The following is a 143,720-nucleotide window of genomic DNA, read 5'->3' on the forward strand; positions in this document are numbered from 1 at the left end:
GGACTTAGTAAGTAGTCCTAGATACATGTGTGCAACCTGGTGCAAACAGTGTAGGACAAAAGACAAGAAGACAGACAAGACAGTGCAGGATATATAGGTATATGTATATGCAATATACAGTGCAAACAAAAAATACAAGACATTACACAAAAGCAGCACAGACCAGGGTAAATACTGTATATTCTATATTGCATGTGCAGAAATACAGGAATGAACACTTAATATAATAGCAGCAGTTATATGAGGTATTGTAATGAATTGTGCAAAACAGCAATTGACTGAAATGTGAAAGGCAACATGTGTAAAGAGCAAAACCAGTGTGTAAGACAGCATGTAAACTGTTTGATATGGAGGTGCCAAAGAAGAGTGCATATTTGGTATAGGTCAGTACAGTCCATAGAGTTTGTTGTGTGTGTGCATTGTGCTTAGTACAGTTCAGTTCAGTTATTAAGAAGTCTGATGGCTTGTGGAAAGAAACTGTTACACAGTCTGGTCTTGAAGGCCAGAATGCTTCAGCACTTTTTTTCCAGACGACAGAAGGGTGAAAAGTGTGTGTGAGGGTTTGTGGGTTCGTCCACAATGCTGTTGGCTTTGCGGCTGCAGCATGTTGTGTAAATGTCCATGATGGAGTTACTCAATCTCAGCTTTTGACACTATTGACCATGCTATTTTACTTGATAGACTAGAACCTGTTGGTGTTAAAGGGTCAGTCCTCTCCTGGCTTAGGTCTTATTTGAATGGTCATAGATCTAAATGATGAGTACACTAATCATACTTAGGTAATGTTATATAAGGAAGTGTTCCACAAGGTTCTGTGTTAGGCCCACTGCTTTTCTCCATATATAGGCTACCCCTTGGTGCAATTATTCAAAAACATGGTATTAGGTTTCACTATTATGCTGATGACATGCAGCTATATGTTTCAGATAAGTCAGGTGTGAGTCACCAGCTTAATAAGACTGAAGATGGTGTGAAGGACATCAGACACTGGAGGCTTACTATCTTCCTCCTGATTTACTCCGCTGTGGTGTTTAAACAGTATTTATCTCACACATTTAATCCAAAGATAGTTTATCACTGCGAGCATTGTGCCACTGAACAATCTTAATCTAGGCACAGAGAAACCCACATACATTAGACCTGATCTATTTCATATCCTGTGTAGTTTACTAATATATTATACATGTAATTATTTATCATTTTAATAGTGCAGGAAAAGTCAGTAAAGAGTATAAATTACATAAAAGTAAAAATGTATCTACGGACAATACATGTGTATTGAAAGATACAACACTTATGACATCATAGTTAATATTTAATAAAGTGACATAATGCATACATATAGAATAAAAATGACTCAGTTTCTCAGAGACCGTTTGTATTAGAAAGACAAAACGTTAATACAATAAAACTACATCTGTCAGCTACCCACTCACACTGTTGTAACAGGTGTATATATAATAATATACGTACAATTTACTCTTGAATAGTCAGTCATTTTCATTTTTATTTTATTTTTTTAAATATTTGTGAAAATAAGTGATAGAATGTTTTCAGGTTCACTCAGCGGGTCGTGGTGACAAGAGGGTCTGAGGTGACAAAACCATGTCTATTCCCAACAATATCTTAATTTAACAGATAAATGAATTAAGTTTAAATCATCATCATCATCATCATCATCATCATCATCATCATCAAAAGATCCTTCTTTTTTTACTACAGGGACATTATTATTCCTCTCCATCAGTGCACCTTTTTAACTTATCAGTTGAAGGTTAGACCAAACCAACACCATAATGTATGTGATGGCTGAAACAACACCATACAGCTGTCCCTACACTGAAAGCCATGATGAAACTTTCTATACAAACTACACAATATAGCTAAGATGCTACATGCTACAGTACATGCTAGCTTAGGCTGTTAAAGGTAAGAGGAACATCAGGGCTCTCAAGTTTTAGACAGGCAAGCGTGACATCTCCAACCCACCCAACCCCACACCTGCAAAAAAAGGGGAGTTTCATTTCCATTTATTAATTTGTGTGTGTGTGTGTGTGTGTGTGTGTGTGTGTGTGTGTGTGTGTGTGTGTGTGTGTGAGAGAGAGAGAGAGAGAGAGAGAGAGAGAGAGAGAGAGAGAGAGAGAGAGAGAGAGAGAGAGAGATTATGACTGGTGGTGTTTATTGTAAGACTTAGTGTTTGTTGCCTTTTTGGACCCCTTTATCATGTGTAATGTTGCTCCCATATAAAACAGTTCAGCACAAGCCCAGACATTTTTAGGGTCATGATTGAGGACGATGTCCCATCCAGAGACGAGCTGTTTTGTGTTGAGGTTTTGTTCAAACCGACCATCGAAAATACCCTCTCTAATGGATGTGTTTATTTTTTTCATTGATTGTTGCATTAAATCATACCCATATACAATAGTGCTATTTTCTGATTGGCTGTTGTGTAGCCTCTTTTTTTGATTGGCTGATAAGTGTCAGGCTCGACTAAGAACTCCAGGGGAGACGCGCTTGATTCCTGCCCGTTTCCATAGAGACAGCGGTGCGGACTGATACATTTTGGGCGCTGCGGCTTATTAAATATATGAAATATGTGCTTCATTTGCCTGAAGAAGACCCAACAGGGTCGAAACGTTGCTTTTTTAATTATATAATAAAGATGGGAGTTTAAAAAGTGTTGCGGACATTACAAAATTTTTACTTTAACAGTTTCTTTTGTCCTGCACCTGCCGGAAGGTGGGATGTGCACACAATTACTGATTTAACACATTTATTAAATATATGATAAATAGTCAAAGTTTTTCTGCGTGAGAAATACGATGTGTGGCGGGAGAGAGGGAGGAAAGACCAAAATGAGTGACTGTCACTCTCAATGCGTGACACTTGACAGCCCTGGAACATGCTGATTAAAATGATATGACTTTACAATTCTCACACAAACAGTATAACAATTTAAGTCATTTACTAAACGTTTTAACCCACACAGCATAATACTTTATACTTAAGATATTCTTGTTGTATTAGGTTATTTCATGAGATGGTAATAGTAGGGATAATGTGCACGAGAGGGCGTTACAGATTCTGTGGTCAATATCGCCATCTGGTGGTGGGATTTAATCATGACATGTAGGCAAATAAATATATGCAGACAAATATAAGGCCTATATTTTATTGTTTTATTTTTATTTATTTAATTTTTTTTAGCTTTTTATTTTGTAAATGCTGTGTGGATTAAAGCGGAAAACTAAAAAAAAAAGAATAATAGACTTTTTATTTGTTGGTTCTGCGTTTTTTTTTTTGTTGTTTTTTTTATCACGTCACAGCTATTAAAGTGAAAGTGTTCTTATTTCGACGCCATTATTCTTACAGTAAGATTTATTTTTCTCTCTTAATTACACTTTTTAGGCAATAAGAATGGGTTTATTTTTGTACAATTTGTGTGTGCGGTTAAACTTTTTCGGTAACTGTCTTATATATATATATATATATATATATATATATATATATATATATATATATATATATATATATATATATGAAGTATGAAGTATGAAGTAGGAGAAGAAAATTAGTGTAACCTCTGTCAGCGAACAATACCCCATGTTGATCAGATCCAGATTTTATAACTCTAAATGCATCGTAACGCGTTGAACTAGGAACTTTATTATAGTTTTTTTTTTTACATTTTCAAAATTTGGTTTTTAATTCTATGATTTGCGCATTTTATTACTATTATTATTATTATTATTATTATTATTATTATTATTATTATTATTATTATTATTATTATTATTTTCACGTTCAATATACTTATGGTGTGAAACATAAACATTGGTGCAGAATTGGTGAAGTCTTGGTTGAAATGCAGAGTGATGTGTTTATTTTTTTGTGTCTGTAGTGCAGGGGCAGTTCTAGACCTTTTTTAGGGTGGCTTCAGCCACTCTAAAACTAAAAGTATAATTTTTACTTACATAAATAAACAATAAATATTACGTTAAAATGCAGGACATGTCGTCGATGGGAAAGAAAAATATTTATCAGTTTGATCCAGGAGCGATTTTTTTTTACTTTGCTTTTACGCGCGTGCGTTGTAGTCTTTCAAAAGTGCGTCATCAGCTGTCTGCCTCAATTGAACGGAGAAGCACAGGTACGCGCAGCGTGCACGCGCAGTCAGAGCTGGAGGCTTTTATCTATAACGTTATCAAAGATGGCAACCAAAAGCAGTGAAATTTCACTATTATTACCAGAGTTGACAAACAAAATATTAATGCAAACAATCAATTCAATACTAAATAAAAATAACGTTTATTGATTTGGTCTTTGTCTTGTGAATATTTGATTATTAATGATTGCATTCATTGGACAGACTGTTTGTAGAGAATGCACACATACATGAACTGATCTGATCCAAGACTGGCATCATTACATCATGCATAAAATTTTGGTGCCATTTTAAATAATACCATAACTTTTGGCTTACTATGTAGTCATATAATATATAATATATAACTCTTCTTGTTTTAAATTCTCACTGAGGGCTAAAACCCCTAAAAATGAAACCATAGAACCGCCCCTGCTGTACAGATATTTGAGTAAATAAAACAAATAGAGTTGTTGGCGTGTGTGTTGTCTAGCATACTCCAGATTATGAGTTCTGTCTCTCCACTATCCAGCTGTGAAGAGTGAGTGAAATGGATCCTCCTCTTACATTAACAGAGGGAGACTCCTCATCTGGACACAGGTAAGAGCCTATGTATAAACAAATATCTCTGTGGAAATCAGCTTACACAGTCTGTGCATTGTCATTTTTTCAGTCCACTGATTTTGGTGATATAAATATTCTGCTAAGTTGTTGACATCGTGTGCTTATTGTTCAGTGTAACCCAGGTAAAGATGTCAGACTCCCCAGTAGTCAGCTGTTTCTCCAGTGATGATCCAGTGGCGATTCCTCTTGCATTCGAAGATGGAGAGTCCTCTTTTAGAGACAGGTAATAATGTCTGAACTCTTTGAGCTTAGCACTTTAACAGCAGGAGAAGATTAAAATTTAAAATCTCTTATTCATGGATACTCAATTTATTGATTAGGGTAAAATTAAAACATCACATTTTAGAAAAAACATATTTTGGGCATATATTAATCACTAATCTGCAGTAATGTAATAACTAAAAAGGAGATATTTTAGTCCGAAAAGGTGAGAATAAAGAATATTATTCCAGTGAATGTATCACATCTTGGGTCAGTACATTAGCCAGTTTAAACCCCATGTGTAATAAGTATTAGGGATGCACCGATACCACTTTTTCTCTTCCGATCCGATTCTGTTACCAGAGTTTGCCAGTATCGGTCGATACCGATCGGATATCTGTGTTCTTTTCTACCTTTAAAACTAAAGAATGTATACTATAACTTGCTTAGTTATTAAGATTTACTTGTTTCTGGCAAAGAAATACAAAAATGCCCATATTACTGGATGAAAAATGAAAACACAAGAAACCTTAAAAAGTATTAATGCAGTAGCAAAAATGACTTTAAACAGTAAGTGGTATAAAAATCTAAACTGAATCTAAGCTGAATATTCATTCATTCATTTCCTACCGCTTATCCGAACTTCTCGGGTCACGGGGAGCCTGTGCCTTTCTCAGGCGTCATCGGGCATCAAGGCAGGATACACCCTGAATGGAGTGCCAACCCATCACAGGGCACACACACACACTCTCAATCACTATGGACAATTTTCCAGAGATGCCAATCAACCTACCATGCATGTCTTTGGACCGGGTGAGGAAACCGGAGTACCCGGAGGAAATGCCTGAGGAACGGGGAGAACATGCAAACTCCACACACACAAGGCGGAGGCGGGAATCGAACCCCGAAACCTGGAGGTGTGAGGCGAACGTGCGAACCACTAAGCCACCGTGCCCCCCATGCGCTGAATAGAGACGGTAAAAGTGGGTGGGTCCAATATTATTGGTCTTAAAAAGTGGGTGGATCCTGTCTCACCCATATATAATGGTTCCGATGCCCATGACCACGGGTAACGGATTTGGATCGGTCACACACCACCAATACCCGATCCACTCAAAATGCTTGGATTGGCATTGATATCGAACTAAAGTATCGTATTGATGCATCCCTGATAAGTATGTTGATGTTAATGAATTAATAAAGCTGTTGATGTCATGTGTGTGCTGTTGTGCAGTCTAACCCATGTAAGGAGATCAGACTCACCAGTAGCCAGCTGTGTCTCCATGAAGAGTGATGTGTCTATGGAGCTTCCTCTTACATTCAAAGATGGAGACCCCTCACCTGGACACAGGTAATATCTTTGCCTAAACTCTGTATGCTGTGTGTTTTGAGTATTAACATGTGAACAGTTAAGCATAGTCAAAAATAGAATAGACTTGTCTCGGTCAAATATTCAAGACAAGCCTTGTAACAGGTTTATAACATTGGGAGGGAAATTTATATTTATTTAAAGATTCTAGACCTGTTGAGGTTTAAGGGGTAACAACTAATTAACAAAACAAACAAATTTGATAAAACGTATTTGGTGACAATTGTCGATCAGTTAGTTTGGAGTATGCTATGAAGTACACTGTGACATGCCAGACTAAAAACATTTAAGTGAAATCTCGGAGCATGTTACTACATGCAAAACAGTAAAGTTCAACAAAGTGATCCCAGTTAAACAAATACAAAAATATAATAATTGGACAATTGTTTATTGAGAGATGATCCAGAATTACATATATGAGATATAATAATTATGTATTATTTATTATTATTTTATTATTTAGTGGCACACAGCATTTATTATTTTATTAACTGAGACAGGCAGTGAATATTATTTTTATTTTTAATTTATTTGGGGAATTAATTTCAGTGCACTCACTGTTGATACAATATTCTGCTTTAAAGGCAGGGTCTCCGATTTTTGAAAGCCAATGTCGACATTTGAAATCACCAAAACAAACACACCCCTAACCCAAATGGGTCCCACCCCTGTATTGATTGCTCCGCCCACACATATATACCCAGGCAAATAATGGAAAGAAATGTGTCTTATCATAGCTGAAGGGAAGAACAATATGATTGTAGATAAACAAACAAGCAAAAATGACACATAAGCATAATCATGTAAAGGACAAAGGCATATATTAGTTCTGTGTAACAAAGCAAAACCAACGTTACTCACCTATCGAGAAGGAAAAAAGCGCCTCGGCGTCTTAAGTAAAGTCGGCCACATATTCACAGATTGGAGTTTCCAGAGTCAATAACTCCTGAGCTAAACGCTGTTACTACACATAACACGGTTGTAGCTGCCTCTCTACATTACTACGATAGAAAAGAGGTGTTATTTGTGTAGTTACAGCGTTTAGCTCAGGAGTTATTGACTCGGGAAACTCCAACCTGTGAATATGTGGCCAACTTCCTGCTCCTTCAGTTCTCTCCAGCGCTGGAAAGCTGATCCTATATTAACACGTCCTACTTCTTGTCCTTATCGCAAGCCTTTCTTCTCTTTCTTTCTTTGTTTTTATCCTCCATGTCAATGTTAAAACCGCTTTCTGCTAATGTCACACATGCACACTGAACACTCTTTCTGCCGCATGTTGACAAGACATGCATTTACAGCATTTGGCTGTACATGCCCCTTTCTGCTCATTGGCTACACGTTTGTTTTGATTTTTGTTTTGATTTTTGTATATTATTCGGCCCGACTCATTTATCAAAAATTGGAGACCCTGCCTTTAAATATTATTTGAGCTGAAAGTGATTACAATGGATACAAAGTTTACACTGTTTAGAGTCATATCAGAGGACATTTAACAAAAAGAACAGAAATTTAATAAAATAGCAATGCAGTGAATGTGTTCAGCTACAGTACAGTAGCTTATATTAATCTCAATTCAATTCAAGTTAATTTGTATAGACATTTTAATGGACATTGTCTCTGTATATTGTTGTTTAGTGTATCCCAGTTAAAGAGACCAGCTTCACTATTACCCAGCTGTGTCTCCATGAAGAGTGATGTGTCTATGGAGCTTCCTCTTACATTCAAAGATGTAGAGCCCTCATTTTGTGACAGGTAATTTGGTAATTGTGACAGGTAATATTGAGTACCTGCCAGGTAATGAATTTGTTGTTTAAGGTAAAACTCTTATAGATCTGTAGCAAATACACACAATAATATGCTTTGTAAGCATGTAACATGCATGTAATAATAGAGATATTTTAGTCAGAGGAACTGAGAAAAAAAAAATTTAAACTCTTATTTCAAGCTTTATTGTCATTCTTCCATATACACAGTATACAAAAGAAAGAAATGCAGTTACCACAGACCAAGGTGAATATAGTGACACAACCTACAGCAATAAACATAAATTAGGAGTAAACATTTAAGCATCATTTAGCTAAGGTGTGTTAAATATGAAGTAGGTGTGAAGTATTAGGTCGAAGCTTAGTAGATGAAATGTGGATTAATGTGGTGACTGTGTGCAAATTTGTTGTTTGGATGTCTATAGTAACGTTGTTATTATATTAATGTATGTATAACATGTTTAAATCCCAATGACCATTTGGTGTAATGACCATGGGTGCTGCTTATGTTCATGATTATTTTGTTGATGAACATGTATTCAATAAATAAAGTTTGTGATGATCTGTGTGCTGATATTCACACACACTCAGCTTCCTGCTCATTTAGAGGAGCAGGTTCTCTTTCCCTTTGAAGGTCTGTAAAGGGACAGTGACCAGTCCTGTCATTGAGTTGTAGGTGTGGACAGTGAAGGATTTAGTCTGGGTTCTGAAGGACAGGGGAACTGGTAAAAGAGCAGAAAGATGAAGTGTGCTTCTCCCAAACATCCTGGCCTCCATCCATCAGTCCTTGAGATTGTTGTCCAATCAAGAGCTCAAAGGGAGTAAAACCAGTGGAGACTTGATATGTCTCCAGGATCGTGAAGAGGATGTAGGGTAGGAGGAGGTCGCAGTTTTCTCCTTGCTTGTTTACCATCTATGTAGCATCTGCTTCGGTCTGCTTGACCAGTCTGTAGGTCTGGGGGTGGTAGACATATGTTCTTGGGTGTTTCACCTGTAACAGACAATAAAGATCCAACATGAGACACTTGACAAATGTATCTTGGTCAGTGAGTATGTCTTTCAGGATGGCTGAAGAGTAGGATGAGCCAATGCTGGGGAGCAAGATTAGTGGTGCGGGCAGTTTGCTAGTTGGTTCAGTCTAATGGGAGCACTACCAGCATAAGGCCCATTATCTGTGTCCATGCTGGGCCAGAGGAATCTGGAGCATGTTGTGGGGCCCAAGGTAGCTCCCAGTGTAGGAGTGTGGGTCAGCTGCAATAATAGCCAGGTTTTGGAGTAGGCCAAAGGTCAAGAGAATGGGTCATTGAATCTTTGAATCAACAGATTTGTTCAAATCACTGAATCATTCAAAACACGATTGAGTGTTGCTGTGAGATGGGCTATGCTGTGATCTTTGTTTGGATTCATCAGATCTATTTTCGCTGCTAAAATAGACCAAAACAGTCAATATTTCGTCTAAAATGTAAGTGACTTGAACTGTAAAACCTGAGTGGAGGCCTACTTTTTATTTATTTATCTATTATGTTTGCTGTCTTGTAAACATTTTGAAATATGACTGAAAAGACAAGATCAGGGCTGTTTTCTTGGTTGTTTTTGTTGTTTAACATCTAGATGCAGTTGTTGTATGCCATCTTAACAAACTTCAAGACTATCAAGTTTATTAATGACCAACTTCTAAAAAGAAAATATTTAGTTTTCTTTGTAAAGAAATGCTCACATGCACGCAGTCGCGCACAAATTAACATCAGAGGTCTGGTGCCAATTCCCAATTATAGCAATAGCCTAGTAATGATAATAGGCCTGATAATAATAATAATAATAATAATAATAATAATAATAATAATAAAGCATGTAACCTCATATAATGATATATCAATAGCTTAGTAATGATGATAGGGCTACTATTACTCAATAATAATAATAATCTATCTATCTATCTATCTATCTATCTATCTATCTATCTATCTATCTATCTATCTATCTATCTATCTATCTATCTATCTATCTATCCATCCATCCATCCATCCATGCAAGGCGGTGTGGGGGGGCCCCAACTGCAATGAACCTGCTTTGGGAGGGCCCAGCTTGCAAAAGGTTGAGAACCCCTGTTCTAATACATTTTTCAAATATTGAAGAAAATAAATGTTAAAATTAATTTTGGGTTGTTCACAGATACAGAAAGACACAGAAGAATCGCATCACAGATCCATGGTAATAACCATCTTCATGACGTGGCAGGCACAATCTGGTGTTGTGCTTCTTTTAAATAATTTTCTGCTATTTTAATTTAGATGGATATTGAAAACGTACACTGTAATTTAATCTGTAATGAGAATTTGCTTGATGCTGAATGGTGCTTGAATTTTTACTATGGTTCTTTCCTACACCATTATATTACAGCTGTGAACCTTCATCTGATGGAACTGATCTTCGGGAGAGATGCAAATTAAATCTGCTGAAGAAGTTTCAGCACGTGTATGAGGAAAAACCATCACTTCTCAATGATATCTACACAGAGCTTTACATCACAAAAGGAGACAGTGGAAATGTCAATAATGAACATGAGGTGAGACAAACTGAGGCCGCATCCAGGAGAGCAGCAACAGAGGAAACACCGATCAAATGCAGGGACATCTTTAAGCCCTTATCGGAAGAAGACAAACCCATCAGGAGCGTTCTGACAAAGGGAGTCGCTGGCATTGGAAAAACAGTCTCTGTGCAGAAATTTATTCTAGACTGGGCTGAAAGGAAAACAAATCAGGATGTTCATCTCATATTTCCACTTCCTTTCAGAGAGCTCAATCTGATGACGGGTCAAACACCAAGTCTGATAAAGCTTCTTCATTTCTCTTTTAAGGAGATAAAAGAAACAAACATTTCCAGTCTGCACAAAGTTCTGTTTATTTTTGATGGTTTGGATGAGTGTCGTTTCCCTCTGGATTTCCAGAACACAGTGAGAGTGTGTGATGTAACTGAATCAGCATCAGTAAATGTGCTGCTGATAAACCTGATCAAAGGGAATCTGCTTCCTTCTGCTCTCATCTGGATCACCTCCAGACCTGCAGCAGCTGATCAAATCCCCTCTGAGTGGTTAAATCGAGTCACAGAGGTACGAGGGTTCAATGACCCACAGAAAGACGAATATTTCAGGAAGAGGATTAAAGATCAGCGCCTGAGTAACAGAATCGTCACACACCTGAAGTCATTAAGGAGCCTCTACATCATGTGCCACATCCCAGTCTTTTGCTGGATTTCAGCCTCTGTTCTAGAGAGACTGTTGGGTGAAGCAGAGAGTGGAGAGATCCCCAAGACTCTTACTCAAATGTACACACACTTCCTCATCATTCAGACAAACATCATCAAGAAAAAGTACACAGAGAGCAGAGAGGCAGATAAAGAAATGGTTCTGAAACTGGGTAACCTGGCTTTTAAGCAGCTAATGAAAGGCAACCTGATCTTCTATGAGGAAGACCTGATGGAGTGTGGCATCGATGTGACAGAAGCATCAGTGTATTCAGGTATGTGTACACAGATCTTCAGAGAGGAGTTTGGGCTTCACCAGAGTAAAGTGTACTGCTTTGTTCATCTGACCATTCAGGAGCACCTCGCAGCTCTGTATGTGCACCTGACATTCATGAATGAGAAGAGAAATGTTCTTCAGTGTTCATCAGCGTTCTTTAGTCTACAGAGTATTTTGTCTAAGATTTGGGCACTGTTTAAAGAAATCACAATCTCAGATGTTCACAAGAGTGCTGTAGATCAGGCTTTACATAGTGAAAATGGACTTCTAGACCTTTTCCTTCGTTTTCTTCTGGGTCTGTCCATGGATTCCAATCAGATCCTCCTACAAACCTTATGGAGACAGAGCAGAAGTAGCTCTCACAGGAACCAGGAAACAGTGCATTACATCAAGGAGAAGATCAGAGAAAATCCCTCAACAGAGAAATCCATCAATCTGTTCCACTGTCTGAATGAACTGGAAGATCATTCTCTAGTTAAGGAAATCCAACGCTACCTGCAGTCTGAAGATTTTCAACAAATTGAACTTTCTTCTTCTCAGTGGTCAGCTGTGGTGTTTGTATTACTAGCATCGGTGCAGGAAAAGGACGTGTTTGTTCTGAATAAATACAAAAACAAAAACCATACATCAGATAATGTTCTTCTGAAGCTCCTGCCTGTGGTTGCAGCTTCCAGAAAAGCAGAGTAAGTAATGATGTATAAATGTACAATGTTATAAGAACTGTTGGAAGAACACTACTAGGAAATAGTAGTTATAGTCATAACATTAGCATTAGCAAGAATAGCCATGTGTGACTGTGGCGATTTGTGTTCATTCAGTGGTAGATCAAGTAGTTTAGATCGGAAGATCTGTGTTCAAGCCCCAGCATCGCCAAGCTGTCACTGTTGGGCCCTTGAGCAAGGTCCTTATCCCTCCCAGCTCCAGGGATGCTCCTTCCCTATGCTTTACCCTAAACTCCAAGAAGAAAGAATGTCACTTTGTTGTGTTTCTCTGTGATCATCCCAAAGTTGTTCAGTGGGGTTGAGGTCAGGGCTCTGTTCAGGTCACTCGAGTTTTTTCACTCCTGACTTAATGTCTTTATGGAACTGCTTTATGCATTGGTCATAGTTATGCTGGAACAGGTTTGGACCTCTTACTGAGCCTCTTACTCACGAACATAAAGAAAATTGACTGTAATATTACATAATCCATTATTTTTATATAAGAGCAAAGTGTATTATTCCACTTACACAAAGGTAATATGTCCATGAAATAAGTAGCAGGTGCCTTTCCTCTGTTAATGTTAAGGCAGGTTGTACTAAAGACAACAGCTTTTCCTCTGACCATTACAAAGCACTGACACTGAAAGCTACTTCAAGATATTTTAATTGTCTCCTTTCAGAACATTTCAGCAGTTGTCCACGTTTAAATATCAGTTTGTGTGTAGTGTAGGCCATACAAATCGAAAATAAATTGATGCTGTAAACAAGATAACTGTAGAATGAGTTTGTGGACTAATATTAGTTTATGATTTTAGCTTTATTACTGTCAGAGCTGGTTCAATAGAACATTATGGCAGTTATACATTATACTATTACAGCAGTCCACTAATTTGATTGAATGGGCAAGATTTTTTTTGTTGTTTTAATATTTATTTCTCCAATTGTCCATGTTCACAACATATCATTCCATTTTTGTTGGAATGTCCTATAGAAGCAATAATGCATTAGAGTGCATTAATATGAGTTTGTAATTCTGCTGACCATCTACATTCAGTAAACACACATCACACTAATAAATACTAATAAATAAATCACTTTTTGTATATTACATGTTATATAGATAACATATTTGATATTGTACACTGTTATTGCATCAAGTATTTTGTTTTTTTCATGTAGGTTTAATAATTGTGGCCTTACTGAGAAAAGTTTTGCAGCTTTGGCATCAGTGCTCAGTTCTGAATACTCCAATCTGAGAGAACTGGATCTGTCTGAGAATAACCTCGAAGACACAGGAGTGAAGAGTCTCTCTGCTGTACTGGAGAAATCTCACTGTAAACTGAAGACACTGAGGTAAAAATAATCATAGTCACATGACCTGCTCCTAAGATGTTTTTTTTTTGTAGTACTATGCTGAATGTCAGAGAACAGAGTTTGGTTCACGTTTGCACCATCTCTACCCTCCCATCTGAAAGCAAGTTGTTGTACAGAACAAAGCACTTTGGTGTAGTAAACCTTTTTGGAGATTCAGTGATGGATTTTGATCAGCTAGTGTGGGAAATGTCTTTAACAAAAGTGTGAATTTTTCCCACTTTAAAATTATCACTGGGAACAACTAAATATATTCACAGTGTAAAAATCTCAAAATGGTCCTCAAAATATGACTACAAGTGGTCCATCTGAAGACAGCAATATGTGCACAAACACACACACACACACACACACTGCTCTCATATACTGTAAGTCACATCTAAGATTTATTTCCTAGTATTTAAATTGTTCATTTAGTCTTTGATGAAAAAGATTCTTTTAAACTGATCTGTGTGTCTTGAACTGAGAGAGTGAAGAGTGTGTCATGGTCACTCTGCAGGTTGTGTAATTGTGGAATCTCAGATGAAGGCTGTGCTGCTCTGACTTCAGCTCTGAGCTCAAACCCCTCCCACCTGAGAGAACTGGCTCTGTCCTGGAATTATATCAGAGACTCAGGAGTGAAGAGTCTCTCTGCTGTACTGGAGAATCCTCTTTGTAAACTGGAGACACTGAGGTAAGATCATCTTTCTGAGAGTCACATGACCTGCTCCTTAGTAAGACACATTCTGTAATAGTGAGACTGAAGCAGCGGTTTTAGTTTCAGCATCAAATTTCCTTAGGAGGAAAATCCTTTTAATTTGGTGCATTTTTAAGCTTTTCCTCGATTTCATTTACATTTATGGCAGATGCTATTATCCAGAGCAACTTCATTTATAATTTTTTGCAAATGAGCAATCGAAGGTTGAGGTTTTGCTCAAAAGCCCAGCAATGGCAGCTTGGTGGAACTAGTAGTCAAATTCACAATCTTCAAATCATTAGTCCAACACCTTAAGTAACAAGCAACCCCTTCCCATTAATACACATGTAATCATAACATTTATAGAAGTTCAGTCAGGACCACTTCGTAAATGAAGGTTAGCGAGCATACAGTTAGTGTTGGCGGGATGGTTCTGTTCTGGGAGAATTTTCCCACGCGCCTGTCCGTGCGCATGCATGGACGGGGCGGGGGGCAGCGCTGGGGAATGAATAGAAATTACGGAAGTCGTGCTGGATTGGTGCGCCTTGTGCACAGCTGATTAGCAGCTGATGCAGCTTACTGTGTGGCCTGCCTGAACTAACGCGATGCTTGATTAAGTAGAGCAGGACTGCTTTTCCCAAAATCGTTGCAATAAAAACATGGTGAAATGGTTTGAGAAATTCTGATTTGTTGATCACTTTTCAAAACTTTCACATAGTATATACAAAATAATAATATTAAATTCAATATTTATTTCTAGCAGTGTACATTATATAATTTATTAGAATTTCATTTTTAGTTCTTTGAAATGTCAAACATGATTCAAGTCAAGACAAGAAGCTTTTACTGTCATTTCAACCATATGTAGTTGACACAGTACACATTACAGTGAAATGAGATGCTTCTCCAGTGAAAACAAACGATACAAAACACTAAAAGACTACACAAAAGCAGTGCTGACCAGAGTACATACTGTATATTCTACATTACATGTGCAAAAATACTGGAATGAACACTTAATATAATAACAAGTTATATAAGGTATTTTAATGAATTGTGCAAAGCAGCAACTGACTGAAATCGATTCACATTAATAAAAAGTGATTTAACACTGTAATGATGGCTGATGAAGCTCAATATTCTGTTTGTCTTGAACTGAGAGAGTAAAGTGTGTTTCATTGTCTTTCTGCAGGCTGAAATCTTGTGGTGTCACAGCTGAAGGCTGTGCTGCTCTGACTTCGGCTCTGAGATCAAACCCCTCACACCTGAGAGAACTGGATCTGTCATTGAATATCCTCAGAGACTCAGGAGGGAAAAGTCTCTCCGCTATACTTGAGAATCCTCATTGTATACTGGAGACACTGAAGTAAGATAATTTCTCTGAGAGTCACATGACCTGATCCTTAGTAACACACATTCTCTAATAGTGAGACTGAATTAGGGGTTTTAGGTTCAGCATTAAATATCCTGAGGAAATCATTTCATTTGGTCTGATTAAAGTATTTATATATTCAATGAGACCATAAAAGTTAGTAAGAACAAGGATGTATAATCAAATGTAAAAATAAAATGTAGTCATGAATGAAGATATATAGTGATTGATGAAAAAATGGGACATGGGCCTCACTTGCCCATCTGCATGATGCACCACTTGCATTGACTCTTTGATGAAAAAGTTTTTGTTGAACTGATCTGAGTGTCCTGAACTGAGAAAGTGAAAAGTGTGTCACTGTCTCTCTGCAGTTTGTTTGATTGTGAAATCTTCAATGAAGACTGTGTTGCTCTGACTACAGCTCTGAGCTCAAACCCCTCACACCTGAGAAAACTAGATCTGTCTTGGAATATCTGTACATACTACGCAGTGAAGAGTCTCTCTGCTGTTCTGGGGAATCCTCAATGTAAAATGGAGTCACTGAGGTAAGATCATTTCCATGAGAGTCACATACATTAATCTAAAATAAAACCACTTAACTTTCCACCCCAAACCCTATAGACCAGGGGTGTCAAACTCAAATTCACAGTGGGCCAAAATATAAAACTGAGATAAAGTCAACTGATATGTAATGTGCAACCTTTTTCATATGGAAACAAACTTTAGTTTTGCTTGAACAAAGGATTTGGAACAACCAGAGCTTGATGTTACAAACACATAAGAAATTAAATCTGAAATAAAAGACACATCAGTGGTGTTAATTTCTTATTTAATTAAATAAATAAAATAAATTATGTCTCTCACTGTATCATTTTAAGTTCCTTTTTGAAGTGAATCTTTTTCAAAACCAACAACAAAACAACCAAAAATAATAATTTCATTCAATGAAAATACAACCTTGCGACTATTAACAGTTCATGCCATGGAAAAAAATTGCATAAAGAAAACATATACTCAAACTCAGTAAGACTCGATTATTGCCTTTTATCTGGGCACATGATATCGCAAACTTTGACCATACACTTTTTGACAAACTCTCCCTCATACAACAGCTTCACTTTTTGATGTTGCTTTCATGAACATAGTCTGCCGGGAAACCAGACTTTTTTCATCTTCATTTTTTTTCATCATCATTTTTCGCCTTCTGGAGCTTCTGCTTTACGTGCAGGTCCTTATACTTCTCATAATGTTTAGTTTCATAGTGTCTTCTTATGTTATATTCTTTCATTACAGACACGTTAGCTCCGTTAGCACACAAGACAAACAGGTCTGTCCTTTATATTCGTGAACAGATAATCTGCCTCCCACCTGTCTTGAAAGCTCCTATTGTACATCTTTTTGCCCATTTTTGTGGAGGGTGGAATTAACTTGCCCCGATGTGACTGTAACATGGTTGTTAACTACTGTCAACAGAGAATGAGGGGCGCTTGCTGTTCCTGACTACGCGTCAATACAGTGGCAAGGCATTCTGGGATTTGTAGTATTAGCGGTATACGGTGATATGATCCCGCGGGCTTGAGTTTGACACCCCTGCGTATAGACCATATGAAAAATGTAAACAATAACAAACGCTTTGTAATGCTACTGTGCATGTGTGATCCTAAAGCATTTCCCATACTTTTTAAATCAAGCAAATACTTTTTATGTTTAGTTCAAATTGAACAGTTAAGGTGTTTTCAGAAAACAAAAAATAAACAATTGGAATTACCAGACACACTAAATAAGACTTTAAGGCAACAACTCTTAAAGAATTGTCCTTGAAGTTAAGGAGAATATTTGCTGATGAATGAAAATGTGTAACACTTGAAGTACGGAATGTTCTTAACGGGGCTTTCATGTATAGTCATATACATGTATATAACCACACATATGTATACAGTATATCAGGGCTCGACCTGAACATTTGTCCAGGGCAAGTGGTTTAATTTTATACAGTTTAATTTCAAAAGTATTGTTGCATTCAACAAAATGATCAGTATTACATATTTACAATGTAAATGCATTCATGCATTGCTACTCTGCTTCTCTCCTGCAATCCAGGAGTCACAATATGTTTTATTTTTTGGAAATCTAAACATTTTATTTTATAAGTTAGTTCCAGGTCTTGAAGGATCCATCCACTAAACAACACAGTCTTAACTTTCAATCACACAATTAAATGAAGGATTGTAACATCAATGTATGATTATTCTCATATTATTCATAAGTAAGGTTTTGTATTTCATAGTGATCAAAGACTGAATTGATTTCTCTTGAACTAATCTGTGTGTCTTGAACTGAGAGAGTGAAGAGTGTGTCATTGTCTCTCTGCAGGATGCGTGGTTGTGGTGTCTCAGATGAAGGCTGCGTTGCTCTAATGTCAGCACTGAGCTCAAACCCCTCACACCTGAAAGAACTGGATCTGACCTGGAATAAAATCAGAGACTCAGGAGTAAAGAGTCTCTCTGCTGTACTCGAGAATCCTCATTGTGAAATGGAGACAATGTGGTAAGGTCATCTCTCTGAGAGTCACATGACCGGATCCTCAGTAACACACATTCTCTAATAGTGGTTTTAGGTTAAATATCCAATATCCAAATAATTTCAAGTCTTCATTCTTGTTGTTGTCCTGATCTGATCACAGTATTTGTTTTCAGTGTGTGTAGAAATCTAAGTGGATCAAAGCATCACAGCACAAACATCATTGTGTAATAGCAGATTGAGCATCACATCATACCATTAAATAACAATCTATAGTTTTAATCAGTTGCTTTTGAAAAACACTGGGGAGGATGGTTAATAATTGCCTGGCTTGATGCAAGAATCTGAACATCTCATAAGTGATGCTCATTTTGTATCTTTCCTGAAACCAGTGAACCTTCCTTAGACAGTTAAGGTTGACTTTACAATAAGCAGTCAAACTGACCATCCAACAACTGTGAAGATTTTAATCAAATTGTCATTGCTTGAATCAAAGAATTTTCATATTACTTTTTGCAGGACACTTAAATCTCTAGTAATGAGCAAGCAGACACTGTTGCACTGTTTCTACAGAACCGGCAAAATTCTCTGTACCGTTCACTGATCTGAGACTAATATTAAAAGCATACACCAAAAACACATGTCAATCAGAACAGTAACAAGGCAGGACCTTTGCAGGGTGTGGCAGATTCAGGTCGTGTCAACCTAAAAGTCTTCAGCAGGCTCTGGGAAGCAAAAAGAGACACGTATCACGTTAATCGTCTTGTAAGAATCAATTTTACCTCCCTGTGTGTGCTGTTATACTCTCCCTGCTTTTCACTGAGGGTGTGGAGTGCTCGCCACCACTTACCAGCTTAGCACTTGACTACCAGCTTGGACTGCTTCTGCTACCATGTCTTGCAGCCATGTGCTCCTCTACTTTCCACAACGGGGGGTGTGTGTGTGTGTGTGTGTGTGTGTTTTGTAGTGTGTTCAGGCTGTATGTCGGCGGTGGTGTGAGCTTGCACTCTTTTTAAATAGTTGTTGGGATCAAGTCATTTACACACAATGCCACAGTGGACACTCAAATCTCTCACACATTTTTATCATCAGGAGAAATTTCACCAACATGCTCATCTTATAAGAAACAACTGTTAATTGTCAATTAATTAAACATATTTTTCTGGACTGTTATACTCATACCCCTTTGAGGAACTTGTGTTACTTTGTTGATACATATAAAAAGGTTTTTATCCAAGTAAATTCAAGTTTAGTCTGAAGGTTTTTAGAAAAACCTTTTGACATTTGAATAATTAAACCCTGTTCTCGCAATGAACAGAGCCATAAAAGAAGGCATGATGTTACGAAAGGCAAAAACAAAAGTTGTACATTCATCAATGTACAGCTCATTTGTATGTACACACAATGTTCTATAAGTCACATAACTTTTAGAAAATGCTGCAAAATGTTGTAAACTTAAATAAGTCATTTAAACTTCATAGTACAGATTATCATAGATATAAACGTGTATTAATCCATGCAAATTATATAAAGTGAGAGAGTAAAGTGTGTCATTATCTCTCTGCAGGTTGTGTGATTGTGGTGTCACTGATGAAGGCTGTGCTGCTCTGAAATCAGCTCTGAGCTCAAACCCCTCACACCTGAGAGAACTGGATCTATCCTGGAATAAATTCGGCGACTCAGGAGTGAAGCAGCTCTCTGTTTTACTGGAAAATCCCCACTGTAAACTGGAGACACTGAGGTAAGATCACCTCTCTGAGAGTCACATGACCTGATCCTCAGTAAGGCAGAACTGCTACAGTACATTTTGATTGTACATGACTCAAAGCAAATTTCTTTATGTGAGCCCAGTTTTTTGGGGGGAAAGAGAGAGAGAGAGAGAATTGGACTTTATGATGCCTTTAATGCATCTGTCTGGCATTCATGTAGTTGTTTGTTTGTTTATATATTTATAAACCCTATTCAACCCCTCCACACTGAATCCTATGCATTCTGTCCTCTTTCAAGTCCATTTAAGTAGAAAGTTTGGAAATCAACTTCAGATATCCAACTTGGAGTAGGTTGAGTTTATAGATACACTGATGAACACAGTGTAATTAATATCTCCATTTGAAAGTTATATTGAGAGTTTATCTTGGATATTACCAAGCCTAAAAATCTGAATATGGAAAGATACAACATGTTTCACTGCTGGGTTTTGGAGCTTGCACACGCTGTGGCTCATTAATCATTCTTTTAGTAAAGTTGTATGTAAATGTTTGTGTAAGCCAAAGTGAACTAAACATTTCAGACAGAAAGGCTGTCATTGTACTTACTTGTTTATTTTGATCACCCATAATGTTTGAAGTTTGTTCCTGACACAGCTCATTGGCATGTAGTGACACCCACACACACTTCAATAAGTTGCTCTGATAAGATATGAGCATCGGATAAATGCTGTAAATTTAATAAAAAAAATAGCTGCAAGCAGCGATGGCGGGCCCTCGCACGTTTTTTTTTTCGCTATACGGTGCCTCGAAGAAAACAATGCACGGTGGGCAAGTGCATGAAGTGGGCAAATATCAGTGGACTATTTTATGTTGTTACTGACCCATTTGGGGACTGTAGGTAAATGAAACTCCACATTTTAGACAAACGGGGGAGCTAGTGAGCCACTTAAGAGACACACCTTTGTCTGACCTTTTTGTCCACACTTAACAGCCAACAAATGTGATGTATGTGTCAACTTTCAAGTTAATCTAAGCACGCCAAAAGCCTTAAATATGCCTGAAATAAAAGTAAAATTTGACACGATGCCATGGCAACGGTGTTTGAGATCAAAAATCCGTTCACAATTTCACATTAGATTCAATCGCATGAATCCTCTAGGAGGAGTATTTAAAAGTGAAAAAATCCACCTTTGTGACTGACACACTTCCTGGGGCCTGTTGGTAGCGCTATACCCGGGACTCACAATAAGCACATCGCTGCGATCGGAATCCTTGGCCGAACAATCCATCCAATAAGACATTTTTTGCCTTAGATAGAAGACACTTCCTGTTTCTCTGAATTCGCCATAACTTAGTCGCCTCACCATGGCAGTACCGTTCGAGATATCAAAAATCACTTCGCAATTTAGCAAGTGCAATGTCTCGGCATCATGTTCACCACGGTTGATGTCAATCGCATGAATTCCCTAGGAGGAGTTTTTAAAAGTTCACCGCATGCACTTATAAAACAATCCAAAATGGCCGACTTCCTGTTGGGCGGAGCTTGAGCGAAAGTTGTTCAGGTCAATGAGACCTATATGCGTACCAACTCTCGTACATGTGCGTACATAATTGCCCGATCTGTGCACAAATGTTTGTTTTTGCATTACAGGGGGCGCTACAGAGCCCCCCCTGCCATGCCCGTATTCCAGCCTTTGCCCGAGCCTAGTGTCGCACGACTCTGACGTGTGTGCTAAATTTCAAGAGTTTTCGAGCATGTTAAGAGACCCCATTTGGCCAATGTGTGCAAAAAAAATAATAAACCTGAGCAAAAACAATAGGGCTTCGCACCATTCGGTGCTCGGGCCCTAATAAGCAATTTACACTTTACAGTATATTCCAGATCTAAAAGTGCAGTAATCCATGCAAATATTATAAACTGAGAGCGTGAAGAGTGTGCCATTGTCTCTTTACAGGTTACAGTATTGTGATATATTGGGTGACGGGTGTGCTGCTCTGGCTTCAGCTCTGAGATCAAACCCCTCACACCTGAGAAAACTTGATTTGTCTAATAATAAACTCGGAGACCCAGGAGTGAAGAGTCTCTCTGCTGGACTGGAGTATCCTCATTGTAAACTGGAGACACTTAAGTAAGATCATCTCACTGAGAGTCACATGACCTGCTCCTCAGTAAGACACATTCTCTGATAGTGAGATAGGGCCTTTTTACACCTCATGTCACTTCATGTGTTTTCTCTGATCCGATAGCTATCTGATTTGTTAAAACTGTTCCATTTATTTTAGCCCACATAAATGTGGGCTGGCGAATCGGATATCAATCCGATCTTTCTACTCCCTCCCAATATGCAAATATATTTTACCTCATTTAATGGAACACGCTTTGGTGTATGCGGTTGCTACAAAAAAGAGCATTTACTGTTTGCTGCATTTTTGCTGGCGGCAGCAGTGGATTTTATGACCCAACGAGACACCTGGGTAATAGATCGGAGCCAGCACTGGTTAAAAAACATATTTGCTTCTGGCGCGATGCACGACTCGCGAGTCACCTGCGAGTGATGTACTTCTGTTTGGGAGGAGTATAGCACTGACGTATGTGGCTTGAACAACCACATTCATTTACACCTGTCCGGTTTCATCTGAAACGCGTCCCAGACCACCTCCTGAAGTGGTTCGAACGATCGGATTTATTTCCGTCTCGAAACCGTTTCGGAGGGCATTTACACCTGGTCTTTTTACGATCGTATAGCTATGGGATCACAGAGAACATATGAAGTGACCCTCACTGAAGCAGAGGTTTTAGTTTCAGCATCAGATATCCTGAGGAGGAAAATCATTTCATTTCAGCTCACAGTATCACAGTATTTATGTATTTATTGTGTGATACACATAGTAATATAAACAGATCAGGTCTGTTTCCTAAAATTATCACAGCACAAAGATCATTGTTTAATGGGAAATATTTGTTATTTATTGATTATTCTCATATAATTTAAAATAAATATTCTGTATTTCATATTGATTATAACTGCAGTGTCTCTTTAATGAAAAATTTCCTGCTGAACTGACCCGTGCTTCCTGAACTGAGATCGTGAAGAGTGTGTCATTGTCTCTCTACAGGTTGTGTGTATGTGATATCTCAGATGAAAGCTGTGCTGTTCTGACTTCAGCTCTAAACTCAAACCCCTCACACCTGAGAGAACTGGATCTATCTTGGAATGAAATCAATGACTCAGGAGCAAAAACTCTTTGTTCTGTACTGGAGAATCCTCACAGTAAACTGAAGGAACTGAGGTAAGATCATCTCTCTGAGAATCAAATGACCTGCTCCTCGGTAAAACACATTTGTTCAAACATTCACAGACAATCAATCACAGCTCAGTGTGCTCAGCTATCACTCTCTTGCTGCACTTTCACCCAGTCCTTTAAATCTCCCTCAGGCATCCTCAGCAAACACATTATTATCAATATTAACCACAGGTGTGTGTGATCCCTATTGCTTGTTTCTCCAGACTCCGGGCTCCATTCACAACCCGGTGCTCAGCTACACACATACTTCCACATACTCCTCACCACCCAACTTAGGCTGTGGATCCCTATTAATGGGAAAGAACATTCGTCACTGCCATCCGGGTCCCTGGCCTGTAAAATATTAGCAACATTCATGCAGTGAAATTAGTGGAGCAGGTTTGTCTGTCCTAACAGATACAGTACTACCAGGGGTGAGCCAGTTTTATGACCAAGCACTCCTTTTTGAATTGTGGTGTACATTGACTCTCTCGCCAAGAGTTTTGTACAGCATGAGGCGCTCAACTCTTGTACAGCATGAGGCGCTCCTCTCCTCTAACACCTGGGACAACAAAGCTCCCAGCCCTCTGTCTGAAGTGTTGGGCTGAAATATGATATCTTAATAGTTAGCCATAAACCTATGATAGTTGCCATCCAGCACTAGGAACTGCTTCACATCCTTGTTGGTCGTGGGTCTCGGACAGGTTGCAGTCACTACAGTTTTATTAGGTTTTATCTGCAACTGTCCATGACTCAAGTGGAAGCCCAGATACCATAATTCTGCCTGTTGAGTTAACAGTTCTTTGGATTATCCTTGATTCTCTCCTGTCTAAGTGAGGAAATTGATGACACTGTATGTTGTCGGAGGATTTTGTCTATGATCCGATGAATTGTTGGGCACCAAGACCACCGGGTTACAAGAATCACAACTTTTTTTTGAGTCTGGCTGAACCACCCCAGGGGCATCTCATTGTGGTGCTCTATGAGATCTCTCCCTGAAAAGAGGTGTTCTCCATGAATGGAGTGAAGTGTATAAATATAATGATTTTAATTTTAGCTTTGGTCCTAGCTCCACCCACTTGGGAACACCACGGGGACCTCCTCCCTCTATGGGTTGACAAGGTTGAGGGAGGTGATAAATTCGCCTCTCTACATTCCCCTTACCGCCGTAGGCAGTAAAATGAGTACATTATCATTTGTCATTTGGTCAAAAGCATGTTGGAGCATCTCGCAACATGAAGGCTCTAGGTCGAACCCCCAAGAGTGATTTCCTGGAGAGAGGAATGGGCAGGGCCCTCTTCTCCCTCTAAGCTCCCTTGAGGCAGTGCTGATGTTGCCAGCTCCAGCAATGCCTTTCCAGCCAACGGTGAGCACATCCTGCACTGCAACTCTGTCCCTCACTTGCAGGACCCATCTGCACATATTTTCCATAACAACACAGAAAATGATGGACAATTTGTCCCCAGGATTAGCAGGTGGGTGAGGTGGGGACTTAGCGTTGTCTCCACACTATGCTTTTGTCCCCAAAATTGCACTATGATGGCCATTAAGGGATATTTGTGATCATACCTGTGCACATGCCTGACCCTCACATTACATGCTTCTCCCAGTGCCTTGTTTTGAGTCAGACTTTGATGGATTGAGGTCTGCTGATCTCCTGAATCCACCAACACGATATATACCCTCTTGAACACTTACCAGAATTCAGTATGTCCCTGCTCGATTGGAGGCAGCCTGTGTTGCATCGGTGTTCCGACCAGGGTCCGTAACTCCTCCAGCAGGCACTGGTCCTGGGAGCTGCTTCCTTGCAGCAACCTCACTTCTACCTCTGAGTGACCCAGAAAAAAGACACTGACACTGGTGGGGAAGGGAGGGGGTGAGGATGGGGGGTTGTCGGTTCTTGTAGGCTCTCTGCCTGAGGTCCATGCCTGAGCTCCCTGAATTTACAACTTTGAATTTACATCTGGGTGAACAACTCAACTTTTTATATCTGATGTCTCCACACTTTTTGTAGCTGCTGTAATCATAATTACTATTAAAACTTGTATAGAGGGTTTTATCTCACTTATTAACAAACATAAAATCTTGTACATGGAAAAAGTTTTTACAGTCAAATGAACTCATCATATAGCTGAAACACATACCATTTTGTACACAAAAAATATATATTTATTTAATGCTTTCATAAAATTCATAACTATGAATCTGTATTTCAGAGTAACTAAAGACTGCAGTGATTCTTTGATGAAAATGTTCATGTTGAACTAACCTATGTGTTCAGTTTATTTAGTGAAGTGTATGTCATTGTCTCTCTGCAGGTTGTGGTATTGTTGTGGTATCTCAGTTGAAGGTGCTGCTGCTCTGAAATTAAACCCCTTAATCCAGATAAAATTGGATCTGCCTAGCAAACCCGAATAAACATCATGGCAAAACATAACTTATGAAATAGACCTAAAGAAAGTGGTACATAATTGATTACAAATTACAAATTAATACCCCAAGCCTTGAACATCTGACGGAGCCCTGTACAATCCATCGTCCTGAAAAGGAACGAGAGTGGCACAACTGCAAACCTAGCATTAATCAGAGAAACAGCCAAGAGCCCCATGGTAACTCTGGAGGATCTGCAGAGATCCACAGCTCCGGTGGGAAAATCTCTCCACAGGAAAACTATTACAGTAGTTGTGCACTCCACAAATCTGGTCTTTATGGAAGAGTGGCAAGAAGAAAGCCATTGTTGAAAGAAAGCCATAAGAAATCCTGTTTTCAGTTTGCAAACATCATGTGATGAGACCAAAATTTAAGTTTTTGGCCAAAATTCAAAAGGTTATGTGTGTGGAAACCTAAAACTGCACATCACCCTGAACACACCATCCCCACCGTGAAACATGGTGGTGGCAGCATCATGATGTGGGGATGCTTTTCTTCAGCTGGGACAGGGAAGCCGGTCAGAGTTGATGGAAAGATTGATGGAGCCAAATACAGAGTAATCAAAAGACTAGAGACTGGGGCGGAGGTTCACCTTCCAGCAAGACAATGACCCTAAACATATAGCCAGAGCTACAATGGAGTGGTTAAGATCAAAGCATATTCATGTGTTAGAATGGCCCAGTCAAAGTCCAGACCTAAATCTAATTGAGAATCTTGAAAATCCCTGTTCACTTACAGTACGCTCATCATCCAATCTGATTGAGCTTGAGCTATTTTGCAAAGAAGAATGGGCAAAAATTTCACTCTCTAGATGTGCAAAGCTGGTAGAGACATATCCCAAAAGACTTGCAGCTGTAATTTCAGAGAAAGGTGGTTCTACAAAAATATTGTCTCAGTGGGGCTGAATACAAATGCATGCCACACCTTTCAAATATTTATTTGTAAAAAAAAATTGGACTCCATTTATCATTTTCCTTCCACTTCACAATTATGTGCCACTTTATGTTCGTCTATCTCATAAAATCCTAATAAAATACATTTTTGTTTGTGGTTGTAACGTGTCAAAATGTGAAAAAGTTCAGTGGGTATGCATACTTTTGCAAGGCACTGTATCTTTAATGTTTTGTTTTGTGTTTGTAACATTCTGAAGATAATCAATTGCAACTGACTTTTGTTAAACATTTATCAGCTTTAGTGGTAAATATGAGTCTGGAGAGTTAACTGGAGTTGTCAAATCTAAAATTTGAAAAACTTTATCCCGTTTTCTGAGTCTTGGTTTACAGGAGTAGAACCTGGTTTGTTATTCTACAGTATTGCAGCTCATCCAAAATTTTGATCATGCAGATTGGATTTTCTGCTCACTGTAGTTAAAAATCATTAGTTACTTTATTCTATATATTCTTTTGATCTATTTTATCAACAAGGCATTTCCACCCAGTGTTTACTTTTTCCGTTTTCTTTTGTACCATTCTATTCATTAACTGAATCATTTGACCAGTATCTGGATGATGTTATGTACTCTGGTTCCTCCACATGATTGGCTGATTTATAAGCAGCTATTCCTAATAAAAAAAGGCAGTGGTAGCTCAATTGTTTTAATGTTTTTTAATGAAAGTTCGGGCCCAGCGCTGCCACTGGTTCTGCCTTTGAGCAAGACCCTTAACCCTCCATGCTACAAGGGGCTATATCATAGCTAACCAAAAGCTGGTAAATGTAAAAAAGATTTTTACTTTTCTGTAATATACTGTAGATGTGCCAAAAATAAAGACTTTTTGTAAACTGTATGTAATTTCCTCAAGTTTCTTTTTAAATACGCACTTTAACCAAATATTAATAATACTTTGCTCTAACTTTTTAACAAAAATGACTAAACGTCCTGCCATGCACAGACACACTTATTTTCATAAACATGTCAGAAACTTACGGTATCAATTAAAATTTATTTGTATAGCACAATGGGCTATTAACAATAGCCATTATCTCAAAATTAGCTCAAAAGACATAAAGTATGCTTGTATTAAGTATGCTTGTGATCGTATAATGGTTCAGGACAATTTACAATTTGTAAAACAAATACAGTAAGAGACTGTGGAAAGAAAGACTAAATGCTATGACAGCATACCTAAAAAGGGAGAACCAGAAGGTGACACTAAAGGGCTTCCTGGGACATAAATCCACTCGACCATCAACAAACCAGAGTGACAGCATGAGAGCGGTAAGCCAGTATCCAGACATCCCAGTTCACCAAACACTCTATGCCCATGAAGCTTCCAGATCTGCTCCTTTATATAAGAAAAACTATTCATGAAAGGCTTGACTAATCATATGCATTTTCAATCTGGAGTCCCAAACACTAATTGGAAGACCGTACCCTATATTCTGAAATTCCAGATATCCTTTGTGTACAATTGATGAATTGTAAATGGCAATGAACACTCTGCAAGTATTTACGTGTATATTGTGTATATATACAGGTGATCAAAATGTATAATGCCCTTGAGCCACTAGATGGGAGCCTCATCCTTGAGACAACACCTAGATGCTGCTACAAAGTGAACATTCAAGTAAAACCTCGTATGACATGACTAATACAACTGTTGGCATAAATAGAAAATGTATGCACTGCATAAACTTTAATGAATTCTAAACTTGTGTCTAAACTCTGTGCTAAAGATTGTGTCTAAACTTGCACACAAAGTTGATGGTGTTGACAGGGACCCTTACACTTCAACCCCGGCTCCGAAAAAAGGTTATAATACAATGCTAGCAGTAATGCCGAGTGAATTTGCAAATTCTGCATCAAAAGTGTTTTTTTTTGTGATTTGAGCTAATTCAACTTTTGTGGAGAGGAACATAAGGAATGAAACACCTGTCTCTTTGACTATACCACAGGAGGTGCATCATGTAGTGGTGGAACACACTTCCCTCTGCTCTTAATGTAGAACTCATGGTAAGTTCAAATGTGCCACTACAAGCCTATGTTCTAGAGCTTGGAAATTCTTATGGCAGCATCACTATTGGAGATGAGCTGTACTTACAATTTATAGAAACGGACCAAAAGAGGAGTGAGAAGCCCTTGATCATTTGAGGTGAATCTATTCTCTGATGCAGAAGGCGTTTGAAAAGAAAGGAGTGATTGGCAGGGGGCACGGTGGCTTAGTGGTTAGCACATTCGCCTCACAGCTCAAGGGTTGGGGGTTCGATTCCCGCCTCCACCTTGTGTGTGTGGTGTTTGCATGTTCTCAGGGGTTTCCTCCCCCGGTCCAAAGACATGCATGGTAGGTTGATTGGCATCTCAGTAAACTTGACCAGAGTGTGTGTGTGCCCTGCGATGGGTTGGTACTGGGTGTATCCTGCCTTGATGCCCAAAGACGCCTGAGATAAGCACAGGCTCCCTGTGACCCGAGTAGTTCGGATAAGCGGTAGAAAATGAATGAATGAGTGATTGGCAGACATTCTGACATTTCACTTCTCACACAGTTTACCAGGGGTTTGAAGTCCTGATAACCCAGATTCGCCTTAAAATTTTGCTAACAGACTTGTCACAGTCTAACTTTATTTTAGTTTGCTTTTCAAACAAGCATGACAAGCAGCTTAAAGAGAAATGCATGAATATTCATTTAATTACACCTCCCATTAGAGTGCAGAGCCAAGTACATATTTCTGTTGATCAGAGATTGGCAGCAAACTAGGAAGCACATAAAAGAGCTTGAAGCTGAGGTGACTAAATGCAAAGCTGCAGCCATCCTCAGTAAAGAAACTGGGATGTGATTGACCAGGCACCTAAAAAGAAAAAGGGAATATATATATATATATATATATATATATATATATATATATATATATATATATATATATATACTGTATATACCTGCTGAACCTGTTATTCAATGTGACAAAGAATGTGTTTTAACCTGTTGTACTTCTATAAAAATGAAAGTGAAATTCTGAAACTTTACAACCTTTTAAAAGTGCATCAAGCTCAACATCAAGAAACAGCAAGGACTGTTGACTAAAGGTAAAGTAATTCTCAATTTTATAGAAAATAAATATAAACTTGTCTATGTATTACAATAGGACACCTGCACAAAGTGAACTATGTTTATCTGAGCAAAAACAAAAAAACCTCATTAATCAAGTTTCTCCATTCGTTTTTCATGAACTAAATGTACACCCACAATGCAGCGTTTAAGCACTCTGAGTAACCTAAAGGCGTTTGTGCTTGTTTTTCATGTGAGCTGTTTGTTGGTGTGTGAAATTTCAGCACAAGTTGAAGTGTGTTGTGAAATCACAGTTTAACACCTCTGAGGTTTGCTCTTGCCATTCACTGACGCAGTGAAGTCTTCTACTATGCCACCCTTAGTCACAGTGCGAAGGCTGAGGTTCTTTTTCACAGATGTTTTATTCTATTGGTATAGACATCAACACCAGCACAGTAGAACACTTTTGCCTGCTTGTGAGCTAAGAGAGGGGTTATAACGTGCACCTTCTTGGTTGGATGGCACACGATACAGGTAGAGACAGCCCCACCCTTGACAATCACATTTGCTCCATCTCACCATGTGGATGGCAAACAGGAAGCGGCCAAACAGGAAGTTAGTGAGTGCTAATGAGTGCTGAGTGCTAATGTACACAAGCGCCATCTAGTGGATAAACATTATGGACTGGAATCTTTGACAGCAACTACAGTGTATTTTAAATAAAAATTCACAACTAAGAATCAGCAGTTCAGATGAATTTTCTCATGAACCCAATAACACACCTAAGCTACTTAATATGTATAGATGAACAACCCAACATTTTGTACAGTGTACATTAAAAATGATTGATGAACTGATGCTTTGTCACTTCTTGGTGTGAAAATCTTTTCACGAATCTGGACTAAATGAAGAATGTAAGGGATGTGCTAAATTATAATGATATTCAGACCCTTTTTATCATTATTATGAATTATTAATATTATTATTATAGTCCTTCTGACACAACGGTTTCAAAGACTGAAACGGTTTCAGAGATGGCGGTCTTGCATGAATGCAGCATTTTTGTGTTTTATGTTGTTTGAAGATGTATATGAATAATAAAATAAATGAACTTGCTTATGTATGTGTGTGTCGTGGCTCTTCAATATCCAGCTGTTTCTCTATGAAGAACGAGTGCCATGGATCCTCCTCTTACACTAACAGAGGGAGACACTTTATCTGGACACAAGTAAGAGCCTCTGTATAAACAAATATTTGTCTGCAAATAAATGTACACAGTATGTGTATTGGGGAATTATTTTAGCGCATTGATTTGGTGATACAATATATTTTTTTAAATATTATTTGAGCTGTAAGATAGTACCATGGGTACAAAAAGTAGAAACTATTTAGAGTCAGATGAGGTGAGCAAAAAGAACAGGAATTCAAACCAAAGTTGTAGAATCTTTGGTTTGACTTGTACTACCTTATTTTGTTTTCTCTGTGTATCCCACATTCATTCACATACAGTCAAGCCCGAAATTATTCATACCCCTGGCAAGTTCTGACTTAAAGTTAATTTTATTCAACCAGCAAGTTTTTTATTGATTAGAAATGACACAGGCGTCTCTCTGAAGATAATAAGACGATGTACAAAAGGCATCATTGTGGAAAAAATCATTACTCATCTTTTATTTACATTTGAACAAAAAGTGGCATGTCCAAAATTATTCATACCCTTCTCAATAGTCAATAGAAAAGCCTTTATTGGCTATTACAGCAATCAAACGCTTGCTATAATTGCTGACCAGCTTTTTGCAAGCCTCCACTGGTATTTACTTCAGTGGAGAACGCGATCTGATGAGCAAGATGAACTTTCTTAAGTAATTTTCTCGGAATATTGGCTGTTGTGCCTTTTGAGGCAAGAGGAGGGATGTTTCACCATCATCTCTGTCTTATCATAATCCAACCAATATTGTGTCATATTCTAACTTGAATATAGAGAGTGTGGTACACCAGTGCTTAGGATGGCAGTGGAGGAGGTGTTTTTACCAAGTATAATATACTGTGGTCTGTTGTTGAAAATGAAAGTTTAGATGCAGAGAGCTGTGTAAAGTTGCTATTTTCCAAATGACTGAGGGAAGAGTGAAGGACTGAGGTAATGGCTTCCTCTTTGTACTTGTTGCATACTAATGGGGATCCAATGATGGCTGAAGCTAGGCTTTAAGCTGAGAGAGGACCAGTTTCTCAAAGCACTTGGCATGTGGCATAAACGATGGTGTAAGAATGACTAGACAGATGTCACTGAGCACTGTTTCAGCTTTGTGCTTTGTTACTGGCACAACACTGTTGGTTTTGAAAAAGGTACAGACAAATTCCTCAAATAACTACAACAAATAAGTTTGTGAACACTGACTAGCTGCTCCGGACATTCTCTGAGCACCTGGCCTAGATACAACTGGGGCTAGCAACCCTGCATATGCCAACAATGGCCATCCACTGTAGTAAGAATACCTGAGCTCCTCAATGACCCACTTTATGGCCAGGGCTTCCCGTTCAACTTCAGAGTAGCATTTTTGGCAGCTTCTGACTGATGTACTGAGGTGCCTGTCTGCACTACGAAGGGGAGAATAAAGTCGTGGGAGCGGACTGGTGAGGGCTTCCTGGAGCTGTCGGAATGGCCATTCCGTCTCTCTGGTCTATTTCACTTTGTCCAGTTGGCCTTTCTTTGTAAGGACTGAGAGTGGGAGACTTTAAAAAAGAAGCTAAGCACAAATCTACGGTAGTATCCTGCCAACCACAAAAAGGCATGCACCTGTTTCTTGGTTGAAGGACGAAGGTAACCACAGATGTCTTTTTTCCTGAGGCATCAAGAGACCCTGGCCGATGTGGTACCCGGTTGGCCCAAATAGCCTTCCTGAGAGCTCCCTGGACCTCTCCTGGTGGTGCAGGTGGTTCGACCAGGTGAAGTAATGTATAATCACACCATCTCCATAGGCAGGGTATTGTCGGTGTGCTCAATGCGCGATATCCATTAGCTGTTGGACTTTTGCAGGCATTCTGTGGAGAACAGTAGAACCTAGTACTGCCAGTGGCCTGGGGCAATGCTGAAGATGGTCTTTTCTTTTGCCTCTGAAGCCAATGCAACTTGCCAGTATCCTTTTTTTAACTTCAGTGTGGGTATATGCTGGGCTTTTTCAAGCCCATCCACCAGATCAAGGTAGCAGGTTGAAGTTGAAGTGATTGACCAGGAAGTAGCTGCTGGGGCAGAGGGTGCAGTAAGGCTGTGGCACCACTTTGATGCTTCTCTGGCCCAATGTCAGGGGACCCAATATGGCCGCTGCTTGACCACCAATACTAACCACTAGGACTATCAACGGGACCTGCCACTGAAATTTGTCAGGCTTGGTAGGGGGACAGGCCACTTTAGTCCTGCTTGTTCCCCTTGGCCAATGTCCAGGCTAGCGGTGGGACCCCTGAGCCCAATGGCCTTATGTTCCTTGTGGAGAAGAGCTTGCCTGAACCGGTCCATGACCAGCTGGTCCACCATCTCAACCGCTGTCAAAACGTCACCAAACAGTATGCAGTACGGTACCATTTGTACCCTGGCAATAACATGGGCTGATAGGACTTCTTATGAAACCTGGCCACAGCATTTATGGGGAACCAACAGAAGCACATCAGAATTTATTGCATTTACATTTAGCCAATAATAAGCCATATGGGCCTCCCCAAAAAGCAATAGAGCCAACGAGCCAGTCCTCTCTATGGGCAAAATGCTCGAAAGTCTAAAGATAGGCTTTGACGTCATCATCCCCACTTACCTTAGAGAGGGCCAACTAGGCCTAACAGCCAGGATTGGAGAGAGAAGCTTCTTTATTGCCGTCAGTCCAGTGGTCAGGGTTGTAGGCTCTTGGCCAGCTCCTTGGTCACTGCCTTTTGCTGTAAACTGGATTCCATGATGTGCTTGAAAACCTGCTCCATTAATTAAGATAGGTGGTTGTGGGTGCTGTGTTCTATGCCCGCATTCTCCATCACTGTGGAAACTGACTAAGGGTTGAACACAGATGGATCCGCGTCAAGTTGTGTGGTATCAACAATGATTTAATTACACTTGGTGAACAGAAAGTATATGTTGCCTGCAAACAGTTAGAAATACACCCAACTGCGTTTAAGGAAAACCTATAACATCAAGTAAATATCACTTAGGAGTGGCATAGATGGCTCTATGCCACTTAATGGTGGCATAGAGTAGAGCTGGTTTAGGTACCGTGACAGGACCCAGGAGGCTTATGGTATGCGCAGGTAATTCTGATTCTTTTTTTTTTAAATAAATGAAATTACTATGAAATTAGACAAGGAATCTGCTGACTTTCAGTGCACAAAATTAGACACACATTAGACACACATTCAGAAACTGCTTTTGACTGACCCTAATTTCCTTATCTAGACCATTTTATAAAATATAAGTATTATCCAATGTTGTGCAAAAGGATAGCATTTTTAACATAGATAACATAAATTTCTAATAAATGTCGTGTGTATAACTGACAAGTCTTCATCCTTCTTTTGGTTCATGTTGAAGTCGAAAAAAGTCAGTTTCAAAAACAAAAATTATTTGCCCTACAGACACAGGAAACAGAATTGTTGTTTTTAGATGTGATTTCCATTCTCTGTTAATGTTAATGAAAATTCAAGAAACAACCAAAGTTGTATATTGTTTTTCAGTGTAACCCAGATAAGGAGACCAGATTCACCATTACCCAGCTGTGTCTCCATGAAGAGTGATATGTCTATGGATCCTCCTCTTGTATTTAAAGATGATAAGCCTTCACCTGGTAACAGGTAATAAGGACTTTTCATAAACTTTGTCAAGTCATCTCATAAAACATGTGCATTATTGAGTGTTGTGCAGAAGTGTATTTCTTACCCATAAACAATATACAGTATATTCAAAATAGATGTTTATCCTGCAGAGATGGGGGACTCCATTCAAATGGCTTGACTCGAGTCAGACTTAAGTCGCAAATTTGAGACTTGAGACTTGTTTGAAAAATATTAAAAAAAGACTCGACTTGACTTGACTTTGACTTGACATTCACGACTTGAGACTTACAGTACTTGTGACTTGCACATGTGTGACTTACTTCCACCTCTGCTATCCTGTAGTAAAATACCCCAACTGTCCCTAAAAGCTTGGAGTCAGTTTTCAAGTCAAGTCAAGAAGCTTTTTTTTTTTCATTTCAACCATACAGTAAATAGCAGTGCAGAGTGAAATGAGACGATGTTTCTCCAGTATCATGGTGCTACATCAAACAAAGACAGAGTTAAGGCCTTAAGTAATTCTGACCTAGCCATATAAAGTACATCTGTGCAACCTGGTGCCAATAGTGCAAGACAAAAGACAAAAATACAGTGCAAGACAAAAGACAGTGCAAACAACTATATGTTATATATTACATTTGCAGAAATACTGGAATGAACACTTAATATAATAGCAGCAGTTATATATGGTATTGTAATGAATTGTGCAAAATGGCAATTGACTGAAATGTGCAAGACAGCAGGTGTTAAGTTTAGTTTTATAAAATTAATAAAGATTTTTTATTTATTTTATGTTTTTTACGTTTGGGGTCACTACAGTGGATCATCCAGTCCACAAATTTTATCTTGCACAGGTTTTTTTACCTGGTGCTCTTCCTGATGCAACCCTCAAATTATATTTGGGCTTGGGACTGAGATTTACCTCCGCAGTTGCTGGGAGAGTGTGGGATCCTGCCACTGATCCACCAGGGGACCTATGACATCTTGATACAATATTCTGCTTTATTGGATATTTGTTGTTTAAGCATTTACAGTGGATAAACAAAATACAACGCTATTAACAGTCTCATATTAATCCCATGCTAAATAGCCAAATCGTCTGTGTTTTCCAGTGACTATTATTGTTATTAAAATTATAAAAAAATAACTAAATTTGGCAATATTTGTATACTGTTGTTTAGTGTAACCCAGGTAAAGAGATCAGACACACTGTTACCCAGCTGTGTGTCCATGAAAACTGATATGTCTATGGATCCTCCTCTTGTATTCAAAGATGGAGAGTTCTCATCTGGAAACAGGTAATAATGACTCTGAGCTTTTTATTTGCTTGTATGTGCAACAGATTAACAGTGTTCTCTCAGGAAACCTCATTTAGGACGTGACCATTCAGCAAAAAATCCATGGTCAAACATTCAAACTGAGGCCTGTAATAACACATCCGCAGCAGGATTTATATACTTAAACTTTTGATTAGTATAAAAGTGAAACTCTTACTGTTGTACTCAATTATTATATTTATATAATTATATTATATAATTTGAGTGTAGCTTTTTAGGGAACTAGTTTCAATAACTGAGCAAAAATAAACAATATGTTTGGCCATACTGTGTCTGAAATGTCAAGCTATTTCTTATCTGTGCTGATATGCAGTATATCCAAACTCTTGTGGATATACTCTATTGTGAAGTATTTTGGAGAATAACACTTCTGGGAATCAGAGCTGGACACCGAGCATCTGAAAGCAAAGACTCCTCATAGTTAAACCACTGCGGATGAAAAAGACAACAGTTAATTTTTATCTTGTGTTGAGTGGCCTTAATTATATTTGATTGACACTTACTGTACAGTATATACCTTTATTAAATGTGTTTGAAAAATAAGCATTAGCATCTGTGCAGACATTTGTCTAATGACAAAATTTATGGCAATAAAAATATAAAAATTGTCACGAAATCTCTATGATAAGACAAAGATAAAAATATTGAATTAAAAGCAAACAATGAGTTTGTGTTGTGTCTTTGAGCAAGAGTCATTCAAACTTAAGTTTTTCTGTCAGGCAGCAGAGGCAGAGCAGGCAGGACTGTGGTCAAAAAGTACGATGGTTTATTGGTTAACACACAGACAATCAGACAAAACTAGGCAAAGATTAAGGCTTGGCACATCCAAAAAGAATATAATACGAAAGAAAGAAAGTAATACTTCAGGTTTGCCGTTTGTTTAAAGTCTGTATTTATACACAGTGTCCTGCAGAGGAATGGAAGCAGAAAGGATGAGAAGATCAAAGATCCAGGGTAAGGTCAATGAGTTTAACAAACACATACTGTAGACATTTAACTCAAGAAGAATTACAGACATTGTGCTTGATATCTCACAACACATGTCGGTTACCATTTTACAGACTTAAGGATGTAACTACTGAATCTCAGCTTCAAAAGAGATGCAGATCAAATCTGCTAAAGAAGTTCCAGCACATGTATGTGGTGATAACAAACCAGGGAAACCCAACACTTCTCAATGAGATCTACACAGAGCTCTACATCACAGAAGGAAACAGAGGAAAAGTCAATAATGAACATGAGTCGAAACAGATTGAGGCAGCATCCAGGAGAGCAGCGACAGAGGAAACACCGATCAAATGCAGTGACATCTTTAAGCCCTTATCCGGAGAAGACAAGCCCGTCAGGAGCGTTCTGACAAAGGGAGTCGCTGGCATTGGAAAAACAGTCTCTGTGCAGAAATTTATTCTAGACTGGGCTGAAAGGAAAACAAATCAGGATGTTCATCTCATATTTCCACTTCCTTTCAGAGAGCTCAATCTAATAAAGGATCAAACACTGAGTCTGATGGAGCTTCTTCATTTCTATTTTAAGGAGATAAAAGAAACAAACATTTCCAGTCTGCACAAAGTTCTGTTTATTTTTGATGGTTTGGATGAGTGTCGTTTCCCTCTGGATTTCCAGAACACAGTGAGAGTGTGTGATGTAACTGAATCAGCATCAGTAAATGTGCTGCTGATAAACCTGATCAAAGGGAATCTGCTTCCTTCTGCTCTCATCTGGATCACCTCCAGACCTGCAGCAGCTGATCAAATCCCCTCTGAGTGGTTAAATCGAGTCACAGAGGTACAAGGGTTCAATGACCCACAGAAGGAGGAATATTTCAGGAAGAGGATTAGAGATCAGAGCCTGAGTAACAGAATCGTCACACACCTGAAGTCATTAAAGAGCCTTTACATCATGTGCCACATCCCAGTCTTCTGCTGGATTTCAGCCACTGTTCTAGAGAGACTGTTGTGTGAAGCAGGGAGTGGAGAGATGCCCAAGACTCTGACTCAAATGTACACACACTTCCTCATCATTCAGACAAACATCATCAAGAAAAAGTACACAGAGAGCAGAGAGGCAGATAAAGAAATGGTTCTGAAACTGGGTAACCTGGCTTTTAAGCAGCTAATGAAAGGCAACCTGATCTTCTATGAGGAAGACCTGATGGAGTGTGGCATCGATGTGACAGAAGCATCAGTGTATTCAGGTGTGTGTACACAGATCTTCAGAGAGGAGTTTGGGCTTCACCAGAGTAAAGTGTACTGCTTTGTTCATCTGACCATTCAGGAGCACCTCGCAGCTCTGTATGTGCACCTGACATTCATGAATGAGAAGAGAAATGTCTTTAAAAAGACAACAAACTTATTGAACCTGAAATTTACAATCTCAGATGTACACAAGAGTGCTGTAGATCAGGCTTTACAGAATGAAAATGGACTTCTGGATCTGTTCCTTCGCTTTCTTCTGGGTCTTTCATTGAAGTCCAATCAGATCCTCTTACAAACCATAGTGAGTCACAGAACACGTAAGTCCCAAAGTAACCAGAAAACCGTTCATTACATCAAGGAGAAGATCAGAGAGAATCCCTCAACAGAGAAATCCATCAATCTGTTCCACTGTCTTAATGAACTAGAAGATCATTCTTTAGTTGAGGAAATCCAAAACTACCTGCAGTCTGGAAATTTTCAACAAACTGAACTTTCTCCTTCTCAGTGGTCAGCTGTGGTGTTTGTGTTGCTGACATCAGTGCAGGAACAGGATGTGTTTGTCCTGAATAAATACATTAACAAACACCATAAATCAGATGATGTTCTTCTGAAGCTCCTGCCTGTGGTTGCAGCTTCCAGAAAAGCGGAGTAAGTAATGCTGAAAAAATGTAGAACATTGTGACAGCATACATGCAAAAAACAAGAATTTTGACAGACCTTAAAAAGAAAACAGAAGTGAATTATTTTAACTATACGGCCAAGAGTATGTGCATCCCTGATCATCGTCATCATTCGAGGTCAGAGAGGCTAGATTGAGATGGTTTGGTCATGTACTGTACATAGGAAGGAGAAGTTTATATTGGTAGAAGAATTTTGGAGCTGTGAGGTATGAAGTCAACTGGAAGGCAAAAGCAGAGATATATGGATGTGTTAAAAGAGACATGACATGACATTAATTGGTGCGAGAGTAGAGTATGTCAAGGATAGAGTTAGCTGGTAACGCTGTGGTGACCTCTAACTGGAAAAGCCAAAGTTAAAAGAAGAAGAGCACTTTCAACTTTTATGTGCTGCCGCAAAGCAGCCTTGTCAAATACAGTGTTAGATAATTCATTCATTCATTCATTCATTCATTCATTTTCTACCGCTTATCCGAACTACCTCGGGTCACGGGGAGCCTGTGCCTATCTCAGGCGTCATCAGGCATCAAGGCAGGATACACCTTGGAAGGAATGCCAACCCATCGCAGGGTGCTAGATAATATTAGAGTAAAATAGTGGAGAACGGTTTTGCAATGCAGACCAACATGCAGCAGTGAAACCAAAATAATGTGAAATTGATTAATTTACTATTAACTGTAAAGTATATTATTCATCTAACATGAAAATGTCCATCAAACAAGTTTCTGTTATCACTAAAGATTTAACTGCACCAGCTGCTTTTCCTCTTTTGATAAGACAATAATTGCAGCATCGCGCCACAAAGAAACTACAAAGTTTATCACAAATGGTTTAAATGTTGAGTAAATATCTCCTTACAAATACAGTATTTCATCATTTTCTCTGTTTTTATTACTGCACTTGTCTGTGTTCATCACATTACATTCTATTTCTAGCGATTGCACTGAAACTCTAGAGGCCATATTATTCAGTATAGTGACACTTTCATGTCGGTTCATTACAACTACAAAGTTCCCCGCTTAAAAAATAATAAGACAAAAAAGCACAAAGCATATTATATTAAAAAGCAGAAGGTGTAAAATTCTCTACTGTGGAAAACTTACTGAATATTATAGAGTGCTGAAATTGAAGGCTCCTTTCATTAGTCTGAAATAAATTACATCATACAGAAATCTATACCATGCCACCATTATATACTGGTTACAGTTTTAAGGATTTTTATTTTATAATAGCACATTTTAAATGTATCCCTGTTTAATCTCATGTTAATAGTCCATTAGTAGTATAATAGTAACCAATGTAAATAGTCCAGGAATCTAGTTATTGTGAATGAGCTGTTGCTATAGAAATGACTATCAGAACAAGTGCATGTCAGAGCTGCTGTTATAAAAAATTAATCAACACGTCTGATCAGAATCTAAAATCATGTGTTCTGTGGTATAAATGTCTCTAATCGTCATTCAGTAAACACACATTACACAACAAATATATGTTGAACCATGTTTGCACAATTCTTTTTATTTAAGAATAATAAGATATTGTGTTATTGCATCATGTATTTTCTTATTTCCTTTAGGTTTAAAAATTGTGATCTAAATGAGGAAAGTTGTGCAGCTTTGGTCTCAGTGCTCAGCTCTGAATCCTCTAATCTAAGAGAACTGGATCTGTCTGAGAATAAACTCGGAGACTCGGGAGTGAAGCGTCTCTCCGCTGTGCTGGAGAATCCTCACTGTAAACTGGAGACACTGAGGTAGGATCATCTCTCTGAGAGTCACATTTACTGTAGCATTTGTTAAATAAGTTTTATGATTGTACGTGAAACATAAACGTGTCTTTTTCTCTGAGCCTTTTTTTTTGTGGTGGAGAGGGGATCCAGAAGGAGCATGGTTGCTCAGGATACAGGATGTGGACTGATTCCACACTGACATGTCCAGTCTCTCAATGTCCATGACAGAGTTTTCAAACCATTCTGCATCCCGTATGTCCTCAAATCTTTATTAAAAAAAAAAAAAAAAAACATATTAATTGAAATGGTCCAGTTTATTGTCAGTTTAATTCCACTGACGACTGCAATTGTACAAAATTTCAGAAGACAATGTCAGAATGGAGCAGTTGCTCATCTTTCAAGGCTCCAAATTTAACATTCTAAAACACATAACGTGGCTTAATGTACTAAACAACGACCAGAAAAACTCTTCTCTCATGTTTATCTTGTCTTAACCTGACCTACTGATACATTCTACAGTAAAAATAGGCAGAAAGTATACATGACTTGTGAGAACCAAATCACTCACACAATGAGTTTATGTCTGTCTGGCATTCAGATAATCGTCTTATCCGTTTTCCTGTAAATAGTATGGATTTGGTCTTTTATCATCACTATTATTACAAAGACATGGACAAGAGTAAAAAGGTTTACAATTTATTGTACTGCTTTGCAACAGGACCCAACACTCTTGAATTTCTTACACTGAGTTTGTATAAACATGATTCAAACAAAGAGATAAGGAAAAAACATCGTAACTCACTGGCTACATTACACCGCCTGATCAGGCAAGGTGCAACCTTGAGTCTGACCAAGCTGGTTGAGTCTCACCACCTCATTTTCAGAGCATTTTGACCTTCTTTGGTCACGTACACAGATGGGGAGAACGTCTTCCTTTAAAATTTTCCACCAGAGATTTTAAAGATAATTTGCATTTCCAGCAGCTGTATCTGTAGATAGATAGATAGATAGATAGATAGATAGATAGATAGATAGATAGATAGATAGATAGATAGATAGATAGATAGATAGATAGATAGATAGATAGATTGATTGATTGATTGATTGATTGATTGATTGATTGATTTTCATTGAGGACTGTGATGCCATCACTACAACTGCAGTGACTTTATAATGAAGAAGTTCCCGCTGAACTGATCTGTGTGTCCTGAACTGAGAGAGTGTGTCATTGTTTCTCTGCAGGTTGTGTGATTGTTGTGCATCAGAAGAAGGCTGTGCTGTTCTGATTTCAGCTCTGAGATCAAACCCCTCACACCTGAGAGAACTGGCTCTGTCTGAGAATAAAGTCAGAGACTCAGGAGTGAAGAGTCTCTCTGATGTACTAAAGAATCCTCATTGTAAACTGGAGACACTGAGGTAAGATCATCTCTGTGGGGGTCTCTGTGTGCTCGTTTTGGAAGTTTGAGGTTGTAAAAAGTTGATTTTTAAGGCTGACTTTTAAAGAAGCATATTTGCTTTACAGCAAATAATCAGAATGAATTAATGCAGCAATGTTTAAATGTTTAGAAATATTTTTCTTTATTTCTACAGTAATATGAACTAAAACATCCAAAAATCCTAAAGGTAGACAGTAACAGAATCCACTTAAACAAGTGAGAAAAATATTATGCTTGGTCATTTATTTATTGAGGAAAAAGATCTAGTGTTACATATCTGTTAGTGACAAAATAGGTCTCTTCAAACAATGGGATAACAATGAGGTGAGCATGACCATCCTGTTTAATTTAAAGAAAGGGGATCTATTAAAAAATAATCTTCACAAAACATATTAGTGGAAATTTATCATAGAAACAAACTAGATTCATGAAAACCTCATAAACAGTTTTTGATGCTTATCAGGCTGGAAAAGATTACACAATCAACTGTAAAGAGTTTGACCATCAAAGATCACTCCAAGAGCAAGATGTGTAATATTCCACATGGTCACAAAGGAACCAAGAGTAACTTCTAAACAACTAAAGGCCTCTCTTTATGAACTCTCTGAATTCTGAATGACAGTAGGACATTCTAAAGGAAAATGTCACATATTCTGGACTGAGACTCAAGAGAACGTGGGTCATGAAGCAAGACATTCAACTCTAGCATACAAGTTGTTTTACCAAAAACTGTATAAAGAGGAATAAAGGTGACATTTTGGAATGTCCAAGTGAAAGTCATGAACTTGTCAGGTGTGGCAGGCGAGGACCCAAATACAAGACACAGATCAGATTTCAAATTAAGAGTCTTTAATGCGAGCTGGATTAAAGATGGGGATGAACAGTTTGATATTACAGAAAGTCCAAAAACAAAGGCTGTTCTGTACTGAGGAATGGGTTAAAATTCTTCCAAGCCAATGTGCAGGACAGATCAACAGTTGTAGGAATTGTTTAGTTACAGTTGTTACTGCACAAGAGGATCACATCAGATACTGAAAGTAAAGCTTTCCACTTTTACCACTCACAGATATGAAATATTAGATCATTTATCTCAAATAATAAATAACTGTATAATATTTTTGTCTCATTTGTTTAATTGGGTTCAGTTTGTCTAGTTTTGGGACTTCTGATGATGTTTTAGGTCAAACTTATGCAAAAATAAAGAAAAAAGTTTCACAAACTTTCATGGTTTACTCTATCTGTCTGTTTGTCTGTACTTTAGCTGTATTTTTATTGGTGCTATACAGTTTATACAACACGGATAGACTCACACTCGATTATGGACTATGATGTCATCACTACACGTGTTAAATCATAATTAAAGACTGCAGTGACTCTGTAATGAAAGAGTTCCTGCTGAACTGATCTGTGTCCTGAACTGAGAGAGTGACGTGTGTCATTGTCTCTCTGCAGGTTGTGTAATTGTTGTGTCTCAGATGAAGGCTGTGCTGCTCTGACTTCAGCTCTGAGATCAAACCCCTCACACCTGAGAGAACTTAATCTGTCTGAGAATAACCTTGGAGACTTTGGAATAAAGAGTCTCACTGCTGTACTTGAGAATCCTCATTGTAACCTGGAGACACTGAGGTAAGATCGTCTCTCTGAGGGTCACATGACCTGATCCTTAGTAAGACACATTCTGTAATAGTTTAACTGCACAATGATTAATCAAATTCATTATCTGGGATTCACAGCACCAGTATGGTTGCCAGGTTTACATCATAATGTGCTAGTTTTGGAAGGTTCATGTGGTAAAAACAATTTGTAGAGTTTTTTTGGCTGATTTTTAAAGAAATATGATATTTTGCTGTAAAAAAAAAAAAAAGGAATTAGAATTAATTCAAACCAATTTCTAAATTTTCCAGCAAATGGAACAGAAGTCCAGAAAGGCCATAAGATTATTTGTTGTTGTTGTTGTTGTTGTTGTTGTTGTTGAGTGGTTTCATTTTATTTTCCCCAAAATTTGTCTGTCTGACTGTCTGTCTGTTTGTCTGTGTATTTAGCTGTATTTTTATCTGTGCTATACAATTTATACAACTAAGAAATATTCATGCTTATTCGTGACTGTGATGTCATCACTACAAGTGTTAAATAATGATTAAAGTTTGTTTGTGTAGGTTGTGTAATTGTGGTGTCTCAGATGAAGGCTGTGCTGCACTGAATTCAGCTCTGACATCAAACCCTTCACACCTGAGAGAACTGGATCTATCTGGGAACAACCTCAGAGATTCAGGAGTGAAGAGTCTCTCTGCTGTATTGGAGAATCCTCATTGTAAACTGGAGAAACTGAGGTAAGTTCATTTATCTTAGAGCCACGACCTGCTCCTCAGTAAAAAAATAAAAAAAATAAAAAAAAATTATATGACAAAAATGTAAATATCAGATGTTGTTTTGAACTGTGATGTCATCATTACAAGTCTTAAATAGTGATTTAAAGACTGCAGTGACTCGTTCATGAAAAAGTTCCTGCTGAACTGATCTGTGTCCTGAACTGAGAGAGTAAAGAGTGTGTCATTGTCTCTCTGCAGGTTGTCTTATTGTCTTGTCACAGCTGAAGGCTGTGCTGCTCTGACTTCCACTCTGAGATTACAACCCTCACACCTAAGAGAACTGGATCTGTCAAAGAATAATATTGGAGACTCAGAAGTAAAGAGTCTCTCTGCTGTACTGGAGAATCCTGACTGTAAACTGGAGACACTGAGGTAAGATCGTCTCTCTGGGAGTCACATGACCTGCTCCAATAGTTTCACTGCACACTGATTAATCTAATTCCTTATTATCTGGGAGTACCTGGGAATCACAGAACCAGTACAGTTGACAGGTTTACATCATAGTGTGCTAGTTTTAATAGGTTGGTCGTGTAAACGCTACAATTTTTGTGCCGTTTTATTTATTTATTTTATGTAAGATTTTGCTGCAAAGCAAATAATTAGGATTAAATCCAAACCATTTTCTAAAATTCTTGCAAAATTTCTTTTTTTTTTTTTTTTTTTTTTTAAATCTTAGACCTAACAAATTTGGTTTTATAGCAACTTATATAATGATAACTTTTTTTTCTCATGAAGTTAAAATGAACTGAATCTTTAGAGAACATGGGTCATGAAGCAAGGCACCGACCCCAAGCACGCAAGTCATTTTACGAGGAATAAAAGTTGTGAACTTAATGTAATAAATGTTGTAGAAGGACCTAAAGGACGTGGTTCATGTGAGGAAACCCACTAACATCCCAGATGCTGTTCTGTACTGAGGAATGGGTTCAAATTTCTCCAAGCCGATGTGCAGGACTGATCAACAGTTACAGGAAATGTTTAGTTACAGTTATTGCTGCATAAGAGGATCACAGAATACTGAAAGCAAAGTTTCACATACTTTTACCACTCATTTTCCTCAAATACTAAACAAACTTATAATGTTTAGGTCATATTTATGCAAAAAATATAGAAAAGGGTTCACAAACTTTCAAGCTTCACTCTGCCTGTCAGTCTGTGAATTAAGCTGTATTTTTATTGGTGTTGTACAATTTATACACGAAAGATGCATTTGCATTAATTACTGATTTTGTTTTTAAAAAAAAAACAAACAAAAAAACACAGAAATAATTTACTTGATTTAATTGTGTACATTCTGTGATCTACCTGAATTAACTGAGTTGCATTTACAAAAAAATGGCACAAGTGTTCTTACTAAGAACAGGATGATTCTCTAAAAGTGATGAAGAATCTGAGGAAACTGATCTAGGAGGCTGACAAGAGCAATTGGAGCAATTGTTCTTTATTCTCTCTGTCCTGAACTGTCTCTCTGCAGGTTGTGTAACTGTAAAATCACAGATGAAGGCTGTGCTGCACTGACTTCAGCTCTGAGATCAAACCCCTCACATCTGAAAGAACTGGATCTGTCTGAGAATAAACTCAGAGACTCAGGAATAAAAAGTCTCTCTGCTGTACTGGAGAATCCTCTTTGTGAACTGAAGACACTGAGGTAAGATCTCCCTGAGAGTCACATGACCTGATCCTCAGTAAGACACATTCTCTAATAGTGAGAATGAAGCAGAGGTTTTAGGATCAGCATCAAATATCTCGAGGAGGAAAATAATTTAATTTCAGAACACATGGTGTATTTTTCCTGATCTGATCACAGTATTTATGTATTCAGTGTGTGCAGTAGTATAAACAGGTCAGGGAAGTGTTTCTGAAAATCATCATTGTTTAATAATAGAGTTAGCATCACTTTTGAACACCAGCTACAGTGATCTTAAATTTGGAATGCTTTTAGAAAACACATTTAGCATTTGCTACGTAATTTCAATCATGTCTTTTTTTTATCCCAGATTCTTCTTATTGTGAGAGAGATTAATATTTACGTTGGCTTTTATACACCAATCTAACATTTACATATTTATAAACAACTCTGTTCAACTCCCGAACCTAAAACCCCAAACTCTATCCAGTCTGTTCTAATTTTTGATTCCATGTTAGTAAAAGAATTAGAAGTCTATAAATCAAAGTTGTAATAGACTGAGCTTATAGATCCCAGTATTTGTCCAGTGTTTGCTCAGGATCCTTGAGTTTTCAATCTATTCCCATGTGTAAAATAGAGAAGGCTGTGCAAAGTCAGAAAACCAGAAAGTGTCAAATACATTTTGTCCACGAATAAATTAGAAGAACCTTTCATATTGCTTATGTCCATTTCCTGAGTCAAAATCTTCTCCTAACCCTAGTGGCCCAGTGTAATTGTCGTCATCATGATTACATTTAAAACTTCTATGAAGGGTTTCATCTTAGTTATTAACAAACACAAAAACCTGCACGTGAAAAGAAACGACGTTTCTTTAGTTTTTACAGTCAAACAGAATATATTTCTCAGTCTCTCTCTCACACACGGACACAGACACACACACAAACTTTTTTCCCCACATTATTCTTGATAAAGATTCTGTATTTCCCAGTAATTAAAGACTGTAGTGACTCTTTGATAAAGTTCCTGCTGAACTGATCTGTCTGTTTTGAACTGAGAGAGTGAAGTGTGTGTCATTGTCTCTCTGCAGGTTGTGTATTTGTGAAATCTCAGAAGAAGGCTGTGCTGCTCTGACTTCCGCTCTGAGATCAAACCCCTCACACCTGAGAGAACTGGATCTGTCTAGGAATAAACTCAGAGACTCAGGAGTGAGGAGTCTCTCTGCTGTACTGAAGAATCCTGACTGTAAACTGGAGACACTGAGGTAAGATCATCTCTGAAGATTGCAACCGAAGAAGTGTCTTTAAGTTCAGTATCAATTATTCTGAGGAAAATCATTTCATTTCAATGCATTTTTAATATTTCCCCCAAATTCCTAATCTGATCACAATGTCTATGGAATAACATAAGCCAAGCAGTGTTGAGTTTCCCAGAATCCCAGCACAAAGATCATATTTTAATTTTAGAGTAAATAAACTGTCATAGATAACCATGTAAACTTAGCCATGATTGTTCTTGTAAATTAGATTAAATTGAATGTAAAACAGACACACACACACACACACACACACACACACACACACACACACACACACACACACACACACACACACACACACACACTTTATATAACTTCAATTATGATAAAGTTGTATATAGATGTTAAACTAAACATTTCTGACACAGTCTTTTTTTTTTTTGTAATCGTGTGTTTATGTTGATCATCTGTAATGTTTCAAGTGTCTTCCTGATATGCCCGAGTGACACTCACACACAAACTCCACAGTATATTCCAGATATAAAAGTGCAGTAACCCATCCATAAGATATAAACTGAGAGAGTGAAGATTGTGTCATTGTCTCTCTGCAGGTTGCGTAATTGTGAAATCTCAGATGAAGGCTGTGCTGCTCTGATTTCCGCTCTGAGCTCAAACCCTTCACACCTGAGAGAACTGGATCTGGCTGTGAATGACGTCAAAGACTCAGTAGTGAATCAGCTCTTCAGTCTTAAACTACAGAACCTGAAGTAATTTACAAGTATTTCAAATAAACAAAAAGTCAAATTCACAGTATATAGACACAGTAATGGTTTATGTTTAACAATAACAATAATGGTTGCAATAACTTGGTCCTATTTCTTTAAACATCAGTAACTGATTTTAAACTGGTTCATATTTAGTGAGTTATTTTTGGTGTTTTCTGCTTTAAGGTTGTGAAGAAGTTATGTGGACTGGCAGTTTTTCTCGGATCTCATCAATAAGGAGTTTCCACCTACAGTGCTGTGGCTCACTCAGTGTGGGTTTTGTTTTCATCTCCATTCTGTATAAAATCTACAGGTGTGTGTGTGCGTGTGTGTGCGTGTGTGTGCGTGTGTGCGTGTGTGTGTGTGTGTGTGTGTGTGTGTGTGTGTGTGTGTGTGTGTGTGTGTGTGTGTGTGTGTGTGTGTGTGTGTGTGTGTGTGAAAATTCCAAGAAAATCAGCAGGTTCTGGAAAAACTCCAACCAGCTCACCTGGAAGCAAAAACCATGACAATTTAAGTCACAGAGCTCAGACTTTTTCTGTATGTATTTATACATTGTGCTGCTTGGCTGTTTATGAGCTGGTATACAAGTATTCCTAATAATGTGGACAGTGGGTGTATATACTGTATGTGAACTACTAGATTAAAAAATAGGCAAACTTTCTGACACAGAATTTGTTTACTACACACACACACACACACACACACACACACACACACACACACACACACACACACACACGCTTTCATAAACATCACATGCTATTCTCTTCTGCCTAATTGAATTGACACACAAAAATATCTAAACATTAAAAACCGAAAGTGAAATGTTTATACATGAAGAAAATAGCTGTATGCAGAGAAAAGAATATTTTCATCGTCAGTTTATTATTACAGAGAAAATGGAAATGGCTTCTATAACATAATAAATATGTATTAAATTCAAATGAATTAAAATATTAAACTTTATTAATATTTACAAAAATATTTTCATGAAAAGGTAATTAAACTCTTTCATACATTGTTTTCAAATAAATGGCTTAATTCTTATTATAAATTACATCTTTCTAATATAAGGATTACAGCACTGCCTATTGGTATATAGATTACACCATATTATTCTCTCTTCATCTGAATACATTTTAAAAAATATATTTTACTCTCCTGCTGTGTCCAGTGATAGAAAATACTCTGATGAGCAGTGTGATGAATTTGGGTAAAGTTGTATGTGTTATTATGCTGCTGATTGATTGAATAAATGAAGACACTGGCGATTACAACAAACTGTTTTCACATGTTTTTTGTTTTAATAAATTTTAAATATTAGTGCTGTATTGGTATGTATTGTTATATCGATACACAAATATTAAAATCAGCTTTCTCTTCATCTTTAAGTTGCCTCTTGAGTTTGACATTTGTAAAGAGTATGATCAAATTAAATATGATCAAATAAAAATATTTTGGTGTCAGAGACTTCCTCTGTGAAATGTATCTTATATACTTAAAAAAATATTATTCTATACTTCTATACTTGTTTTAATTTTACATAATAATTTTAATAATAGTTTTTATAATAATAATAATAATAATAATAATATTAATAATAATAATAATAATAATAATAATAATAATAATAATAATAATAATAATAATAATAATAATAACAACAATACAGTTTCTTGTCATGTTTTCGTATATATATTGAGTCAAATAAGCCTAATAAATTTTAACATCAGTCTAATTATGAGCATTGACAAAAAAATAAAAAATAAAAAAAAATAAATGACAGGAGGCAGACCGGCTACAAACACTAATGTGACCCTGTGTGTTTATGGAGCCTTATACCTAGTTCTTTAAACATTATTGACCTAAGAGTAATTCGGAGCATGTAAAAATGGAGAAGATCTTGCATGATTAGGCCACATGACAGAGAAGCCAGAGATCTGATTCGAATAATGAAGCTCCTGAGATTTGAAGATGCTCAAACAAACGAGAAAACATAAAAGGCATCCATCGTTGTTTATTTCTTACAAACATCCAACTGAAATCTACATGAAGCTCTTCTCATGAATCAAAACTCGCCTGCATATTCAGTAACACATGGACAATTCTACTGAGAAAGTCTCAGTCTTTAATGAACATCGCAAGCTCATTGCTGATTGCTTACAGTCAGTCTGGAAGTGTCTCGGTTCACAAGTAACTGAGTTTATTGACCTGTGAGCTAACCTGAGATCAACCCACAATCTTATAAACATAAACCTTTTATGGACTTTTCTTATTTCACATGTGTTGTTAATTAAAACAACCATTATAATTACAGCTTCCTTAATCCTTAATCATCACCACACAGTGAGAAGCCACCTTTCAAAAAATGTTGAGGAGCATTTTTCACATTTATTTTAAGGTAAGTTTTTTAAGGTAAGACCACTAAATATTCACAAATAACCTGCCTGATCTGTCTCGACTTCTTACTATACACTTAAACACAAACGATCTAGATGAAATGACTAATAGCATAGGCACTATCTTCACTAGCACATTATACATTGTTACCCCCCATCAGATTAAAGAAGGTTAGAGACAAATCACCATGGTACATGGTGCTGGACATACTGTCCTTGAATAAACAGTCACTAAAAGATGCTAGGCCTGGGAACCTGAGCAAACTCATAGAAATTAGCCCAAACTATACCAGGTTTTTATTTAGCACTGTGGCTAGATTAACAAAAAACAGAGATCTGAACACACTATCACTTCCATCACAGTTCAGAAGTGAGGACTTTATGAGATTCTCCACTGATAAAACAGAAAGTACAGTATTAGGAACAAGATTTTTGTTCAACCCCTGACAGCATCTCATGACCCGGTCTCACCAAAAGCTCTACACTCACAACTACAGTGCTTTATAAATATAGGACAGGAAGAGCTAGATAAACTTATTACTACAGCTACAACAACATCGTGTGTGTTAGATCCCATTCCAACTAAATTACTGAAAGAAGTGTTACATACAGCTGGTGAGCCTCTTCTTAATAATATTAACTCCTCATTATCTATAGGTCCGTTATCTTTTGGTTGATCTACTCATGTTACAGTAATTAAGTACCTTTTTTGAGTATTTGTACTTTTATGAGTATATTTTTACGTTTGTAATTAAGTACAAATTAAGCCAAGTAATTTGATTCAATTTAAATTAATATCTCAAACACTGAGCGGCATTTTGGTAGCCAATAAAAATATCTCATCTTAACGGACCAATGAAAAGCCTCGTATTTGAACCGAAAATCAAATCTTCTGCCGCTGCAGATTTACCTGAGCTGACCGTGATCGTACAGTAAAGAGGTTACTGAATGAAGGTTTGGGACACACAGAGATTCAAAGACAACAACGATGATGAATGAAAAGAATGTAGAAATGTTGACGACACAGAGGAGGATGAGTGTCCATAGCCACACCTGTACAAGCTGTTCACCTTTAAAGGTGCTGATGCCCTGTAATAGCGTGCCGAATAGCCCGAGTAATAGCAAGTTATTACTGTTTACAAAGTTTCATAAGTGTTTTTAGTGTCTTTAATATGTGTTTTATTGTCTGGATCTTGTCTGATTCAGCAGTTACTGATATTCTCTAAATATCACCAGCTAAAAAGTACCTAGTACTCTGAGTAGCTTTTATGAAGATTTGTACTTTTCCTAAAGAACTTTTTTAACACCAGTGATTATCATTACAGCAATGTAACAGTACGATTTTTCAGTTCTCTTTCCACCACTTTTTTTTTACTTTTCTTTTGTTACTTTTCCATGTCAATAAATTCGAGAGTTAGTGGGGTCTAGTGACCCACTTTAACATACACACTCATTGGGAGTACTTTGAGCGGATGCTCCTTACAGGCACTGCAGAAGTAAGGAAACACTCGTGGTGAGATGATGTCTGTGAACGTGTAGAGTGGCGTCCTCTCTCTCGGATCATAGAACGTCACCTTCGACCTGTCCATATCCAGCACCACCCTCACCACATCCGGCTGACTGCTCATGGTAAGCGATGACCACGGTGCTGAGCAAGCCTTGTACTCACCGTTCCGCAAGCGTATAGTCCAGAACCCCTCTGCGGGGGTCAGTACGTTCTTGCCCTTCCTCTTCACCGATTCACTGGCTACTCCAATCACCCAGTAGGTGTTGTTTTTGACTTCTACATCCCAGCTGTGTTTGCCCGAGCGGAAGCCCTCAGCTCCCAGCATCTCTGCACTGACATCGAAGCGCTCTGGATTGTCTGGGAGCTTGAAGATCTGGGAGCAGCACTGAAGTGTTGTTAGGTCCTCTGACAGCTGGAAACAGCTTGCTGCTGTGTTCGGGTCCAGTGTCACAGGAGCTGCACGTGTAAAAGGTTTCAAATTCATAAAAAGCTGGGTTTGGCCATTGTGCTTCAAGTCCCTCACTTATTTTTCATAGTCTTGACATCAAATTATTCAAACAGATTAACTTAAATTCAACATAGACATTCATGTTAATATTTTTATTAGCAGCAATTTTTATTAGTCTTAGTGAGATTTGTGGATTATCGTGAAGTTGCTGCATTGTCTGGTCAATTAGGCATCTTCAAAACTGTTAGGGAAATTCTGTTATTGCTTTTAAAAGTGGTGTTTAATAGGAGAAAATATTTAACAGATCATAAGCATAAGCATAAATCTATTATCTGTATCACTTATGCTACACACGGTTTGCAGGGAATCTGGGGTCTATTCCAGGGGAATCAGGGCAAAAGGTGGTTGGACACCATGGGTGGGGTACCAACAAATTACAGGGCACAATCACTCACACAGGGGGGGCAGGGTGGCTTAGTGGTTAGCATGTTTGCCTCACACCTCCAGGATTGGGGATTCGATTCCCGCCTCCGCCTTGTGTCTGTGGAGTTTGCATGTTCTCCCCGTGCCTCGGGGGTTTCCTCCGGGTACTCCGGTTTCCTCCCCTGGTACAAAGACATGCATGTTAGGTTGATTGGCATCTCTGGAAAATTGTCCGTAGTGTGTGAGTGTGTGAGTGAATGAGAGAGTGTGTGTGCGCCCTGCGATGGGTTGGCACTCCATCCAGGGTGTATCCTGCCTCGTTGCCCGTTGACGCCTGAGATAGGCACAGGCTCCCCGTGACCCAAGAAGTTCAGATAAGAGGCAGAAAATGAATTAATGAATGAATCACTCACACACACACCATTCACATGCTATGGGCAATTCATCAATCATGCAAAATATAAATATATCCAAAATATAAACCAATATCTATAACTGCTATATACCCCGTATACTTACTATACTGGATGATATTCTTCATCTTCTCCCAGATGTTAAATTTTAAAGAGCCTAAATGTTTGGCTATGTCAACCAAAGACCCTGATATCATCTGTGGTTCTTGGGGTATCTGCCAAGTTCTGCACATAGTGGTGATAATATCACTTGATGAATGAGGGAGAGTTGAATATCAGTATATCATATGTATCTTTGACTTTGTGGAATGTCAAGAGAGCAAGAACAGTCTGAAGCTTAACATACCTCTTTATGGTTTCCTTGTAATTCTAGAAAGGAATAAAAAATACCTTACCAAAAACTACTGCATGGTCTTATAAAAACCTTTAAGGATAAGGTAAAAAAAAAAAAAGAAATCTATAAACAAGGCTACTGGGTAATATAGAAACCTCACAATCGATTTCATAAATGATTTTACCTGGAGGAAAGGGATATCCTGAGAGCTCATCTCCTTTTCGATGTACCTGATGGTGTTTGTGAGGGATGTGATTTCATTTTCCATCTCTTCGATCTTTACCATTATGGTCTCACTCTTCTCCGCCTCCTCTTTCTTCAGTTCAGAGAGTCTGGCGGCTTCTTCTTCTCGAAGGAACTGGTGCAGCGCTTCAAACTCCTCTCTGATCTGCTTCTCTGCATGTTCAGCCTGTCTCTATAATAGCAATAGCACACAATGTTTCATTATTGAAGAAATACCAATTTTCCTAACCATTATTGGCCCACCATTTATCAGTCGAGTTCTGAGCAAATGTTTTCGTAATCGAAAAAGAACATAAAATGCACAGACATTAAGCTATAGGTGATTTTCTTCGTAGTAATGTGTGTACTTCCATTGCTAGCCAAATAGGTTCAGATGGTAAGAAAGTACCTTGATGTGCTCTGCCGTTAGATCAAACGTGGATTTAATATTCCTGGACAACTTCAGCTTGTCCTGCAGTGGCTTTAAAGCAGTCTTCAGTTCAGCCTGAAATAGAATGGAAAAATATTCAGATTTGGATTTCAAGATTATGAAGTTTTAAATAGCTATCATTTTTTAGCCATCAGGGCATGTTTCTTTCCATATATTTTAAGCCAGTGGAGCATGAGGTTCACTCTTCCTGCTTGGGGAATCTCATAGCTGTCATAGCATTTGTATAAGGCAAGAAGACACGACTATGGTGATGCAAGCTCAGGCACTGCTGCCCCGGCATTACCCTCACCCTAGTCTTGAAGTCAAAGAAGTCAAGTAACATGCAGAGTGACAAACACTTGAGAAAGCACCAGGAATCCAGTTTCAGCTTTTTCAGGCGGCTCCCTGCCAGGGCCAATAAAAATACAGGGATATTATTAGTAGAGAATGAAGCCTGGTGAAGTCCCAGCAATATCAATTTCTGTGTAACCGAATCAAGCCAAATGTTACACTAATATCCTAATGGTTTTTCATAATAGCATGTCATATTAATCAGTCATTTGCATCTTTGCAATAATTTATCTGTCACTTGTCTGATCTGAAGAATAAAGGTGGAACCTATGGCTTCAAAACTAATCATAGAACTCACTCAAGAGTGAATTTCTCTTACTGTATTTAAACAGGTATGTTTTTGCTACAGTGAACAAGTGAACAAGACCGAGCTTGCATTTACATTCCCAGCCCAATAAATATTTCTTGAGTTGAAAGTTTATACCAGGAATACCTTTTTAACACCCATGAATCGTGATGCAGTCTAAGCTCTTACTTATTTTTTCCTCTAAACATACCTTACAATCTTGCGAAGCCTCTTCCAAACAGTATAATCTGTGCCCTTTGTGGTTTCCCGAATCTTTGCATTCAACACATGTAGGCTGTAGATCTTCCAGACAGAATAAGGTCAGAGATTCACCATGTTCCTTGCAGGCAAAGGGGTTACTCTTGCGCTGTTCTTTCAGATAACCTTCACAGGTCTTCTTGAGCATTGTGTTCACTATGAGTTCCCCCATGGACGAAGGCTGGCAGCAGAGTGGACATTCGCAGGCTTCTCCACCTCCACCCCAGCTTTTCTCCAGGCAGGGTCTACAGAATCTATGTTTGCAGAAAAGCACAACAGGCTCTTGGAAAATCTTCCCGCATAATGGGCAGGAGAGGTCATCTCTGACCTTAGAGTGCCTGGTGGTCATTGTGTCTTTGAGAGCCCAGCATTTATGGTGAGGTTCATATAGGGTTACTGTGCTCCAACCACACCTCCTAGGGTCTCTACCTCATCATGTCTCATGCATTTGGAGTCCTAGGAATTTGACTTCCGATTTGGCTCTTGATACGTGTCACCCAGACCTACATATTCGCTGGATCTTCAGAAGGGGATAATGTAAACGAGTTGCGTGTAAACATCAGAGTGAAACCAAAGTAGCTGGAGGGGATTCACTCGAAGGTGATTATTGACTTCGTCTTGTAGGATCGTCTGCGAAGAGTGTTTAAGGCACATGGCAACTGATTATATACACCACATTAGCAAGTGAATTACAATATGAGACGAGTGGTTTGGATAAATATAGACAGCATATGCTGGACCAGATAAGCTTGAGCCTTGAACTAAACCATGTTCTAAAGTAGTAACGAGCTACAATCTTCAAAATTTCCGTTCTCATTCTAAGCACTACAGTAGCAAGCTAAAAGAACAAGTTATAATGATTTATAGTCCCATGATCCAGAGTCACCCAAAAAAGGTTCACTTTGACTGAAGGTTTCTTTGTCTTGTCGTCACAGGGAGTTGGTCCTCACCACTGTCACCTCTGGCTTGTTCATTAGTGACTTTCTGTTTTCCGACAAATGACAAAATTTGAACTGAATTAAATGAAACATCAACAATTTTTACCCCAAAAAATGTTTTGAAACTTGCAGTCTGAACAGAGCATCCATTCAAAGTTCTGCAAAGCATGTGCCTTGAATCCTACCACCATGAAGGTTGTAAGGATTTGTGTAGATCTGTATCTTTTGTACATAGTTTCATTTGTCCTGTTTTGTGTTAGCACATTATCTAGTCTGGTATACCATCATTCTCTACTACTGTGTTTTAGCATTACGGTCCTAAAGAAATATTTTGTTCTAGTGTATACACGTTATATAGAAGAATGATGACTAAACATCGGTTGATGTTACAAGTAGAACTACAAGACGGATCTTTAACCAGTCCACAGAACCTTGTTGAACTTTGCAGACCAGTAGTAGATACAGTTCATTTTGTTTTTAGCCATTTGCTGACCGAGTTGAATTAGATTTGAATATTAAAACTAATGTCTGAGCATTTTGATTAGGACTATGGAATAAATCTGCTAAGGGTTTTTTGTTTTTTTTACACTTAAAAGGAACTCCACTGAAAAAAGTTTGATATCCTTCCCTAACCGACTTCACCATATACTTTGAATCTCATGAGTTGTTCTGATTGTTTGGATGTTGTAGACCACGTAGTAATATCATATCCTGTAATGTGAGGAGAATTTCAAATATTATTTTAAAAAATGGTGCTTGTTGCAAAGAGCAATTTGCAAATTTGCAATTTCACATATTTTTGGTTTCAATTCAATTCAATTCAAGTTTATTTGTATAGCGCTTTTTACAATACACATTGTCTCAAAGCAGCTTTACAGAACATAAACATAGGGCAGAAGAAACCTTGAAGGAAGAAACCTTGAGAGGAACCGGACTCAAGGGGGAACCCATCCTCATATGGGTGACACTGGGGTGTGGTTTGTTTGCTACATTAATTAAAAAAAAAATTCATATAATTTTTTTTTATATTCAAATGCATCTGTATGATGTCTAATAGATATAAATAGTGAAAAGTGCATTTACTTTTTGTAGAAAGGCTGAGGTCTGTTTGGTGGGGTTTATTTCCAGACCAGAAAACTACAAAGAGAAGCCTGAAATGAGGAAACTAATAAGGTCTATTACATTGTAGAATCCAAATTATAGTGTTTCTCTGAAATGTTTAGAATTATTTTGTGATTATTGCAGGTCTGTAAACATGTTAACAAATCACAGACAAAACATTTAAGTCTGGGGTTTTCCCTGATGATGCATGATAGATAACAGTCAGCTCCAGAGACTCGTCAGTGAGTTAGCTCGGTACCTCAGAGACAACGTACTAAATATGTCTACAAATTTGGACTTGTGCCTTCAGCCTCTGTTTTGCCAGAACTATGTAAAACCTGAAGCATCTGTAACCATCTATAGAGTCAGATTGAGTTACAGTGATGTTCCCTTTGACCTTTGAGCCCCAGTGCATAGATATTTGACCCTTTCCTCTTCGTGTGCTGTTTATAAATAAGTAGTGTCAGGTTGTGCTTCATAATCGGTGGAAATGATTCATAACACAGCTTGGTTTGGTTTACTTTGCGCTTGAAACAGAATGTAGCAGATCAGCAAAAAAGCAGAGAAAAGATTTTTGTAAAAAAATATTAGAGCAGAAAATACCATCTGAACCATTAACAGCCCAGATTGCTAAAACTACACCTTAACTTGAAATATAACAAGTTAAGTTGTGCACGTTCCACAATTCACATTTTCATGCTGTATCGTTCTCTTATGTTCAGCGATATTGTGATATTGTTTGATGAAGTCACTGTGAAAGTACAACCTTGTAAAGTCTTTATTGGGAAAAAATGGGCTAATTCAAGTAAGTCTAGGCATAAAAAAAATTAAATCTTGTTGCTCATTTATGAGCAAAGTGAAGCAACAAAACCTTAGATTCTTGTCTGAGGAGGGAAAACTTAGTTTCAAATGTTAAACACGTTTTCAAGTGTAAATATTTGAATATTGTTTGCTTGCAATTAATTTCTAGAATATTCTGTTTGGAATCACATGAGATAACTTGTTTTATAAATGTCCACAACATTTCTTTTCCAGACGTCTTTGTCCTCGTTCAACATCAAGAGGCCTCAATCTCACAACAAAACCTCTTAAGAACTTCTTTGGTGACTGTAGAGGAGAAAAACATGTGACCCGGATATAAAGCAGGATTCAGCCAAAGTCCTCTGGCTAACAAAAAAGCAACAAAAGAGCTTAAAGTGGAAACAAATGGATGGAAATTATGTCACATTAAAAGTGCGTCTTTAAAGAGAGCACGAAGAAAAATACGACGTAATTAAATATACGAGAAAGTTACATGCTTTTTTAAAGAAGGGGAAATGTCATGATGGTGTAATGTCTGGGTGTGCAAGTGAAGTGGAGACTCCAAGTGTCTTTATTGACACTTTTTTTTTTACAGTTTATAAAGTATGATGCGTTTTAAATAGGGAGTCAACTTCCTCAAAAATATGTTAGATACAAATGATTGTGTATGTATTTCAATCATTTGCAAGACGCAAGTTCAGAGATATTTCTTTGTGGATAATGAAACGTTACTTATAAACGAATCTTAATACACATTTGTCAATGATTATAAAAATAAGACTTTGTTTGCATTTCACAGTGGGTTACAGTGAACCTGGAGTGGTAGAAGTAGCAGAAAAAAAAACGTGTAAATGAATACAATTCCTGGAAAGGTGCTGTGGAAAAAGAGAAATCAAGCTTTTAAGGGTGTGATGTTATAGGACAATAATGAATCTTAAAGTGGTAAAATCAATACACTCCTCCCAAAATATTAAAACTCCTCCCAAAACAACACCAAACACCTCACAATATATTAACACGCCTCTCAAAATATAAAACTTCCAACACACACCTTAAAAACACAAACACCTCCCCAAAACAAGTGCCAAAAACACCTAAATAAATATGCCTATTGTGGTGGACATTTTTACTTTAGAGATGTTTTTAAGGCCTTGTTCGTGACTTGTAGTTATTGTTTCTAGAAATTGTCATTGCCAGCGGTTGTTTTCTTAGATTATGACAAGGGCATAGGGGACTGGAGACGAGTTGTCGGGACTTAGGCATAAACAGCTACTAGTATTAGACTATTAGACTTTGGTAAGACCAGATGAGCTTGATCAGGGGATGTGCAGGCATTGTGCATTTATGCATTCAACGATTGATTATGTTTTGCTTTTACATGTCTTCTTTGTTTGAATCCTGTCTATAAAATCTTGATGTAATCAAGGTTCAGGGCCCTTCCTCGCTCATGCTACACGACGAGTGTTGGGTCCTTCTGCACGGCAGAACACAATAAACTGAAACCTTTTTACTCTTGCCCATGCCTACCAGTGTGATACTTTATACTTTAAATCTCTCAAAACCCAAACTTCCACAACACCTATAAACAGCTCTCTAACATGCGTCCCCAGAAAAACACCTCCCCAAAACCAAATCAAGTCCCAAACAAAGACACGTCCCCAAAACACAGCTCCCCAACACGTACACCTCTAAAAACCAAACGTCTAAAAACAGCACACAAGCTTAAAAAGGGCCGAATTGTCTATAATTGTGGGTCATTTGCGACTTTTATTTTGAAAAAAGAAAAAAAAAATCCCGGAAGTGAAACTTTATTTCCTATTGTTGGGGTAACTCCGCATACACATCTGCTTCTTTACTGTAGTCGCGGGTTTATGATGCGTTTTAGACGCGATTGAGACTCTTGTTTGTTGCATCGTTGATTTGTTTATTTTCTGGTCGTTTTTCTTCTCTTTCCGGCCAAAAAAAAACAAAAACAAAATAAAGGATTTCTTGTGGAGAGTCTAAAGGCGCGAGTGTTTCTCTCGCCATGGCCGAGCCGCGTTGTTTTCAAACCCAGCTGAACTCCATCATGGAGATCATGAGCAGAGCGGTCGTGAGGCAGATCTGTAAAATCGTAGACAGCGACTTGGCATCTTTACGACTGGAGCTGGAGCGCGCGCTTCACGACAACGCGGCGCTCGGGGACAAAATGCGCGTGCTCGAGAGCGAAGTGCAAACTCTGCGGAAAGCGGGAACGCGCGTTTCGCGTAAGAGTTGTCGGTCTGTCCACATTCAGACGTCGGAAGGTATCGGTTTTTTCGTTCTCTTTCCTCATATAACGCCTGGTTATTACTTTAACTCGTCCACCTGTTATTACAGGTCACTTCTGGTGCTGACAAATCGTCCAACTTTTCAGTTACGGTTTCTTTTTGTGCGCATGCGCAGTTCACTTTGCCTATCAGACTGTGATAAGTGAGGATTTTTTTCTGGTCAGTAATAAGGTACAGAAGACAGAATAAAATGACTTGTAGGATTGTTTTATGATCGTGAGACCACAAACTGTTTACAAAATGATGAACACTGGTGTTGAGGACAAGGATAGTTACTAACATCTGCTCAAGGTGTCTAATGATAGACTAGTTAAGAAAACACACACACACACACACACACACACACACACACACAGCTTGTAGGTGATCAATCAAGCAGGAGCCTGAATTCTCTTGATTCACTCATCCCAACATCACACACACACTACCACATCAGTGTAGTGTAGCATCACCCAAATGACATCAAAACAGACACGATCCTGATCCACGCTCATCATGTTAATCTAATTTTCTTTCTCCGAAACATCAGACGCTCCACCATCCATTAACGGCATCTTCGGGAAGGAGTGGTGCTCCAGTCTGTGGGACGGGAGGCCCAGGACAGAAGAGGAGGTGGTGGAGGTGGAGCCGGAGGTAGAGACAAACGTGTCTGACGAGGTCCTATGTCCTGCCTTTTTTCTTAAACTGTATTCTTTCACAGTCTAAGCGAAGCATGTTAACTGTTTCGCTTCTTTGTCGTAGCCTGAAAACGACGATGACGGCAGCGTGCGTGCAATCAAAGAGGAGGTTTCTGAACAGGAAATCTGCATCATCAGTCCAAGTAAGATGGAAATTAAACCCATTTAATGCTTTATAGTCAATGTTTGAGTTACACCAGAATTTGTTTGTTTATTTATTTATTTATTTATTTATATTAAAAATGTTTTTACATGACTAAAAGTGCAGTCACACTAGATTTTGAGCATGATCGTTGCAAATTGGCAGTAACCAGATATGACCTCATGCAGCAATGCATTGTTGTTGTTACAACTGTATTATAAAAAAACTTTGTTATATAAAACCGGACATTACGTCGGGGTTTTATTCAGTGTTTCCTCCATCTGAACTCGGTAGAATGTGAATCTTCTTCACCAGGAGATCATGTTTCCGGTCTCCAGCATTCGCATGCTTATGAACAAAAGTCAAGGGAACCAAAAAGAGTGACGGTGCTTTTACAGAGAGAGAGAAAAAAAAAAGACGATATAAACCAAAATAAAATGTGCACGCGTTAAATTCCTGACCAATCGCATTACACCAAATCGCATTACACCAAATCGCATTACACTGCTCCGTCTTTGTAAGTTGAACGTTTGCGAGACATTAATATTGGGTTAATTATTAATGATGAATCTGTTTTCCCTCAATTCAGCATCAGGGAACAGAAGAAAGATGTCATCCACATCACCGGATCCTCACAACGCCTCAGAGGATGTGGCTGATGACGACGACATATGCTTCGTATCCGCGGGACTTCCAGAGCCCTCCGATGTCGACACCATGATGCCAGATTCTCCGAGAGCCTCCGCGACGAGGCTGATCTCTATGGATGGCACAGTTCAGCATGTCATAGTTTCCGGCGATGACGACGATGACGAGGAGGAAGCAGATCAGCTGGGGTTTGAGCAGCACTGCATGCCCATCGAGTTTACGGATGGTGCACAGGGAGGAACTGCCACGTTCAAGAGGCAGGACGAAGTGGAGCTAGAGGTAGAGCAGGACATTTTAAACGATTCAGAGTTTCTGGCTGGGTCAGGAGGAGAAGAAGGAGGTCAGATTTTTAATTACTTTGACAGATTCAATATTAATCAGCAACCTGGTCCGGGTGACGACTCGGGCAAGACGGACTTCACCTGTCCCGAATGCGGGAAGACGTTCCTGCGACGGAACGGTCTTACACTGCACATGAAGAGTCACCAAAAGCAAAGCGTGCACACCTGCCGAACCTGCAAGGTCACCTTTCCTCAAAAGAACCTCCTCCGAACACACAAGTGTCAGCCTCCGGGAAAAACTCTGGCCAAAACAGCGGACATGAGGTTCCACTGCGAGGTGTGTGGCAAATATTTTCACTCAAAAGCCAACCTGAAGGTTCACTACGCCGTGCACACGGGAGAAAGGCCTCACACCTGCAGCTTCTGCGGAAGAGGCTTCTCGCAGAAAGGAAACCTCACCACTCACGAGCGCATCCACAAGGGAGAACGGCCGTACATCTGCACCACCTGCGGAAAAAGCTTCACCCAGAAAGGCAACCTGACTCACCACCTGGCTATTCACAGCAAGATCAACAGCAGGATGAGGAACTCTGCTGAAAAATGGCAGTGATTTTGTTATTAATAAATTTGTTTTTGTTTTGTTTTTTACTTGCAGTATAATGACACTTTTTAAAATCAGATTTGTTTCATTTTCTGTCTTTGTTTGTCCGTTCTAGCAAGTCTCGTGGTTTTTAACAAGAACGTGAGAATGTTTGTGTAACAAATGCCTGAGCCACACTAGACGAGATTAGAATCATTCTACATCATTTAAAAAACTATTAATGCAGAGGTGAACAACGTTAAACATCAAAAACAAAGGCGAGTACGAAGGAGAACGTTCATTCACAAAGTTTTTCTTCTCAACATCCTGCTTAACGTCATCTGAGCTTATACAGATGTAACACAGCCACCAGTCATCTTTGTTTTTTACTAAACATGCAGAACTTGTTAACAATGGCTTTGTTTCTCCGTTACAAAAGAAAAATTGCCATATTTCCATATTCAAAAATCAACAGTGTTGTATCCTGATCAAGCTAAACTCCTGCTCACTTAGAGTCAGGATAGTGAAGAGAAAACTGCAAGCTTTCAGTTTATTATTCTTAGAGTAAGATTCATAACTACAAGGAAAATGGTGCCAGTCATTATGTCTTAATCAGGATGGTGGAAAAGTCACAATGTGGCTCAGGCATAAAGCTTTAATCTCAGCATCTCCTTTCTAGGTCAATAGTTAATCATTGTACATTTGTTTTTAAAAAAATTGCATCAGTAGTATGGATTTTATGTACCAACTTCAAATATATGATGTATTTTAAAAAAATCTGGTGTTGTGTGATGATATGAAGCACCATCTACATAGCTTCGAGAATACACACACGCTTAATATTACAGATAAATATGCACAAAAATATTAAAGCAATTAAACAATTTGATTTACGTTAATTTAATACGTAAGAAATAGTGTTTCTTAAAAATTAATGCTTTGAAGTATGTCTGCTTTAGTTTACACAACAGTGCAAAATGGATCTAATTTGATTTTAAATTAGAATTTTAGACTGTTCGTTTAAATTAAAATGTCTTGTCACTTTGTTAACCTTTTTTGTTAAACTAGTTATAATTCTGTACAATTACTGGTTAAAAACTAGATGGCTTTATGAAGCTCTCTTTTCAACAAGATAAAAAAGAATAGAACGAGTGTGTGTTAAAAGACATTTTAAGATGGTGAACGTATGGAAGGAGCTGTTTGGTGGGTGGATTGGGGTCAAGGTGTTCGTTTGACTGAGATTTGTTCATGTTTACTTGGTCTACTGTGAACAGTTGTTAGAAACATCTCAGATGGAGGCTGGCATCTGATTCTCACCCATTAAGCAATGCTGTAAACCTGGGACAACTGTTTTGTTTTCTTATATGCAAATTTTCAGCAGTTTTTTTTTTTCTCCCTCTTGTATCGTTGACACTCATGAATTGTTTACTTCTTAATCGAAAGTATAATTTTAACTTCTGTTACTGAATCTAAATATGAATCTATTGTAATTTCGGACCATGGCTCAGTTGCACTCGAATAAGCTTTTCCCAAATGACCAATTCAGAAGACATGGCACTTTAATAATTACACTCTTTCTGATGCATCCCAGTGACACCTCAGATGTTAATAAAGCTACACTTTGGGGGTGGAAAAAATAAACCAGCACCTAATGACCTTATTGTTCAATTAAGACAGATCTAATAACATCCGAACAGGCAGAAAGACTTTTGCTCCGATCTCGCTCTAAATTATATGAATATTTGGACAAATCTGGGAAAATTCTTGCTCGACAGATCAGACGGCACTCAATTACAAATACTTTAACATCTATATGTAGGGATGATGGTAGGGTCACCAATAATGAGTTGGAAATCAATTCAGTCTGAACAGTTCGATATGGCCCTATATTCATCTGAAATTGACTATAACCCTTTCGAACTTGATCCTTTTTTCAATTCCATTAAAATACCCCAAATTTCATTTGACGATAACGTAAAATTGGAGGAATTTCCTATCCTAATTTAGAAGAACTTAATATATCGCTTTCAAACATACAAAACTCAAACGCTCCTGGGCCAGATGGCTTTATGGTAGAATTTTTAAAAAAAATGTTTAAAGGAAAGCTAATACCTCTGCTACATGTTGCACTAGAGGAATCATTCTCTATAGGCTGCCTCACACACACACATTCAAATTCAGCTAAAAAAAAAAAGGGAAAGACCCTCTGAACTGTGGCTCATTATGGCCTATATCTTTGCTTAATGTGGACTGTAAAATATCGGCAGAGGTTTTGGGCCGATAGAAGTGGAGAATGTTCTCCCTACTATCTTAGACCAAGATCACAGCTGTTTAGAAAGATTTGATGTGGGTCCATATTTTTTGACTTGGGTAAACATTTGACTTATATGTTTCTCCCTTCTCTTCTGTTATTACAAACAGCACTAGCTCACGATGTTATATATTGTACAGGGGAACTACTCAGGGTAACCTCCGGCTATGTTGCTGAGGTTAACCTCGAATATCCAGGGTATATGTAATTGATCTTATTTATCGCTGATAGTCATAACTCGCACCACCATATTATAACTACACTTGAACTGACATATTGGCAGGCTCATATTCCATAAATCACATACCAGATTAGGTCCAGATAGAATCCTAGACCTGCTTTTCTTCCTTTCTCTCAGCTCTTCATGGGTCCAGACTCTCAACCTTTGCACCCAATGATATGGAACTCCTTTCAGATTTGGGCCCAAATTCACAAATATTTCAGATGGCAGTGAGGTTGAATTTGTGCTGAATTGTGTTGAATTTAGATTTTTTTTCAGACTCTAAATGATCAGGCATTCTTTCTATGGCAAGAAAAATGTATCTTAACACTTAAAGACCTTTTTGCTGATGGCCGCTTTTTGTCTTTTGCCCAATTAGAATCTCAGTTTCTAATTACCGAAAGTTAAGCCCACTTTTTCAGATACTTTTGTATATCACTCTGGATAAGGACATCTGCCAAATGCTGTAAATGTACGCAATTTCACATGCAAGTATTTTTCCTCTTTTTCTTCCCTTCCTGAAAAAAACCCTATTGATGGACTTTTTCATGACAACCCAGAAAAAGAGGAACCATCTCTTTTTTATATAAAAAAAAAAACATCATTATTATCCCTTCTGTAATTACACAAAGAGATTCCTGTCAGCTGGACCTTAATATATGCCTGATGGATAAGGAATAGAATGAGGCTATTTAAAGAATTTGTGCTAGACACAGCCTTATTCATCATAGACTTCATCTTAGAAGGACCAAGCTGGCAAAGATGTATCCCTCTGTTGACCCCACCATTACATAAGCAGTCCCCTGCACATATGTTTTTTTCTATGCCCTAGTCTGTACGTTTTATTGTAAAGGTGTTTGTGCACATTTTTAACTGCTAGCTTTGGTATTGTGTGCGAAAATAACACTTTGTCAAGAAGTGAATTGGACTGCATTGCCTTTACTTCTCTTTTAGTAAGGTGCTTGATTCTAATTAATTGGACATAGTCATCCCCTCCCCCTTCTTTTACACTATGGGCCAAAAATGTGTTACAAGCAGACAAACCTATGCTGAAGTCAGGTTTAGATTGTGATTAAATAAAGATAAAAGGATAAATTATTTCTCTCTCTCTCTCTTTTTAAAAATTTTTTCAGTTTATTTGTTCAAAATATAAAAACACAATGTCTGTATGTTTGAGATATAAGTTGTGTTGATATCTGACAGTATGTCATTGATTTTTATTTAAAGAAATACAAAAAGAGAAAAAGAAAAAGAAGAAAGAACAAAAAACACTTTAATCTCAGCTTCAACCTTAAGTTCTTCAACAGCTGCTGTAGCCTCACCTTCTGCCTCAGTTCAGCCTCAAATTCAATGTTGGCAACCTTAGCTTCTGTGTCAGCCTCAGCTTCTGTGTCAACCTCTGCTTCTGTGTCAACCTTTGCTTCTGTGTCAACCTCTGCTTCGGACTCAACTTCGGCTACAACTTCAGCCACAGCTTCCGCTTCAGGGTCAGCTATGGTCTCAACTCCATCTGAAAATAAAACATCACGATTTGCATTTTTAAATGTGATAAAATGTTTAGTTTGTATTAATTGACACAGGTAAAATATTTCAGTTCAATTCTCTACTTAATATAGAAATACCAGATCTCCAGGTACATTACTGACATCATGACATGATATTAATATTCATACCTGCTTTGTTGGCCTGGAAGCTCTTAGATTTAATCTTTCTTCCTTTGCCTTGATTACCTCTCCTGATCATTTTCATCTTCTTCTTTTCTTTGGCGATGCATTCCTCAGCATCAGCTTCAATTTCTGCATCAGCTTTCACCTCAGCTTTAGCTTCAACAAGAGCTTTGGCCTCAGCTTCAACCTTAAGCTCTCCCTGAGCTTCAACAGCTGCTTCAGTCTTAGCTTCCACCTCAGTTTCAGCTTCATCTTCTTCTGAATGAAAATCATGATTTGCATTTTAAATTTGATAGAAGGTTTAGTTTGTATTAATCGAGGGATAAAATGCTTCACTTCAATTCTTCACTTCATTTGATATCAGCACATCTTCAGGTAAATTACCGATGCTGTGAATGATATTAATTTTCATACCTGCTTTGCTGGCCTGGAGCTTCTTATAATTAATCTTTCTTCCTCCGCCTCGTGTTCCTCTCCTAATCATTTTCTTCTTTTCTTTAATCTCAGCCTCACCTTCAACTTCATGTTCCACCTTAAATTCAGTCTCGGCTTCAGCCTCAACTTCTGAAAGTCACATGATTCATAATTTACATGTGATATAATATTTAGATTGTATTAATTGAAGCAAAAAAAAAATTTCACTTCAGTTTTTCAATAATTTAGTATCAGCAGATATCCAGGTACATTACTGACATAATGACATGACATTAATGTTCATACCTGCTTTGTGGACCTTGGACTTCTGATAAATAATCTTTCTTCCTCTGCCTCGTGTCCCTCTCCTGGTAATTTTCTTCTTCTCCTTTTTGTTGCTGGTGCTTACTTTGAAAACAGCTTGGGCCTCAGCTTCAGCCTCAACTTCATCCTCAACTCCAACTGCCTCTGCCTCAGCTTCCGGCTCAGCTTCAGCCTCAACTTCGATTACACCTTCAGCCCCAGGTTCATCATTGTGTTCAACGTCAGCTTCACCCACAACTTCAGCTTCAGCTTTAAAAACAAATTCAGTGTCAGCTTTCACCTCAGCCTCAAATTCAAAAACAACAACCTCTACCAGGAGCTCTGTTTTAAAATATTACTTTCATATTATTGAATTTCCTTCTCATTATTGTTATTCCTTCACAACAATAACTTACCAATTATTATTCTCCTCCACAACAATAACTTGCCTAGTTATTATTCTCCTCCACAACAATAAGTTACCCAGTTATCGTTCTACTTCACAACAATAACTTACCTAGTTATTATTCTCCTCCACAACAATAACTTACCTAGTTATTATTCTCCTCCACAACAATAAGTTACCCAGTTATTATTCTCCTCCACAACAATAACCTACCCAGTTATTGTTCTCCTTCACAACAATAACTTACCCAGTGAGGTGTTGCTTGTCTCTGTGTCGTAGAAAACTTCCATCTGCACCCTGACAGCCTTGGTGCGGACCCTTTCTCCTGTAATGAGAACATTAAGAGTTTCAGCATCTGTGTTCAATGCCTTCAACATTTATCTAATTAATATTGTCCACGTCAGTTTTGTGGTATCTGGAGGTAAATATTATTATTGTAATGGAAAGTGCTTCTTGAAATGACCGATAGGTGTCGCTGTGATCAACGCTGTTAATATGCTCTCACTAGTTACTGTGAGAGAAGCATTGAGTTTTTGGCTGTGATGAGAGAAAAATAATCGGTTGTATACGACGCTAAAAAAATAAAAAATAAAAAACTCAGTAAAATTCGTTACGGAATCATCCAAATGTTTTTTAGTGATATTTTCATTTCATTCAGATACTACAAAGTTTTTTTTTTTGTTTTTGTTTTTTTAACTCAGTTGTTTGTCGTTTGCTTCAAGATGCTTGAGGTAACAATCCATCAGTTCCTTATCTGCAGGTTTGTTTTTATCGGTCATGCTGTATGATCTTCTCACCTGAAATTTTAAATGGACATAAGTATAACACATTTTCATCCTTATCGTGTTAAAAACCAGTAAATGTGTCAGTCGGGTTTAAGCTTCGGCTGTAATAACATTCGCAAATATTAAGAGCTATTGTCCTTTTCAGTTTCCTTCTTTGTTCATTTTGTACATTTACTCACTCAGATTCATCTCGGTGGTATTAACAAAGATATCCATAAACCTTGTCATCTCGTTTGTTTCGTCCGAAAAATAAGGTGAATTATTTATGTCAAGCAGGAATTTTCCTCGAACGGAATGAAGTCACGTCAAAATTCCACTCTCATAAAATTCTACTGTGGAACCAATTCTATTCTAGGACCTTCTTCCACAAGCAGGAGTTTCATATGTATACATTTCAGTTGTGAAATAGTATATTTAATAATCTTCTGTCCACATAAATTTGAGTTTTTATTTACAATGCACATTGTCTCGAAGCAGCTTTACAGAACATAAGAAACATAATACAAAAACTTTAATATAATACAAAGACTCGAGATTAATATTAGATTCACATTTATATTTATACACATTGAGCAATCCTGAGGTGACTGAGGCGACTGTGGTGAGGAAAAACTCCCTTAAATGGAAGGAACCAGACTTAAAAAGGAACCCATTCTTATTTGGGTGACAGCAGATAGTGTGAATATAAATTATTACAAACATTGGAGAGTGTGTATTACCATAAACACAGAAGAGTGTGATTATAAATAATGTCCTTTCTACAGTCATATACAGTCTACTGCAGTTGTTAACCAGGAGCTCCTGAGCAACTCATGAATTAGCTCATGTAAATCACCATTTAAAGAATTGTTTCTATGATAATAAAAAAAAGAGAAAGGGAAAATTATAACACTTTTTGGTATAAAAAAGAAAATTATACTGTTGAATCTTATGAATCATACCAGAAATTTGGTTTCAAGATTATCATTAAAGGCAATAAAGCAACAATTTAGGGGAAAAAAAAGGAAAGAAAAAAGATTTTAAGGACAAAATATACATAATCCTTTAACTGCTATCTTTAGTATTGTGTGTGAAAATAACACTTTGTCAAGAAGTGAATTGGACTGCATTTCCTTCACTTTTAGCAAGGTACTTGATTCTAATTAAATGGACATTTCCCCCTTTTTTTAAACGAGCAGAAGGGCCGAGTGACGTCCACAGCTGAGCAGAAGGGCCGAGCGACGTCCACAGCCAAGCAGAAGAGCCAAGCACAACCCACGACACACAGCGGCCAGACCCACGTCTCGAAAACCACAATGGGAGGGAGGGCGGTAAAAAATCCTCTGCCATGGAACAAAAAATAAACAAAAATATCTCGGGAGCAAAATTTTTTACCTCAATTAACTTCACTTTTTCATTCATTTAGTATCAGCAGATCTCCAGGTACACTACTGACATAATGACATGACATTAATGTTCATACCTACTTTGTGGACCTGGGACTTCTTGTAATTAATCTTTCTTCCTCTGCCTCGTGTCCCTCTCCTGGTCCTTTTCTTCTTCTCCTTTTTGTTGCTGGTTCTTTCCTCAGCAACACCTTCAGTGTCAGCTTTTACCTCAGCCTTAACGTAAATTCTCATTCACAACGATAACTTACACAGTTATTGTCAGACAGAGGAGTTCAAAGTGGTGGTGGGACTGCATCAGGGATCGGCTCTGAGCCCCTTCCTGTTTGCTATAGTGATGGACCAGTTGTCAGAGGAGGTCAGACAGGGGTCTCCTTGGATGATGATGTTTGCAGATGACATTGTGATCTGTAGTGAGAGCAGGGAGCAGGTATAGGAAAACCTGGAGAGATGGAGGTTTGCGCTGGAGAGAAGAGGAATGAAAGTCAATCGTAGTAAGACTGAGTACATGTGTGCGAATGAAAGGGAGGGATTACACCAGAAGGACAGCTCATGTTGGACATTTGGGGGACAAAGATAGGGAGGCCAGATTAAGATGGTTTGGACATGTACAGAGGAGGGATAATAACTTACCCAGTGAGGTGTTGCTTGTCTCTGTGTCATAGAAAACTTCTATCTGCATCCTGACAGCCTTGGTGCGGACCCTTTCTCCTGTAATAAGAGCATTAAGAGATTCAGCATCTGTGTTCAATGCCTTCAACATTTATCTAATTAATATTATTCATGTCAGTTTTGTGGTATTTGGAGGTAAATATTATTATTGTAATGGAAAGTGCTTCCTGAAATGACCAATAGGTGTCGCTATGATCGACGCTGTTAATATGCTCTCACTAGTTACTGTGAGAGAAGCATTGAGTTTTTGGCTGAGATGAGAGAAAAATAATCGGTTGTATACGACGCTAAAAAAATTTTTTTAACTGGCTGCAAAATGGTATTAATCCACGCATTTCCTCTTACTACGAAATGGTGGATGGCAGCAATGACCAAAGAGCAGCTGCTCTATAAATTTCTCTAAGCTAGCTGCTAAGCACAGTCACTAAGGGACGGGAATTAGCATGTTAGCTTATCCACAATCGTTTAGCATTTTTGTATATATTTTAAATGTACCTAATTATTTATTTAATGAGTATAAACAGATCAAACCCTATTCAGCAAAGACTTTAGTAACACACTGAACCTGTTTCCTCTGATACTGTGAATAAAACACCAACATTTTATTAAGTACACATTTAAGAGTCTAATTTGAAGCATTACACATGTCCTGTCTCGCCTGGTGTAAATTCACTTAAAAATTATCCTCTGTGGGGGTTTTTTGTTTTTGTTATGGTGAGGAAACAAGTATTTCTGGCAAAACGTTGTAAAGATGTTTCAAGATACACCATGGGTTGTGGTTTATGCAGTTAAAGGATTGAGTCCAAGGCAGATGATGTGTTTGGTGAGCTTTATTAAAGGTTTTGCAGGAAAACAAACAATTTTGCATCTCCTGCTCCTTGTGCCCAACTGGCTTGACAAAACTGATTTAAAAAAAAACTTTTATGCCCTAGGTGCACATGGCCTAACCCAATAGAAAAGAAATACTGTAAAGTGCTAAACCAATCAAATTAGCAGATTTCTAAGAAAAGTAAACATGTTTATTATTAATTAACATAAAAATTAACACAAAAGACCAAAAAATAGACTTAACAAATACATTTACATTTACAGCATTTGGCAGACGCTCTTATCCAGAGCGACGTACATAAGTGTTTAAATCTCTAGCAAATAAACTAAATTTTAACATTACACAAACAAAAATAGACAAATAGCTCCTACAATAATGTTCATGTTATGCCTAAACATAAATTTTTCTTAATGAGTGTAATTTGCTTCTTTTTCTTCTTGTACCATATTAAATAGGGTTTTGGACCAATATTTACGATAATACCAAGGAAAATATTTTTAAAAATAAGAAACAAACTCCGTCACCATTAAAAGAATCGTTTCTATGATTAAAAAAAGAGAAAGGTAAAGTAACACTTTTTGATATAAAAATAAAATGTTTTATCCTATGAATCATAACAGAAATTAAGTTAAAAATGTTTTAAGGTTTTGAGATTCTCATTAGAGGCAATAAAGCAACATTTTGGGGGGGGAGAAAGATTTTAAGAACAAATATACATAATGAAACTTCTTTTTTTGTTTGTGCAAATTTCTTTAACTGCTAGCTTTGGTACTGTGTGCAAAAATAACACTTTGTCAAGAAGTGAATTAGACTGCATTGCTCTTACTTCTCTTTTAGTAAGGTTCTTGATTCTAGTTAATTGGACATAGTCATTTCCCCCTTCTTTTAAACTATGGGACAAAAATGTGTTACAAGCAGACAACCTGATGATGAAGTCAGGTGATTAAATAAAGATAAAGGATAAATGCTCTCTTTCTCTCTCCCTCTCTCTCTCTCTTTTTAAAAACCTTTTTAAGTTTATTTGTTCCCAATGTAAAAGCACAGTGTCTGTATGCTTGCTGGGATGTTAGTTGTGTTGATATCTGACAGCAGTGAATTTTATTTAGAGAAATACAAAAAGAAAAATAAGAAAGAAAAAAAAACTTTAATCTCACCTAAAACAGCTGCTTCAGCCTCAACTTCCACCTCACCTTCTGCCTCAGTTCAGGCTCAAATTCAACGTTGGCAACCTCGGCTTCTGTGTCAACTTCAGCTTCGGTCTCAACTTCGGCTACAATTTCAGCCACAGCTTCCACCTCAGGGTCAGATTTGGCTTCAGCTTTAACAACTGTTTCAGTCTCACCTTCCTCCTCCACCTTAGCTTCAACAACAGTTTTGGCTTCAGCTTCAGTCTCATCTTCTTCTGAAAATAAAACATCATGATTTGCATTTTTAAATGTGATTAAATGTTTAGTTTGTATTAATTCAATTCAATTCAAATTTATTTGTATAGCACTTTTTACATTTGACATTGTCTCAAAGCAGCTTTACAGAACATTAACATAAAACAAAAGATTATTATAAAGAGTAATATAAATATTAATGTAATACGAAATTCAAGACTAATATTAGATATATTTAAATGTGCATGTATTTATCCCCAATGAGCAAGTCTGAGGTGACTCAGGCAGCAGTGGCAAGGAAAAATGAATGGAAGGAAGAAGCCTGACTCACCTAGGAGGAACCAGACTCAAAGGGGAACCCATCCTGATATGAGTGACACTGGAGGGTGTGATTATAAATATACAGTCCAACAAATGATGTTTGATGCAAAAGACCACATACAGTTGGCCAGTTATTATTCTCCTTCACAACAATAACTTACCCAGTGATCATTCTCCTTGAGGAAACAATCCATCAGTTCCTTAGCTGCAGGTTTGTTTTTATCGGTCATGCTGTCTGATCTTCTCACCTGAAATAAGTGCATTTTAAATGAAAATAAGTATAACACATTTTCATATGTATACATTTCAGTTGTGAAATAGTCTCAAAGCTGCTTTACAGAACATAAGAATCTATAAATATAATAAACATATTCTAAGTAAAAAAATATACATATAAGTTTAATATATTTAATATAAGTTCAATATAATACAAATATTAATATAATACAAAAATTAAAGATTAATATTAGATTTATATTTAAATGTGCTTGTATTATACAATTAAATACAGATTTAATTGTATCTGGTGTCAGTGGCCCTTTGTTGATCTTGTGAACCAAGTGAAGGTAACATGTATTATTATTATTATTATTATTATTATTATTATTATTATTATTATTATTATTATTATTATTATTAGGGGAGCTGTAATAAAAAAAAATTGTCTTTTTTTTTTAAGGATTACTAAGGCATCCTGGATTAAACTTCCGTTTTTTGTTTTTGTTTTTTTTTTTCATTATTTTTGGAAAAAAAAGATATAAAAAGAAATCCATAATAGTAATGGTTAAAACAAAATAGTTAAACAACCAGACCATCACCACTCAACCAATCACCAATCAAACATGATATTTGCACCCAGCCAAACCATGAGAGTCATATTCCAAAGAGGGTGAGAAATTTATCTTCTTCTTATCCAGCTGTATAACTATTAATTAGTAACTTCAAACAATGTCTGTCCCCTGCTTATCTTTACCCAACATCTATTCTTGGACTGCTACAGTTTCACAGTAATTTTTTCTTCTCTTGAGGGATTCAAGAGAAGAAAAAAATACTGTGAAACTGTACCAGTCCAAGAGTGGTTGGACAGTACATCACTTTCAGAAGCATTTCAGGTACAGATTTGTTCCTCAAAGCACTTAAATAAGCTCTTGAAGAAGTGCTTTGGAAGTCACAACTGAAAAGATTTGAAGAACCAAGTATACAATTCTGACACATCTCAAAAAAGTAAATGGTCAAAGCTCACTTTTATTTACAACAGTAGCTGGTAAGTGTTATGTTTTGAAAACTGTTAAATTATTACATCAGTACATGTTATTTTGTATTAGGTGATGAAAATCTGCTTAATCTTTTTGTTCCTGTAGTGCAATGCATGAACTGTGGACGTTTGTGTCATATTTGCGTCTTGCCTAAAACATGTACCACACTTGAAAATTGCTGACAGATCAAAAATATCAGCCGTTTAGTTCTGTTCTACCAAACTGATATCATTCTGGAAAGAACTCATGTTAAGTTTTTAATCAAGCATACAATTTAATTAGACTTTTTTCAGAGCCTTTTATCCAATGTGACACAAGTAAGGAGCACACATGAAAGACAACTTGCAGTTCAGAGTCTTACCCAAGGATACTTGATGACATGTGATATATAATATACTACACAAACCGTCAATCCAATTTTGGCAGTTTTATTACGCCATAAAGGTCAAAGGTAATGGTAGCTATCGTAAATTTTAAGGTCATAAATATGAATGTTTTATCTGTTTGTACAGGTGTATGTTAAACGTTGTTTGTGTAGAGGTCATAAAAAGTAATGTCGTCATTTGTTTACACAGGTGTGGCTTTAAGGTTCTTCAGGATTAATGTTCTAGATGTTTAAAAGTCTTATGTGACAAACACACTCTCAGGTAATAAAAGGTAATAAATCTATATGTTAATTACTCCCCCGGACACACACAGATATACATCGACGGATCATCGGTAGAGATCGTCAAGAGCACCAAATTTCTTGGTGTTCATCTAGCGGAGAACCTCACCTGGCCCCTCAACACTAGCTCCATCACCAAGAAAGCCCAGCAGCGTCTCTACTTCGTACGAAGGCTGAAAAAGGCACATCTCCCTCCCCCATCCGCATTCTGAGCAGCTGCAGGTTTGGGAACTGCACCATCTCGGAACGCAAAACCCTGCAGCGGATAGTGAGGACAGCTGAGAAGATCATTGGAGTCTCTCTTCCCTCTATCATGGACATTTACACCACACGCTGCATCTGCAAAGCTAACAGCATTGTGGATGACCCCACAAACCTCTCACACACACACTCTTCACCCTCCTGCTGTCTTGAAAATGGTACCGAAGCATTCGGGCCCTCACGACCAGACTGTGTAACAGTTTCTTCCCACAAGCCATCAGACTCCTTAATAACTGAACTGAACTGTACTGAGCACATACACACACATCATCTGTATGGACTGTACAGACCTACACCACATACACACACTTCTAATATACATCTATCAACTTGTTTACATGCTGCTTACATTCATCAAACTGTTTACAAACTGTTTACATGCTGTTTTGCACACTTTTTTACTTTTTTGCTCTTTGCACACACTGTCTAACATTTCAGTCATTTTGCTCATACTGTACAATATTTCAGTTGTTGCTGTTTTTTTGCAGAATCTTATTCACTATCTCAGGGACCTGCTGCTAAGAAACTGTGTTGGTTCTAGTATTACTGCACGCAATATTGTCTGAACTTACTGTATTTACATACAGTATTGACACTGGCCGGTCGGTGCTGTTTTTTGTTTACTGTCTTTTGTGTGCTGTCTTTTGTGTATTTTGTGTAGTCTTGTAACCTTTTGTCTGCACTGTCTTTTCTTGTCTTGTCCTGCGCTGTCTTGTCTGTCTTGTTTGTATTGTCCTACACTGTTTGAACCAGGTTGCACAGTTGAACTTTATGTGGCTAAGACTACTTACTAAGTCTTTTGCCCTGTCTTTGTTTTATGTAGCACCTTGATCGTGGAGAAACGTGGTCTCATTTCACTGTTTACTGCAACAGCTATATATGGTTGAAATGACAATAAAAGCTTCTTGACTCTCTTGACTCTTGACACACACACACACACACACACACACACACACACACAAATAAACAAAACTCCATTTTCTAACTTGGTGAGTAATAATCTCCTGATTACCCTGAACATTATCCAGCTCCCCTTTAAAAACACTGGGTTCTGGAGGTGTCCCTCGGCTATCAAATGTTTCTAAAATTCAAGCTCTCTCAAGGCATGATTCTCTTATGACGTGACATACGGCTAAGTATGGTGACCCATACCCAGAATTCGTTCTCTGCATTTGACCCATCCAAAGTGCACACACACAGCAGTGAACACACACACACACACCGTGAACACACACCCGGAGCAGTGGGCAGCCATTTATGCTGCGGCACCCGGGGAGCAGTTGGGGGATTCGGTGCCTTGCTCAAGGGCACCTCAGTCATGGCCTTAGGATTACAAGTCAGACTCTCTAACCATTAGGCCACGACTTGCCCTTGTAACTTATGTTACATGTGATATACAATTCTTATAAAATGATTCTGTTCTATATCTATATCACTATTATTAAACTATCACTACAGTCATTTATTCATTTTCTAACCAGGTGAATCAGGGAATTCTTTGATAAAGACTTCAAATCATTTTGTATGACGCTCTCGGACAGAGACCTCTGTGTAAAGGTGTCGGTTTAAATAACTGTGTATCTGTGTGTGCGGGGGAATAATTAACATATAGATTTATTTCCTGAGAGTGTGTGTATCACATAAGAATTGTAAAACATCTAGAACATTTACTTAACTTTTAACATACACCTGTACAAACAAATGAGAATAAAACTCTTACTAACCGTTCCGTATGCAACTCAAAAAGAGAACACCTTTCTTAATGATCCTCTGTCTATGTGTGTATGTGGAGGAATCCATTAACATATTGTCTTATTGCCATTTATTACCTGGGAAAAGTAAACTTTTTATCTACACCTATCAGGACTTCTCTGCCGGAACATTAGGAGGCGTTTCGGGAGTGTGTTTAGTGTCACGTGTCTTGTCACTCTCACCTAGTTATAATTGGAATAATTATTATGTATTGTATCTACATTGTGATAGATAAAAACAGTGCATTTTAAAAAATTTGAGTATTGTGAAAATTTTAATTTACTTTTATAATTTAAACTTTCACATATTTTAGACTCATTACATGTAAAGTGAATTTGAAAGTGAACCTTTTGTTTGTTTGTTTTAATTCTGATTATAACTTACAGCCATGAAGAAAATAAACAAAAGGAAATGAACTTTTTCATGATGTTCTAATTTTTTTAGATGTTCTGTAAACATATATAGACTTGATGTTGTAGTTAGTTGTCTTAATATCATGATGGAGATATTATAGATATAACAAATAAATCAATAAATAAAATAAATCAATAAAATAAAATCTAAATAAATCAGAATAAACAGTAAAATAAAAAAATAATGTCACCTGTTAATGTACTTAATTGATGCAGACTTGAATTCACCTCCATTTTTCACTCAAAATATAAAAGTATCTGTTGAGATGAGAGTTAAAGTTGTACAGTTGTACTGCAAAAAACATCACAAGCACATCCAGTGTCCTGAGCATCTGGATCATTATGGACAAAAATAAAATCCTAGTCAATTCTAATTTTTAATAAACAGCATTGTTTATTTGAATAAAAGTAGAATAAAACTCATTGTTGTATAATGTGAATGCAGTTATGATGGAAATTGAATGAACTGAAATATTGGAATACCAGAACTAAAAATTCTATATAAATAAAAGTCATTCAAAACACTTTGATGTGCTCAATATTTATCAAAATAAATGAATAAATAATTACGTGTTTTTAAATAGAAGTAATAAAAAACAAGCAACACAAGGAAATAAAAAAATTGAAATATTCTTAAAAACAGACTTCAATTCATATAAAAATAATTAATAACAAGAACAATAACAGAAGCGACAAAAAAAAACAAGCAACAACAAAATAATAAATGGAAAAACAGTAAAAAGTTCGTTTTAAAAATTTTGCATTAAATAAAAAATCATTTTAAATGTAATTTTAAAAAAGTAAACAACTCAAAAAACGTCTTAGGAGAATTCACTGTCTAAATGTGATTTATTCATCAGCCAAGAAAGAAATATTAGTAGAAAGTTGACAGCAGGGTAAATAAATACTGTGTAAGTTTCTGTACAAAATGCTGAATAACATTAACTTCAATCACTCTGTGAAATGACATCAAATGCAACAGGAGAAGCATAAATAATCATCATAAAATTAAAAAATAATATCATTTATAATCTTCACCTTCTGAACTTCTAGTCCTTAGTGGAAGAGTTTATTCATGTTTGATTGGAAAAGGAACTGAAAAATTGTGGATCATTAAAAATTATAATAGAAGAATAATTTATTCTATGCTAAGAAAACAGTTCACGGACATGCACAAGACTTTTAGAGATTTTTATAAAGAGATTGCACACGGAGCTACCAGTTTATCGGGTTCACATAGCTTATACTTACCTGGGAAAATTGAGGAAGGAGGGAATTTAAAGTGGAGCTCCAGGTGATATAACGTAATGATGAAAACGATAATAATGATAAGTGAGAAATAAAGCACTGTCTGGAATCAGTGATGTGAGACAGTAGATTTACACCAGATACCGTTGGGAAATGGAGGAAATTTCTATGACCGAATGATCCTATGTGGTTTGTTCCTCTTCTTCTAGAACAGAGGAGTTTAACCATTAAACCGTTCAAGTTCTTTACTAATTAAATCATTACACAATAACGTAGTTATAAGTTTAATATTATTATTGTGAAACAACTTAGTTCCTATTATTGCTTCTGTTATTGGTCATCTATCTGTTTATTTTCTGTACCGCTTTCTGATCCTATACAGGGAACCTGGTGTCTATTACACACACACAGCACGCGTGCGCACACACACACAGACACACACACTACAGACTGTTTAGAGATACCATACAGACTACAATGCACATCTTTGGACTGGGGGAGGAAACTAGAGTACCAGGAGGAAGCCCTAAAGCACGAGAAGAACATTTAAAATACACACATACACACACAACCCCAAAGCATGTAAGACAACCATGTTAACCTCTAAACCACTGTGTCCCGCTGCTACTATTATAGCAGCTATAAACATTCGTTACCTTATCAGACACTTTCTCTCTTTTAAAGTTAATAAGAAAAAAAATACTGCAAGAAGCTATAAAGCTTAAACTCCTCTTTCAAGAAGACTGACTTATAGGCTGAAGTTAAAGGTGGGGTCTTCCGTTGTTTGAGAAATGCTTCAGAAAACTGCGTTGGGCCACCAAACAAAACTAAAACAAAATTAACATGTAGCCAATGAGCAGAAAGGGGCGTGTCTTGTCAATATGGGCGGAGAGAGTGTTCAGTGCGCATGTGTGACATTAGCAGAAAGTGACTGAGACATTGACATGGCAAATAAAAACAAAGAAAGTGAAGAAAGGCTTACGATAAGGCAAGAAGTAGGACCCATGTTAATATAGGATCAGCTTTCCAGCGCTGGAGAGAACTAAATAAGTGTTGTAGTATAACTATCAGGACATCAGTGATGTGTGAGCTGAATTTGGTGACAGTACAGTGTATTACAGTGAAGTTATTGACTGTTTTGTAGTATTCGCTTTTCGGGTTTTGCACTGTGCAGACGGTCCCCCTAAATCTGTCTCTCAGTCGTCCGCACATAGAGACTTGTGTATTTTGTCCAACGCAATGGAAAGCTGATTTTGAGGAAAATTGGGTTGTAGCTGCCTCTCTACATTACTACGATAGAAAAGAGGTGTTATTTGTGTAGTAACAGCATTTAGCTCAGGAGTTGTTGACTCGGGAAACTCCAATCTGTGAATATGTGGCCGACTTAAGACACTGAGGCGCTTTTTTCCTTCTCGATAGGTGAGTAACGTTGGTTTTGCTTTGTTACACAGAACTAATATATGCCTTTGTCCTTTACATGATTATGCTTGTGTGTCATTTTTACTTGTTTGTTTATCTACAATCGTATTGTTCTTCCCTTCAGCTATGATAAAGCCACGTTTCTTTCCATTAGTTGCCTGGGTTACGTATGTATGTGTGGGAGGAGCTATCGATACAGGGGTGGGACTCGTTTGGGTTAGGGGCGTGTTTGTTTTGGTGATTTCAAATATCAACATTGGCTTTCAAACAACGGAGACCCCACACACCCCAAGACTGTGACAAAAATACACAACACCCAAATAACATCTGATGAGAATCTGTACCTTGCTAAGGATGGACAGGGTAAAGGGGTGCCAATATATTTATATACTTGTATAACCTAAACTGGTAGCTGAGTGTTATGTGCCAATCTGCACAATGCACAGTGTGTGTGTCGAATGCTGGAATATTCTAGCTACAGGTGTAACACGGCTACAGGTTCAGCTGTTGCACTGATGGATGTTGAAGCCGTGTTTATAAGCGTAACGTTTCCCACAGTCCACGCAGCTGTACGGTTTCTCTCCGGTGTGGCTGCGCAGGTGTATGTTTAGCGAACTCTTCTGCGAGAAGCTCTTGGCACACTCCATGCACGTGTAGGGTCTCTCTCCGGAGTGAGTGCGCATATGAATTTTGAGGTACGTCTTCTGAGCGAAGCGCTTGCCGCACACCGTACAGCAGAAGGGTTTTTCTCCGGAGTGTGTCCGTAAGTGCACTTTTAAATAGCTTAAGTAATTAAAGTTTTTCCCGCAGAACACGCATTCAAACTTCTTCTGCTCTGAACCAGACATGAAGTTCTTCTGGGTGTTCATGTGCAGGTTAGCAGGAAAGAACGTGCTAAACTCCTCTGTACTCATGTTGGATGAAGTGGCGGCGTCTCCGGTCGCAGACAATCTCGGGTCTGCTCTGATGTCAAACGTCTGCTCGGCTGCGTGTCTCGGCTGCATGTTGTCTAACGCTGCAGCGTACGGGATGAATTCCTCACTTATCTGAGCTGCATCCTGTTCCACGGCTGAGAAAGCAGGGTCTGTATGCCATTAAAATAAAATGTGAATGTTGGTAATGTTAGCAGTGAGTATACGGTTTATAAGGTTGTCATGTACTGCACCTTTCTCACTGCTTCTCGAGTTCGTTTGTGGCTTGCTTTTGCCCGGCCCGTCGTCAAACGTCTCGTCTTTGATGATGATCATGTCGGGTTCATCATCTTCCATTAGATCAATACTCTAACAAACAGAAATCAAACAGAATACTTAAACCACACAGGGACCTGCCTGCAGACAATGCCCCACCCTTGTACTGCCCTGCCCTAAGACACTGCCACATCCTAAAACATGAAAGTGAAAGTGACGTGACATATATATATATATATATATATAGATAGATAGATAGATAGATAGATAGATAGATAGATGTGTGTGTGTATCTTTTATAATTTGCAATAGTTTTTTTTGCTACATCATACGTCACTTACATACATTTATGCTGGGGCGCCCGGAGAGCAGTTGGGGGGTTCGGTGCCTTGCTCAAGGGCACCTCAGTCGTAGCCGGACCGAGACTCGAACCCACAACCTTAGGATTACGAGTCAGACTCTCTAACCATTAGACCACGACTTGCCCCAGGGCATTGGGCTGCAATTAGACTGCCCAGCTTTCAAACATTGCCTTGCCCTTAGACTGCCCCACCCTCAGACACCACCCTGACCTCAATAACTGCCCCATCCTCAGACAGTGCAACGCCCCAAGACACTACCCTGCCCTCAGACTGCCCCATCCTCAAACAATGCCACCACTACCCCACCGCACACATACATTCATACACACACCTCGATCATAGACGGGTCCACGTGTCTCTGTTGCTTCTGTAGCTTCTGTATCGCACTTGACTCCTTGTCTTTCCACAGGTCCATGCACCACTCCTTCCCAAACACGCCTTCGATGGTGGGACGATGACCAGCTTCTGTTTAACACACAAGATGTTCATTCTCACAGGGTATAAAGTAACATTTCAAGCAGTTTAATAAACACAATGTTAACTCAGAAGAAAGTCAATATCAGATCATCAGTTTACAGTTACATCATAGTTACAGTGTGACCACAGGTTTGTCTTTCGCCATGCATTGTCTGACACACAGTTATATATAAAAACTGCCCCAAAGTTATTATCGTCCTTTAAAATTTTGAAAACCTCCACAAAATTTCACTGGGATTTAAAAGCCATGCAAAGCCTTCTTGAGTTATTTTATTTGTAAGCTAGTTGTATCTTTTGGTATATCCCAATACCAGTACAGCATTTTCAGACCGTTCTGATTGGTCTGAATGTTTTCAGATGCACATTTTTGCGTTCCTTATTCAGCAGGAGACGAATGTGATGCATTCTCTGCTGCTATCAGGTCATCCTGCAAATCTATTCAAATGACTGCTGGCCTCAATTCTACCTTCTTTACCATTAATCTAAAGGCAGTTTGAGAACTCTTATATGGTGCACCTGTCTGTTTTCATCTGCATTTTATTAGTTTTACCAACAGGAATGTTTAAGGACCTTGTAGCTTTTTCATTCGAGACGCTGATTGCTATTTGTTGCATGAAATCTTTGCAACCGATGGCAACATCTTTTATAATTTGCAATAGTTTTTTTTTTTCTGCTGCATCATCTAAATATTATTTTTATGCATGTATGTGTATGTGGTGTCTGTATATACACACACATATACAGTATGTATATGTATATATATACATATATATATCAATATATATAGATAGATAGATAGATAGATAGATAGATAGATAGATAGATAGATAGATAGATAGATGTGTGTGTGTGTATCTTTTATAATTTGCAATAGTTTTTTTTGCTACATCATCTAACTATTATTTTTATGCATGTATGTGTATGTGGTGTCTGTATATACACACACATATGTGTGTATATACACACACATATACAGTATGTGTGTGTGTATATATACATAATAGATAGATAGATAGATAGATAGATAGATAGATAGATAGATAGATAGATGTGTGTATCTTTTATAATTTGCAATAGTTTTTTTTGCTACGTCATCTAAATATTATTTTTATGCATGTATGTGTATGTGTATGTGGTGTCTGTATATATACAGACACACACACACATATATACAAAATATGTGTGTGTATATATACATAATAGATAGATAGATAGATAGATAGATAGATAGATAGATAGATAGATAGATAGATAGATAGATAGACGTGTGTATCTTTTATAATTTGCAATAGTTTTTTGCTACATCATCTAAATATTATTTGTATGCATGTATGTGTATGTGGTGTCTGTATATATACAGAGACACATACACACAAACACACAAATATACAAAATATGTGTGTGTATATATATACACATGCATACATACACACACATACAGTATATATATATATATATATATATATATATATATATATATATATATATATATATAACAGTGTATATATATATATAGTGTGTGTGTGTGTATGAGAGAGAGAGAGAGAGAGAGATCGAGAGATCGACAAAGAGAGGACATGTGACATGGATATATCTCTACCACTGTACCAATATTAGATATAAAATAAAGGACAATGTAAATACTCTAAATAAATTAGACTGTTGAATAAATACTCTGGCTTTTTTTTATATCATAAGATGTTTTTACACAGTATGTTTTAAGTTATTACACGTTATGTTGTAAGAGTGATGTGAATGAACACGTTTATTAAGTAATAAAATTATTTTGTTTTACTATTAGTTTGGGCAGTGTAGATTACACAAAGTGTTAGAAATCTGTTGCTTGAGTATTCAGATGAATTGTACTTTTATTTAGGACACAGCAGAATAAACTCTCCAGCTTAATTAGACGTATAAGGTGTTCGGGATGCTGTAAGACTGGTGTGTGAGAGTTTAAATGTAAGATCTGGAATACAAACCTATACCTTTATTCTGGGTTCTGTGCGTCTCGGCTCTGTCCTGTGGGTTCCTCCTGCTCGCCTTCAGCTCGCTCTCTAACAAATCGCACTTCTTCTTCAGACCTTCGTTTTCGGAGATCCTGCGAGAAATCTCTCTCCTGAACACGGCATGACTCTCCTCCACCAGTTTGCCGATTTCCAGCACGGCCGTTTTCGCCAGCATTTCCATTATGGTCGATAACTGGCTCTGAAAATGGGAGTCGCTCACCATCGTCTCCACCATCTTTATTACTAATAATATGAATACTATAAATAAAACAGAGACACGAACGCTTTTCTACCAGCGTCACTGTGTTATACTTCTCACTCCCTGCACTGTTTGACCTCCGGCTATTTCCCTTATTGCTCTTTTCTTTACTTTGTGTAAGGAAATGGAGAAGGGGATGCTGGGAAGTGCTTACCGTAACCCTCAGAATAGTAGAAGGGCTCGAGTGTACCAAAGGGGAAAGTGTAAATATACCCTGAAGGCGCCATTGTGCTTCACCCCCCCTCCAAAAATACACACCCTGCTCCACTTATTAGGTGGGATTCAGAGACATGTCAGATTCAACCAATCAACACGTTCGCTACACGTAGATATGTGTCTTTTTTTTAACGTTTGCACCAGAGCTAGCATGGCTAACGTTAAGAATAAGCCACTAAAACGAATGGACACCAAATAGAATCACAAGAATCATCTAACAAATGAATGGTTCATTCATTCTGGATTCTTTTTTTTCTTCATTAAAACGAATGGACACCAAATAGAATGACAAGAATCATCTGAACACATGAATGATTCATTGAGTCTTGATTCTTTTTTTTTCTTTCATTAAAACGAATGGACACCAAATAAAATCACAACAATCATCTCAACACATGAACGGCTCATTAAGTCTTGATTCTTTTTTCCCATTAAAACGAATGGACATCAAGAATCATAAGAATCATCTCAAAACATGAATGATTCATTAAGTCTTGATTCTTTTTTCCCGTTAAAACGAATGGACACCAAATAGAATCACAAGAATTATTAAGTCTTTATTCTTTTTTTTAAATTAAGATGTTTTTGGGAAATATGGTTTTATTATGGATAAATAAATAAACAAATGAACGAATGGATAAAGCAATATTAATAAGTTTTATATAAATAAATCTAAATAAATATACGTTTTTAAAAAGGACTTTGCTTTTTACTTCATTTCTAGTTTTACATATACTCACATAAAATGTATAAACACATGTATGTACACTATATGTTTCATTCGGTGTGTATTTACAGTACATACAATTTCTATAAAATATAAATGATGATGTATGTTCCAAAAATATTAGGGGATTGTGTATTTTGTTTCTTGTAAATGACCCTCCACACTGTTTTGACATTTTTAATATACTTCTCTCCCCCCACCCCCAGATTGTACAGTTGGTGTACAAATGGTGGTTCTCATTGTGTTGGCTAGCTAACAATAGACAAGTCATCTATTAATTTGTTTAATGTTTGAATTTTTAAATAAAACATTTCACAAAATAATGTTTGGGGCATAGTTATATTTAAACATGTTACTAAATTTATATTTAAACATGTCACTGAATTTTAGTTGTTAAAAAAGAGCTTGGTTGGCAACTTAAGATTTTTTATCCTTACAAATATCTTACTAGAAAAAAAAGGCTAAATTCGGAAACTTAATGTCAAAGTTTTATCAATTTCACATAGAATCATTAAATATGAAGATAGTTAAGCGACAGTTATTTAGCTAGCAATAGTTATCAAGCAGTGCTAATTAGCTAGAAAACAATGCTAAAGTCACCTAATTCACCTGAACTGAAACAGCAAATTGTGGTAAGGTGTTTTAGGTGTCTAAAACTTATCTGTGCTTATCTAGCACAGCAATACAGTCCAACTAACTTGTGACTCTTGTAACACTTGTGATAATAAATGATCTTGCCAAAAATTAAGTTGCTGTTTCAGTTAATGTTAGTTAGCTAGATAACAACATTCATATCACCTAACTAACAATAACTAAGAACTAAAATTAATGTATGAAGCCACTGCTTGTACTGTAAGGTAATGCTAGGTAACAACTTTTTACCTATTTAACTTATTTTAAAATAACCGTACCCTCACTTAATGTTAGTTTGCTAGATAACAAAGCTGTGAATTAGCTGTTTTAGTTCATGCTAGATCTGTAGCTTATCTATTACAGTAGCAATTGGTTTGCTAGATCATGTTAGTTAGCTAATATTATAGGAATGGTCTGATCATGTGTTAATATTAGCTAGGTAACATGAGCTATTTATTAGCCATTTCCCTTTCCACAGGTTGCTAGCACAAGTTTGTGCTCATTAGCTAGATAAAATTACTTAGCGGAATAAAACATTCTCTTAAACAACTATGTACAAGGTCATTTTAACAAAAGTTAGCTAGCATGTTAAAGTGTTGTTGAAGGTCAGGATGTCAAATAAAATTAGACGTTTGGAGAACGGAGCTCAGGTCCGTTCACAGTTCTGCCACTCAGATCACTGAAGCCAGATGTGACCTCTGAATGTACAGCCAGATGTTTGTTCAGATTGAATTTCTTGGTAAAGCCTTTCCCACATTTGACACAGATGAAGGGTTTCTCTCCTGTGTGAGTCCTCTGGTGCATGTCCAGAGAACACTTCTGGATGAACGCTTTGCCGCAATGCATGCAGCGGTATGGCTTCTCTCCAGTGTGTGTGCGCTGGTGTGTGTACAGGTGACCTTTCTGTGCATACCTCTTACCGCACAGCATGCACCTGTACGGCTTCTCACCTGTGTGACTCCGCTTGTGTATTTCCAGCTGACTGAAACACTTGAAGCACTTTGCACAGAGAGGACAGGCGAATCGCTTCTCCTCCTCAAATCTGGAGGCCACACGTCTCCTGACGGGCTTCGGGACGGGATACAAATGTGTAGGTTCATTCTCTGATCCTTCAGGAGCATGAAAGCTATTTTCAAAACAGCTTCGGTCTTCTGAATGAGCTGAAAATGCAGTGTTCACAGCCTGATTCTGTCTGTCAGCACATTCATCACTGAGATGTCTGCTGGATGTTTCCTCAGTGCTGTTCACTACAAACAATGACAATTATTATAAAATGTAAATTTCAACACATATGACTGAATATTATTTCCAACTACTGATCTTATTCTATTTATACAATCAGAGGAATCAAAATTTTATCTTATGATCAAAATAGCACATGCTCACCTTCGTCTCTCGTTTTCTGTCCCCTAAATTCATCATCCCAGAACTCGTCTTGTTTAATCTTCACTTCAGAAGTCTGTTTTTCTCTGTGATGCTGCTGCAAACAACAATTATGCTGTTTCTCTCTCATATCAGTCGAGAGAATATTAAAAGATACAGCATCTTATACATTAAGCATTCACCATTTTTAATGATTTGTATTGCCAGTTTATATGTATTACAAGCATTAAGGAAAACATACATGGCCATATTCAGTGGTCCCAGTGGCATCGATCAGATCGTCTCCTCTGCTGAACTCTTCCAGCTCACACTCTCTAAACAAAATCAAACACAATCTTAGAAGAAGTACTCAAGTATTTTGATTAGCAAGAGCACTTATCTAGTGTGTAGTAACCTGGTCACTAAAAAATGGATAAATAATCATAAATGTTCCTTTAAGTTGTATTTACATAATTACGAATTTGATCTTCATGTTTCTTACATATTACTAACTTTTAACCTTATAACACAGTATAGGACAGTTTTAGTGGTCATAAACCACAATGCCTTTTAGCCACAGGATGATTGTGGTGCAATGGGATTTCAGCACTTGCTTCATCTCTATCTAAAAAGTATGATGCAGCAGCACTTTAGTTCTATATTCTGTTGTTGTTGTTTTTTTGTTTTGTTTTTTTTACACATAGTTTATTCACCTTTTAATACAAGACTGGCTCTCTGTTCTGGAGAAGTAGTTCTGTGGTCTGGGGCTGAGGTTCTCAGCTCTGGAGTTGTTCTCTGCTCTGGAGCTTTGTTTCTCTGCTCTGGAGCTTTGTTTCTCTGCTCTGGAGCTGTGGTTCTCTGCTCTGGAGCTGTGGTTCTCTGCTCTGGAGCTGTGGTTCTCTGCTCTGGAGCTGTGCTCCTGTACTGATGTAAACAGGGTTGATTTTCCAGTGTTTCCACCCTGAGTTGTATTATTTGTTGACATGTGTTTCTCCATCAGCTGCAGTCTTTTCCTCAGGAAGTCGACCTCGTGTTGACCTCGGGTTACCTCAGACAAGAGGATTTTACATTCCAGCTCCACAAGTTTACTGATCTCTAACACCGCCGTTTTGGCCAATGTGTCCATGATATCAGCTAAACGAGTCTGAAAATCCAGAAGAGGCGTCAGCATCTTATTCCAACAATAATCCTGCAATAAAGACTCAAATAAAACCGTTTTTTTTTGTGCAAGATCCTCTAAAACCTGTTATATACTGTAAAAGTTTTGGATATGATTCCTTCTTTTAGCTCGAGACTACCATGTTGGAAAACAAGGAAGATCATGTGTAGGCGAGGGTTGCCAGGTCGCTGAATTCGACGTATTCAATTCGTCTAAAATATTTATAAACTCGTTTTCATACAGTTATTACATGCAGTTATTTTTAGATTGTTTATAGTCACATAGGACGGCTTTATGCACAGTTTAAATGGAATGTATTCACACCAATCTCTCAACCCGGGAAATCATAGGGAAAACAACAAAAGTTTTGCAGGTCAGGTATTGTGATTAATGTTTTACTGCCATCTATTGAAATGGAGCTAAAAAAAACTACTCTAAAAATAAAATAAACGAATGAAAAAAATGAAAAAATGAATGAATAAATGAAATAATTGCAACAATATGGATCCTACTGATGTGTGGAATGTTTGCATTTTTATATAATGCACCTTCAAAATAAATTTAAAAAAATTAAATAAATGAGATGAATAAAACAATAAAACAGCACACATCATAACAATATATACAAACCATTTAATCTCGTATCTATAAAAAACAAGCAAACAAAACACAGAAAGGAATAAATAGATAGATAGATAGATAGATAGATAGATAGATAGATAGATAGATAGATAGATAGATAGATAGATAGATAGAAGATTTATTTATGAGGATATGTCGAAATGTTTCTATATTAGAAGAGATTCTATGAGTGGAAATTTTTTATATATATATATATATATATATATATATATATATATATATATATATATATATATATATATATATATATACACACACACACACACACACACACACACACACACACACACACACACACACACACACACACACACACACACACACACACACACACACAGATAGTGCACAGCGCACGTGGGAGCCGTATTTACGGTATGAAGGCAGCTACAGTTCTTCTGGCTCCTGATTGGCTTTGGTCACGTCGTATGAGGAAGTAAACAGCTGCAACAGCTACAGTGATCTTCTCAAGTGTGGAAGCGGAACAGGTAATTAATAAGTCAGTTATTTTATTATGAGATTCTTAGAGTTGAGATTACATTGTTATTGCATTAGCACGTGCTTCTGTTATGGTTTTTAGATGTAGTTTAGTCCAGTGTGCAGGACTACTTCCCACATGCAAGAAGCTTCTCACTCACTCATTTCCTACCGCTTATCCGAACTACCTCGGGTCACGGGGAGCCTGTGCCTGTCTCAGGCGTCATCGGGCATCAAGGCGGGATACACCCTGGACGGAGTGCCGCAAGAAGCTTCTGAAGGCTTGAATTTGGTGTTTAATTGAATCTGAAAGGAGCACACTGAGTCTGAGCTCTTTGAGACATTATGCGACTTCAGACTCAGTGTGCTCCTTTCAGATTCAATTAAACACCAAATTCAAGCCTTCAGAAGCTTCTTGCATGTGGGAAGTGCACCTGTACCTGCTTTTATCTTCATATTTTGCTCTGAAACTCCTCCATCCCAGCTTTGACCTGCTGTGTACTATTTTATTAAAGCATGTCGTTACTACGGTCATCTTTCAAAGGTGTTAAACAATGAAGACTTTATAAAGTATCGTTTAAGACTTATTCCCTATAAACCTTTTTATTCCGTTTGTTGATTTCTCAGGTCTGATTGGTCAGAAGGTGTTGATTAGGTTTCTGTGATTTGAGAAGATTTAAACAATTCAGGGCATGCTGTTATGGGAAAATAATTAACCTGCTGGTGGTAACAGTTACTCGGCTTCGGGTCGTGCCAAATTATTTTCCCACATCCCTTAGTGTTTAATACTTTTACTGGCATGCAGGGACAAAGTTAATAGTTGGTTATCATTTAAATAAGCACAAGCTTCTTAATCGTCTTATTCAATTTGCATGAATTGCACAGGAGTAAATAAACACAGAGATGTGAAAGGGTGGCAGTGAGGGGTGGCAAGGCTTATTTTAGCCATGCCAATAAGGCCACATCCCTGCTTCTAACATCAAGCCAACATGTCCTACGTTTTATAATTGGACTGAAATACAGTATTTGTTTTTTTTTTTGCTCAGAAGATTATGCCTGGCAGAAGAGTGGTGGCGTTTGTCTCAGCAGCCGAGCTCGGCCCTGCTTTGGCCCGTCTCATAGTGTCTCGAGCTGAGAAGGCAGTCAGCAGTGGTGCTCCTTCTTTTTCCCTCGGCCTCTCTGGAGGGAGTCTGGTGTCCATCCTGAGTAAGGAGCTGCCTGCAGTGCCAAACCTGGATTGCAGCCGGTGGCTGGTGGGCTTCTGCGATGAGCGGCTGGTTCCTTTCGATGATCCTGAGAGCACTTATGGACTTTACAAGGTAGATGGAAAAGCTGTGCTGATGTTCTCAGTCTCAGACAGAGCCTTATGATGGAGGTGCAGGTGGATACTGCATTAAATTATATTTATGGCTTTTTGCAGACACCATTATCCAGAGTGACCTATAAATAATCTTGTTTTATAATTATATTTTATATTATATATTTTATATATTATATTTGAGCAATCAGGGGCCCAGCTTGGTGGACCTGGTATTTGAACTCACAACCTTCTAATTTGTAGCCCCACACCTAAACCACTACATACTACAGTTACACACATTTAGACTGAGGATCATGTTTTAATTGTATTTGCTGTTGACTTTATGGCACTTCAGAACATAAGGGATATATGAGTGTAATAATCAACCGATTAAAATCAGGAATATATTAACATTTATCATGTAGGTACATTTTACCTGACTTTTTATCTAAATGGTAAAAAGATAGATTGATAAACAATAAACAATACTCAAAAAACTGTTCAAAAGCATTTTGTACAAGTTGAGTGAGTTACAACACAAGATAATCTTCCTGTTACAACACAGAAGAACTCGCACACAAAACATATTAACCAAGGAAAAGCAGATAAAATTTTTTTGTAATATTTACATATAATGGTGAAAGAATCTTTTGCTTGCAGAAGTAAAAGTCTGTATACCTTCAGGATAAAGTGAAGACAATGATGTGCCTTCATTGATGATAAATAGCAAAAAATGACTTGAATTGTTAATAAGAATAATGAACAAACATCTTAATGATATCAGTATCTTTTGTATTGAATAAAAATAATCAAGCCTGGTGGAGGTAAATTGTGAACACTCATCCATTCGTGACTTTTTCCATCTACATTTTAGAACCAGTTGTTTTCAAAATTAAACCTTCCGGACGACAGGATTTTGGCAATCAATCCATCCTTACCGGTGCAGCAGTGTGCAGAGGATTATGCCAGCAAGCTGAGTCAGGTAAACTAAGTACATATTTCCACATGTTCATTGCTTTAACATTGTCAATCTGCTTCTCACATCTCCTCATGTCTCCGTAGGCCTTCCACACGCAGGAGATGCCGGTCTTTGATATGTTGTTGCTTGGCATGGGACCTGACGGACATATATGCTCTCTCTTCCCAGAACACCCATTATTACAGGTGACACCTAAATGCTAAGACATTTGTGTGTCTTCTCATGGCTCTGCACAGATCCAGCACATAGCACATACATAATGATAATCAGCATAGCTAATCACTAGCTAACATTAGAGTTATTAGCTAGCAACAACAAAGCCTACAGCTTAGCTTGGGTTCCCTGGCTTCTTCCAGGTCAAATATATGTGTTGTAGTCTGAATGGCATCTCTAAACGTGTGATGGATGGTTGAATGGATGGATGGATGTATGGGTGGGTGGGTAGGTAATTCTTCATGAACGTTTTTTCCAGTAACATTGCCTAAACCTTCAGCATGATCTTGATGACTAAAGGTTAATCAGGTAGCTCTTTATAACCTTGTGATTTGTGTTTCTGTTCCAGGAAAAGCAGAAGACTGTAGCTGCTATTAGCGACTCCCCTAAACCGCCACCTCAGAGGGTCACCCTGACGCTGCCCATTGTGAACACAGCCCGCTGCGTGGTGTTCGTTTCTACCGGAGGCAGCAAAGCCTCTGTGCTCAAGGCATGTATAAAAAGAGACATTTCACATATTCCAAATCAGTTTTGCTTTATTTTTCAAATGAAATATTTATTTATTTTTGAAGAAATATGACAAAAAATTACGCTCCATAATGAAAATAAACTTCTACTCACACTTTTTCTTTGCTGACCTTCACAGCAAGTACTGGAGGGTGGTGACGGTCCAGTTTTGCCTGCAGCCCTCGTCGCTCCGACACAGGGCGAGCTCTTCTGGCTAGTGGATGAACCGGCAGCCGCTTCATTAACACTCGATGTGGAACGAGCAGGACCTGGTGCTAAACTCTAATCTCAACTGATTGATACATTCCATTATTTACATTTTATAATAATTCATTTTGCAGCATTACAGGCGCTACATTAGTTAAGGAGAATTGATTAGCAAATTACAACACTGATGTCAGTAGATATGACGAATATATTTGTGCAAAAACAGCTTAAAATTAAACTATGAAAACTTTTAAAAAAGTCTTTTTTTTCTGTTTACTGGAAACATGTCATGTTACCCAGAAAACAAAATAGATAAAAAAAAAAAAAAACGTATGTCTTGAACTTTCTGTGATGGAAAAATATCTAGCTGTCTAAGCTGTATTCCAAATGTCATACTACTGTACACCCTATGCACTTACTCTATGCACTATGTACTCTACTGTCTAGTGTATGAATCTTTGAAGGACTGTACCATCTAAAATAGAAAGTTTTTTTTAACCAATCTGAAATATAATCTGTTTCCCAGCCATGTCAAAGGCATGAATGGATGGATTATTAGAGATGGGTTGATGCCAGCTAAAAATAGGATCGAAAAAGCAGAGGAAACGGATGAGAAAAAAGGAAACAAAAGACTTTTTCAGAGCTGGAAATGTTTACTTCAAAACATTCCAGATTTCTTATAGTTTTTATTCTTAGGATTTTTTTTTATCCTTTTTATATTTATACTTTATAATATTTAATAGGTGGGCACGGTGGCGTAGTGGTTAGCACGTTCGCCTCACACCTCCAGAGTTGGGGGTTCGATTCCCGCCTCCGCATTGTGTGTGTGGAGTTTGCATGTTCTCCCCGTGCCTCGGGGGTTTCCTCCGGGTACTCCGGTTTCCTCCCCCGGTCCAAAGACATGCATGGTAGGTTGATTTGGCATCTCTGGAAATTTGTCCTGAGTGTGAGTGAATGTGAGTGTGTGTGCCCTGCGATGGGTTGGCACTCCGTCCAGGGTGTATCCTGCCTTGATGCCCGATGATAGGCACTGGCTCCCCGTGACCCAAGGTAGTTCGGATAAGCGGTAGAAAATTAATGAATGAATATTTTAGATTTGCTTTGTAAGTGTTAAATCTGAGCGAAAAAAGCTGCAGCTTTATCATTTTTTAGAGATATTTTTCCTGAATGTTTTATATGCTTCATTTATATGCTTTTTAATTTAGAATATAACACCAGATGATCACTGATACTGGGGGATACTCGAGGTTTCAGACTGTTTAGTCTGACATTTCCCAGTCACGTCAAAACACAGATACCGTGTCACAGTTAGCTTTAAGCAGAAATGGTGAATTTTTAAAAAATGTTGAAAAATAAATCACACAATGTGTGTGGGTTAATTTAACATATATTTGTAAGATGTATTGTCCATCAGAGTGTCATCGGCCATCTTGATATGTAGCAGCTTCACTGCTTTGTAGCCTCTGCCCCTTTTCCTCTCCATAAGCAAAGCTATGACCATTGAGTGCGTAAAGTGTCTGACACTCAAAACCTGTTTTATTTTTGTTAAATAATTGCATCCTCCGGATATTGTATAGTGTGTGCACACGAACCACACAATGTATACGACAAAATACTATAAAATAGTGCCATTTCTGACACGCCTGCTGTTACAAAGCGATGGCACCAGCGACTCCTTCCATCAGACGTGAAACAAAACAGTTCTTCACTCACAACTTTAACAAAAAATGATTGTATGTTTATTGTGAGATGTCTGCTGAAACAACTAACACGTCTGGCCATGCGCATTAATATAAACCTGTGATTTGACTTGCAGCCGGAACTACTTTGAGAGCTGAACTTATGGATGAGGGCCGTTAAATTCCATCATGTAAAGAACCCTCCCCTTTAAGATGCGTCGTTCCCTTTAAGCGTGTAACGGCTGCAGTGTTGTCACTGGGTTGAATTTTATGTCGGTGGACACTATTTTAGCCGAGCCTCCTTAAAGCAGTTTTGAACTGTATCTCTGATTTCGCTTCATAAACAACGTCTAAGTGTTACTAGCTCCAAGGTAGTGTGTATTAAGGGCACTTCTCTGCGGGTCTCGGCGATGTTTGGGGTTCTTTTGTGTCTGTTGTGTTTGCTAAACATTACCGGCCCGGTTCTCGGATACTTTCCCGAAGAGCGCTGGAGTCCTGAATCACCACTTCTGGCTCCGAGGGTCGTTATTGCTCTCATCTGCCGAAATTCGGCCCACTCCCTTCCTTATTTCCTCGGAACCATTGAGCGCTTGAATTATCCGAAGGACCGCATTGCACTTTGGTGAGACATTTATTTTCCAACACGTTGCTCGTTTTGGAGAACAGCTCTGAATCATGAATCACGAATCATGTATCGACTCTGCGGGTTTATTGAGTTCGAGCGGCTGTGATTATGCAAATGACCTCGCAATAAATAATCTGCGATATGCTAATGATCTTATACTATATCATCATACATACCCCAGATCTGTTTCTGAGATTGTTTGAATGGAAAAGTTATCCACTCTTTAAATTCATATAGCGTAAAAGTTTTGTAGCTGAAATTAAAAAAATATTTATTTGTGGTTGATTTTAATTTTGCTCAAGAAATAGTCTGTAACATGCAAACTAGTCTCTAATAAATAATCTCTAATACGAGATGTAAATAAATCTCATCAGTAAAATAATCTGCAGTATGACAATGAGCCTCTAATAAATTATAACGTGAATGTGAGTAATAATCAAATGAGTCTCGTTTTTAATAAATAATCTGTCATTATGTATAAGAATCTTGTCTAATAAATATTATTCAATAAGTTAATAATAAGTAATATTCTTCTACTAATGAGCATCTAATAAAAACAATTGCAATACATAAATTAGTTCCTACTAAATATTTTGCAAAATGCAAATAAGTCTTAAATAAATCATTTACACTGTGCAACTGAGTCCCTGATAAATAAACTGCTGTATTATCAAGTTCCACAACATGCAAATGATTCTTTAATAAACAGTCTGCAATATGCAGAACCATTAACATAACAGAATGAGTTATCAGGTCTGAGAATTCAGTGTTAATTCAGCTCCATCCAACTTGAAATGCTTTCTCGTCAACTATTTGTGAACATGTGAGCTCAAAATCTTTGAAATGCATCTGCGATGAATAAATCAGTTCATGTGTGAAGCTATATGTAGTGTTTGTATAGTTTGGACTCAGGCAGTACGGGTATAGGCCTGCTTCTGTCACACACCCCTCGTGAGTTTCCTCAGGGTGAAAACACACCACACACACACTACACGCACCACACACACTACACGCACCACACACTACATAAACTGCAAAGATTATTTGCTGCTATTTCACACTCTAAGATCTTTTCCTATACTGAATAGTAGGCAGTTGTATTGGTTTTTTTGCCTTGGGAAAATATTAGTTTTAATGCCATTCAGCCCACAGTTGGAAAGATGTGTGGAAAAATTACCAACTCTGGGCTTTAGATCTATTCTCTCTATTTCAGTAGAATTTGGTTCTCTTATTACGATGTTTTCACTTGGCATGAAAATTTAAGAAAAGTTGTAAAGCAGACATGAAAGGCTCCTTAAACCAAAAAAGCTGCTTTTTTTGCATATAACACAGGACCTTAAATGTCAATCTATAACACTAATCTGCCTGCAACTCCTATCATTTATTCCTAAACTACCTTGTCTTCATTTTCTCTTTTATGTTCACACTTAGTGTATTATCTGTGTTGTATCAGGTTATTCCCTCAGCTGACACTACAGTTAACTACAGAAATGGATCAACCTCCTGACCAATCAAATTCAAGAGTTCAGCATCACTTTTGTATAAACGATGATAAACAAAAGACAAGCAAAATAGACGTGTACATAAACGTGTAGGGTCACGTGTAATGACGTATCCATAAACATAAAGAGGCCTAGTCTCAGCTACGCTGGTGTACCAGTGCACCGGGCCCCAGAACTGAAAGGAAATGTGGAGGGAATGAAAACATCTGTCCGGCAGCAGCTGCTTATTAACAAGGGACTGAGCAAAGAGCTTCTTAGAGAAAATGTTTTAGTGGAAATGCTTCAAATGTTCCCCCAGAACCCCTGCATGATCCTGTGCTGATCCACTGCCTTTCATAATAACTACAAAGTCATATAGCCTGCTATCAGTGACGTCCAACTGAATCAACCAGTATCATGCCATTTTATTATATAATATATAATCTTATTAATGCCACATGTAACAGCAGAACAAACCTGATCAGGGGAGAAAAAGTACTGAGTGAATCCACTGCATTGAATATAACACAGTGAATAGACCTCTTTTTGTAGCTTACAGGTTTAAAGTTGCACTTAGATTTTCAGGTTACAGAGACAGTGCCTGAAAGCCGGTATATTCATGTCGTGTTTTTTTTTTTTGACCTTCCTGTAAATGGAAAGAGGTATCATTTACCACCACAGGTGGCTCAAGGGTAAATGAGAAGCCTGTGCATAGAAACAAAAGAAACTTTTGTTTAGAGATGTTATTGAAACAAATCACACATCTTTGCCTTGCTTACATTTTAGGGAAAAGCCGAGATAAACACTAAGGGACCGATGGTGTGTTGCCAGATTGAAATTTAAGAGTGTATTTAGAGTTAAAGCTTTCAGAGATGATTTCACAGATAAAATATTTGTTTTTCAAATCAGTTTTTATATATTTGAAGGTTAAAAAAAATTGAAAACACAGGGATGCTTCAGATCCACAACCAGTGCAGCGCTTTAAAAAAAACCTTCACAATATTAAATGGTATGTCAATCTTTAATTTAAAAATTAATGATTAGCAAATTTCTGTGTTAAATAATTACATTCATGCTGCAAAACAAATTCCAGGTTTGTCTTAATGTGCCTGTTTTTATAATACGTTATTGTTTCCATAGTAACATCTTATAGTCTCGTCCAAGAACGGCAGGTCGGTCTGGTTTTTTTTCTGTAAAGACAAGCTTGTCTCTGAAACATGGTGGTGGTAGCACCATGGCTTGAGCTTGCATGGCTGCTTCTGGAACATTCTCATTCGTTTTTGTTGATGATGGGAACAGCAGAATAAATGCAGAAGTTTACAGGAACGTTTTGTTGGTTAATTTACACAGAAATGCACCCAAATTAATCAGAAGAAGCTTCATCATAGGGACAGTGATAAAACACAACAAATCCTGGAAAAGCATCACGTAAGAGTCAAAAGTCTTGATGCCACTATTGAAAGTCAGGTATATGCAACCAAATGTTAAGACTTATTTACTTTATACATTCCAATATTTTTGCTCGCTTAAAATTAGGTGGTTTGATACATGGTTTATGTTGTTTAACACATCTAGATTTAATAGCACTCTCATATCCATCTCTTGATCGCAAACCCAAAGATCTCGATGGTGTAAAACACAAACGAATGAATTGGCCTTGTAGTTCCAATATTTTTGGAGGGGACTGTATATCATGGACTTGTATGGTGATACTTTATGTAATTTATCTTTTTCCTATAACAGCAAGCCACATTATATTTTATTCTTGAGTTAATGTCTATAAGCTTTAAAAGATGGAGTAAAAAGTCCCCGCTGATTACTGTGGTTTCACTTCTTCTGTTTTTCTTTTTTTTGTTGTTGTTGTTGTTGCTCAATTCAAAGAGCTCATTTCAGAGCACAGTTCTGTTCCCTTTTGTGTGATGAAACTGAGCTGTAGTTTTAAATATCTTTAAAAATGGTGATTTACACCAAAGTTGGCTTTCATGCAGGATAATCCACATCGGTACAAAGGAATAAGAGTGTGCTGATGTCTGCACCGATTATGCGGTGCAAGTCATGACGTGTCTAATTTTGTGCTGCACAGGGTTGGGACCGATCATAATGCAGACAACACAACATATATGCTCCGAGACTGGCTGGTCAGCGTACAGAAGCTGTACCACTATGTGGAATGGAGACCTAAAGAGGAGCCAAGGTTTGTACATCACTAATTGCGAAGTAATGTTTGAGAAATGTCCGTGCTAATGTCAGTGCTAATACCAACGTACAAGCCTCCTTCATTTAGCCTGACAGACTGTAAGGACCAACTCCTTCACTTAACCTGACAGAATGGCCATGCCTCTTTCATTTAACCTGACAGACCATTAGGACACACCACCTTCTCTTAGCAAGCCTGACAGACAGTAAGGCCACACTTCCTTCAATTCCACCACTTCCTTAAAGACCACACACTTCTCTAAGGCTGAGAGAAGGAGGCGTGACCAATCTGTCAGGCTAAGAAAAGGAATATTCATAGAATATTCAATAGCAGTATTTTTTTATTTAATTAAATGTGAATTAGATTATATTTTAATTTTATTGAATAATTTATTTTAAAATGATATACATACATATTTTTATTTTTTATTCCATCCATCTCTAAACTAACATTGGCTTCCTGACCATTGTGTTGCCTGATGTTGTGGAAACCCTTCAGATTTACTTAGATAAAAAGGGAGGGTTGCATCAGGAAGGGCATCCGGCATAAAAACCTGCACTAAATCAACTATGTGGACCACATGGTCTGCTGGATCAGGATTTATTGCTATATTTAACAGATTTTTCCGTTCTGCATTTCTTTATATCAGGGCATACAGTGATGAGGAAGGACCCAAACACTGGACCAACCTCCGATACGCTCATGTAATGAAGCTTCGCCAGGCCGCACTGGAATCAGCCCGAGAGATGTGGGCTGACTATTTACTGGTGTGTGTTAGCTTTAACAGTCTTATTTAACACACACACACATGATTCTGCATATATGTATTTCTTTGATATTTAGTTTTACCCCAGTATCTCACATACCCATGTGTTTTTGCTTCTTCTCCATCAGTTGGTCGACTGTGACAATCTCCTGATTGACCAAGATGTGTTGTGGAAGCTGATTAAGGAGAATAAGACCATCGTTGCCCCAATGCTGGAGTCTCGAGCGGCTTATTCCAATTTCTGGTGTGGGATGACATCTCAGGTGTGTATGTGTATTGAAACACTGATTTCTTTTACTGTACGTTTAAAAGAGTTTGGCCAAATTTAAAATTGTACCAAAATTGTACCAAAGTGCAATTATTAAAATACTTCCTTTTCATCTTAATTTTTTAATTTTATTATATGTATATAATTTTTTTTTTTAATTCTATCCATCCTTAAATTAACGTTGACTACATGACCATTGTGTTGCTTGATGCTCTGTGTAGTAAACACGAAGCTGCTTGGGCTTTTTGACCTAACAATGTCTCATTTTATTTACAAATCTAATTTATTTTATGTATTTAATTAACGTATATTAATGCAGAATTAATCACTATTAATAATATTAGTTCTTTAAAATAATTTAAGTGAAAGTGAACCTGAGTGGATTTTTTTCCACTTTGCTGCAGTTAACTTACCGTAATTCTCTGTTCTTTAAGGGTTACTATAAGCGCACCCCTGCATACATACCCATACGTAAGCGGGTGAGGACAGGCTGCTTTGCGGTGCCCATGGTTCACTCCACCTTCCTGCTGGATCTGCGTAAAGAAGCGTCCAGGCTCCTGGCGTTTCACCCTCCGCATGAGGACTACAGCTGGGCCTTCGATGACATCATAGTGTTCGCCTTCTCAGCCCGAATGGCAGGCGAGTGCAGCACACTTCTAACACTAATGATCACATAAATAGGTTTAAACATTCAGGAGTCTGATTTTTTTGTTTGCTTGTTTTTTTGTCCAGAGGTGCAGATGTTTGTGTGTAATAAAGAGACGTATGGGTTTTCGTCCGTTCCCCTGCGCTCCCACAATACGCTACAGGACGAAGCCGACAGCTTCCTTCACTCTGTCCTGGAGGTCAATGGTGAGTTTTCTGACTCACTTGAATATCTCGAATGGCAGATTTGTTTTTAATTACAGTGAAATGGTGAGTTAATAGTGTCAAATAATTTTGTTAAATAATAATATTAATGAAAACTATAAATATATAAGAAATAAAACACTTGGGAATGTGCTGTTAAAAAATAATCAACCACAGTGGTGTGATTCAGACTTACATGAATCACACGTTACTGTTATTTTTAATTCAATGCCATTTTATTTAGAGATTTTAATAACAGACATTTTCACAAAGCAGCTTCTCACTTCTGTCTTCATGTAGTGCGACATCCCCCTGTTGAGCCCTCCAGGTATCTCCGCCCCTCCGTCAGACAGCCTGATAAGATGGGCTTTGATGAGGTACGATGTGTGTTTCATATCTTAATAAAAAGCTTAATAAGAACCAGGTATCCATCAGTAACTGAAACAGATTGCTTTGTGTGTGTGTTTCCGTGTCTGGGGTCATCTGTTCATGTGTGTTTCCATGAAAACATGTGTGTGTGTGTTAAATGTATGCAGGTGTTTATGATAAACCTGCAGCGCCGGACCGATCGGAGAGATCGCATGCTCCGCACGCTCCGCCTGCAAGGGATCGACTGCAAGATCGTGGCTGCTGTTGATGGCAAGTACGTTGTTTTTAACAATATTCACAAAGCAGCATGCCACCAAGCAGTAAATTTGTATTTCTCTAATTCTTTTCTTAGTTTTTCTATATAAAAATGAAAAAGAAACAATTGTGTTGGCACTAAGAAGCACCCGGATGCTGGTCCAATCATGTCTGAGCTTAGACAATGATGACATGGATCCTGGAACATATCCCTGAATCCTGTGTGCCATAATAGTTAGCTATCTCATGACTGTGTAAACCTTGACATGCCATGCAACTAAAATCCCATTTATGTTGATCTAGCTGGCTTGCTAATACAGTTAGTAGAATGGCATGGATGTGTTTCTAATTTGAGTAGTGATGCATATTCATAGACCATGACACAGTCAGAGAGTTTGGGGGTTCATGGCAGAAGGTGCTAAAATTGACTACAGTACATCACATGATTTTTGATTCTGTTGTTTTTCTCAGAGCTATGAACGTGAGCGAGATACAAAATATGGGGATCCACATGCTGCCGGGCTACAGCGACCCTTACCACGGCCGTCCTCTAACAAAAGGAGAGCTGGGCTGCTTCCTCTCTCACTACAACATCTGGAAAGAGGTAAAAAGCTACTGTACAAACTCAGCTTCTGTATCTGCTGCTGTATAAAGTGCCCATTTGATTAAACACTGGGGTTCTCGATCATAAGATTGTCGAACGTGGCCTGAAGACCTCGCTGGTGATTGAAGACGATCTGCGGTTTGAGATTTTCTTCAGGCGGCGCCTGATGAACCTGATGGCTGAGGTGGAGAGCGAGGGGCTCGACTGGGACCTGATGTGAGTTGAACTCTTTTCCAGAAGATTCTCACAGGTGCTGGTCTGGTTGTTTGTATTAAGTGTTACCCTTTTTTTTTTTTTAAACCTCAGCTACATCGGGAGAAAGAGAATGCAGGTGGACCATCCAGAGAAAGCTGTGTCAAACATACACAACCTGGTGGAGGCGGACTATTCCTATTGGACGCTGGGTTACATGATGTCATTACAAGGAGCCAAAAAGCTGCTGAAGGCAGAACCGCTCACCAAGATGATGCCTGTAGATGAATTTCTTCCTGTAATGTTCAATAAACATCCTGTGTGAGTTTCACATCACGCACACACACACACACACACACACACACACACACACACACACACACACACACACACACACACACACACACACACACACACTTCTGTCTAAGATCCAGCTGGGACATTTCTTTTTCCAAAGTACACTGGAAAATGCCAGAACACACACACACACAATGGAGACTCTGTGTTGTCAGGAACTGTTTAGTTGTGAAGGTAAAACAGTCTACAGATTTTTTTAGCTAACTGATTTGATTAGCTAAATGGCTAACATGATTTATATCAGCAGAACTTGGGATATTTTAAGGTATACTTGTTTATGCTAATGCTAGCCAACATGAGCTAATCTAACAGGAATCTTATCTGAGATATAAGAGTCAGATTTTTTTTTTCTGGAAGTGTTCTGGCAAGTTATGAAGCTAACAAACTGTAACTAGCAAGCTAATGTAACTAACCTGAAAGGATTTTGTGAGGAGTCATTCAGTCTTTGCTAGCGTTAGCATTCTAGTCTATTTATACATATTAATATTTTATACAATTTTGAAAATTATATTTCTACATATTTTCTAGTCTTTAAAGCTAATGCTAACTCGCACTCTATGCTGAGCCATTTGTAGCGTGAATCTAAGAGAAAGTCATGTAAATAAATGTGAACATTGTCACTAGAAATGTGAAGGTAGATTGCTAGAAAATGTATTAGAAAACTATATTAAACAAAAGAGGACAAAGAAGATTCAGATTCGAGATGGAAGTTTAACTTTCTGTTGGATCTTTTTGCCCAATTTCTCTGAATACACTAGCATAGATACAGTGTCATGAAAGCACATAGATATATGATTTATTTTTTCTCCCACACTGCTAAATGCCTGCTAAATCATGCCACACTTCTGTCCTTTTGCAGCTCAGACTATATGGAGCAGTTTGAGACGCGAGACCTGAAGGCGTTCTCGGCGGAGCCTTTGCTCGTCTTCCCCACTCACTACACGGGGGAGCCGGGCTACATCAGCGACACGGAGACATCCACCATATGGGACAACGAAGGCGTGCGCACAGACTGGGATAGAAAACGCTCCCGGAAGACTCATGAGGAGGAAGAGATCAGCCCGGAGGCTCAGAACTCAGACGTGCTGCAGTCTCCTCTGGACAGCATGGCAAGGGACGAGCTCTGAGCCACGCTGCATCCATGAGAGAGGGAGAAAATTCTTCAGTGTGTTACATTTCTTTTACCATTATCACACTGTTTGTGCCTTTCGACTGACCAAAGATAGCCTTTTTTTTTTTTTTTTCTTCCACATGTTGGGTTCAAGGTTGTTGTTTTTTTATCTCCTTATTCTAAACCCTTGTGTCTTTAGTCGTTCTAGGTGATCATGTGACTGTGTGATTTAAGCACTGACTTTCCTTTCATGCTTTTCCTGCCTGCTGTAGTCCACTCATTTCAGTCCCAAGGAAGAAGACCAGAGGAAGATAAGAGTCATAGATTGGTTACTTCATCACTGTTAGTTTCAATTAACATTATTAGTGATGATCATTTTAAGTGCATGAGAAGTCTTTTTTTTTAAACTACTTTATTGTCCATCTATATGTCCACAGGCAGAAAGCATTTTTGTGGTATCGCATTTTGTTTCATCACCATATGTACAAATGTTATCGTCATGAAACCTCCACAAAAAATGTCCATCCCCCACAAGGTGGTTGTATGTGGTCTTGGTTTTTTACAGGTAGAAAGATCCAAAAGAAAGAATGAAGTGAAAAACAAACTGTATTCGAAACGGTCACAGTGATGTGTATCTGATATGCCTTAAAAATGTAAATGAATTAACACTCCAAATCGATGGTGTTGACCGATGTGTTGTAGTTCACAGTGTTTACAAGTTTCTTATTCATGATAGTCACTGATTAGTCTCATGTCTTAGCAGAAGTAATAATACAGAAATCCCTTCCTCTACTCATTCCAATGATTATTCAGTTAGCCAATTATGGGGCATGAAATAATGCATGAAATCATGCAGATACAGAGCAACAACTTCACGTTCACATCAGACATCAGAATTGTGGGATCTCTCAGATTATTACATAGTTGTTGGTGTCAGATGGCTGGGAGGAATATTTGAGACACTGTTGTTCTCTTGGGAAAGTCACACAGAATGGTGCAGAAAAAATACGAATCCTGTGGATAGTTGTCTTTCAACAAGAGATGTCTTTCCTGTCCTCAGGTGAGTCTGTGCCCACTGTAGAGTCTTGGCTCATGTGGTCTTCTGCTGTTGTAGCTTATCGACCAAAAGTTTTGGTACAGTATGTTCTCAGTTGCTTTTCTTTTCACTGTGCTTATAAAGAGTGATTCAGTGACCATAAAGTTTCTGTCAGCTTGAAACAGTCTTAAATTTCCAGTTGCAGATCTCTGAATATGAGTTTGTGGCTCCTTTTCATACAATTACTTCTGACAGAAAAATAACTCCATAATTTGTTAATTAGAGAGTTTCTGACCTGGAGTGTGCCTCGTTGTTCCAACGCCCTGGTTTAGTTTAAGGTGTTTTCACATCTCCAGCTGTAATGACAGTGTGAATGGGCCAGCAAGCTTTTTTATGTCTCTACACCAGCACCATGGCTTTGTACCCTCTCTTTATGGTTAGAGGAGCCTACAGTTTAGCTGAATGAATCCTGCTGGCACACTCATGTGTGTAAAAGACTGTGTGTGTATTACGTGCATGACACATCTGCTGAAATACAGAACAATAATATTTGCCCTCTAATTTCAGTTGAGGCTCAGGACAAGACAAAAAAAAATATGGAGTAGTGAGTTTGTGTTATAAATGTGTTAGAAATTTGTACACACCTTCTCACTAATCAGAATCCATTATTCAAAAGCTCACTGGTTTTACTTTTTCAGTACAGTGTGTCTTACATGTTTGCAATATTTCCCTTATCACCAAACCATTAGGGGTGTGTTCACTAGGACAGATTGGGCAGAGCTTCACTCTGAATATAAGCAGTTTTTAAATCTACCTTCACAACTACACACGTTGGAGAAAAAATGGTTTAAATATCTATAAATTATCTATTTACCAGTTGCTTAACCATGAGGTGTTTACAGAAAACAAAATTACTGATACCTCTCCACTTTTTTTTTTAGGACATTCACATTTTTCTTAATAGAAAATGACTAAAATATTCAATATCCGTGATCCTTTATTGATCCTTTATTATATCCTTAATAGAACAAAATCTGTGCTTGATAAATAGGGATCTTATTTATTTAGTTATACTTTATACATAAATTGGTGGTTCAAGCAGTTTATTGTCATCTTTTTTTGGGTGGTGAAGCTTAAGGTGAGATCATGAGACACATGGGCCCCAAAACACAAACATACAGTAAACCAATGTAGATAACAGCATAAAAAATAATAACTAATAGCAGTGGCCTCTTTAATGTCAAGTCAAGAAGCTTTATTGTCATTTCAGCCATATATAACTGACGCAATACACAGTGAAATGAATCAGTGTTTCTACAGCATGGGGCTACAAAGAAAAACAAAGCTACATAAACAAGACAGAGCTAAGGACTTAATGTAAGTTGTCCTAGCCACATAAAGTGCATTGTGTGGAACATAGTGCAGAAAGACAAAACAAGCCACACCTTAGACTGAATAATGCACCCTGTCAGACTGAATAATGCACCCTGTCAGACTGCAAAAGTTGTTCGAGTGGTTTAAGGATCAGGGCGTTGGCCTCCAACTTCCCCAGATTGATCTGATCGAGCGTTTGTGGGATAACAATCAAGTAAGATGCATAGACGCTCCACTGCACTTGGTGTCAGATACTTCGAAGGTCTTGAGGAGTCAATATCTTGAAGGTGGTTTTAATGTAAAATAAATGATATATTAGTACAATAATATACATAGTTTAGTAATTGTGTAATATACATATTTTTAGTATGATGGATATCATTTTTAGAGCATGTTATTTCAGTCAACTGTATGCAGTGTCATGTACAGATCAGCCACAACATGCACCACAATTATTTTTTTCCAAATACATTTGTATATTTTAGAAGCAGGTGTATGTAGAATGTAGTGCTTTAAAGGTTTTCCAACCACAGAACTACCATTTCATTTGTAGCACTAATGTTTACCCTGTCCAGCTCACACACTGCAACGTAACCACACTGACACACTTTAAAATTTCCGTTGTCATAAAAACGTCTGTTTTCTGTAGTGTGCTGACAGTAAGTTAAGGTCACCTGCTAAAAACCTGTTTATTAAGGAACAATTCAGTGCTGAAATCTTGTTTATCTGTTTGTCTGTCTGTCTTTCTGTGTTTTTATCCTGTATTTACAGTCATAAATATTTCAGAATGACTATAGAAAATTCTTGTAATAAATGTAAAGCCATCTGTCCACCAGTTTAAGTCATGAAACAGGACAATTATCATAAACATGTCAGTAAATTGATATCTGAATAGTTAAAATTCAAAGCTCTGACTTCAGCCTGCAGGATTTTTAGAGAGCTGTGCATAAAAGAAGGCCTTTAAACATCAATAAATTGTGTTGAATTGATGAGAGGGTCAAAAATTCTCCAAAACGATGTGAGAGACTAATAAACTCCTGCAGAAAGAAAATTATTCATATTTACTAAGTGATAGTACTACATTTAAGTTTACTACATATATTTAATTTTTTTTTGTCATCTCATTTTATTAGTGTGAGTAAAAATGACACAATTATTATTTAGACCCCAATAAATAAAAACATAATTAAAGGAACATGTAAACACACGTGTATATAATATATAGTATATAGTTATAACATATATGGGTAAAGACAATCACTTTTTACTGACTGATTCTTAACATTTTATTTAAAGTCACCTTTATACAGTCAAACGTTGTACACATGAGACGTTTGTCCATTTCAGAAGAAGATGTCTGCAGTGCTTCAAATGTTTTCCAACCACAAAATTGTACCACCACTAATGTTAACCCTGTCTAAACGACACACTGCATCAAAACCACACAGACACACTCTAATTTCCATTGTCATTAGAACATACTCGTTTTCTCTAGTTATTTAAGGCCATCTGCTCATGACCATTTTATTACTCTAATTATCAACCAGTGTCAACAAATGAATCATTTTCTGGCTGATAAAAATGACAGGAATGGGTTTGATATCATTATTTATATCACCTCTTGTACTGTAGAGAAAAATAGAAATCCTGATGAAACACTAAAAATCCTTACATTTCTGAATGTCTACTTTAATATGAGCTTCATATTAACACCACTGTATAGTGATATAGACATGACAAAGACGGTCAATCATCAACATGGACATGGACACAATGAAACGAAATGAAAATGAGCAAATTAATATTTTTCGACTCTTTGAAACAATTTAAATGATTCAATATTAAAATCTCATTCATTTATCTGCATGTCGGTGTATTTGTACTGTATTCTGCAGTAAAGATTTCAGACAAAGTCCATTGATTCATGAAAATAAGTCTTTGATATTTATAAGTTTGATATTTAGGTTTTACTGATTCTTAGCATACAGAAATTCAGCATGGTGTGAAGGATGTCCTGATATTAAATCTCTCACCGAATCGTTTATGCTGCACTGGTTATTTAGTGAATGATATAAAGTCCATTTTTCATCTAGAAACATTGTTTTAAATGTATTCTTCATTATATCATTAGCTAAATAATGCATTTCATAGTGTAACAAGGAACAAAACTAAATTCAGATCCCCTTTATTGCTTTACAGCACATACTGTATCACACCTCCCTCTCCCTCTCAGACATAAACCATCATTTCTTTCACTTAATAAACAGTTTCCTTTTCTTCTCTTGTCAGACTGACAGCTGCGATGGGTTTGTTTGTGCTCATGTCTTTGTTTCTTTGTGCCCTGAGTAAGTAAAGCAAGAACATTTATTTATTTATTTACTAGATCGATCATTAGATTTGTCTCAATATTTTCCACATCTAACCTTTTTTGTGGTCCTGTCCTTTTAAAGCTAAAACAAAATATAATACCTGCTGTATAATATGTACCAGTTTCCCAGCAGCTGTTTAATTCTGCTATTTAGATTTTTTTGATATATAATAATTTTTTATTGAGAATTTACATTCTTCTGTAATAAACTTTTACCTAATTCATTTTATTTTATTTTAAAATAAAACAAATATTCAAATAAAACAAATTATTTTAAAATAAAACAAATATTCGACTCAATCTGACTCAAAGCACCAAAATCGAGAAACATATTCATCACATTAAAGAAAAAAGAGAGATACATCTAGAGATATCCACATACTGAACATACTAAAGAAGAGGTGGACCCTCTGTCAGGATGTTTAACACAGTGACTTACAACATGCTTTATATGGTCTTTCAAATCATTGAAAGGTCTTTTTGATCAAAACAGACAAGCAGATGATTCCTGTTTGCAAGGGAAATACCAAATACATGGCTGTGTTTACATGCATGTTACTTCAGTCAGATCTGACTCAAAGCTCTAAAATCCCGACAATGATAAAAACCATTATACGTGCATGAAATCCATAATTGCGATTTAGAATTATTTGTATTTACCCTAGAATGTATATAATTCATTTTTTCCACTGTTACAGTCACACACACACTGCAGTACATCCACACTGCAATCACACCAGGAATAAATTTACCAGAATACACTGATGTTGGTGTGGTTGATGGACAGCCATTTGTATACTATGACAGTAAAATAAGGAAATACATCCCAAAAACTGAGTGGATAAAGAGGATCACTGATGAGGATCCAGACTACTGGAGCAGTGGGACACAGATTCAGAATAATGCACAGGAGATCTACAAAGATGATGTGATTACACTAATGAGGCGCTTTAATCAGACTGAAGGTGAGACTAAAATACACTCAGATTTTTAGCTCTACTGTGTATTTACATCATCAACACAGTATATTACAAAGAACACAATCTCAGTAACTGTTGTATGTAGACACTTAGACACTTATGTAGATAGTTTCTCTGTTTATCTTCATTTTAACCACAAACTAGTTAAATGTCATTTCTCACTTCGTTGTGGTTTTCCACCGTGTTTGAACTCTAATCTGCACACTCCTGCCCCCTTGTGGAGCAAAATTAAAAATTACCACTAACTAAATTTTGATTATGATACGTAGATTTTTTTTTTTTTTACTGTTGGTCAGTACTATTGGTGGATATTAAGAAATATGTTTTGTTTTCTTTATTTGCCTGAGATAATGAAGTAAGAATGTGTAGAAGGAGAGTGAACTGTGTGTGTGTGTGTGTGTGTGTGTGTGTGTGTGTGTGTGTGTGTGTGTGTGTGTGTGTGTGTGTGTGTGTGTGTGTGTGTGTGTGTCTACAGGGGTTCACACACTACAGAGAATATATGGATGTGAGCTCCATGATGATGGGACTGTTAGAGGTTATGAGCAGTTAGCTTATGATGGAGAAGATTTCATAAGTCTGGATCTGGAACATGTCACCTGGACTGCAGTTAAACCTCAGGCTCTTATCACCAAAAACAAACTGAATACTGAAGGAGCTGCTATTTTTGAAAAAGTCTATCTGAAGAACATCTGTATTGAGTGGTTACAGAAGTATGTGATCTATGGCAGAGAGACTCTGGAGAGGAAAGGTAAAGTCTATCATGTGATCCATTACATTAGCTGCAACTGCTGCTCACACAAACACACACAACTTCACTAAAACACACACACAGATAGTGTGCACATTAATGACACACTCCTTCACTACTTTATCCCTTTCCACTGCTTCTCTCTTTGTACCTATCCCGAGTCATCCAGACACTGTACCAGCTCCCAGCGTCCTCTGTGGGACGAAGCCTTTGGACGTCCACTGAGCCGAGGCCGACTCTAAGAATCCTGAGACATCTCCAGTTAGACTCTGTGGTACTCAGGAGATCAAAAGTCCTTGCACCTTACACCAATACAACATTTAACTGACTGTATATTACAATCACACCCCCAGTGTCACCCATATGAGGATGGGTTCCCCCTTGAGTCCGGTTCCTCTCAAGGTTTCTTCCATTACCAATTTAAGGGAGTTTTTCCTTGCCACTGCTGCCTGAGTCACCTCAGACTTGCTTATAGGGGAATAAATACATACACACTGTGAACTATATACAACTAATAATAATCTAGAATTTTTATTCTCTTAATTCTTATTTCTTTTATTATTCGTTAATTCCTTTATCATTAATTATGTTTACCTTCTGCTCTGTGTTTATGTTCTGTAAAGCTGCTTTTGTGACAATGTCTATTGTAAAAAGCGCTATACAAATAAACTTGAATTGAATTGAATTGAACTACAACACACACTGATATTTACACATTAACATCCTCCTTTACACTAACTCATAGTGTTAACATCAATGTCCCTGTGTGTCTCTACAGCTCGTCCTGAGGTATCCGTCTTCCACAAACACTCGTCTCCAGATGTGGTGTGTCACGCTACAGGTTTCTACCCTGCAGAAGTGATGATCACCTGGCAGAGGGATGGAGAGGTCATGCATGAGAATGTGGAGCTCAGAGAGACGTTACCAAACCAGGATGGAAGCTTCCAGAAGAGAAGCATACTGACAGTCTCACCTGAGGATCTGCAGAAACACAACTACACCTGTGTGGTTCAGCACTGAAGCCTGGACAAGGAGATAGTGAAGATCCTCCTGAGAGGTAGAAGAAACATTTTACTATATATCACTTTTATAGTGTGAAAGCTGGTGTACGTCACTACATTAAATAATAAACAGTCTGGTGATTTAACAGATGGAGGATCTGCTGCACTGCATATTGGTTTTCTTGCTGCAGTCTTGGTTTTTGTTCCATTTGTTGGATTTGGATTTCTCATCTGGAAGAAAAGAAGAAAAACCTGGTAAGAGAAGGCAGAAGTTGTGTTTTCAGATTACACATTTAGAAATGTTTGGATTTCAGTCTAAACACTAATCTGATGTTATCTATATTGAATTGTAGCTCAGATCTTTTTCAGATCAGATACATCATGCACATTTTTATAATAATTGTTTAATAATATGTCCAACAATATTCTAAATGTAATTGTTTATTTTTAATGTTTACTCCAAATATTAACTCTGAATCATTTACACCGTCTGAAGAAAACCAGCACAAAAGAAGACACTTTTACTTTGTGAGTATGTAATAAATTTACTATGGTTCTTTAGAGCTCACATCAAATCACAATTACAGACAACATAGTGAAGTCTCTACATTTATACTTATACAATAACACAGTAACTGGGCTACCACTAATGTACTTATTTAGGACATTCTGTATACACTTATCTGCCCATGTTACTCTGTATCTTCTCAGTTGATCAAAGAAAGCTTGTCTCTGCAACTTTTACATTTATATTGAAAAATAAACAAAAAAAAAAACACCAGATGATTACAAAATATAACAATGGAGGAATGAAAGGTAGTCTACTTTAATATGCTTACAAATACCAAGATATATTTTTTATTTTTTTTAAAGTCTGAGGGCTGGAATTTTTGGTTTGGGATATTGTCTGTGAGATTTTGTGTTTGTGTATGTCTACAGGGGTTTATATACAAAAGATGATGCATGGATGTGAGCTACATGATGAACGGACTGATGGAGATTTCATCATTTCACCAACGGACTGATGGATATGGAACATGTCACCTGGACTGCAGTTAAACCTCACACACTGGACACTGAAGGAGCTGCTACTTTTATATATATATATATATATATATATATATATTACCTGGAAAATATCTGAGTGCTTAAAGAAGTACATGTCCTATGGTGGAGAGACTCTGTAAGGGAAAGGTAAAGTTTGTGATGTGTTCAGTTACAGTAGCTGCAAACAAATCTCTCTCTCTCTCTCTCTCTCTCTCTCTCTCTCTCTCTCTCTCTCTCTCTCTCTCTCTCTCTCTCTCTCTCAAGCTGTCAAAAAAAAAAATTTTCACTTTTTTTTTTTTGTCCTGCACTGTCTGTCTTGTTTGTCTTGTCCTGCACTATTTGCACCAGGTTGCACAGGTGCACTTTATGTGGCTAGGACTAACTTACTAAGTCCTTAGCCCTGTCTTTGTTTTATGTAGCCCAATGATCCTGGAGAAACATTGTCTCATTTCACTATGTACTGCAACAGCTATATATGGTTGAAATGACAATAAAAGCTTCTTGACTTGACTTGACACTATGAAGATTTACAGAACAAAAGAAATATAGAACACAGATTTATAATAAGACAATAACCCAAAAAGACAAAAAGAATAGCGATAGACCTATATTTAATTGTTTTTGTATTCATCCCTAATGAAATTAAGTGACATGACATACGGCTAAGTACGGTGACCCATACTCAGAATTCGTTCTCTGCATTTAACCCATCCAAAGTGCACACACACAGCAGTGAACACACACACCATGAACACACACACACCGTGAACACACACCCGGAGCAGTGGGCAGCCATTTTTATGCTGCGGCACCCAGGGAGCAGTTGGGGAGATGCCCTTGCTCAAGGGCATCTCAGTTGTGGCCGGCCCGAGACTCAAACCCACAACCTTCAAGTTACGAGTCAGACTCTGTAACCATTAGGCCACGACTTCCCATGACTATTATATATAGTGTATATATATAGTATACATGTACGCTGAAAGCTTAAACCAAACCGCTTCTTCCCACAACACACTTTCATTTCATTGTTCACAGTCACCAGACTGGTTGGACTTTAACCTGTTTTTATTTCAAGAGTCAAGAAGCTTTTGTCATCATTTCAACCATAACAGGTAGTAATGTAATCAGGACCATGGTGCTGCATAAAACACTATATCTACAGCTCACAACACAAAACTAAACACAGACCTGCAAAGTATTATATCAAGTGCATGTGTGAAAACTTGTACAAACAGAGCAAGACAATATAGTACAATAATTGACAATGCAGCACTGACCAATATTGTTTTTTTAAATAAATAAAATAGGGTAAATCAATGTAGTAACATGCTATAAATGTTAATACAATACACAGTTTACAGCAATTGTCACAAACACACCACACCTTGTTTGTTTCAGCCACATTGTGAAGTATATGCTGTTTCCTTTATGTCCTGTCATTTACAAAGACTTTAGTTTCAACTTTATATTTAAAAGTGTTTTTAATTGTAACTCTAAATGCTAACTCTAATCTGAGTGGTATCTCAGTGGTTAAGGTGTTGGGCTACTGATCGGAAGGTCATGGGTTCAAACCCCAGGTCCACCAAGCTGCCACTGCTAGGCCCCTGAGCAAGGCCCTTAACCCTCAGTTGCTCAGTTGTAAGTCACTCTGGATAAGGTGTCTGCTAAATGCAGTAAATGTATTTATTTCCTATAATTTACAACAAGCAAGTCTTCATTTCACATTTTGTTTCACCCAGAACCAACGGATTATTTTACTTAGTTTTTTGCAATAGATGTCGAAATGGTTTATGAAATATATTAATAAAGCAATGTCTACTAACTGTCTTAATTTTCCGTTTAGGTTCTTCAACTTGCACTAAATTCAAAGTCAAGATTTTATTTGTCATGACAATATTTTATTTGTTACACACAACCATACTGCAATGAGGCGTCGTAAGACTGAGGATCCATTTGCAGCGTTTTTAATGAATGCACACACAAAGTCAAACAGGTAGAGTCGGAGCCGGCAAACACGGAAATCAGAGGGCAGACAGAACACGGCGGCGGGGGACAGGCAGAAGGTCGGGACAGGCAGCAAACAATCAGACAGGCCAATAAACGGAAACGCTCAGAATGACTGTAGGAACAAGCCGAGACTTCGCAATGGGGTCAAATTCAAGTCCGTCTTTTATGGCGTGGGAAATTGGCGACAGCTGGCGGCGTAATTAGTCCTGGTGCGGGGGTCTGGGAACTGTATTCCGGATGTGACTAATACTCCGTGACGCCTCTCTGCGTTGACGTTCAGGTGTGTGTGTTGCGCTGACCGTGACACACACACAATAGTAAAATACCTTAAAGTTTAATATCTGCAATAGCTACTAAAAGAATGAATATTGTATCATTAAACAAAAATAATAATCTGATGTTAAGGTTAGTCTGGAATCTCAACACTGAGGCACGTTTAATTTTTATAATTCTATATTACTATAATTATTTTACCATCTGTTGAACCGTAGATGAACGGGGTGTTGTTAAGTTAAGTCTTATGGGGTCAGTTGCAACTTATTGGTTTGTACAATTTGTGGAAATATATTTTTTATAAAAATATTTTATCATGCAACAAAGAATACTTATGAAATTAAGCAGTCTGTAATATTCAGTGATCTTTCAATCGCGTTCAAGAGCCCCCTAGTGGCCACGTTTATTATATCTTTACTCTGTTACTCCATAACTGATAGAAAAGTGATAACTCTGACATTTTTAATTTTATATGAATAAACATCTATATAAAATAATGAATAATTAAAGCTTATCACAATGGAGGACTAAAGGCCACGGGATTTTATTCAATGTTCATTCAAAATATCATTCAAACATTTATTTAAATGTTCATTCAAAAAATTTATTCAAAAAGGTCAAGAGGGATGGAATTTTTGAAGTGTTGGAATGTGATTTTCTATAAACAGATATTACATTACTATTACATTACTGGAATCTAATATTTACCCATAACTACACACTGCACGGGTCCATCTTGGAATAATAGAACCATTACAATAAATAGAAATTTGTGAGTGAAATATACATACCAAATAGGTGGAGGCGGACTATTCTGGGTTAAGTAATGATGTCATTACAAGGAGCCAAAAAGCTGCTGAAGTCAGAACCACTGAGCAAAATGATGCATGTAGATGACTTTCTTCCGGTAATGTTCAATAAACATCCTGTGAGAGTCTCACACACACACACACACACACACACACACACACACACACACACACACACACACACACACACACACACACACACACACACACACACACACACGCCAAAGATGCTCAGGAACTGTTTAATTGTGAAGGTAAAATGTGAGTGAAACTTAAATTCAAATTTATTTGTATAGCGCTTATAACAACTGACATTGTCTCAAAGCAGTTTTACAGAACATAAACATAAAACAAAAGGTTATTCTAACCTTTATTTTCACCCAATGAGCCCCACTGCCTCCACCCTCCCTCTTTTTACCATGGTGACTCAGGACACTGACTCCAGTACTCACCGATATGGTTTCGAATCGGAACAACTCTAGGTAAAAGAAAAGAAGTGTGAGACACAGCTTTGGAGCAACTTAGTTGATTCACAACACTATATAACGGGTTCTTACTCTGCGTGTCGTTTGTGTTTAAGGGTATAGAAAGAAGTTGAGACACATCAGGCAGGTTATTTAACAGCAGTTTAGTTTTGCTAGGACTTCAACGGATGACTGCTCATCAGTTAAAGCTCAATCCTAGCAAAAATGAACTGCTGATCATCCCAGATGATTCATCAACCAGGTCATGACCTTGCTATATCCCTGCAAAACAATCTGATCTCCCCTTCAGCCACAGCTCACAACCTTGGGGTAACCATGGACAATCAACCGTCCTTTTCATCTCATGTAGCTTTTTGTCCACACAGGCTGCTCAGGTACTTGTTCAGTCTCTTATCATTTCCAGACTGGATTACTGCAAAGCACTGCTGGCAGGTCTACCTATGAATGCAATTCGTCGTCTGCAAATGATCCAAAATGCATCTGCATGGCTTGTTTTCAAAGTTCTCGCATACTGTACCACCCACTGCTGCAATCCCTCACCTGGCTTCCGGTAGCTGGACGCAGATTCAAAACACTGATGCTGGCCTACAAACCCCAAAACGGACCAGAACCCTCTTACCTCAAAGCCCTCATCACTCCTCACACATCGAACCCCGAAGTGTGAGGCGAACGTGCTAACCACTAAGCCACCGTGCCCCCACAGATATTACTTTACTGGAAAATAACATTTAACCATAACTACACACCATATGTCTCCAACTTGGAATAATAGAACCATTACAATAAATAGAAAGTTGTGAGTGAAATGTACATACACAACCCGGTAAAGGCAGACTATTCTGGGCTACATGTCATGATGTCATTACAAGGAGCCAAAAAGTTTCTTCCTGTAATGTTCAATAAACATACTGTGTGAGTTTCACAGCACACACACAGCTTTGCACTGGTTATTAAAGATAAGTCATTATTTTCAATAAACTTCTGTTTAGGGTTCAGCTCGGGCATTTCTTTTTCCAAAGTACACTGGAAAATGCCAGAACGCACAAAGACACACACACACACACACACACACACACACACACACACACACACACACACACACACACACACACACACACACACACACACACACAATAGAGATGCTGTGTTGTCAGGAATTGTTTAGTTGTGAAGGTAAAACAGTCTACAGATTTTATTAGCTAACTGATTTGATTAGCTAAATGGCTAACATGATTTATATCAGCAGACCATGGCATTTTTGAAGGTATACTTGTTTATGCTAATGTTAGCCAACATGAGCTAATCTAACAGGAAATCTGAGAGATAAGAATCAGACTATCATTTTCAAATATATATTTATACATATTTTCTAGTCTATGTATAAATATGCTAAACATGCTAATGTCTTTAATGCTAACTCTAACTCACACTCTATGCTGATCTAAGCTGACAGAATTTCATGTATTTTTCATATTCCTTATTGGTAATCATAGCTAGTTGGCTAATAAGAATTTATATTTAGATTTATGCTGCATTTGCAGCTCTAATCTGAGAGAAAGTCATGTAAATAAATGTGAATAATCGTCACTATAAATGTGAAGGTAGATTACTACAAAACTGTATTAGAAAACTATATTAGACAAAAGAGATGGATGTTTAACTTTCTGTGGCATATTTTTGTCCAATTCCTCTAAATACACTAGCATAGATACAGTGTCATGAAACCACTTAGATATATGATGTATTTTTCTCCCACACTGCTAAATCATGTCACACTTCTGTTCTTTTGCAGCTCAGACTTTTTGGTGGGGTGAAGCTTGAGGTGAGATCATGAGCCTCATGCGAACCAAAACACAAACATACAGTAAACCAATGTAGATAACAGCATAAAAAATAATAACTAATAGCAGGGGCCTCTTTCATTGAAGGTCAAGAAGCTTTAATTGTAATTTCAGCCATATATAGCTGACGCAGTACACAGTGAAATGAATCTTGTTTCTACAGCATGGGGCTACATACTGTAGAAAAACATAGAGCTACATAAACAACATCAAGCTAAGGACTTAAAGTAAGTTTTCCTACCCACATGAAGTTCATTGTGTGCAACCTAGTGCAGAAAGACAAAACAAGCCACACCTTACACTGAATAATGCACCCTGTCAGACTGCAGTATTGGTTTTGAAGATAAGGGTGTTGGCCTCCAAATTCCCCAGAACGATCTGATCGGGCATTTGTTGGATGTGCTGTACAAACAAGTCAGATGCATTCAGTAGAAGCTCCACTACAAACTTGGTATCAGATACTTCAAAGGTCTTGTGGAGCCAATATCTTGAAGGTGGTTTTAATGTAGAATAAACGATATATTAGCACAATAATATACATAGTTTAGTAATTGTGTAATATACATATTTAAAGTAGGATGAATATCATTTTTATTGCTTGACACTGAACATGCACCACATTTTTTCAAATACATCCGTCTATTTTAGAAGCAGGTGTATGTAGAATGTATTGCTTTTAATGTTTTCCAACCACAGAACTACCATTTCATTTGCACCACTAATGTTTACCCTGTCCAGCTCACACACTGCAATGTAACCACAGAGGGTCAAAAATGATGTGAGAGACTAAACTCCTGCAGAAAAAAAGGACACATATTTACTAAGTTATATTACTACATTTAAATTTACTACATATATTTAATTATTTTTTAATAATTAAAAAAAATAAAAAATAACACAATTATTATTTAGACCCCAATAAATTAAAAACATAAATAAAGGACCATGTAAACACACGTGTGTATATAATATATAGTATATAGTTATAGTTATAGTTATGGGTAAAGACAATCACTTTTACTGACTGATTCTTAACTTTTTATTTTAAGTCACCTTTATGCAGTCAAACGTTGTACATGTAGTGCTTCAAATGTTTTCTAACCACAAAATTGTTTCACCACTAATGTTAACCCTGTCTACCTGACACACTGCATCAAAACCACACGGACACGCTCTAATTTCCATTGTCATTAGAACATACTCGTTTTCTCTAGTTATTCAAAGCCACCTGCTCATGACCATTTTATTAATCTAATTATCAATCAGTGTCAACAAATGAATCTTTTTCTGGCTGATAAAAATGACTCAGGAATGGGTTTGATATCATTATTTATTTTGAAGATAAAAACTTTCTATGAATGTATCGCCCTTTGTACTGTAGAGAAAAATAGAAATCCTGATGAAACACTACAAATTCTTAAATTCCTGAGTGTCTACTTTAATATGAGATCATATTAACACCACTGTGTAGTGAGACATGACATAGACGGTCAATCAGCAACATGGACATGGACACAATTAAGGAGCAAATTAATATTTTTGACTCCTTGGAACAATATAAATGATTCACTGTTGAAATCTCATTCATTTATCTGCATGTCTGTCTAATTGTGCTGTATTCTGTAAATATTTCAGACAAAGTCCCTTGATTCATGAACATAAGTCTTTTGTTTGATATTTAGATATAACTGATTCAGCATGGTGTGAAGGATGTCCTGATATTAAATCTCTCACCAAATCTTTTATGCTGCACTGGTTATTTAGTGAACGATATAAAGTCCATTTTTCATCTAGAAACTTTGTTTTAAATTTATTCTTCATTATATCATTAGCTAAATAACGCATTTCATGGTGTAACAAGGAAAAAAACTAAATTCAGATCCCCTTTATTGCTTTACAGCACATACCACACCTCCCTCTCCCTCAGACATAAACCATCATTTCTTTCACTTAATAAACAGTTTCCTTTTCTTCACTTGTCAGACTCACAGCTGCGATGGGTTTGTTTGTGCTCATGCCTTTGTTTATTTCTGCCCTGAGTAAGTAAAGCAAGAACATTATTTATTTATTTACTAAATGGATCTTTAGATTTGTATCAAATATTAAACAACTTTTTGAGCTAAAATTAAATAAATATTGTACAATATTTTTGTTGTATAATATTTAATAGTTTCCCAAATGCTGTGTTTTTTCTTATTCTTCTAATTTTGTTCTATTATTCTATTTCTATATTTAGCCATTTCTTACTAAGAGTCTACATTCTACTGTAATGAACTTTTTTTCATTCATTTTATTTAATTTCAAAATGAAACAAAGCTTCAAATTCTTCAAAAACTTAAACAAGCGCAAAAGCTCTTGTGAGATCTTGTGAGTGATTGGTATCTATTAAAGCTGTATTTGATATGTAATAACTGAGGTTTTTCTTGTTGCAGCTTCACTCTTTGATATTATCTGCTCTTCAACTTTGGAGGCAAAACCAGGAGAAAATGTCACTGTTTTGATTGAGGAGAACTTCTCAGATCACATCTTCTTTGAAACTCTAGCTTATCTCATGGCTAAAGCACACAGTTGATTTAGTTCCACTTCTTCTTGGGTGCAAACAAGTTAAAAGATCGGGTGAAACACAAAAATGCTACTTCTTTAATGAAAGTGAGAGAATAAGGATGTCAGTTCATGGCAAGAAAACCTCTCTCACCATCACTGCTGTAACTGTCTCTGATACAGGACCATATTACTGCAGCTTTATTAAATTGTCTGAAATCAAATTTTGTAAATCAGTCTATTTACAAGTGAAAGGTAAATTTATACAAACCAAATATTTGTACTGAAATGTTAATTGAAATGATTGTAAAAGTAATGTCATTTTTCAAAGGGAAATGAAAAACTCACAAAGGACTTGAACAAAGCAGCAGGTTTGTTGTGTGTCTGTTCTCAGGAATCCACATATGTTCATGTGGAGCTTCATTTGATTAAAATTGCTTATATTCACTGATAATATGTGTTCCTCAATATGTTTTCTCCAAGACCGCAGCTGCTTGATCGTGTTCTTCATGTTGACTGTAGTGTTTGGTGCAGTGAGTATGAGTCTTCTCACTATCCTGATCTTCATCATACTGAAGCACAGAAAAAAACTAACAGGTAAGATTTTACTGATAAATATACAATCAACTTCCTTGTAATAGAAAATTAATACCTCATCAACATGTTTGTTTCCATTCTTATTTTACTTTAGGTGCTAATACTGAAGTTTATGAGGTAAGTCTGAAGTCTTGAAATGTAAATATTAAAGCATTAAATAAATACACAGACCTCTGACTAATGGCTTGATTTGATTACCAATATACATTTACTGTTATAGAATTTTTTTTTATTTCACACCATATCATGATTAAAATGGCCAAGTGATAAAGCAAGTAACATTATATTATATGGTACTAGGAGAATGGATGTGGTCAAATAAAACAAATTAGTTTCTGGAAATTAATAGTCACCTTATTTGACAAGATGCACCAGTAGATTTGCCACCAAGCATAGTCTTGTCATACAAAACATATTCTTATGTTTTCACAATATTTAAGCTGTTACTGTTTTCAGGTATTGGATCAGTCTGTTACTGAACAAAATTCTTTTACAGCCTTGTGTTTCTTAAATTCTCTTCCCCAGTAATCAGACATAACGGGTTTACAATAAAATAGATCTCACTCATCTTTGGTAAAAATACAGATTGATATGAGAAGAGAAAATATATAATATAACAGTACATATCTGATGTCTCTAATGTCTCATTGCAGGAGTCTGAATCACTAAGTCTACACCTCTCTTATAAGAAAAGCAAGAGGAAATGGTCACATGATACAATGGAATATGAATACGTTATTTATTCTTCTGTCGAAATATAGAATAGTTGGTGAACTCATACATATTTTGTTTGTTTGCTTGTTTGTTTTATGGAAACTCACCATCATCAAAGTTCCTATTTATGGCTGAAGTCCTAAAGTTATTAATTTGTAATAAATAAATACAATGAAGTGAAATACACTTAATGTAAGCATTAGGTAACTTTAGCTGTATTTACTTACCATCAGACTATTTTGTCTCTCTTTTGTAACGTGATGAAATGATCCAAGAACCTTATTACATATTTATTTCAATAAAATAGTTTTCAGTAATAACCCAGTTGACGTGGTGTGTTCTTGCAGAGTTTATTGTGCACATCACAGTGCTTCTTTTTCAGCAGATGAGTTATTGATATGATTACAGTGCAGTTTGTTGCTTATTGTTCTCTTTGAAACACTTGTTTCTGCTTTCAGCTCATCCTGAAACTCTTATATGTTGTGACACCTTTCCAGAAACATCTGTGGCAGTGATTAGAATTGTTTTTGTGAACTTGCATTTTATTGAGAAATAATTGACATGACAATTTTCCGCTTTTAATTTAACTCATTTTTGTTATTTATGGTTATGAATGTTAATAATTATAAATATAAAATGAAGATTTTTCATTTTCATAAATACTTATTTCCCCTCACTGTATATGTGAATCTCAACAGTGTGTGATCAAGTTAAATGTGTAATTACATGTATAAAAGCCCTGTATGGTGTATTTGGATTGCAATGCAGAATTCCGCCACAAGAGGTCTCCCAAATAACACTATTTGTTATGGGCTTCAGCTAAGTAGCTCTCGCCTTCAGTCTGGCTCGAGTGTATATTCTTTCATCATTGGATTCTCGCTTAACTCTTTAACAGACATTTAGACCACACGCTGTGCCAACAGCATTGTAGATGGAAACACACACCCCTCACACACACTCTTCACCCTCCTAACATCTGGAAAAATGTACCTTAGCCTTTGGGCCTTCACAACCAGACTCTTTCCACAAGCTATCAATATGTGGTCTTAGTCACCTTTTCTCAGGAAGGACATATTTTGTGGAGGTTTCATGACGATAACATCTGTACAGATGGTGATGAAATAAAATGATATACCACAAAAATGCTTTCTACCTGTGGACATATAGATGGACAATATAGAAGTTAAAAAAAAAATAATGCACTAGCAATGATCATCACTAATAATATTAATAGAAACAAGAAGGAACCAAATATATGACTCTTATCTTCCTCTGGTCTTCTTTTTTGGAGCTGAATTGAGTGGACTACAGCAGGCAGGAAAAGCATGAAAGGAAAGAAAGTGCTTAATATCAGCAGTTTCTAAATCTTCATTCACAACTACACACAATAGCCCAGATTTGTTGCTGGTGCCATGTGTTTCATTTGTCTTCATGTGTCTGCCCAATTCTTGTCTAATTCCTTCCAGCCTCAGCACACCTACAGTATTCCTCATGTGTATAATTGTCTCCCTGTTTATCCTTGCCTTAATATTGTCCTATAGTGTGCTCGGTCTTGTTTTTTGAGTTTAGGTTACTTTTCTTTTCTTTTTCCAAGTGTGTGCCCAATTTTTTATGTTATGTTGCGTGTAATAAATTGTGTTTTTAGCTATCCTCGTGTTTGGGTTTGAATTTTATCAAGAAAACACTCCCATTTTCTGACAGATGGAGAAAAAATATTTTAAATATCTATGTGATCTACTTAAGTTTATTTTTTGCTCGCATTTCTAGATGTTGCTTAATTTTACAGTGAGGCATTTACAGATGTGGCCAAAATTACTTATACCTCTTCAATTAGAGAAATTTACATTTTTCTTTTTAGAAAATGACTAATGTTTTAACCCAGTCCAGTGTTGAGCTACAAAGATTTATAGCTCAGGATTCAGTGCCTTGATATCTTTATAAAATGGGGCAAAGACCAAAAAAAAAAAAATCAAGGACTTTCTGGGAAAGAGTATTGTTATATTTATTTAGGGAACAATGGTGTCTCTTCAGGGTAGGCCCAAGAGAAAACAATAAACAAAACATGTCGAATAATTAAGTAACTATTAGAGAAAAGAAAAATACAGTGGGACTTCCCTGACTTCCCTGACTTCCCTGAATCCCTACCAAAAAACACACAGGTTAAAAAGTTATGAACCGTTATGAGATCATAATAATAAATGGTATAAATAGGGTTTTAGAACCAGTTATCAGTGTGCATTCACCTTGAGGCAATTTCAGGAGAACAAACGCAGGCTTACACTTGGATAGTGTTTCTTGTTTTGTTTTATCTTTGCATAATATTTACTTCTACTTACGCTAGAATTGTTTGACTATTTGAAGGAGATTTTGTTTGTAATTTTCTTTTCTTTTACCTTACATATATTACACACATCTATTTGTATTACACTACTTTTAATAAAAACAAGGCCTCCCATTGTGAGGATCCTGAAAAGACAAAAAGGTCTAAGTCTGACTCCTCCATCTAAAGATTCAATGAATAGAATAGGTAGAAGAACTTGGAGCAGAACCTTTGTTAGAAGACCGAGGGACTTCAAAGGATACCTGCATTCAAGGTAAGACTCTAATTGTTGATCTTGTGTTTTCAAAACTAACCCGTGCAAACTAGGACACATCCTTTAGTGGTATTGTGGAAGGGTTTTCTATGCAATCCGAAAACAAGTGTCACTAGAGGACACTTATGTCAGTATAATTACTTCATCTCTCAAATAACACTGTTTGTTATGGGCTTCAACTAAGTAGTCTTGTATTCTTTCATCGTTGGAGTCTTGCTTAACTTCAAAGTCATTTAGACAACAAGCTGTGCCCACAAAACCAACAGCATTGTAGATGACAACACACACCTCTCACACACTCTTCACCCTCTTCTTCTTCTTCTTTCAGCTTTTCCCCTCAGGGGTCGCCACAGCGAATCATCTCTCTCCACCTACTGTATCTCTATCTTCTGCATCCTCAACACTTGCACCCACTAGCTTCATATCCTCATTAATTACATCCATATACCTCCTCTTTGGCCTTCCTCTTTGCCTCCTGCCTGGCAGCTCCATATCCAACATTCTCCTACCAATATACTCACTCTCCCTCTTCTGAACATGTCCAAACCATCTTAATCTGGCCTCCCTAACTTTTTCCCCCAAATGTCCAACATGAGCTGTCCCTCTGAAGTACTCGTTCCTAATCCTGTCCAATCTTGTCACTCCCAAAGAGAACCTCAACATCTTCAGCTCGGCTACCACGCCTAGCTCTGACTCCTGTCTCTCTTCATTGACAATGTCTCTAAACCATACAGCATGGCCGCTCTCACCACTGTCCTGTACACCTTCCCCTTGACATCTGGAAAATGTACCTTCGCGTTTGGGTTCACAACCAGACTCTTTCCACAAGCCATCAGAATTCTCAACACCCAGAACAGAACTGAACACTGAACACACACACGCTATGTACTGCATCAGCTATATATGGTTGAAATGACAATAAAAGCCTCTTGCCTTGACTTGACATAAATATACAGAGACTGTAAAAATGGTTTGAATTTGTGCTATATTAACTTAAAGAGGGTTATGTTGAAGAATTTGTTATGAGAGCTGTAGTTAACCTGCAAGAAAAAAGCATTTGAATATCAGTGAATTTCTGATAAATAAAGTCTGGCCAAAGCAAGAAAAGGAAACTAGACCACCGTGGCAACCACTGTGGGGAAACATTACCCTTATGAAACAAAAATATATTGCAATATTCTAGAATTTATATTGCAATACATTAGAAAATATAAGAGAGGTGTAGATTTAGTGATTTCAATGTATCAGAAACTTCCTCATATATTTGAAAATATATAGGAATATATATGGATGGACACCCTATTGCTATATATTGATTCATATATTAAAATACATTGATATACAAACAAAACTGTATTACATTAATGCATGTATGTTTATTGAAAAAAAGTTTTTGTTTTTTTTTTGAGTTATGCATAGGTTTACAGAGAGGTTGATTAACAATAGTCCAAATCAAATTTTGCTTGACATTCATTATATTTTACATTGTATAGCCATATGGATGGACCATATATGGTTATGTATTGATTCATATACTGTAAAATGGAGATAAGAGTATTATAAATTAATTTATCATTAACAGCAGCAATTACAACTTTTTTTTTGAGTCCACTTTTCATCAACATGACATTTCAGTCCTCCACACTGCAACGTGGAGGTAAGGTTGGCGTAATGTGGCAGATCAACTAACATACATTTCCTGTTGAATTACATCAGATCAAAAACCTTTTTCCTGCCCTCTTTTCAAGCCAACTACATTTTCTAAATTTAGCACTGAACTGTGTGATTTGTCATACTGTCTTCCAACAGCAAAACATTTTCTGTCATCAAGTCTCTCTATCACAATGTAATAATACACAGTGGTTGTTCCTTTTCATTACTCTGCATGCGCAGATGATGATAATCCTGTTTACGAAATTGCACAATCAAACGCTTGCGCACCTTTGCACCGCGCGTATATTGCGCATGCGCATAACCGACCGTGCCGGCAGCACGGGACACAAGTCACCCGAGTCTGTACACACGTCCCTCAGCGGTGAGAGGAGAAAGGGAAAAAAAGATGAAGTTTGCGAGTGAGCTGCTCTAAAAAGGAGTATCTTATCGAGTGCCGCAGCATCGGTGGCAAGAGGCCTACTAATGGGTGGACAGTTGAAACAGCACACATTTTGCAGTTGGCAGGCAAGTACAGTGATATATATATATATATATATATATACACATACACATACTTGGTTAGTCATGCAACATTATTGATAGCAATTATCCTGTTGAGGTTTTTGCATTATTGTCCAAGTAACGTTCGCTGTAGGCTATTAGCTTCTGGACAGTGACGAGCTAGCTAACGGCCATCACGGCGCTTCATTTGAACTTTTTGCTAGCTAGGAAAAATCTAGCCTAGGGCTAAACACTGTAGCGCCACTGAAGCAAAATTGGTCTAAACGCTGTAATGCTTTCAGAACCCCTTATCAACACATTTTGCTACACTTTGAGACACCAAAAAATGAGCAGAGGTGTATTTTATTTATTTTTTATTTTTTACATGTTATGTATTTACAGTACAACTTGTTTGGAGCCCTGTTGTGGTAAATTTTGTGGGCCATATTTTTGTCTCTTAGCAGCTGTGAGGACCCTCATTTCAGACAAGATCACAGAGAGCTCAAGCAATGGAGATGAAGCCGAATATGAGGCCAGTGTTGCTCTACCATCACCTCCTCAACCCACATCTCCCAAACCAAGTACATTTTTGCAATGGTCAATTAAAAACATAAAACATTCTGTGGTGATTTTCTTTGTTTTTATTCTGGTTTGTCTTTCCTTCTTACAATTAATTAGGTGCCACTAGAGAATGATGACTCCACCAGAGTATTTTCCCATTGCTGGGAGACTGCAAAAGTACAACCTACAGTGAAAGGGATGGCCCACACCCTCCTGCTGGGCCTGTTCAGCATTGATATCCTACTGAAGTCCAACCTGACTGGAGGGGTCAACAAGGTCGATCCATCTGCAGAGAGACGTCAGCCTCTGGACCCCAAGAAGCTTACAGCATTGTAAGGTTAACAAACACTTTAGGACTGAAATGTACACAACTAATAGTGAAATAGATGGACGAATAAAAAGCTTTAACAGCTTTGATATTCATTTTTATATAATAGGTGATTTCTCTATCTAGTCAGAATACAACAAACATTTTTTAGCATTAAAATAGATCCCCTGTAGCAGCTTTAAAATCCCAGCACCAATTCACCTCCAATAGGCATAGGCTTTGCTACAGCAAAGTACAGTTGCTTTCACTGACCACAATACTTCCTGGAAAACAAAGTGGATACAGTAGTGTAAGCCCCTTGGTGAACCTCCTAACTCCTTCCTTGGTTCCTTGAGAAGCCAATTCTGATTTCAGACTGAACTATTTACAGGTAACCCACTGAAGAGCGAGGACTAGGAATATAAGAAAAATATTACCAGTATTAGGATCCACCTCATCTATTGCAACAATAAACATTATGTATGTCTCTTATTCTATTTTATTTTACAGATGCAGTTGTTCAGCAACACCCAGGGGCGAAGATTCCAGACATACGAACAGCCATAAACAAAAGGATCTGTAAGTTAAGACACCCGGAGAAGAAAAAGTCCATGGACAACTGAAGGACTGGCCAAGGCTGGCCAATCGGAGTGGGACTTGATAAGTTAGCATGCGGGATCCATAACACTGCACTAAAGGATTGTCCTGTTTTTTTCCACTGAGGGATTGTTCTGTTTTTGTTGCATTGAAGTTTTATTTTATTACAATGAAGAACAGTTGTCCTTTATTAATTATTTTGAGTATATTTGTTCATTTATATTGTTGTTGCCATCTATTGGATCACATAAAAATATCACATGTTTAAAAGAAGAAGAAAAAAGATTGTATAGCCTTGACCTAATTATGATATGGCATATATGGCACATCCCTACCAGCAAACCAGCTGTTTGCTGAGCAAATTATGTACATTATGTGTACATAAGCTTCAGATGGAACCATAGTGACATGTCTTTCATTCTGTTTGTTCTCAGGTCACTGTCCCTTCAGCTGCTGCTTTTGAAATAGACCTCATTCAGTTACTGTGATCTATATTGAGGTCTTATTCAATCCATTATATTTTAAAATATATGACAGACATTGTACATTCGATTATTTCATATTTACCATGTATACAATATATAATATGATAATTATATATAATATATTATGTAATATAAATATATTTAAGACATATGTTCCCATATAAATTTGATTATGTTATCTTGTATGTTGAGGTATATTATCACATAATTTTACATATATATTTACATACACTTACAATGGCTTTTCCAATATATAATTTCATTATATCAAAATTCAAATGAATTTTGCAATTATGAAATGAATTTGTAAATGAATGTTTAAATTATATGTAACTAGGGGGATGTGGTAGCCTACTGATCTGAAGGTTGTGATTTCAATTCCCAGGTTCACCAAGCTGCCACTGCTGGGCAACTGAGCAAGGCATTTACCACTCAATTGCTCAGTTCTATAAACAAAGTAGATAAAATCTTTACTCTGGATAAGGGTGTTGGCCAAATGTCGTAAATGTAAATTTAGCTTGGAATCCACCAGCATCTCCAAATGTTAGTCTTACTACTTACTATTTAATTTAGTTATAATCAAGGAATATAGCCTAAAGTTTTTTTTCCCCTAATGTCTACCTGTGCTAAAAAAATATAAAATAGGCCATCTGAAGTCAGAGATAAAGTAATAGACTTATCTTACTGCAGACTTTCTCCCATTTTAATCACATCAACTATGCTTTAACCTGCCAAAAACCAGTTCCACTGCTTCTCAAGTAGATACAAAGCACATGAGTCACACATGCACACATGTTTGAGTGAATGGAATGAAAACCGTTACTGCATTGTAAGATCTTTGTTTGCTTAGTGGGCATTTCAAAAGGAAACACTTCTGTATTAGGAATCTTTCTGATGAAGCAGTTACCCCTCTGTTCATAGATGCTGCACAAATATATAAAGATCATGTATAACGAATAAATAATTCATAATGATAAAAAAATTCATAATGATATAACTCATTATTATGAATTGGTATCCCATAACAATGAGATACTTTCTGTAAGAAATTACACACAAAATTCCACGCCAAGGTACACATCTAAAAGAGCTCATTCCTAAAAAGGTTCAAGTATCATAAGGTAATACGTTTAGGACTCTAAACATATAAACCTGATTCATTTATAAATATGGGAACAGCAGCAGGACATCAAGGATCACCACGAACAAAGGGTTTACGTGACTGCAATTACCATTTGAAATGACCATTTGGTTGATAACTGTAACAATACGAAGCCAAGGTCTGCGTGACCGTGATTACCATTTAACGTGACAATTTGACTGATAACAATTGTAACAATAACAAGACAAGGTATACGTGACTGTGATTAACATTTAAAGACATCTGGCTAAATAACAAGGTGTGACCCAGCCATTTGGGAGACACTCAGATCTTATGCTCAATACACATTCAAAGCAGAATCTCATTTAAACTACAAAGAGGAAAACAGCATAAAATGCGTGAGCAGGATTTGCTCTGGGTTCAATTGCCTGGAGCCAATCGACATAATAATCAACGTAATCAACATTGACAATTTTTTAATGCTTGAAAGTATGTGACAGGTTTGTACCTGTATGAGGAGTTATACTGGTTATAGGTGATGTTGTAACCTTTTTCCAGAGAAGACCAGGAGACTTGGATATCCTTGTGCAGTAGTCTTTATTGTAGATACACGATGAAACGAGTCTGCAAGTCAGGGCATACTGGCACGCGCGCTGCAGTCATCAAGTCTGACTTAAAGTTGTAATATATTGTAAATATACACATAAACATACACATGTAAATATTTTAGGGGGCAGTCCCATCAGATAGCGACAAAACACTCGGGTCACAATCAAAACATGAAAGGATGTAACAGCCCCCACACCAGATCCTGGACTTTCACCCTTAATCCCATTAACATAACAGTCTTTCTCAGACCCCTTCATTAACATAGAAACAAGTTCACCTCTAATGCTTGGCATGCCTTCTTGACTCAGACCTTGAATCAAATGGCCACCTTAAACAACGGGACAAATGGCACAAAGAGACAAATGATAACTTGAGTTACCTTGCCCCTTTTCTTTCATATTAATGAGATACAGGAACCACAAGTCTAATGTAAAGTTTGAATTTAACTAGCATTGTAACTTGATTTGGCTTCTACATGATCCACAAAAATATGCTAGAACTAAAAGGAAATAAAACAATGGCTTAAAATTATTTTCCCACAATTCCCCCTTTGAGAGTTCTAATAACTCTCACAATAGATTTAAGTCAATACTAAAAAATAAATTAAAGTCAGAAAACTTTTTTAGGGTAATAGTCCTTTGTTGTTTTCTGGAGTCCAAAGCTTCTGCAGTGCACATTGTAGCTTGATATATGATTTATCTTTTTTCATCAGGTAAATGAAGACAGTAAAAATTTATGTTGTCTGCCAGTCCTGAGCAGTTGTTCTGCAGATGTCTTCAGATGTCAGTGCTTTGGTGCTTCTGTTGCCTTGGTTGTCACAGTGCTTTTCAGTCCTTGTATCTGCAACACAAACATAAGGAGGCGAGCAAGAGAGATGCAGGAGAGCAATATTTCGATACTACAGTTTATATTCAGGATCTATGTGATCGTATAGTTTTTAGTTTCAGAATCTTTGTGCTCATATAGTTTTTTGTTTACTTTCCCTAATCTGCAGTGTTATGACACCTAAGGACCAGTTAGGTGGTGATACGCTAATAAAAGGGGAATTCTATGAGGAAATCTTCACCACCGGGTTGATCCCCCGAGGCCTACTGCCTTCGGTTCCTCCCTGGGCTTCTTACTGGCCTGTGTGTCCTAGTCTATCCCTGCAGGTGATGGAATTACTTTACAGGTTGAGACTTTTTCCTTTCCTTTGTAGTAGCATTCTGGCAACTTCCTTCACTACTTCTCCTGTAAAATACATCCTGTTTGCTCCCTGTACTTGGCCTGATGCTTGTGGTCTATCTGGACAATGAAGATTCCACATCATTTTAAGCATTCGGGCAACTTCTTTCAATGATTTCAAAATATACAACTACCGAGGCATCAGTCTTTCCCTTACATGGGTTCATTGAGATTTAATCTACCTGTGTGTTAAAAAGGCCCTGGTGGGGCTGGTGTATGTGCTGCTGATGGGATGTTATTCTGTTGGCATGCAAACGTGTTTGTCTGGCTCTGTGGCTATACCTCTAAAAGCCGGATTCCAGGATTCCACCATTGATTTGACAAAAGGTTGAATCATTGCTGCTGGACTAATGTGATCTAAGTTATGTAACTGCTGAGCCAAATATGGCAGAAGTGATTCTGGTGCCATATATTTTCCCCCTTTGGTCCAGCAGCCTGTACAATCAACCATGGCTCCTATATCTAACCATTTCCATGCTTCATACATTGGAACATCTTTGTAGAGGTCTGTTAGAGAGTCTGGAGGCATAATGACACTGGTTGTTGTCATTCTAGTACCGACTTGCCCTGTACTGTATGAACAGGCTTTTTCAGCAGCCACGTCTGCAAGAGCTTTACCCTGAGATTCTGCAGTGTTAGGTTTGGAATCTGGGAAACGTCTAGAAGCTACTACCTCAGATACAGAGGTCATTGCTTTTCCTGCTCTCCTATTCCCTCAAATGACTTGAGCTGAACCATCAACAAACAATTCAAAATTATTTAGCGGACTCTCTGCAATAGCATTTGAAGATGAGTGCATAAGCATAATACAATCATGAGTCATTTCTTCATCCTCTAAAGGAACATCAGTCATTGCAGACATCACACAGAGGATGGGTTAGTGACAGGGGCATGGTCCAAAACCAAGTTGAGGGCTGTGAGAGTAGTTAACCAATTTCCAACAGGAGGAGGTGATTTTAGCTTGATTTTTTTATGTGGATACTGAATTTGGGCACCCGACTTTTATTGTTTGGCCTAAAACTGCATTTGTACAGGTCTGAACAAGCTGTCCTATGGTTTCACTAGAAAAAGGATGGACTACCTCTGGGTTATAAGCAGGCTGGGTGGGTGAGGGGTTATGTTGTAAATTTCTTCTGCTATCTTGCTGCTTTTTCCAACAATCTTTTACCCAGTGCCCTGATTTTCCACAATAGTTACATGTTCCCTCTCTTAGGGAATCTGGTTTCTTCCCTAGTCTCTGCAGATAGTTAAAAAAAATTTGAATGTACTGATGGCAAACTTTGATAAAGTCTCTCTATTGCTTCAGGCCCTAAAGCTTTAATGACTGTTTGCACTTGTAAAACTGGAGATGGGCAAGGAGTATTTCCTACCTCTTCTTTTGTACTTTGAACCCTTTTTTGTGCTCCACACACTTCAAGGGCATTGACCGGCTGTTCAATAAGGTCACTAATGCCCCTTTTCCACCGGAAAGAACCGGGTGTTGGTTCAGAGCTAGCGCTAGTGCTGGTTCAAAATTGGTTCCACTGGCGAACCTTCTAAGAACCGGTTTGCCTTTCCACCGGCTAGAGAGCCATCACAGTGCCGAGTGTGACGTTACTGTATACGTGTCACGTGTCCCAGCAACGTTAGCACAGCGGCGGCAAACACAAACACAACAACGGCGGATGTTGCTTTACTGTTAATGCTCATGGCTTTGCGAACCTACATTGGCATCCAAACGCGGCGAATAAAACGTGTACATGCATCTCCGTGTAATCTGTATAAACGGAGGTTGTAATCGATAAAGTACATAACGTTATTTTATCGTTAACACAGAAAAAAAATTGCCTTAGCATGTAGCTACCTACTATCATGTGTGCTGATAATGTATCATATCACGGTAAAGTAAAAATGTATTAAACATTAGTATACTTAAGGTACATTATCAAATGCGCCAACAGTAGCCCCGCCCCCAGCTCCCGCCCCAAGCGGTTCTTAAGTCTAAACCAGCAACGTTTTGGTGCTACTTAAGAACCACTTTTTCTGGTTCGGAGACGGTGCTTTGGCGGTCGAAACAGAAAGAACTGGTTCTAAATTAGGCTCTGGCTCTGAACCAGCACTCGAACTGCCTCGGTGGAAAAGGGGCATAAGGGACACATTATCTCCCTCTTGGTTACACAGGGAATGCAAGTCAGGATATACATTTTCTGTTGTTGTTGACATTTTCAAATAACTTTTTTCTGATATCTTGCTGTACCCTAACTTCTCAGTGATGGAAGATACTCATGCACATAATTCTTTGTTTCTAGTTGTGCTGAGGTAACACAAAATTCCATGTGGCAACAGATAATTTCTTTGACATTTTTCTTTCTGATACAAGCACCTAGCACAATTTTGCACTCTTCAATAGACCATACTTTGTCTGGATGAATGCCATATTTCTTTGTCAAATTCTGTCTTACTGAATCTGTCACTATAGCATTCATTTGCTCTGCCAACATTGTCTACAAGTCTAATGTAAAGTTTGAATTTAACTAGCATTGTAACTTGATTTGGCTTCTACATGATCCACAAAAATATGCTATAACTAAAAGGAAATAAAACAATGACTTAAAATTATTTTCCCACAGTGAAGAGAAACACTTTGTTAGTTTGCAGTATAGAGAGATACACTGTTCAAACGGTGGCTTAGTGGGTAGCACGTTCGCCTCACACCTCCAGGGTCGGGGTTCGATTCCCGCCTCCGCCTTGTGTGTGCGGAGTTTGCATGTTCTCCCCGTGCCTCGGGGGTTTCCTCCGGGTACTCCGGTTTCCTCCCCCGGTCCAAAGACATGCATGGTAGGTTGATTGGCATCTCTGGAAAAATTGTCCGTAGTGTGCGATTGCGTGAGTGAATGAGAGTGTGTGTGTGCCCTGCGATGGGTTGGCACTCCGTCCAGGGTGTATCCTGCCTTGATGCCCGATGACGCCTGAGATGGCGCCTCACGGGCACAGGCTCCCCGTGACCCGAGGTAGTTCGGATAAAGCGGTAGAAAATGAATGAATGTATGGTGCTTTTAAAAATTGACATTGTCTCAAAGCAGCTTTATAGAACAAAAAAAAAAAGTTGTGTTTTGACTATTTTCTTTTAATCGGACAGGGCAACAGTGTCTAATCTGCTAGTGAAGATAGTGCCTATGCTGTTAGTCATTTCATCCAGATTGTTTGTGTTAAAGGTTATTCGTGAGTCTGTCTTTAGTGGTCGGAGTAATAGTTCTAACGAGTTGATATCGTGGTGATATTAAATCCAGAGTATGATTAAGACAATGAGTTGTTCTAGTGATGTTTTGAGTCCAAATGAGTTTAGTGGGTCCATAAATGTGAGTCCTAAAGCATAGTTTGTATTGTCAACGAGAATGTTAAAATCTCCAATGCTTTGTAAATATGAACCAATAGGTCTGAAAGAAATGATTTTTTTTGTATGTAGCCTATGTCCAAGAGTGTAACAAATTCATGGACATACCCTAGATTCTAACCCTAAGCACTTCAAAGGAATTAAATCTATAACGTGTTCTCTGAGTAACAGTAAGGAAATTGCTAAAGATAGCGGCAACACCACCTCCAAGACCAGGAGATTCTGGATCTTATTTACTGTAAAGAAGAACGGTACCACTCAAATAAAAATGCATAGGGATGTGACAAAAATCCACTCTTGGATGTGTGATCTGAAGTGACATACGGCTAAGTACGGTGACCCATACTCAGAATTCGTTCTACTGCATTTAACCTATGCAAAGTGCACACACACAACAGTGAACTTCAGAGGTGGGAAGTAATGGAGTAAAAATACTTTTTTCTGGTATCAGTACTTTACTCCACTATTTATTTTTCAGACAACTTTTTACTTTTACTCATTACATTTTTACACAAATATCTGTACTTTTTACTTCTTACATTTTCAAAACGGACTCGTTTTATTTCTTCTCATTGAGCGCTGTTTCCAGCCTATCATCCTATCAGTGTGCGGCTTTTTCCCCATGTGACTGGTGTACTGTATTATTTACTGGCTATCAGACATAGACTAAGGATAGCGGAGCTAACAATGAGCAGCACGCCTACAAAAGGAATGGCTAATGTTCATTCAGAGGGAGTCACCGATGTTAAAATAACTAACATCGAGGACATTCCTGATCACACATGGCCATATATGAGGGAGATGTTTGAAATAATCGGCGTCAAAAAGGATTCCTGGCGAATGCGTTGCGAATTGTGTCAACCAGGGGCGGTTCTAGCCCTTTTTTAGGGTGGTTTCAGCCCCCTGTCTGTAATCTCAGCCACCCTAAAACTATAAGTATCATTTTTACTTTCATAAATAAACCATAAAAATGACGTTAAAATGCAGGACATGTCGTCGGGAAAGAAAATTATTTATCAGTTTGATCCAAGAGCGATTTTTTTACTTTGCTTTTATTCATACTTTTACACGCCTGTGTTGTAGTCTTTCAAAAGTGCGTCTTCAGCTGTCTGCTTTATTTGAACAGAAAAGCACAGGTACAGGCAGCGTGCACGCGCAGTCAGAGCTGGAAAGCCGCAAAGACGGCAACCAAAAGCAGAGAAATTTCACTATTCTTATTAGTTGTCATATAATATATAATATAGAACTCTTCTTGTTTTAAATTCTCACTGAGGGTTAAGCCCCCTTAAAGATGAAATCCTAGAACAGCCCCTGGTGTCAACCCAAAAAACACGAAGTGCTTAATTTAATTAACATTAATTTCGTCATTTGTAAAACATCACAATAATTTTGAGTTGTTTTCAAAGACAGAGCTGGAATCTCCCCACAGTTTGGGATATGACCTTCGTGATGCACTTGGTATACATACAATTGTATACATTTGTTTTCTGATCTCATCCCTACTGAACACCTTTGGGATGTATGTGAACGCTGACTCCACCCTACATCACCTACATCAGTGCCTGCCTTTTGTAACAATCTAGTGGCTGATGAACACAAATATCCATCAGCACACTCCAAAATTTTATATATTATACACACACACACACAAACACACACAATCATATAAATAAAACATGACGTCCAGTTACCAGCATGACACTAAACAGGTAGTAGTTACGGCGACTTTTTACTTAAGTACACGTCAGAGCCCATACTTCTTTACTTTAACTTGATTAAAGAGTGTAGTCACTTCTACTTTTACTGGAGTCTTTTAAAAAATAAGTATCTGTACTTCTACTTGACTAAAGGATGTGTGTACTTTTGCCACCTCTGGTGAACACACACCCGGAGCAGTGGGCAGCCATTTACGCCCGGGAGCGTAACTGAAATGTGGGCAAGCTGTTACAGGTCGACGTCTCGTGAACGATCCACCACCGCTAGGAGGCGAGACTGCATCAACTTCATTGTAACTTCATTAACTTTTTTCAGCAACTTTTAAGCATTAAATCCTCTAAATACACGGTTAAATTATATACTGTTTGAAAGCTTAGACTCTCAGGATTTTATTAAGCGCACACACAAAGCATAATATGATTTATAGTCATTTAACCATTTGATAGAAACTTGAACTAGGTGGCGCTAGTTTGTTTTGCGAACTCACCTTTAACGCTGGTCTTTAAATTTCCCTTTCTTCACATTGTCACTAATGTTAATGTATTTTCCAAAACAATACACCGCTTCACTTCCGCCCTTTATTGGACTCCTACGTCTCATTGGACGCATACCAAACTTTCAAAACGCGTCAGATTTGTAGTCGAGGATCTGACGAATCAAACAAGCCCTCGCATGAGCCAACCAGTGCCTGCGCTACCGAGATAGGCAGCTAAGAAGCCAATGAGGTCTCTCCATGCTATGTGGGTCACCCTCCCTTTGTCTGACAATTACTCCCTCCAGTAGTGATTTGATGTTTCGCGAGCGAATGCTGTTTCATAACTCTTTAGCCAATAAGGAGACGATTCCAACGAGATGCAACATGATACATCTGGTGAGTTCGGGCTGTGCAATGAGAATATGGGGTCAGAATTGTTTCATTATTCTGAATAAATACACTATGATCCACAAATAAATATAAAGAGTTTCACAAATATTTTTACAAATTTCACAAAAAGAAATGAAATTCACAAATAAATAAAATGGGATAAGCGGTAGAAAATGGATGGATGGATGGATGGATTTGCAAATAAAAAATATTTATAAATTGTATTTATTTGCGAATTGCTTCCTGCTCATTTGTGAATCGCGTTCTGTGCAATTGTGAATCACTACACGCATTTGTGGATTGCGTTCTGTGCATTTGTGGATTTGAAACATTTCTAACGTCAAGACGTGCACAAGAATCCACAAATAGGTGGACTCCGCCCACCGTCTACTCCAGCCAATCACGTTCTGATTTACTCGCTCTTCACACTACCCCTGGACCCATTAATGATGCTGAAATCGTTTCCAAAGGAAGCAGAATTGAACTAACCCTTAGTTCTGGCTACAATCCATACAGGGTTACCAGATTGGGCTCGAATTTTATTTGTTTTTTAATCGTATTTTGCAGTACATATTACACTGTGATAGTGCGAGTAAATCAGAACGTGATTGGTTTGAGGTAGACTGTGCCACGATTGGTCAGCGCCACGAGACCGTTGTCCGATTGGCTGGAGTAGACGGTGGGCGGAGTCCACCTATTTGTGGATTCTTGTGCAAGTCTTGGCGTTAGAAATGTTTCAAATCCACAAATGCACAGAACGCGATTCACAAATGCGTGCAGTGATTCACAAATGCACACAACGCGATTCACAAATGCGTGCAGTGATTCACAAATGCACACAACGCGATTCACAAATGAGCAGGAAGCAATTCGCAAATAAATACAATTTATAAATATTTTTTTTTATTTGCAAATCCCATTTTATTTATTTGTGAATTTCTTTCTTTTTGTGAAATTTGTAAAAATATTTGTGAAACTCTTTATACTTATTTGTGGATCATAGTGTATTTATCCAGAATAATGAAACAATTCTGACCCCATATGAGAATGCGCATATTAATTTTTTTCAACTTTATTGCGCAATTCTCGAACGTTTCACACTCTCACCCCTCAGGGTGTCAGTTTACAGGCATATTTTCAAAACAGAATTGTAGGCAGAGGGGTTCTCTTTGTTATAGGACTTTTGAACTAAGCATGTAGTCCTTTTATACAAAGTTATACAGTAAAAAAATAAACAAGAAAAACCTGAACGGACGGACATGTCCGTGGAAAATATTCATATAAAATCCATTTTTGAGTCTTTTGACTTCATTTTTTTTGGTGAAAGCCAAGACATGTGGCTATGACCCTCAGTTGTTGTTTACCAACCATCATTAAATACAGCAATGTATGTAATCAGTTTATCAGGTAAACAACTCAGACGGAGATAAAAATCCTCCATTCTAGCCTCTATAACTCTGTGTCAGTAAGGCTTAGAATCACCCTGATACTTGTGTCAGAAACTAGAGACTCTCTTCTTTCCAATGAGACCAAGCTCACCTCTGTGTGTCAAAGTATATGGGAGCTGTACCACTTTTTAGTATGTCATCTAGGCGAAAATCATGAAAATGGTGGGGGGGGGGGAGGAGGTAAGAGTCGCTTCCTCTTTAAAAAAAAAAAGGGGGAGGAGACCAAGAGAAACTCTGGGTTTACAAAAGAAAACCTTCTCCCGACTTCTACCTCTCTTTCTAATTTATTTTACTATTTCTCTATTTTTTGCGATGATTTGCTGTACAATTATATGTGTTCTGCTCTGGATTTCATTCTCTGTTCATCTGTCTTACTCAGGTGAGTTCAGTAACGTTAACTAGCTTAATTTAATAATGTAAGGCTGTTGTGAAAAGAAAATGACTTTTGCTTCGTGTTATCACTCGCTTTATGAAATCATTACTGGGTCAGCAGACAAATGTTTACATCCATGTTACAGTCTGATCTCAAAGCTCTAAAATCCTGACAATGATAAAACCATTATACCTGTATAAAATCCATAATTGTGATTTAGAATTATTTGTATATAACAGAATTTATATAATTGTTTTTTTCCACTGTTACAGTCACACATGCACTGCAGTACATCCACACTGCAATCACACCAGGAATAAATTTACCAGAATACACTGATGTTGGTCTGGTTGATGGAGAGCCATTTGTGCACTATGACAGTAACATAAAGAAATACATCCCAAGAACTGAGTGGATAAAGAAGATAACTGATGATGATCCAGACTACTGGAGCAGTGGGACACAGATTCAGAATGATGCACAGAAGATCTACAAAGAAAATGTGATTACACTAATGAGGCGCTTTAATCAGACTGAAGGTGAGACTGAAATACACTCAGATTTTAACTCTACTGTGTATTTACATCATCAACACAGTAAATTACAAAGAATACAATCTCAGTAATTGTTGTATTTAGACACTTAGACACAACAGTTTCACTGTTTATCTTCATTTTAACCACAAACTAATTAAATGTCATTTCTCACTTCGTTGTGGTTTTCCACTGTTTGAACTCTAACCTGCACACTCCTGCCTCCTAGTGGAGCAAAATTAAAAATTACCACCAACTAAATTTTGATTATGATACGTAGATTTTTTTTTATGTTGATCAGTACTATTGGTGAATATTAAGAAATATGTTTTGTTTTCTTTATTTGCCTGAGAATAAGTAAGAATGTGTAGAAGGAGAGTGAACTCTGTGTGTGTGTGTGTGTGTGTGTGTGTGTGTGTGTGTGTGTGTGTGTGTGTGTGTGTGTGTGTGTGTGTCTACAGGGGTTCACACACTACAGAGGATGTATGGATGTGAGCTCCATGATGATGGGAATGTTAGAGGTTATGAACAGTTAGCTTATGATGGAGAAGATTTCATCAGTCTGGATCTGGAACATGTCACTTGGACTGCAGTTAAACCTCAGGCTCTTATCACCAAAAACAAACTGAATACTGAAGGAGCTGCTATTTTTGAAAAATTCTATCTGGAGAACATCTGTATTGAGTGGTTACAGAAGTATGTGATCTACGTCAAAGAGACTCTGGAAAGGAAAGGTAAAGTCTGTCATTTGTATTTTATGTGTCTTTTTTTGTATAAAATAAAGACAGACATATCAGACTAACTTGACTCTTCTTACTTTCACTTTGCACTTTCCTAGTGGTCTCACTTTGCTTTGGTTGTACATTACTAGCACAGTCTTTGTATCCTCCAGTTTTATATCTGGGCTCAGCAGATTAATAGGAATTACTTTACAACTTGCTCCACAGTCAATATGAAACTTCACAAGATCCTTTCACAGAAGCATCCCTGCGTACAGCTGTGTTTGCTTTTCCTTGTCTTTCTTGTTTTTGCAGTCCTGTCCTTTCGAGAAGAATCAATAGCGTTCTACTGTCTCGTTTATACTGGGATTGCAAAGACCTTCGTCTTTTCCTCAGCGTCTGACATTGTCAGCTCCAGGTAGAGCTTAAACTGGTCCCTCCAGGATTTCCAGGTCTTGGATAGATTGTCGTCCATGCATAACGGTGATGGTGGCTTTAATCCATCCATCATGCAGCTCTGTTCACGTGCAGCTCTCCGCTCTAATTCTAACTTGTAAACTAACAATCTAAAAGTGCCCACGCTGCCACCATATTTTATGTGTCTTTTTGTATAAAATAAAGACAGACATATCAGACTAACTTGAGTCTTCTTTTACTTGTGAGCCCTACACACATTCTTTACACGAGGTTACCCCAGGTGTTCACCCTCTTCTCTGGCCCCCTCTACAACAGAACATACAACAATTGTTCCTATTGTCACAATGTGATCCATTACATCAGCTGCAACTGCTGCTCACACAAACACACACAACATCACTAAAACACACACAGATAATGTGCACACTAATGACACACTCCTTCACTACAACACACACTGATATTTACACATTAACATCCTCCTTTACATTAACTCATAGCATTAACATCGATGTCCCTGTGTGTCTCTACAGCTCGTCCTGAGGTATCTGTCTTCCACAAACACTCGTCTCCAGATGTGGTGTGTCACGCTACAGGTTTTTACCCTGAAGAAGTAATGATCACCTGGCGGAGGGATGGAGAGGTCATGCATGAGAATGTGGAACACAGAGAGACGTTACCAAACCAGGATGGAAGCTTCCAGAAGAGAAGCATACTGAGAGTCTCACCTGAGGATCTGCAGAAACACAGCTACACCTGTGTGGTTCAGCACAGCAGCCTGGACAAGGAGATAGTCAATATCCTCCTGAGAGGTCGAAGAAACATTTTAATATATATCACTTTTATAGTGTGAAAGCTGGTGTATCAATACATTAAATAATAAAGAGTCTGGTGATTTAACAGATGGAGGATCTGCTGCACTGCATATTGGTTTTCTTGCTGCAGTCTTGGTTTTTGTTCCTTTTGTTGGATTTCTCATCTGGAAGAAAAGAAAAAAAAAATGGTAAGAGAAAGCAGAAGTTGTGTTTTCAGATTACACATTTAGAAATGTTTGGATTTCAGTCTAAACACTAACATGAGGTTATCTATAGTAAATTGTAGCTCAGATCATATTCAGATCAAATACATCATGCACATTTTTATAATAATTGTTTAATAATATGTCCAACGATATTCTAAATGTAATTGTTTATTTTTAATATTTACTCCAAATATTAACTCAGAATCATTTTCAGCATCTGAAGAAAACCAGCAACAACAAGACACTTTTATTTTGTGAGTATATAATAAATTTACTATGGTTCTTTAGATTTCACAATAAATAACAATTACAGACAACATAGTGAAGTCGCTACATTTATACTTATACAATAACACAGTAACAGGGCTACCACTAATGTACTTTTTTAGGACATATACACTAATCTGCCCATGTTACTCTCTGTGTTTCTTTTGTTGATAAAAGAAAGCTTGTATCTGCAACTTTTACATTTATATTGAACAATAAACTAAAAAAAAAACACAAGGGGTCTCATTTATAAAACTGTGCGTAGGATCCCTACTAAAAGTTTACGTACGCCCAAAAGCCAAAAATCCCGATTTATAACACCTGTAAGCAATGTTCCCTTAATAAATCACAGATCACCCGCAGATGTGCGTAGGTGAACCAGCCTCAAATCCCTCCCTGTACATGCCCATTTTTATCCATAAATAGTCAATGCAAATCACTGCGCGGGCACGAGAGTGGACCTCATTATAATGAGTTTCCTCTGCACTCTGCGGGTTTAAAAATGGCAGGGGTAGCCACTGTCGCCTGCAGGTTATAATTATATTAAAAGCAACATTGTTATAATTATATTAAAAACAAAATTGTTACATTTTCTACTTTTTAATATTGTTAAACTCACCAAGAAGCCAGCCATCACGTACTGCGCCTGCATTTAGTCTGTTCCCTACACTGTTATGTGTCAAGATAAAGGAATCATGTGTTGAACCAGGCCAGCGTGCCACAATGTTTGTGAGGGTCATGTTGGAGTCACATATGATTTGTAAATTAATAAAATGCACATGCTTTCTATTAACATAAGCAAATTCATTTTCATATGGTGCCCTTATAGCAACATGAGCACAGTCAATTGCGCAGATTACTTTTGGGAAACCAGACATTGCTGCAAAATGCATTTTAATTTCGGCCTGTTCATGGCATGGTTCCGACGTGTTGCCCTCCCTAATACTGGACCCAATTCAAAACATAGATCTAAGAGCAGAGCTCTAGGTAATCTAAATTGGCTTAGCCAGTCATCATCATGGTCCTTGAAAACTCGTTATTTCCTTATTCTGCCATTGGCGTAATCCTCCAACAGTGCCAGCAGTGCCATCATGAAGCATTACATACCCTGGTCACCGGAGGATTTATATGTTTCTAGCAATTAGACTGAGCGTTAACACCTTGACAAAATCACAGAATTAATTTGTGGGCGAAAATGTAAGACGGAAATGTTATAGTGAATACATACTTCTTCATGACGGTTTTGTAATGAACACCGTAATAGTTAGGACCGATGAGGAGTAGCGATTGTGCTTCATGACTGTATTTGCAGACTTTGACATTTTATGAAAATATTTAGTTTTTACACTGTGCTCTGCAGTTCTCTATTATGTATTACATGTATACGCGCCATCTCCTCCTGCGCTCCCGTTGTGGACAATGTGACTGTAAGGCAGCGCTGATTATTCATTCATTCATTCATCTTCTACCGCTTATCCGAACTATTCGGGTCACGGGGAGCCTGTGCCTATTATTTTTTTTTTAATACATTTTGAATTACGTTTGGATTTTACTAGATGTATATAGCCAAAACAATCGGCACAAATAACACTGTTGGATTTAATCTTCATGATAATGTGGATATAACGTATGAAATGGAGTGAAAATTAAATGTCATTAATTCTTATACAGTAATCATTCTTCTCACATGAATGTTATATAATCTAACTTCAGTTCGACCTCACCATCTGTGTCACCAATTCCCTGTCTCCAGAATGTGCGTACACACGTCTCAAAGTTTGAGGTGCGCACATTTTCCCGTCAAGTTTGTTTTTTATAGATCAAAACCTTTGCGCGAAAACGCACGCTTTATAAATGAGACCCCAGATGGTTACAAAATATAACAATAGAGGAATGAAAGGTGGTTGTGGTGTCTTCTGCTTATGCACTTGTAATTGTTATACTCATGTTAAACAATA

The 143,720-nt window shown here is 37.6% G+C and overlaps 10 protein-coding genes and 2 long non-coding RNA genes across 22 annotated transcripts in view; 7 read left to right on the forward strand and 5 right to left on the reverse strand.

The window, feature by feature from the left end:
- Positions 1–3,337: 3,337 nt before the first annotated feature.
- On the forward strand, positions 3,338–48,758 carry LOC113637266. Its single transcript, XM_047808241.1, has 35 exons — positions 3,338–3,371; positions 4,638–4,744; positions 4,881–4,991; positions 6,204–6,320; positions 7,974–8,090; positions 10,136–10,195; positions 10,274–10,312; positions 10,502–12,304; positions 13,502–13,675; positions 14,193–14,366; positions 15,562–15,735; positions 16,113–16,286; positions 18,115–18,288; positions 19,829–20,002; positions 21,926–22,099; positions 23,088–23,261; positions 27,765–27,900; positions 28,160–28,249; positions 28,359–28,434; positions 28,628–28,715; positions 30,818–30,893; positions 33,105–33,235; positions 34,373–34,489; positions 35,650–35,766; positions 36,709–36,759; positions 36,867–38,648; positions 40,254–40,427; positions 41,646–41,819; positions 43,292–43,465; positions 43,996–44,169; positions 44,407–44,580; positions 45,683–45,856; positions 46,923–47,096; positions 47,702–47,857; positions 48,041–48,758. The coding sequence occupies exons 2-35, from the start codon at positions 4,695–4,697 to the stop codon at positions 48,045–48,047; spliced, it is 7,734 nt and encodes a 2,577-aa protein (XP_047664197.1). The 5' UTR covers positions 3,338–3,371; positions 4,638–4,694; the 3' UTR covers positions 48,048–48,758.
- LOC113637265 lies at positions 29,551–34,483 on the forward strand. The gene is made up of 3 exons (XR_007139355.1): positions 29,551–29,703; positions 30,818–30,893; positions 34,373–34,483. It is a non-coding gene; the product is annotated as an uncharacterized LOC113637265 (long non-coding RNA).
- A 2,766-nt stretch (positions 48,759–51,524) lies between the features above and the next one.
- On the reverse strand, positions 51,525–55,429 carry trim35-13 (tripartite motif containing 35-13). Of its 2 annotated transcripts, none has more exons than XM_047807654.1 (6): positions 54,879–55,429; positions 54,010–54,105; positions 53,563–53,793; positions 53,391–53,413; positions 53,151–53,269; positions 51,525–52,216 (listed from the first exon to the last, which is right to left on the reverse strand). In XM_047807654.1, the coding sequence occupies exons 1-6, from the start codon at positions 55,272–55,274 to the stop codon at positions 51,678–51,680; spliced, it is 1,404 nt and encodes a 467-aa protein (XP_047663610.1). In that variant the 5' UTR covers positions 55,275–55,429; the 3' UTR covers positions 51,525–51,677. The 2 variants fall into 2 exon arrangements, with proteins under 2 accessions (XP_047663610.1, XP_047663611.1); XM_047807655.1 differs by lacking the exon at positions 54,879–55,429 and adding an exon at positions 54,341–54,388.
- Positions 55,430–59,577: 4,148 nt separating this feature from the next.
- Positions 59,578–63,111, forward strand: LOC113652916 (zinc finger and SCAN domain-containing protein 31-like). The gene is made up of 4 exons (XM_027162246.2): positions 59,578–60,050; positions 60,604–60,731; positions 60,816–60,894; positions 61,483–63,111. The coding sequence occupies exons 1-4, from the start codon at positions 59,792–59,794 to the stop codon at positions 62,430–62,432; spliced, it is 1,416 nt and encodes a 471-aa protein (XP_027018047.2). The 5' UTR covers positions 59,578–59,791; the 3' UTR covers positions 62,433–63,111.
- Positions 63,112–66,045: 2,934 nt separating this feature from the next.
- On the reverse strand, positions 66,046–70,684 carry LOC113652881 (germ cell nuclear acidic protein-like). 5 transcript variants are annotated; one of them, XM_027162192.2, is made up of 7 exons: positions 68,688–68,839; positions 68,421–68,520; positions 67,971–68,048; positions 67,321–67,587; positions 67,015–67,164; positions 66,607–66,855; positions 66,046–66,443 (listed from the first exon to the last, which is right to left on the reverse strand). In XM_027162192.2, exons 2-7 carry the CDS (start codon positions 68,500–68,502, stop codon positions 66,151–66,153), a joined length of 1,119 nt encoding a protein of 372 aa, XP_027017993.2. In that variant the 5' UTR covers positions 68,503–68,520; positions 68,688–68,839; the 3' UTR covers positions 66,046–66,150. The 5 variants fall into 5 exon arrangements, with proteins under 5 accessions (XP_027017993.2, XP_027017991.2, XP_027017996.2 ...); XM_027162190.2 differs by having other exon boundaries at positions 66,607–66,858; XM_027162195.2 differs by lacking the exon at positions 68,421–68,520 and having other exon boundaries at positions 68,688–68,841.
- A 9,817-nt stretch (positions 70,685–80,501) lies between these two features.
- LOC113652918 (gastrula zinc finger protein xFG20-1-like) lies at positions 80,502–85,010 on the reverse strand. The gene is made up of 4 exons (XM_027162248.2): positions 84,125–85,010; positions 81,994–82,127; positions 81,279–81,393; positions 80,502–81,197 (listed from the first exon to the last, which is right to left on the reverse strand). Exons 1-4 carry the CDS (start codon positions 84,378–84,380, stop codon positions 80,614–80,616), a joined length of 1,089 nt encoding a protein of 362 aa, XP_027018049.2. The 5' UTR covers positions 84,381–85,010; the 3' UTR covers positions 80,502–80,613.
- A 154-nt stretch (positions 85,011–85,164) lies between these two features.
- LOC113652901 (zinc finger protein 25-like) lies at positions 85,165–88,869 on the reverse strand. 3 transcript variants are annotated; one of them, XM_047807657.1, is made up of 5 exons: positions 88,641–88,869; positions 88,056–88,486; positions 87,605–87,677; positions 87,367–87,460; positions 85,165–87,227 (listed from the first exon to the last, which is right to left on the reverse strand). In XM_047807657.1, exons 1-5 carry the CDS (start codon positions 88,641–88,643, stop codon positions 86,605–86,607), a joined length of 1,224 nt encoding a protein of 407 aa, XP_047663613.1. In that variant the 5' UTR covers positions 88,644–88,869; the 3' UTR covers positions 85,165–86,604. The 3 variants fall into 3 exon arrangements, with proteins under 3 accessions (XP_047663613.1, XP_047663612.1, XP_027018024.2); XM_047807656.1 differs by having other exon boundaries at positions 87,367–87,457; positions 88,056–88,869; XM_027162223.2 differs by having other exon boundaries at positions 88,056–88,869.
- Positions 88,870–89,471: 602 nt separating this feature from the next.
- Positions 89,472–93,081, forward strand: pgls (6-phosphogluconolactonase). Of its 3 annotated transcripts, none has more exons than XM_027167869.2 (6): positions 89,472–89,628; positions 90,664–90,936; positions 91,792–91,899; positions 91,980–92,081; positions 92,459–92,599; positions 92,756–93,081. In XM_027167869.2, exons 2-6 carry the CDS (start codon positions 90,670–90,672, stop codon positions 92,900–92,902), a joined length of 765 nt encoding a protein of 254 aa, XP_027023670.2. In that variant the 5' UTR covers positions 89,472–89,628; positions 90,664–90,669; the 3' UTR covers positions 92,903–93,081. The 3 variants fall into 3 exon arrangements, with proteins under 3 accessions (XP_027023670.2, XP_027023671.2, XP_047663624.1); XM_027167870.2 differs by having other exon boundaries at positions 89,477–89,628; positions 90,667–90,936; XM_047807668.1 differs by having other exon boundaries at positions 89,618–89,639.
- LOC125140117 lies at positions 91,308–92,541 on the reverse strand. Its single transcript, XR_007139356.1, has 2 exons — positions 92,434–92,541; positions 91,308–92,124 (listed from the first exon to the last, which is right to left on the reverse strand). It is a non-coding gene; the product is annotated as an uncharacterized LOC125140117 (long non-coding RNA).
- Positions 93,082–93,808: 727 nt separating the features above from the next.
- Positions 93,809–104,255, forward strand: colgalt1a (collagen beta(1-O)galactosyltransferase 1a). Its single transcript, XM_027167885.2, has 12 exons — positions 93,809–95,124; positions 98,692–98,802; positions 99,455–99,572; positions 99,700–99,834; positions 100,274–100,478; positions 100,572–100,691; positions 100,989–101,065; positions 101,225–101,331; positions 101,784–101,916; positions 102,005–102,132; positions 102,223–102,429; positions 103,325–104,255. The coding sequence occupies exons 1-12, from the start codon at positions 94,913–94,915 to the stop codon at positions 103,590–103,592; spliced, it is 1,821 nt and encodes a 606-aa protein (XP_027023686.1). The 5' UTR covers positions 93,809–94,912; the 3' UTR covers positions 103,593–104,255.
- Positions 104,256–106,092: 1,837 nt separating this feature from the next.
- On the forward strand, positions 106,093–112,163 carry LOC113652873 (class I histocompatibility antigen, F10 alpha chain-like). Its single transcript, XM_047808242.1, has 8 exons — positions 106,093–106,200; positions 106,636–106,645; positions 109,053–109,319; positions 109,810–110,082; positions 110,861–111,139; positions 111,233–111,338; positions 111,580–111,611; positions 112,023–112,163. The coding sequence occupies exons 1-5, from the start codon at positions 106,093–106,095 to the stop codon at positions 111,100–111,102; spliced, it is 900 nt and encodes a 299-aa protein (XP_047664198.1). The 3' UTR covers positions 111,103–111,139; positions 111,233–111,338; positions 111,580–111,611; positions 112,023–112,163.
- Positions 112,164–138,664: 26,501 nt separating this feature from the next.
- Positions 138,665–143,720, forward strand: part of LOC113660587 (class I histocompatibility antigen, F10 alpha chain-like) — a 73,810-nt gene continuing 68,754 nt past the window's right edge. The window contains exons 1-6 of one of the 2 annotated variants that reach the window (XM_047807664.1): positions 138,665–138,811; positions 139,078–139,344; positions 139,800–140,072; positions 141,008–141,286; positions 141,378–141,477; positions 141,710–141,749. In XM_047807664.1, the coding sequence (XP_047663620.1) occupies positions 138,745–138,811; positions 139,078–139,344; positions 139,800–140,072; positions 141,008–141,286; positions 141,378–141,477; positions 141,710–141,716 (993 nt within the window). In that variant the 5' untranslated portion in view covers positions 138,665–138,744 and the 3' untranslated portion in view covers positions 141,717–141,749. The remainder of the gene's footprint in view (positions 138,812–139,077; positions 139,345–139,799; positions 140,073–141,007; positions 141,287–141,377; positions 141,478–141,709; positions 141,750–143,720) is intronic. The other variant, XM_047807663.1, reaches the window with a different exon arrangement.

The sequence above is a fragment of the Tachysurus fulvidraco genome, chromosome 24 (assembly GCF_022655615.1).
Source record: "Tachysurus fulvidraco isolate hzauxx_2018 chromosome 24, HZAU_PFXX_2.0, whole genome shotgun sequence".
In the NCBI taxonomy this organism is placed as follows: Eukaryota; Metazoa; Chordata; class Actinopteri; order Siluriformes; family Bagridae; genus Tachysurus; species Tachysurus fulvidraco.

Bases quoted from the DNA above. Each gene is read 5' to 3' on its own strand.
- LOC113652918 (XM_027162248.2), bottom strand. From the start codon at position 84,380: ATGGTGGAGACGATGGTGAGCGACTCCCATTTTCAGAGCCAGTTATCG. The intron at 82,128-84,124 runs GTATAGGTTTGT...TGTGTTAAACAG, and splicing joins GCACAGAACCCAGAATAAAG to AAGCTGGTCATCGTCCCACC. The intron at 81,198-81,278 runs GTGCAGTACATG...AATGGCATACAG, and splicing joins CTCGAGAAGCAGTGAGAAAG to ACCCTGCTTTCTCAGCCGTG.
- LOC113652881 (XM_027162190.2), bottom strand. From the start codon at position 68,502: ATGACCGATAAAAACAAACCTGCAGATAAGGAACTGATGGATTGTTAC. The intron at 67,165-67,320 runs GTATGAACATTA...TGTGACTTTCAG, and splicing joins GTCCAAGGTCCACAAAGCAG to AAGTTGAGGCTGAAGCCGAG. The intron at 66,859-67,014 runs GTATGAAAATTA...ATTTTCATTCAG, and splicing joins GCTCCAGGCCAGCAAAGCAG to AAGAAGATGAAGCTGAAACT.
- LOC113652873 (XM_047808242.1), top strand. From the start codon at position 106,093: ATGCACCCTGTCAGACTGCAAAAGTTGTTCGAGTGGTTTAAGGATCAG. The intron at 109,320-109,809 runs GTGAGACTAAAA...GTGTGTCTACAG, and splicing joins GCGCTTTAATCAGACTGAAG to GGGTTCACACACTACAGAGA. The intron at 110,083-110,860 runs GTAAAGTCTATC...GTGTCTCTACAG, and splicing joins AGAGACTCTGGAGAGGAAAG to CTCGTCCTGAGGTATCCGTC.
- LOC113652916 (XM_027162246.2), top strand. From the start codon at position 59,792: ATGGCCGAGCCGCGTTGTTTTCAAACCCAGCTGAACTCCATCATGGAG. The intron at 60,051-60,603 runs GTATCGGTTTTT...CCGAAACATCAG, and splicing joins CCACATTCAGACGTCGGAAG to ACGCTCCACCATCCATTAAC. The intron at 60,895-61,482 runs GTAAGATGGAAA...CCCTCAATTCAG, and splicing joins AATCTGCATCATCAGTCCAA to CATCAGGGAACAGAAGAAAG.
- trim35-13 (XM_047807654.1), bottom strand. From the start codon at position 55,274: ATGACCACCAGGCACTCTAAGGTCAGAGATGACCTCTCCTGCCCATTA. The intron at 54,106-54,878 runs GTATGTTTAGAG...ATTCTATTTCAG, and splicing joins AGGCTTCGCAAGATTGTAAG to GCTGAACTGAAGACTGCTTT. The intron at 53,414-53,562 runs GTAAAATCATTT...ATTCCTTTCTAG, and splicing joins AGGATATCCCTTTCCTCCAG to AATTACAAGGAAACCATAAA.
- colgalt1a (XM_027167885.2), top strand. From the start codon at position 94,913: ATGTTTGGGGTTCTTTTGTGTCTGTTGTGTTTGCTAAACATTACCGGC. The intron at 98,803-99,454 runs GTTTGTACATCA...TCTTTATATCAG, and splicing joins AGACCTAAAGAGGAGCCAAG to GGCATACAGTGATGAGGAAG. The intron at 102,133-102,222 runs GTGAGTTGAACT...TTTAAACCTCAG, and splicing joins GGGCTCGACTGGGACCTGAT to CTACATCGGGAGAAAGAGAA.
- LOC113637266 (XM_047808241.1), top strand. From the start codon at position 4,695: ATGGATCCTCCTCTTACATTAACAGAGGGAGACTCCTCATCTGGACAC. The intron at 16,287-18,114 runs GTAAGATCATTT...GTCTCTCTGCAG, and splicing joins TGTAAAATGGAGTCACTGAG to GATGCGTGGTTGTGGTGTCT. The intron at 20,003-21,925 runs GTAAGATCACCT...GTCTCTTTACAG, and splicing joins TGTAAACTGGAGACACTGAG to GTTACAGTATTGTGATATAT.
- LOC113652901 (XM_027162223.2), bottom strand. From the start codon at position 88,513: ATGCTGACGCCTCTTCTGGATTTTCAGACTCGTTTAGCTGATATCATG. The intron at 87,461-87,604 runs GTATGTTTTCCT...TGTTGTTTGCAG, and splicing joins GGACCACTGAATATGGCCAT to CAGCATCACAGAGAAAAACA. The intron at 87,228-87,366 runs GTGAGCATGTGC...CATTGTTTGTAG, and splicing joins ACAGAAAACGAGAGACGAAG to TGAACAGCACTGAGGAAACA.
- pgls (XM_027167869.2), top strand. From the start codon at position 90,670: ATGCCTGGCAGAAGAGTGGTGGCGTTTGTCTCAGCAGCCGAGCTCGGC. The intron at 90,937-91,791 runs GTAGATGGAAAA...TCTACATTTTAG, and splicing joins GCACTTATGGACTTTACAAG to AACCAGTTGTTTTCAAAATT. The intron at 92,600-92,755 runs GCATGTATAAAA...TGACCTTCACAG, and splicing joins GCAAAGCCTCTGTGCTCAAG to CAAGTACTGGAGGGTGGTGA.